Source organism: Chiloscyllium punctatum, chromosome 8 (assembly GCF_047496795.1).
Source record: "Chiloscyllium punctatum isolate Juve2018m chromosome 8, sChiPun1.3, whole genome shotgun sequence".
In the NCBI taxonomy this organism is placed as follows: Eukaryota; Metazoa; Chordata; class Chondrichthyes; order Orectolobiformes; family Hemiscylliidae; genus Chiloscyllium; species Chiloscyllium punctatum.
Genome location: NC_092746.1, coordinates 39,814,150 through 39,958,328, shown reverse-complemented (window position 1 = coordinate 39,958,328; position 144,179 = coordinate 39,814,150). Strand labels below are relative to the sequence as shown.

Here is a 144,179-nt window from a genome sequence, read left to right as displayed (position 1 = left end):
ACTATGTGGTTATGTATTAAATCGTTCTTTAAATCTCTGATCGCACAATTGTTTGTGAATCTATGGAGGTTGTTGATGAAGGAACCAATGGACTCAACAGTGTACTTATAAACAACATCAAATTTAACCTTAAGATAGTAAATGATTTTTGCATCATGTGTTTTGAATTCAGTAAGGACTGCAGTTTTTGTCCCAGTTCTAAAACAAGAATATTGTAATGATACTGATTTGGAGATGCCGGTGTTGGACTGGGGTGTACAAAGTTAAAAATCACACAATGCCAGGTTATAGTCCAACAGGTTTAATTGGAAGCACACTAGCCTTTGGAGCGACAGCCTTCATCAGGTGGTAGTCCTGATGAAGGAGTGTCACTCCGAAAGCTAGTGTGCTTCCAATTAAACCTGTTGGACTATAACCTGGTGTTGTGTGATTTTTAACTTAATAATACTGGGTCTTTAACCAGGGTCAATGAATCATATTGGTACAGTACATTATGGAAAAGTAAGTGGATCAAAGTACATGACAGGTATATACTTGGTGTTCTTTCCACTAAAATGCTTGGAGGAATATGAGACTGGCTCTTTGACAGGATCACCTAAATTACATTGTCGCATTTGTTGTGCCCTCAAGCAAGCCAGTTTATCTGGCTATAGAACTAAAACATCTTCTCTTTCTATTTTTCCTGCAAACACAATGAGGCAATACTAATAAATGAAAACAGTGGGAGCTTATGCCTGTCTTTAATTTACATCAAAACTGTTTGCATTGCTTATTATTAACGCTACCACCCAGGATTTCTTTTTGCTTGTTCATTTTTAGTCTTTGTAGAATTTCAGCATGCAATGACAGAGCTCTAATTCATGTTGTTACAAAGAACATAATGTGTTATGATAAACCTTTGAATAAAGTTGCTTCCAGGCTCAATTTTGTTAGGAGATATATTTCCAGATCATTTAACCAAATCAAACCACCCAAGTGGCTTAAAACCAGAAAGTACTGGAGAAACTCAAAGATCTGGCTAAATGTGTGGAGAGAAAGAGAGAAAGAGGAAGAGAGAGAGAAAAAGAGAAGAGAGATAACATTTTCGTTGCAATGTGAGACTTTGAAAACTGAAGAGAGGTGGAAATGAGATTTCATATTATAGTAAAAGGGGGGGGACAAATGGAATAAAAGGGAAGGTTTAGGTAATTTTTGAGGGCAAGGGAGATTAGAGATCAAAGGTATCACAGAATAAATTGTAAAGGGGAAGAGTTGTAAGAGATGCTAAGGCATTGATTGAGAGCAGGTGTTAATGGAACAATAAAAGTATGCTATGACTGTAAGGAAAAACATGAAAACAAGAAATGGAAATTATTAAGGAATGGTTAACAAAATGGAGGATAGAGTCTAAAGCTATTGAACTCAGTGTTAAGTCCCAAAAGCTGGAAATGTCTTCAATTGAGGGACTGATCTTCCTGGTTGTTTTGGGTTTGTATGAAAGATTGCAGCAAGCCTGGTACAGAAAGATGGGATATTGAAATAGCAAGCAACCGAAAGGTTAGGCTCATGCTTGTGAAGTGACCAATATTTCATCTTATCAGCAGTGATACATGACAATTCGGCGTCTCTTAGGTAAAATCATCAGCTTTCATTGGTGTCCAAAATAAAAAGGAGCATATCCGAATGCATTAGCCTGAGACATTAATGTGAGGCATGTTGAAATTGTGTTGTTTTCTCCATCATGAAGCTATACCATAGCAGCTCACTAATCAGGGATTGCACTTTTCTCTGACTCTGAACAAGAATAGATATTGAGAGTGAAGTAAAGTGGAGGGAGTGAAATGCAACTCAAAATTCATCCACTCACCTAATTTTTTTGAGCAATACAAGATTCGATTTCTACCAATTGCACTTGGGAGTCCAAGACTGCAATGACATGAATTTGTGATCAAGCATAAGTAGCTTAAGATTTGCTCAGGTTCTGTTCTGCAGACTTCACTGTGATCAACTGAAAAAAAGTGTGGTAAGAAAGCTGTGTATCAACAATGCATTCAATAAGGGCTTGAAAATTATTCCAGTGATTTGATGACCTTACAATATATTCTCTGCATTTGAACATCAGTACCAGTTCATAGAATGCCTACAGTGTGGAAGCAGGTCATTCGGCCTAAAAGATGCCATTGAGTCTACACCAACCCTTCGAAGAGCAACACATCCAGACCCACTCCTTCCCTGTAATCCTGCATTTCCTATGGCTAATCCTCCTGGCCTGAACACTATGGGAATTTAGCATGGCCAATCCACCTAACTTGCATAGCTTTGAACTTTGGGAGGAAACACACACAGACACGGGGAGAACATGCTAATGCCACACAAACATTTGCCTGAGGCTGAAATCAAACTCGTATCCATGGTGCTGTAAGACAGCAGTGCAAACCACTGAGCCACCATGCTGCCCACTCTGCACCTTTTTCACATGGACACTGAATAGTCAGCATTACGTACTGTGTCTTTAAAAATTGCAATGTCCATTTTGTAGCCTTGAAGCTACCATAACATATTTGTAATAGCAGAGGGTGCAGAAACATTTTAATAAAGGAAACCATTGTTGCACATACAATTTGAATTCAAAAGCACATTACCATGGCAATAAAGATGATGCAAAATATGAATCATTATTCCCAGACCTTAAATCATTTTGGAGAGAAGACAATATTTTAAGTTGCAGGCTTAGAATACAATCAGGCAGAGTCAATTGCACACAAGCCTGGATTTGACAAGCAGAAAATCTTTCAGAGAAGATTCATCACTTACGTTGATGAATATTCTGTGCTGAGTCTATCACTTTTGAATGTACATTTGGAGATATCATCAATATTGGCAAAAGTGGCTGTGACATTTAAAAATTGTGATAGCAAATTTTGCAATCATTGATGCTGAAAGGAAAAATACCTTACTTCTTGACTTTGACAGTGAAGAACATGGAGTAAAGTATTAATTGTGCCCTTAATCATAGCTGCTGGGCATCTGATAAGACGTTATGTCATCATCACATTTGATCACACAGATTTGAATGTGTGGGGCTCCAGAGATGTCATCTGTTGTTCTCTCCTGTGCTTATTGTAAGTACTTGATAAAGGTTGCCGATGTCACTGGCAAGGGTGTGGCCTATGTTTGATCAACAACCTAGACATGATCTTATTACATGGCGACTAGACCCATGGAACTGGCTGCACGTGGCAAGAGAGAACCTGAAAAGGAGCCCAGCAGCAGTTTAATGCAAAGAGAGAAGCATGAGGCGGGCCCAGGAACCACAGAAAAAGCCCTGAAGAGGAGCCTAGAAGCAACAACAAACAGAGGACAAGGGATTTCAAAACCAACTCAGACACCAGGGAGTAACACAGAGTGCATCAGAGAATGACTTTGATATGGGTGAGCATTGAATTCTGCCAAATTTGACCCCAATTATTTTTCCAGAATGTAAAGGGCCCGACCCAGACTAATCAAGGATAGAGCCCTTTCAAGCCATTCACCTTAGAAGGGGCAGAATTGAGAGCCACCGTAACAAGAGACAATGTATGTGAAAATTGCACACAACTATATTGCAACTACAAACCTTGCAGAATAATGCAAAGAAGGTCAACAGATAGGATGAAGGTTCCACCCATTCCATCGAAGCCAACAGCAGATGCTTAAAGAAGCCCATACTCAAAGATTACAAAGTAACTACCTTTAAAAGCATCTCTACATAGGAAAATTATTTCTCTTGAGGAAATCACAGACAATGATAGCCTATATTGAAGTACTAACATCAAAGTTAATGGACACCACACAGACCTTCTTGAACATGGGAGCTGGAGACATGTTGTGTTGGATGGTCCTAAATGGCTATAGGGCATTACCCTGCAGCTTTCATCAATCATTACCTCAGGGCATGAAAGTCAAATTTCATGCACACAAAGACAAATAAACATTAGAAATACTTGAAAACTACCAAGAAGGAGAGCTTGCATAAGACTTAACCTCATCCTGAGAGCAGAAGTGGTTAACACACATGAACCAACAAATTAGATTTAAATTCCCTACAGTGTGGAATCAGGCCCTTTGGCCCAAAAAGTCCACACTAATCCTCCCAGACCTATTCCCCTCTGACTAATACACCAACACTATGGGCAATTTAGCATGGACAATCCACCTAACCTGCACATCTTTAGACAGTGGGGGGAAATTGGAACACCCAGAGAAAACCCACACAGACATGAGGAGGATGTGCAAACACCACACAGACAGTTACCCATGGCTGGAATCGAACTTGGGACCCTGGCATTGTGAAGCAGCAGTGCTAACCATTGAGCCACTGTGCCACCCCACTTTTAAAAACTTCCAAAATTCATTCAAGTTGTGGGGTATCTGAACATCACATATCACATCACACTGACAGGAGATCCCAAACCCATCTGCTTGCTCATACCTAAAAAATTCCATACCTGCTTCAAAAGGGGGAATAGGCTGAGACTGAGGCCGTCGTTCAAAGTGTGGTTATTTCGCCATGACACAACTAGACATTTATACCACCTACAAGGCACTCTGTGATGATGCCACTCCCCAAATCAAATGGATCCATTCCAATTTGCATTGAGTTAAAACATTTTAACAAGGCAGTACATTTATAGATACAATCAACTGTATCAGTAGACAAGAGCCCAAACGTTGCAAGCAGCAAGGTGGAGATGAGTAACCTCCCCTCAGTGAAAAATCCAAACTGCTAACCACACTCATAAAACCCTCCAGATATTATAGTTTTAACCATCTGCCTTTTTAGTTGTCTTTTCCATAGGATGGGGAATTTCAAAACTAGGGGAACATTTTTAGGGTGAGAAGAGAGAGATTTATGAAAGACATAAGAGGCAAATGTTTTACACAAAAGGTGACCCAGCATCAACTACTTTGTCAGGAAGTTTATTCCACATAGAAACCACTTCTTGTGTAAAAACGTAGCCTCACTAATGTCCTGTACAACCGCAACATGACTTCCCAAATCTTATACACAATGTTCTGACCAATGAAGGAGGGCATGCCAACCACCTTCTTCACCACCCTGTCTACCTGCAACTCCACTTTCAAGGAACTATGCATCTGCACCCTAGGTTTCTTTGTTCGGCAACGCTCGCTAGGCCCTGCTATTAACTGTATATGTCTGGCCTTCATTTGCCTTTCCAAAATGCAGCACCTCAGATTTACCTCAATTAAACTCCATCTGATACTCCTCAGCCCATGGTCCATCTGATCAAGGTCCCATTTTATTCTGAGATAAGCTTCTCCATTGTCCACTACACCACCTATTTTGGTGTCATCACCACATCTCCTGTGTTCACATCCAAATCATTTATATAAACAATGAAAGGGAGTGGACCCAGCACTAATCTTTGTGGCACACCGCTGGTCACAGGCTTCCAGTCCAAAAAGTAACCCCCTACCACCACCTGTCAAGCCAATTTTGTATTCAATTGGCTAGCTCATCCAGGATCTCACGTGATCTAACCTTACTAACTAGTCTATCATTCACAACCTATCGAAAACTTTGCTGAAGTCTATGTAAACAACATCTACGGCTTTGCATTCATCAATCTTCTTTGTCACCTCTTCAAAAAACTCAATCAAGTTAATGAGACACGATTTCCCAAGCAGAAAACCATGCGGCCAATCCCTAATCAGTATGGCCTCTACAAACGTGTGTAAATCCTGGCCTTCAGAATCCCCTTCAACAACTTACCTGCCACTGACATAAGGCTCACTGGTCTACACTTCTCTTGCTTTTCATTCCAGCCTATCTTAAATATTTGCACAACATTAGCCAACCTCCAGTCTTCTGGCACTTCACCTGTGGCTGTCAATGATGCAAATATCTCAGCAAGGGGCCCAGCAGCTCTTCCCTAGCTTCCACAAAGTTCTGGGAAACACCTGACCAGGTCCTGAGGATTTATCTACCTTTATGTATTTAAGACCCCCAACACTTCCTTGTCTGTCATATGAACTCTTTTCAAGATAGCTCTATTTATTTCCCCAAGTTCCCCAGCTTCCATGTCCTTCTCCACAGTAAGTACTGAACTATTTGTTAGTATTTCACCTATCTCTTGTGGTTCCATGCATAGAAAACCACATTGATCTTTAAGGGGTCCTATCTCTCCTTCGTTACTCTTTTAAATTTACTGTATTTATAGAATCTCTTTGGATTCTCCTTCACCATATCTGCCAAGTATCTCATGTTTCCCTTTTGCCTTCCTAATTGCCCTCTTCAGTATATTTGTACTGCCCTTATAGTCCTTTATAACACTTACAGACTCCTAGTAATCTGTTGTGACCAGCACATGAGAATCAAGTGATCATTCAAGTGCACATGTGGTATTTGCTAAGGGGACTGCAATGGCATCGAGCTGACATTACAAGTGTGTACCTTTCTTCCACATATCATCAAATGCTGGAGGGGAATGACAAAGTGTGCAAGGCAGAGTTCATAATATTTTGGAGCCTGAGACTGAGTGGGATGAAAATTGATTTTAGTAAGTATGCAAAGCTTATGATAACAAGGTTAATTATACATCCCACCTGCTTTTATAATGGCTTGCCCAAATAGTTACATTTGTTGCCCTCTTTACTTTGCCCACATGTCATACATTTTGTGCAAGAAGGTAGGTCTCGCTGCATCTGTCTCCAGACCATAACATCGGCTTTATAATTTTTATTTAAAATAGTCTTTGGTTGGAACTCTACAGCCTTTTTGTCAAGAGGGAGGCACAAACAATAGTTTATAAAGAGAAAGAAAAATGGATACATAATTATCGATAAAAATACAAAAAAAAAGATCTCAGGAAAAGCTGGAACTCACCTTTGACCATTTGTCACAATCACTGGAAACCAAATGATTTATTTCCATTATGATTTATTTATTAACTTTCATATTAAGTACACAAAATAATCAGTCAACAGTGAATCAAAACCTAAAAGCCCCAGTTTAAACAATAGCATTTCAGTTCTTTACTAAGTGCAGACACCTATGATTTAATGATGTGTACTTACTGACTAATATATTACCTTGGTGGAATAAACAGTTATTTAGAATTATGATCAATAATACCATGAGAATATGGCTATTGGTTCAGCAGAATATTTCCAGAATTATTCCATGTGTTTGAGAAGATAGCTCAACTTGAACTACTCTCCAAGGAATAACCGGCAGATGGAAAATATTTCAAACAGTTGTGCATCAGGTACAAAGTGTAATCATTGCAACTGACACTGAACAACTGGCTCAAATTTTCTGTGTATCACAAAAACAGCTTGGTTGACACCTGGGGATACCAAGTACCAGCTTTCTGTGTCTACAAGCATCATGACAAATACATTGCTTTTGGTGGTGACTGAAAAGAAAATATTTTGAAATTGATGGAAGGATGGAGGTTTAACCCTCCATTTCTACAAGGTAAGTATTTCTTTCCATTCTTCATTTTTTACCAATTTGTTATCACACCTCTCCTGATGTGTTAACTCTTTCTTGCAGTACAGTTCAATGAATAGCAGTAACCTACCAACACTCTGGTGTACCTAGACCACTTGAGTTGCAGTGGATCAAGGAGGCAATTCACCTCTAACTTGCTTTTGGGCCATTAGGGATGACCAACAAATTCTGGTCTTGCCAACCATGCTGGCAAAACCTTTGAAAGTTGGCCATTTTTCACATTTACATCCACCAAATGAGGCCCTCATTTGGCTAAGAAATGTCATTTCTTCAAGGGGCATTTGAGCACTAAACTGAATGGGTCAGAATGTTCAAGAACTGACAATTGCATCCAGGTTATCATTCCATTTCATTTTTTATATGATAAGAAAGACCTGTACATTTCTGAAAGGAGATTCCAATCAGAGTTCCTTCTGAAATGCGAGCCATGCTTTAAATTTGACAGTTCCCTTGTAGTGAAGGAGAATTGGGGTAAAGAACAGCATGATCCATGGATTTAAATTATGTCCTGCATAAGTAAGAAACGTTTTTGGCCTTTGCAACTCAGGAAATGTCAGATCCAATGTTTGTTTTTATTGATATGCAAAGACTGCACAGAACTGCTTTATCACTGTGTATGTACATAATGATTTTAAATAAATAAATAAAGTATATTTTTGTAATAATTAAAGAAAAGCATGATCCTATTCACAGCAGTAACTTGCCAGTGATTTAAAGTCCCAGCATCACAGACATCCCAGAAACTTCTTGATGGCTCCTGTGAAAATTGTACTGTGTAAGGTGAGGCAGGTAAGTAGGGGGCCAGGGCTCAAGGTGGCAAGGACAAGGTGTCATTGGGTCCAGTGGTGAGGTATGGGGTCCAGATGGAGTGTTGGATTTGCCTGTGAGGGATGTTGTGCCCTAGTTTAATAATGATGTGGGGGAGGGGCTTGAGGAGGTGAAACTGAGGGTGTGTGGTGAGTTGGGGGAGATGGGGGCAGAATGTTGGAGTTGTCAGTTGTTAATCATCTAATAATCAACAAAGAGACAGGCAGAACTGGATCTGTGCATGTACCATTAGCCATACCCTAAAGTGAGAAAAGTTAAATGGAAAATTTGTTTGAAATCAGCACAAGGTCAATCAGGCGAAATCAGTTGATGGTGGATGGGGATGGTTGAGGCCTCTTTTCATACAAAAGAACAGGAAGTAAAGGACTTTTTTCTGTGGACTGATGCACATCTGTGGTGAACAGGAGCCGTAGCTAGGGTCAGAAATTGTGGAACTGAGGTAAAGCATCAGAAGAATCACAAATGTAAGATGTGATGCATTTGTTGCGTCTTCTCTTCTACCTCTTTATTTTTCTAACTGGTTTCCCTTGGGTTCAGGGTATTACCTGACAAGGTTATGTAATATAAGGCAGAAAGCAGATAACAACAATTGGTAATACATGCACTGGACAGTAATACAGCTCCTCCAAAACAGTCCAGGCAGCCAAAGCAACGTAATGGTCAAAGAAGAGATATTTCATATGACAGCATGCCAAACGTTCACGTGTCATCTGGGCACCAACTTGGATCAAATTGGCAGCTATAGTGCCAAAGATATGGGTGCCATACAGCTAAATTTTCCAGCCATAAAATCTCACAAAAGTAGAGTGTATTCTGAAACATGCTGTTTGTTCAATGTTTGATTGTCATCTACCATCAACCATCTTTGGTTGTCTTATCCTTCCGAATCTGAGTTTAGAGGTTTGCATTTGGATGATTAGCTCTAGTTATGCCTCATTTGTGTGTTACTAAATTCTTGCAACAAAAGCAGTCTTATTTGTTCTTCCTTAAAGCAAACATTTATGTCCTAATTAACAATGTTTCAATAGAGACTCATCTGAGTGACCAATTTGCAAGTTCTCCACCCTCCTCCTCGTTAATCCTTCTTAGGTTTGCTGTAATTGAATTTGCAGCATTATCAGTGTTAATTAGGGCTTCTTTCAAGGTTCATTTTTAAGAGGCTTTTTGTTTGATGATCTTTTCACACATTCTTTTCCCCTGGTGAAGCGATGAGTGTACTTATTATTGTAGTTGGCAAATGCAAACATTTGTGTAATAAAATTGTAACAAGTAAACACAAAAATAACACAATACAATTATATATCACAACACTACTAAACACCACAATGGTAACATAAACAACTCATTAACTGCAATGTTTCCAAACTCTGCAAGAAATTTTCAGAGCTACTTAGGGTGGGCAGCAAACACAGCCTTGTCAGTGTTGTCACAACAACACGAGCTAAAGCATAAATAAATATGTTCAATTTGCATCTTTTTTCCAACATATCTAGCCTAAATTTCCCCAAAGTTTTTCTTTCTATCCCTGTCAGTAACTACTGTGGAAGATTTATGGGACCCCTGGAAATATATAATAAATAATGGAAAATTACAATGATATATTTCTGTAGTTGTTCCATTGAGGTCTTACAATAGCTACAGTAAAACCACCACAGATATTCCAATTTGTGTCAAGAAGCAGTTCCACACTCAATCTATAAATCTGCCTGCCTCTAATGGAATCTTGTATTAATTCCATTTAATTACAATTGCCCACTATTGATCAACTTTTCCTTCACATGCTTCTGAATCATTGATGTATTAACAATGTCCTTTCTGCTGTGATCTGCAGCAATGAATAACTATTACCCTTACCCTCTGTTGAGATTTTTGACTTCAGTCCAAAGTTGGTGCAGAAGAAATTCTCAGGGGGAAATTGGAAGAGGGAAGCAAGAAGAGGTGAAGGACTCAAATGAGTTGTCAGCACTGATTCTGGATGAGTGGTGCTGGAAGAGCACAGCAGTTCAGGCAGCATCTGAGGAGCAGGAAGATCGACGTTTCGGGCAAAAGCCCTTCATCGGGAATACAGGCAGACAGCCAGAAGGGTGGAGAGATAAGTGAGAGGAGGGTGGAGGTGGGGAGAAAGTAGCACAGAGTACAATAGGAGAGTGGGGAGGGGATGAAGGTGATAGATCAGGGAGGGAGGGTGGACTGGATAGGTGGAAAAGAAGATAGGCAGGTTGGACAAGTCAAGGGGACAGGGCTGAGCTGGTTGTTTGGAACTGGGGTGAGGTGAGGGAAGGGGAAATGAGGAAACTGTTGAAGTCCACATTGATGCCCTGGGGTTGAAGTGTTCCGAGGCGGAAGATGAGGCGTTCTTCCTCCAGGCGTCTGGTGGTGAGGGAGCGGCGGTGAAGGAGGCCCAGGACCTCCATGTCCTCGGCAGAGTGGGAGGGGGAGTTGAAATGTTGGGCCACAGGGCGGTGTGGTTGATTGGTGCGGGTGTCCCGGAGATGTTCCCTAAAGTGGTCTGCTAGGAGGCGTCCAGTCTTCCCAGTGTAGAGGAGACCGCATCGGGAGCAACGGATACAATAAATGTACAGGTAAAACTTTGGTGGATGTGGAAGGCTCCTTTAGGGCCTTGGTTGGAGGTGAGGGAGGAGGTGTGGGCGCAGGTTTTGCAATTCCTGCAGTGGCAGGGGAAGGTGCCAGAATGGGAGGGTGGGTTGTAGGGGTGTGTGGACCTGACCAGGTAGTCACGGTCTTTACGGAAGGCGGAAAGGGATGGGAAGGGAAATATATTCCTGGTGGTGGGGTCTGTTTGGAGGTGGCGGAAATGTCAGCAGATGATTTGGTTTATGCGAAGGTTGGTAGGGTGGAAGGTGAGCACCAGGGGCATTCTGTCCTTGTTACGGTTGGAGGGGTGGGGTCTGAGGGCGGAGGTGTGGGATGTGGACGAAATGCGTTGGAGGGCATCATTAACCACGTGAGAAGGGAAATTGCGGTCACTAAAGAAGGAGGCCATCTGGTATGTTCTGTGGTGGAACTGGTCCTCCTGGGAGCAGATACGGCGGAGGTGGAGGAATTGGGAATACAGGTTGGCATTTTTGCAAGAGGTAGGATGGGAAGAGGTGTAATCCAGGTAGCTGTGGGAGTCAGTAGGTTTGTAAACAATGTCAGTGTCAAGTTGGTTGTCATTAATGGAGATGGAAAGGTCCAGAAAGGGGAGGGAGGTGTCAGACATGGTCCAGGTAAATTTAAGGTCAGGGTGGAATGTGTTGGCGGGAGCACGAGGTGGCACCAATGCAATCATCAATGTAGAGGAGGAAGAGGTGGGGAGTGGTGCCGGTGTAATTACAGAAGATCGACTGGTCTACGTAGCCAACAAAGAGACAGGCATAGCTGGTGCCCATACAGGTGCCCATGGCTACCCCTTTGGTTTGGAGGAAGTGGGACGATTCGAAGGAGAAATTGTTAAGGGTGAGGACCAGTTTGGCCAAACGAATGAGAGTGTCAGTGGAAGAGGACATCGGGAGAGGAAGAAACGGAGGGCTTGGAGGCCCTGGTCATGGCGGATGGAAGTGTAGAGGGATTGGATATCCATGGTGAAGATGAGGCGCTGGGGGCACGGAAGTCTTGGAGGAGGTGGAGGGCATGGGTGGTGTCTTGAACGTAGGTGGGGAGTTCCTGGACTAGGGGGGATAGGACAGTGTCGAGGTAGGTAGAAATGAGTTCAGTGGGGCAGGAACATGCTGAGACAATGGGTCGGCCAGGGTGGTCAGGGTTGTGGATCTTGGGAAGGAGGTAGAACTGGGCAGTTCGGGGTTCCCGGACTATGAGGTTGGAAGCTGTGGCTGGGAGATCTCCTGAGGTGATGAGGTTCTGTATGGTCTGGGAGGTGATGGTTTGGTGATGGAGGATGGGGTCATGGTCGAGGGGTGGCTGGAAGAGGTGTCCTCGAGTTGGCGTTTGGCTTCAGCGGTGTGACAGAACGCCCCTGGTGCTCACCTTTCACCCTACCAACCTTCGCATAAACCAAATCATCCGCTGACATTTCCGCCACCTCCAAACAGACCCCACCACCAGGGATATATTTCCCTTCCCACCCCTTTCCGCCTTCCGCAAAGACCGTTCCCTCCGTGACTACCTGGTCAGGGCCACACCCCCCTACAGCCCACTCTCCCATCCTGGCACCATCCCCTGCCACCACAGGAATTGCAAAACCTGCGCCCACACCTCCTCCCTCACCTCCAACCAAGGCCCTAAAGGAGCCTTCCACATCCATCAAAGTTTTACCTGCGCATCCACTAATATCATTTATTGTATCTGTTGCTCCCGATGTGGTCTCCTCTACATTGGGGAGACTGGGCGCCTCCTAGCAGAGCGCTTTAGGAAACATCTCCGGGACACCTGCACCAATCAACCACACCACCCCGTAGCCCAACATTTCAACTCCCCCTCCCACTCTGCCGAGGACATGGAGGTCCTGTGCCTCCTTCACCGCCGCTCCCTCACCACTAGACGCCTGGAGGAAAAAGGCCTCATCTTCCGTCTCGGAACTCTTCAACCCCAGGGCATCAATGTGGACTTCAACAGTTTCCTCATTTCCCCTTCCCCCACCACACTCCAGTTCCAAACTTCCAGCTCAGCACTGTCCCCATGACCTGTCCTACCTGCCTATCTTCTTTTCCACCTATCCACTCCGCCCTCCCCTCTGACCTATCACCTTCATCCCCTCCCCCACTCACCTATTGTACTCTATGCTACTTTCTCCCCACCCCCACCCTCCTCTCACTTATCTCTCCACCCTTCAGGCTCTCTGCCTCTATTCCCGATGAAGGGCTTTTGCCCGAAACATCAATTTTACTGCTCCTTGGATGCTGCCTGAACTGCTGTGCTCTTCCAGCACCACTAATCCAGAATCTGGTTTCCAACATCTGCAGTCATTGTTTTTACCCTGTCAGCACTGATTACTGAGTTGCTTTTTGTTAACGCTTAAAGTGGAGAAGTCCTGATTTTCACACACCCACAAAACTGAATACTTCAAATTTGAAGCAGTATGTTATGAACAGTCCGAAGTCATTGTTTTAAGGATCATTAATTAGGCCACTCAGAATCTTCTAAGCATAATTGGAAGGTAAATGATGCTCACTCTACACATTCGTACTTGGATTTTGGAGTCAGGCTTCTAGAATGAGCCTGCAGTCACAATTTCAAAATTTATTTCACTTTGTGTCGGTTTCAAGGTGGCACGTTCCTCACTATTTATATGTCCATCAGAAAAATACATGGGGGGCATTAAGTGTCAGACACTATCATCACCAACATTTTCAAACACCGTCTATTTTGCTTTTTTCAAAGCAGAAGACTTAAATTAGCTTCCCCCCCCAAATAGATTTCTACTTAAATTGACTCAGATCATCTCTTCCATTGTCAATTATTAATTGTTAGCTCAACATTCTTCGCAATGCTTCCCTGTCCTCAATCCTTCTATAACGTTTGAAATCCTCCAATAAGGGCTCTTTAGTCATGGCTGAGTGGTTAAGCTGATGGACTTAAAAGCCACTAGGATTTCCCCGCATAGCTTTGAATCCTGCCATTACAGAGTCAGTTCAGGGAAGACAGGAAAGAGCTTGTTTCTGGCCATCTTCTGGTGTAATGGTAGCATCCCTACCCTAGGACAAGGACGCCTGAGTTCAAGACCCATCTGCTCCAGAGATAATAGTATTTCTGAATAGGTTAATTAGAAATATTAGATTCCCTACAGTGTGGAAACAGGCCCTTCAGTCCACACCAACCTTCTGACTAATGCACCTAACACTATGGGCAATTTAGCGTGGTCAATTCACATCACCTGCACATTTTTTGGATTGTGGGAGGAAACCGGAGCACCTGGAAGAAACCCACGCAGACACAGGGAGAATGTGCAAACTCCACACAGACAGTTACCCTAGGCTGGAATCGAATCGGGGACCTTGGTGCTATAAGGCAGCAGTGCTAACCACTGAGCCACTGTGTGAATATAGGTTAAATTTTTAAAAAATCTGATCTAATTTTAAATCCAGAAGTTATTTTCTGCGATATTTTGGTGAATGGTTGAAGTTATCAATATTATAGTGATTTCTATCACAAGTGTTAACTTGTTCAATTTTGTTTCATGTTCCCTTATGTTACTTTTTATGAGGAATACAATTTTCCTAAAGAATTCTATTAATATTTTGACACTATTTTGCAATTTCATTCAAGAAACAGTACTGTAATGTTTTATCACAATTGTTCTGTGGTTCTGTGGTTCTGTTCACCGAGCCGGGAATTTGTGATGCAAACGTTCTGTCCCCTGTCTCGGTGACATCCTCAGTGCTTGGGAGCCTCCCGTGAAGCGCTTCTGTGTTGTTTCTTCCGGCATTTATAGTGGTTTGTCTCTGCCGCTTCCGGTTGTCAGTTCCAGCTGTCCGCTGCAGTGGTCGGTATATTGGGTCCAGGTCGATGTGTTTGTTGATAGAATCTGTGGATGAGTGCCATGCCTCTAAAAATTCCCTGGCTATTCTCTGTTTGGCTTGTCCTCTAATAGTAGTGTTGTCCCTGTCTTCCTGTTTGTCCTATGTAGTGTCCTATGTAGACTAGCCGCATTACCATACATCAAGAACATTTCTGAACTGACAGCCAGACTACTGCGACCACTAGGACTCATAGCAGCACACAAACCAACAGCCACTCTCAGACAACCACTCACCAGAACGAAGGACCCGATACCCAGCATGAGCAAAACCAACGTAGTGTACAAAATCCCATGCAAGGACTGCACAAAACACTACATAGGACAACTAGGAAGACAGCTAACGGTCTGTATCCATAAACACCAACTAGCCACGAAACGACACGAACAGCTATCCTTAGTAGCCACACATGCAGATGACAAGCAACATGAGTTCAACTGGGACAACACTACTGTTATAGGACAAGCCAAACAGAGAACAGCCAGGGAATTCCTAGAGGCATGGCACTCATCCACAGGTTCTATCAACAAGCACATCGACCTGGACCCAATATACCGGCCACTGCAACGGACAGCTGGAACTGACAACCAGAAGAGGCAGATTCAAACCACTGCAAATGCCTGAGGAAAGATCACAGAAGCACTTCACAAGAGGCTCCTAAGCACTGAGGATGTCACCGAGACAGGGGACGAAATGTCTGCAACACAAATTCCCAGCTCGGCGAATAGAACCACAACAATGAGCACCCGAGCTACAAATCTTCTCACAAACTTTGAATCTATCACAATTATATGTCAATGGACCTTTAACAGACATGTTTATGATTTCATGATGATATCATAGTATGTGACCTGATTGTATAAAGGTGTCAGATTCCATCTTAACTTGGGCCACTTGAAGCATGACATGCTGATGGATGTATGCTATTAACTCAGATATGGACATGCCAGTGTATGTAATATTTATATATATAAGTGACCTGTAATAAATGTCTGCTGGATCCTTCAATACACCATTGCCCACAATTCAGTTTCTTATGTTACAAGAGATATTTTAAGCATTACCACATCAGGTAAAGATTTGCTGCTAGAGATAAAGTGCGCATCATGTAGAAAATCCTCAGATTTCCAGGTTTGTGTAAAGGAAGCAGAAGAAAATGCGTGTCCTCTTTTGAGTCCTCTTCTGCAAGTGGATTACAATATATCTGTGAAGTAAAGAGTACTTTACTCTGTCCATTCTACTATTAATTTTATTATTGTGTTCCAATAATCCAAATATGGGCCACCACCATTTAGTAGTTTTCCAAGTTACTTTCCAGGCTTTTATCCTTGTTGTTGAGAGTTGGATCATTTCTCTCCAACTATGTAGCTTTATCAACATACAAGTCATGTTTCTATTCTCAAAGCATGAGCTAAAGAATTGCCCACACTTTTTTTGACACTGGATGTAGCAGTATAAAAGTCATCTTAATGGGTTAGCATTCCAGAGTCAAACTAATGATCTGGGTTCAAATTCCAGCATAGCAGCTAGAAGTTTAAATTCAGCACATTAGGTAAAGCTATGATAGCCAGTTCAAACATTCTTCAGAAAATTAGATCCTCATTCCAAGAGAAACTTATGTGAATTGTTTCTAAGACAATTATATTTTGTTTTTAAGCAAGCAGACCAAAACTGTACAGAATACTCCAGCTGAGGTCTCACCATTGTCCTCTGCAGCTGGAGTAAAGCTTTCCTACTTTTCTATTCCATTCTGTTCACAGTAAAGGATATTATTCTGTTCCTAACTACTTGCTGTAACTTTTATGTTTGTTCATAGGATGTGACTGCCACAGTGGGACCAGCATTTATTCCTGTCCCTAACTATTCAGAGGCTGGCTTAGAATCAGCTACATCTACGGTGGATCTGGACTTGAATGTAGCCGAGGTCAAGTGAGTATGGTAGAATTCCTTCCCTTAAAGACATGAGTGAACAGATAGATTTTTAAATGACAATCAATATTAATAACATAGTCACCATTAGGCTAGCTATCTATTACAGTTCTTTTCTAAATTGAATTCAAATTTTACTAATTTCCATGGTAGGATTCAAATCCCTGTCCCCAGAACATTAGCCCAAGGTTCTGACTTTCTAGTCTAGTGACATGACCACTATTCCCCTCACCCTGCATGTGAACAGTATGTGATTTAAGACAACCAGATCTGTTTGTAATATTGGGTGTTGCAATTTCTCACCATTTCGATAGTATACTATTATTAATTCTTCCTGCTAAAATGGAGAAGTTCACATTTACCTAAATTAAACTCCATTTACCAAATTTTTACATACTCACTTAACATGTCCACATCTCTTTGCACATTCTCTACACCCTCTTGACAATTTACTTTCTTTCCTATTTTGGTGTCAACAGCAAATTCAGCGATCATATATTTGGTCTCCTCACCCAGTACAATGGCCTTGATTGCAAATAGTTGAGGACCCAGAATCAATCCCTGTTGCACTTCATTAGTTAATTTGTCAACTTTAAAAAAAACCCATTCACCATACTCTGACTTCTTTTAACAAACTATTCCCTTATCTATGTTAATAGAGATAGCATGGGTCTTTTAATCTTGTACAGCAGGTTTTGATAAGGCATTTTATCAAATATCTATTGGAAATCCAATATACCACATCCACAAGTTTCTTTCTATCCACTAGAATGTTATTTTGTAATAAATCTCTAATAAATTACCTAAATACAATTTATTTTCACAAAGCAGTTTTAGTTCTGTCAGACTAAATTGTGATTTTCTAAATATCCTAGAGGGTGGTGATAGAGGATTATTTTTCGGAATGGAGGCCTGTTACCAGTCCTGCTCCACAGGGATTGTTGGTGAGTCCACTGTTATTTGTCATTTATATAAATGATTTGGATGACAATATAGGATGCATAGTTAGTAGGCTTGTGGAATACACCAAAATTGGTGGTATAGTGGACAGTGAAGAAGGTTATCTAAGCTTATAAGGGAATCTTGTATATTTGGTCAACGGACTGGAGAGTGGCAGATTAATTTAGTTTAGTTAAATGTGAGATGTTGCATTTAGGTATGGACAAGGGCAGTATTAATGCAGTTAAAGATAGGGCCCTGGGGAGTATTGTCGAACAGAGAGACCTAGGGGTTCAGGTGCATAGTTCCAAGAAAGTTGTGTTACAGGTAGACAGGGAGGTAAAGGCGGCAATTTGAATGCTTACCTTCATTGCTCAGACCATTGAATGTAGGGATTGGGACGTTGTGGTTGTGGTTGTGGTTGTGGTTGTGGTTGTACAGGACATTAAAGAGGCCACTTTTGGAGTATTGTGTACAATTCTAGCTTCCCTGCTATAGGAAGGATATTATTAAATTGGAGAGGGTGCAGAAAAGATTTACCAGGATGTTCTGGGAGTGGAGGGTTTGAATTGTAAGGTAGGCTGGATAGGGCAGCTCTTTTCTCACTGGAGCTTAGGAGGTTGAGGGGTGACCTTATAGAAGTTTCTAAAATCATGAGGGGCATAGATAAGGTGGATAGCAAAGGCCTTTTTCCCAAAGGGAGTGGAATTCAAAACTAGAGAGCATAATTTTAAGGCGAGAAGAGAAAGTTTAAAAGGGTCTTGACAGGCAACGTTTTCATACAGTGGGTGGTTCGTTTGTGGAATGAAGTGCCAGAGGAAGTGGTAGATGCAGATATAGTTTCAATATTGTGCATGAATAAGAAAGGTTTAGAGGGATATGGGCCAAATGCGGGCAACTGGTATTAGTCTAGTTTTGAAAACCTGAATGGCATGGACGAGTTGGACTGATGGGATTGTTTCTGTGCTATATGACTCTATGACTCTTATAACTCCCTTAAAATAGAAATGTAGCAACTTCACAATGACTGATGTTAGGCAAACAGGCTTATATTTTCCTGCTTTCAGCCTCTCGTCTTTCTTGAATAAAGTTATTACATTTGCTATTGTCCTATCCACTGAGATCCTTCCAGAATCTAAAGAATTTTGGAAGATTATAACCACTGTATCTATTAGCTGTGTTGTCATTAGTTTTAGGAGCCTATGATGTGGGTTGTCTGACCCTGTGGGCCTGTCAGCCTTTCATCTTCCAAGCACCTTTTCCCTGGTAATGGTGATTGTTCAACATCCGACATTGTCACCTCTAGGTTTTCACTTTATCTTTGACAATGATAATCATGAAGACGACACAAAGTGCAATAAATTATTTTAAACATTTCAAAAGAAGAATCAACACAAAGAGGTGCTGTCTTTCTTTTTGCTTCTTCTTGGGAAGTTTCTACCTTTTTTTGAGCAAAATGGAGAGTTTTCACCCTTGGTATGACCCAGACCTTTTTCCCTCGAGGAAATGGATTATTTATTCTCTTTTCACCATGAAAATATGTTTGCTTTTTAATAAATAAAAAATTGACCCCATTTTCATTTTTGTAGTTGACGATAATAGTGTCCAACCATCACTGTGGTATTGTTTATTTTACTGGTAAATACTTCCATTTAATCTTCTGGACTCCAAGCCTGGTTTCTGTGTTACCCAGGTAAGCTTTTCACTGTTTTCCCTTAGAAGTCTAGTTTATTGATCAAGGCCTGATATGTGTTGATTCTGCAGCAAAATTACAAAATTCCTGCAGTGCAGCTAGTGGCCATTTGCTTCATTCAGTCTGCACAGACCCTCTGTGCATCCCACCCAGACCCAGCTACCACATTATCCCTGTAACACTGTTTTTGCCATGGGGGCTGCACACCACATGGCAATTTAGCATGACCAATCCACCTAACCAGCAAATCCTTGGACTGTGGGAGAAAAGTAGAGTACCCAGTGAAAATTCATGCTGACATAAAGAGAACATGCAAATTCCACACAGTCACCTAAGGTTGGAATTGAATCAGGTCCCTGTTGTTGTGAGACAGCAGTGCTAACCATTGTGCCAACATGCCACCCTAAATCCTGACTGAGATGTCTTCCTTTCTCCCTATCTGTGACTAACTGCAGTCCAAATTGGATTTTCTGTGCATTTTGTTCCCCTGGACTTGCTGCCTTTTCACCTCAGAGTACAAATTCTAGGCTGTTCCTGCTTCCTCAAGCCCATGCTTTCCTAATATCTGTTTAAACCCTTTAAGTTCCTAAAAAAACTAGCTGTGCCATTCTTAAATTTACAATGTTTTTAATGTGGCAACTTACTTAGCTGCAAACGGTTTTTCTTCTTTTTCTTCAACTTCTTCTGGATTGTTTTTCCAGTCAACCTTTTCGGGACTTTATACATGTATACTTTATATATCACTGCCAACATGTTATATTATGAGTTAATGTCTAGCATTGTTATCATGTTATATTCTGATGTCTGGGTGCCACCTATTCATGGCTGGTGTATATGATAGCGCACTATGACCAATCCTCCTTCTTGTGTTAGTCTAAATGGCTGTTCAGTAGTATGTGATGGAGGAGGGGCCACATTAAGACTGAGGAGAAAAGGAACCTTTATTTCAACGAATATGCGTTATTACACAGCAGGACGATTTTCAGGTTACATTAACCCCATATTACCTGACTAACTGGAAGTAGAGAAGACCTATGTGCCGCCATCAAAAGACCATGCCAGCCTTCAACTGATGTTTAAACAATAAGCCTGTACTGACTGATACTTGACTACATGCTACCCTGTGAGAAATGCTGTCTTTCAGATGGGATTGTTAAACTGAGTTTCTTTTTGCTTTCTCAGATGGATGTAAAAGATCCAATGGCAGTGCTTTAAAGAGTGAGTATCCAAGCAAAAACTGACACTTCTATCAGCATCACTCATATGGAACACCTAGCCATATCACACTGTCATGTGTGGGATCTTGCTATGCTCATATTGGCTGTTGTTCTTTCTAAATTGTAGCAATGTTTATACTTCTACAGAACTTTTGTTGACTGTAAGTGGAGGTGGCCTGAGTTGTGTACATAATATTCAGCGACAAAATGTGTATGTAATCCCTACTTCTGCTGTTCATATTTAGCTTTTATTTGTTTTTCTAGCTCTGGCTAAATGCAACCATACAACATAATGGTATTTCTCTTCTAAGCATGTGTGACTTATCAACCTATGTAAAGAAGAGACACATTATTATGTGCCAAGCAGTGAGTGACTTTGACTGGAGCTGGAAAGCTGTTTTAGTGTTGCAAATGAACAGCATGAAAGGGGGCTGAAAACTTTGATGTCTACCTTCAAAGCAGATGGTTGGAAAATATGGGCTGGGAAATATTGGTTAAATTATTTTCTTGTGCTTAATTAACTGATCTGAGCCAAGATGTTGAAAAATATTGCAACTATTCTCAATGTCCCCCAGGAGGGAATAGTCAAAAATCAAATGCTTCCATTTCTTGGTTCTTATCAAGTGTCCCATGTTGTGTAAATAATCGATAAAAGCAAGATTTAACCTTGCTGTCTCGGTTCAAAGATGTACAGCATTTAGAGAGCTGAGAAGCTATTAGACTGAATGTCACCAAGTGACAAGAGATAAAGAAAAACATTAGCTTTTTTTTATATTTCTATACAGTTTGCAAGATTGAATCCCAGTTGGAAATAAAAGTGAATAATTTCCCATTCATACTTAATGCACCATCACATGGATGTGTTTCTTCCGATGTTTCATCTCTATTAAGCCTTTCAAACTAAGATTTATACTTACAGAGAAAGCCTGAGCATCCCCCCTCCATACCCCCCCCCCCCCCCCCAACACCCCCGGCAAAATTTTAAAATGACTTCAAAATTGTAATATCAATATGGACTATACAGATAATGATCCTATATAAAAAAGCAGTACCACTCCTACAACCTTAAACTTTTGCCATGTTTCTTTACTCTCCTTTTCTTCAATCTAATATATATTAATTGTTGGCACAATCTCTGCTGTGATCACAAACAGCTGCACAACCTCTGGGTTAAAAATAAAACTTCCTATTTTTCTCCTCTGAATGTCTTGTTTAATTTTGCTTCCCTTCCTGATTCCAGTATCCTTGATTATTGGGAGCAATGGGGGTTCAATTACATTGTCCCTGAAAATGAGCACCACACCCTGAGTGGCAACTGTCTACTCAGTTGAATGATCTCAGCAGCTGCACCACACTAAATGTGCTGTTCATTGGTTGGACACATCAGCAGATGGTTGATATAATTCATAGCTGGTACCACTTAAAGTTAACCCTTGCTACTTAAATTTCAGCCTTTGAGATGCATTGTGGTTGAGTTGAATTTGAAGAGAATATGATAAGGGAAAAAGTGCGAAACTGTATAAGCAGGGGAAAGAATAGACTCTCAGCTTTTTAGGTCTAAATGGAGGATGTATGTAGGAGAAGGGTTGACCTGCATTTGTTGGGGTGGAGAGTGAGAGAGAAGGATACCATTCAGACACATGGATAAAACACAGTGGGAACAGATAGTCATAAAGGGCAAGCCCCAAGGACCTGGATGTAGTGTGACAAGGTATTTGATGACATCAGATAAATGGGTAAGAGAATGGTATTTCCAATGGCACACCTGGACAATTCCACTAATAGCTTCAACCACAGAACAAGTCATCACACACCCAACAAAAATCTTTATTAATTGAGCCTAATATTCATTTACTTCATCTCACCTTCATATGTGCTAAACATTCCTGCAATACTCACAAAAACATCGCAAAATATTTAACATGGTACACTATATCAAACAAACTATTGGTTTCCCAATCACTGACATGTTACCTTTTCTCATGTAGCACAGAGACAGCAGAAATTAAATAGAAGGCATTCAAATGTTTATGATCCCAGTTCATGGTAATACTGGACAACTCAGATCTCAAGTAACACCTAACTAGATCATGCAGTTTCATTTTTGCAGCTTGGTTGTCATAGTGTCATGAGGCTGCCAATATTCTTTGAAATATACCACTACTATCTTAGCTCTCTCATTTTTTACTCAAACTTTTCCAGCCTTTTCCCTTGTAATACTGAAGCAGATTAAAGTTTACTTTCAGCTCTGATTGCCTGAAGACCTTGTTTTAATTCTGATGGCTGAGACATTACTACCAATTTTCAAAGCATGGAGACTTCAACAGGCTGAAAAATATTGGCCTTCTATGGAAATTACTTTTTTATTTCTGAACTCACCAGTGGCCTCTAACAACATGTTTCAATGTAGGTTATAAACTCAACTTTGTAAACATTCAGTCATTAATCCCAGGACCTAATTGAATTATTTAACTTTCTCAGATAAGCTGTCTTTAGTTCACTGTTCAATTTCTGAACTTTGTTAAAAAGAAAGTAAGTCATATCCACAGAACTGAAAAGTTAAATCCAACTTTCCCACAGTTTTTAATCCAAGTTATCAAATAATAATGTTAAAATTCACATACCACCACCTGATGAAGAAGCAGCACTCTGGAAGCAGTGCTTCCTAACAAACTTGGACTATAACCTGGTGTTGTGTGATTTTTAACGTTGTACACCCGGTTCAACACTGGCATCTCCAAATAACACTCTTCTACAAACCTATGTCACAATATCCCCGTCACATGGGGGAGAACCTGATGGCCCTTAATGGGCTGTGAGGAGATCAACTGTGTGGAACTCAACTACTAGTTGGAGGTCATTGAAGATTTTGATATCCAAACACCAAATCCTCCTTATAACTCACGTTCTATTTATTTCACACTTCATGAAATGGAGAAGACATAGCATCCTCAGTTGATTTTGAATTCGTAGCCATAAAGAACAATATTGTTATTCCTTCACTCCTGTTGTAGGAAGGATGCTGTGAAACTTGAAAGGATTCAGAAAAGATTTACAAGGATGTTACCGCGGTTGGATGGTTTGAGCTGTAGAGAGGGGCTAAATAAGCTGGGGCTGTATTCCCTGGAGCATTGAACGGTAAGGGGTGACCTTATAAAGGTTTATAAAATCATGAGGGGCATGGTTAGGGTAAATAGACAAAGTCTTTTCCATGTGGCTGGCAAGTCCAAAACTAGAGGGCATAGATTTAGGTTGAGGGGGGGAAAGATATAAAGGGGACTTAAGGGGCAACATTTTCACAAAGCAGGTGGTGTGTATAAAGAATGAGCTGCCAGAGGAGGTGGTGGAGGCTGGTACAATTGCAGCATTTAAAAGGCATCTGGATGGGTTTATGAATAGTAAGGGTTTAGCGGGATATGGCCAAATGCTGGCAAGTGGGATTAGATTTATATAGGATAGCTGGTTGGCATGGATGAATTGGACTGAAGGGTCTGTTTCCATACAGTATGATTTGGATGTGAACAAAGGAGGTATAGTTAGTAAGTTTGCAGATAACACCAAAATTGGAGGTGTACTGGACAGTGAAGAAGGTTACCTCAGAGTACAATGGGATCTTGATCAGTTGAGCCAATGGGCCAAGGAGTGGCAAATGGACCTTAATTTAGATAAATAAAAGGTACTGCATTTTGGAAAGGCAAATCTTAGTAAGACTTATACATTTAATGGTAAGGTCCTGGGGAATGTTGGTGAACAAAGAGACTTGGAGTGCAGGTTCATAGTTCATTGAAAATAGAGTCACAGGTAAATAGGATAGTGAAGAAAGAGTTGGTATATTGTCCTTTATTGGTCAGAGCATTGAGTGTAGGAGTTGAGACGTCATCTTGCAGCTGTACAGGGCATTGGTTAGGCCACTTTTGGAATACTGTGTGCAGTCCAGGTCTCCCTCCTATTGGAAGGATGCTGTGAAACTTGAAAGGGTTCAGAAATGTTTTACAAGGATGTTGCCAGGATTGGAGGATTTGAGCTACAGGGAGAGGTTGAATTGGCTAGCGCTGTTTTCTTTGGAGCATCGGAGGCTGAGGGGTGACCTTATAGAGGTTTATAAAATCATGTAGGGTAAATGGATGAGTCTTTTCCCTGGGGTGGGTGAGTCAGAACACAAGGGCATAGATTTAGGGTGAGAGGGGAAATAGTTAGAAGGAACATAAGGAGCAGCTTTTTCATGAAGAGGGTGGTACATGGTATGAGCTGCCAAAGGAAGTGATGGAGGCTGGTACAATTAAACCATTTAAAAGGCATCTGGATGGGTTTATGAATAGGATGGGTTTAGTGGAATGTGGGCCAAGTGCTGGCAATTGGGACTAAATTAATTAAGGATATCTGGTCAGTATGGATGAGTTGGACCGAAGGGTTTGTTTTTCGTGCTGTACATCTCTATGACTCTGTGTTCTGGAATCCCATTTCTAATAACAGTGTGGGTATACTTACTTGAAAAAAACTCCATTGGTTCAAGGAGGCACCTCACCACCAACTTCTCAAGACATTTAGGAATGGGCAATAAATACTGTCCTATCCAGAGATGCTAACATGCCATGGACAAATGAAAAAAGTCTTGAGAGTCTTCTTTGGCCCAAGCTTCTTGAGCCATTCAGAAGGGCTCTCTCAAAACTTGTAATTGGAAGAACAGCAACTTGTTATATATCAATTTGAAGCCATTCAGGGAATGACATTCCAGAATGGAATACCAGAATAAGCATTAGAATACTTAGGCCTAGCACAGACTGGGGCACTGGGTAGCTGAAAAATAAAGTGGGTTACATGTAGGTGCGCACCAGCTGAATATTCAGTTAGGAACATTGTTTCCCAATGATGCAAACTGCAACACCTTCTGATTACTGCAAACCTGCAAACTGGTCAATGTTAGCTGCTGGAGTGCTGAATTATTCAAAAGTATTATAGTTCAGAATTAATGAATAGGCAGCATAGACAGCATGCACGGTGAGACTGGGGGTGAGTGATAGCGAGTAAGGGGTGACGTTGCAGGTGACAGTGAGAGTGATAGAGTGAGAGCCTTGGTGGAAGGTGGGCTCAGTTGCAGAGAACTGGAGAGAAGGTGATGGGTCATGACGATGGAGTCTCGTAGGTCATTCAGCTCATTCCTTCATGATGATGCATTCCTCCAGATGGTTGAGAATGCACTGTTCTGGGTGGTAACTTTGTATCAGGCTGGCATGGTCTGATGTCATTGCGTCCGTGGCCAGTTCCGGGGCAAGAAGTTGTTCTGCCTCTGCTCCATCCGGTCCAGTGGGATGACAAGGCATCAATTTTCACTGCCCATCTTATCTCGAGCAAATGTCAGGAACTGTGCAGGACAGCACCAGACTCATGTGTTTGTCCAGTTGCACAACAGCTTTTTTAAAATGATGCTATCTCCAGCAATGCCAGTCCATTTCAGGATATCCTGACAGTGATGAGTTGTTCTGGGCACAATGAGTGGCAGAATAGGGCTAGAATTATGCAAGAGAAATGTATTGGGACAGGGTAAATAGTTAATAAGGCAGGTTTACTAAGATGTGGTGAGAAAACTTGCTAGCCCCTGGGAATGACGAAGCTAGACAAAGCTGAGACTGGATGAAAAGTGTAAGATTCAGCCCAATGTGCCTATGATCATGGAGAAAGACACACAAAAAAACACCCAGACACAGAAAAATCAAGGGACGAATGAAAATGAGGATTTGAAATAAATTAGTATTAGTACAAAATAGTACATCTGAAATTAATTGAACTGAAAGTTAATAAACTGCCTGGAACATTTGATCTATATCCAAGGGTATGGAAAGAAGTGGCTAAAATGATAATGGATGCATTGGTGGCCATCTTTTGAATTCTTTGATTGTGGAATGGTTCTTGCAGATTGGAAGGTACATAACGTAACCTCATTATTTGAAAAAAAGCTGAAAGAGAGAAGAAAGGGATTGTACAGATCCGTTGACCTGACATCAGTACAAAAGTGTGATAGGTGAATGCCCAGAAAACAATGATGGGATTGAGCAGACCCAACAAAGGAAATAATGTTTGAAAAATGTGTTTGAATGTTTTGAGGATGTAACCAACAGAATTGATAAGCAATAGTTGATATAATGCATTTGGATTTTCAGGAGGAAAGTAAACAAAAATAGAGCCCATGGATTTGGGTAAAGACATTGGCATGGATTAAGAATTGATAAATGGACAGAAAAAAAGGATGGAAATAAATGGGTTATTCTCAAGTTGGCAGCCTGTAATTACTGAGGTATGACAAGAATTAGCTCTTAGGCCCTGGCTATTTATAAGATATGTCAATAATTTGGATGCAAGGATTAAATGTGATATTCCCAAATTTGCAGATGACATGAAACTAAATGCAAGTATGAGTTGTGAGGAGTATGAAGGGGCTGCAAAAAGGTCTGAAGTATAATTTTCCTAAGTGTATGGGAATGAATGTAGTGGATGGAATATAATGTGGAAAAATGTGAATTTCACCATTTTGGTAGAAAATTAACAGAAATGCAGATTACTTCTTACAAGAAGAGAGATTGGGAAGTGTTGATGCACAAATGGACCTGAATAGTTTTGTTTTGTAAGTCCCTGAAAGCTAACATGCAGTTGCAGCAAGTAATTAAGAAATCAATGGTTTGGTGGATTTTATTACAAAAGAATATGAGTACATACAGGAGGAAAGATTCTTGCTGGACTTGTTTAGTGCCTTGGTGAAATTACACCTGGATGCAGTGTGCATGGTTTTGATTGCAAAGTTGCCATAGTCCAAGAGGACAATAGGGATGCTGTGCCATTGAGAGAGACAACTGGTCATGGTTTAACCTGAGGGTTACTATGTCCCAGTTCTGATCACCTAACTGAAGAAAGCATATTTTTGCAATCAAGGGAACGCAATGATGATTCACCACATTGATTCCTGGGATGGCAGAAATGTGTTATGAAAAGTGATTGAAGAAATTAGGTCTATATTCTCTAGAGTTTAGAAGACTAGAAAATGCTCTCACTGAAGTTTACAATATTTTACAGGAATTGGAAGGATGGGTGCAGGAAGGATGCTTCACTTGTCTCAACAGGATGGTTGGGGGCATGTGTCTGGAATGAGGGGATATTGCCTCAGAATAAGAGGCAACCATTTAGAACTGACATGAGGAGAATTTCTTCATTTAGCAAGTGGTGAACCTCTGGAATTCTCTACCACAGTGGACTATGGTTGTTCTGCTATTGAGTATATTCGAGACAGAAATTGTTAGATTTCTAGAAGTTGAAAGATGTCAAAGAATACACAGCTAGTATGAGAAAATGGCATTAAGGCAAAATATCAGCCATAATCTAGTTGAATGGAAGAAAAGGCTCAAGGGGCCAAATAACTTATTCCTACTCATATGTAAGCTCTAAGTCCTTCCTCTACCTGTTGCTGCCAAAATGGAATTTTAAGCAGACTCCCATGGATTATCATTTAGCCAGAAGCCTCATGGCAAAGTTTCTCCAATGCACCAATTTATCTTTACAATTATTATCAGTTCCAGCAACCAAAAGTGTCCAAAACTCAAAATGGAGCATAAGGACAATCCAAATAAATCAGAGATTATTTACCATGAAAGAAGTCAATAGTCTTTCTAAATATCACTAGAAATGGACACCATCCAGAATGCTTTTGCCCATCATATCTATAACTGAAATTGAAAAATCAGGTAGAGTAGAGAGTGTGGTGCTGGAAAAGCACAGTCAGTCAGGCAGCATCTGAGGAGCAGGAGAATCAACGTTTCGGGCATAAACCCTTCATCAGGAATGAGGCTTGTGGGCTGGGGGGCTGAGAGATAAATGGGAGCTGGATGGGGCTGGGGGTAAGTATCTGGGAATGTGATAGGTAGATGAAGGTGGGGGCATGGAGGTGATAGGTCGGAGAGGGTGGAGCTGGTAGATGGACAGGTCAAGAGGACAGTGGCAAGTTGGAGGTTTGGGACTGGGATAACATGGGGGGAGGGGAAATGAAGAAACTGGTGAAATCCACATCAATCCCATGTGGTTACAGGCCCCAAAGCGGAAGATAAGGCTTTCTTCCTTCAGGCGTCAGGTGGTTAGGATTTGGTGAAGGAGGACGCCCAAGACCTGCGTGTCCTTGGTGGAGTGGAAGGGGGAGTTAAAGTGTTCGGGTCCAGGGCAGTTGGGTTGGTTGGTACTGGTGTCCTAGAGATGTTCTGTGAAATGATCCGCAAGATGTCATCCTATCGGAGATTGCCTCATCTTTTAGATTAGATTAGATTACTGACAGTGTGGAAACAGGCCCTTCGGCCCAACAAGTCCACACCGCCCTGCCAAAGCGTAACCCATCCATACCCCTACCCCTACATCTACATCTACCCCTTACCTAACACTACAGGCAATTTTAGCAATGGCCAATTCACCTGACCTGCACATCTTTTGGACTGTGGGAGGAAACCGGAGCACCCGGAGGAAACCCACGCAGACACGGGGAGAACGTGCAAACTCCACACAGTCAGTCGCCTGAGGCGGGAATTGAACCCGGGTCTCTGGCGCTGTGAGGCAGCAGTGCTAACCACTGTGCCACCGTGCCGCCCACCGTGCCACCGTGCCGCCCACAAATCTTCCGCTTTGGGACCCTGCAACCACATGGGATCAATGTGGATTTCACCACATTATCCCAGTCCCAAGCCTCCAACTCGCCACCGCTCTCCTGACCTGTCCATCTTCCTTCCCACCTATCTGCTCCACCCTCTCCGACCTGTCACCTTCCCCCCCCCCCACCACCTTCATCCACCTATCACATTCCCAGCTACTTTGCACCAGCCCTATTCCCCCTCCCATTTATCTCTCAACCCCGCCAGCCCACACGCCTCATTCTTGATGAAGGGTTTATGCCCGAAACATCAATTCTCCTGCTCCTCAGATGCTGCCTGACCTGCTGTGCTTTTCCAGCACCACACTCTCGACTCTGATCTCCAGTATCTGCAGTCCTCACTTTCTCCTAAATCAGATGCCAGAGCTTTGAAAGGAACAATTAGGCCACAAAGCAAAGTGGAATCATAATTCACATGCTTAAAAAAGTGTCTGAACAGAAGCTCTGATGCAAAATTTTGATGGATAAATTGTGTGTGAAACATGCTCAGAACTCTGTTTTGAAAGATAACGTAGGTTTCCCAAAGTTTACAATCTTCTACTGAGTCTTCCCAAGTGAATTTGATCATAAAATTTGCTTGTAACATTCACTTGCTGTGAAATAAAACAACTTATTGACTTATATTGATCCTCAATTGACCATTCCTTTTACTCTTACTGAGACAAATTTAAGAAATACAAGAAATAATGGCATCATTATTCAATTGGATTTGGGTTATCTTATTGTGTACTCATAAATTGACTAATGTAGTTGCATACCTAATGAAAGATGCTTAGATATTTACAAGAGTGAATAAGGAAAATCTAAATTTGTTACAGTGCTTGCATGTCAACAAACAGTGTCTCACTCCCAATACAGTTAAAAAAAATACAGTCTGTATGAGTCATGCGAGCAAAATTATGGGGTTAACATTCAACTTGAGGATTTGCATCTTTGTGACATAGTTGGGAGTGGTGGCTATTGCCAAGACAAACAGGGGCCCTGTTGTCTACAGCTTTTAATCAAGAGTTCTTTTTTAAGTTCCATTGCTGAGCAAAATATGTTGTTTAGACCATATGAGCTTCCATACCTGCAGTCCTCTCTTTGCTTAAAAAAAGCTTCCACTCTGTGCCATGTTCATTAATCTGGCAGTATAACATTTTCGGTAGAGGGTAGGGGATCAATCTTGCATTTGTAGCTTGATAATGGTCTGGTTAACTGGCCCTTGACAAGACTGTTGTATATTTAAATTAACCACCCCCACCTTGGGGCTGAGAGCCTGTCTGATTCTCATTGTCTTCCTTGTATTCTTGCCTCCTGAGACTGATGAAATTCTGCCCACTGCAGCTACAGGAGCAATTTATAGGTTAAGTATTATGTTGTGATCAATTCATTTCTTGATTTCCCAAGATTGTCTACTGTCGACAACACAGGTTAGAAATGGAATGCTACTGTCTTCCCTGGACGTGAAAATCACTGAAGTAACTTGACATCAAGCAAGACAAAACAAACAAACCTGGGGTGGTATGGTGGCTCAATGGTTTGTACTGCTCCCTCACAATGCCAGGGACCTGGGTTCAATTCCACTCTAGGGTGACTGAGTGTGTGATATTTGCACATTCCCCTCATGTCTACTTGAGTTTCTTCCAGGTGCTCTGGTTTCCTCCCACACATGTCCAAGTTAAGGTGAATTGGCCATGCTAAATTGCCCATTGTGTCCAGGGATAAATAGCCATGGGAAATGTAGGGTTACAGGAATTGGGTAGGGAAATGGATCTGGGTGGGATGCTCTTCAGGAGGTCGGTGTGGACTTAGAACAAATATATAGAACATTACAGCGCAGTACAAGCCCTTCGGCCCTCGATGTTGTACCGACCTGTCATCTGAAGCCCATCTAACCTACACTTTTCCATGTACGTCCATATGTTTGTCCAATGACAACTTAAATGCACTTAAAGTCGGCGAATGTACTACCATTGCAGGCAAAGCATTCCATACCCTTACTACTCTGAGTAAAGAAACTACCTCTGACATCTGTCCTATATCTATCACCCCTCACTTTAAAGCTATGCCCCCTCGTGCTCACCGTCAACATTCTTGGAAAAAGGCTCTCCCTGTCCACCCTAACTAACCCTCTGATTATCTTATATGTCCCTATTAAGTTACCTCTCAACCTTCTTCTCTCCAACGAAAACAGCCTCAAGTCCCTCAGCCTTTCCTCGTAAGACCTTCCTAGTAAATCTCCTCTGCACCCTTTCCAAAGCTTCCACAACCTTCTTATAATGCGGTGACCAGAACTGTACACAATATTCCAAGTGCGGCCGCACTAGAGTTTTGTACAGCTGTAGCATAACCTCCTGGTCTCAGAACTCGATCCCTCTATTAATAAAAGCTAAAACACTGTATGCCTTCTTAACAACCCTGTCAGCCTGGGTGGCAACTTTCAAGGATCTGTGTACCTGGACACTGAGATCTCTCTGCTCATCTACACTACTAAGAATCTTACCATTAGCCCAGTACTTTGCATTCCGGTTACTCCGACCAAAGAGAATCACTTCACGCTTGTCCGCTTTAAACTCCATTTGCCACCTCTCAGCCCAGCTCTGCAGCTTATCTATGTCTCTCTTTAATCTACAACATCCTTCATCACTATCCACAACTCCACCGACCTTAGTGTTGTCTGCAAATTTACTAACCCACCCTTCTACGCCCTCATCCAGGTCGTTCATAAAAATGACAAACAGCAGTGGACCCAACACCGACCCTTGTGGTACACCACTGGTAACTGGATTCCAGGATGAACATTTCCCATCAACCACCATCCTCTGTCTTCTTTCAGCAAGCCAATTACTGATCCAAACTGCTATATCTCCCACAATCCCATTCCTCCGCATTTTGTCCAATAGCCTACTGTGGGGAATCTTATCAAATGCCTTGCTGAAATCCATATACACTACATCAACCGGTTTACTCTCATCTAACTGTTTGGTCACCTTCTCAAAGAAGTCCATAAAGTTTGTGAGGCACAACCTACCCTTCACAAAACTGTGCTGACCATCCCTAATCAAATTATTCTTTTCTAGATGATTATAAATCCTATCTCTTATAACCTTTTCCAACACTTTACCAACAACTGAAGTAAGGCTCTCTGGTTTGTAATTAGCAGGATTGTCTCTACTGCCCTTCTTGAACAGGGGAACCACATTTGCTACCCTCTAGTCTTCTGGCACTATTCCTGTAGACAATGACGATTTAAAGATCAATGCCAAAGGCTCGGCAATCTCCTCCCTGGCTTCCCAGAGTATCCTATGATAAATCCCATCTTGCCCAGACTTAATGAAGTAAATGGCTTGCTTCCACACTTCAAAGATTCTAACAAAGTTGACTGGCGCCCTATTCACTGCTTTTACTGCAAGGGATCCATGGCTGCTGTCTGAACCATCTATGAGATGTATTGCAGCAACTCACCATTCAAACCCTTTCAAAATCCACGACCTTACCACTACATACAATTTTACTTCCAAGTCATGTATCATCCTAACCTAGAAATGCCTTGCCATTCCCTTATCATTGCTGAATCAAAATCCTGGCATTACTTTAACCAGAAGGACTGCAGAAGCTCAAGACGGTGGCTCACCGCCACGTTCTAAAGTATATTTATGCTTTGGCAAAACTAGCTACTCCCTAATAGCATTGTAAGAAAACAAAACTTCTTCCTATGCAGCACAATTCTGTAGAAAATAAAATTATGAATGAGGTTAGACTGACAGCCCTTGACATTAAGGCAGCATTCACTGACTGAAGCAGTCCCTGTTCAAATGCAGCAAGATCTGGGCAATGTCCAATCTTGGATTGATAAGAAACATTCACATCACATGAATGTCAGGTAATGACCATCTCAAATAAGAGACAATTTAACCACCAACCCTTAACTTGCAATGGTCTTACCTCCACCATCAACATCCTTGGGGTTACCATTGACCAGAAACTCAATTGGATGCACTGTTTAAATAGAGTGGTTATGACAGCAGGTCAGTGGCTCAGAATATTATGGCAAGTAACTCTGCTCCTGACATCCCATAGCTTGTCCACCATGTATAAGACACAAGTTAGGAATGTGATGAAATATTCCCATTTGCCTTGATGAGTGCAGCTCCAATAACACTCAAGGAGCTTGATATCATCCAGGACAAAACAGCCCACTAGCTTGGCATCACATTCACAAGCATCCATTCCCTTCGTCACCCATGAATATTATCTACAAAATGCACTGCAGAAATTTGTTGAGGGTTCTGAGACAACACCTTCCAAACCCATGGCCATTTCCACCTAGAAGGACAAGGCAGCAGATACCTAGGAACAGCTCCATCACAGGTTCCTCTCCAAGCCACTCACCATTCTGACTTGGAAATATATTGGAGTTCCTTCACTGTCATTGGGTCAATGTTCTGATATTTCCTCCCTAAGGTCAACCTACAGGGCATGGCTGCAGTGGTTCAAGAAGGCAGCTCAGCAACATCTTCTCAAGGGCAAATTGGGACAGACAATAAATACCGTCCAGTGATATTTCTATCCCATGAGTGAATAAAAATTGTTACCAATCATTTTCATGAACATTCAGTTAAATTATTGAATTGTGGCTGCTCATATCAAACAATTTCGTACAATTTACAGATTTACAAATGTCATCCTGATAAAAGTTCACTTTTGCAAGTGAACATTTGAGGTCAATTCTGACTTATAGCTAGAAACAGAGGAACCTTGATTATCCGAATACCAATTATCCAAAAATCGGATTATCCAAAGGAGATCTCGAGGTCCCGATAGAAACATTACATCAAAGATCTATTTCCAACAGTGATCACATCTTTTATTTACAGTGATTAAACAGGCACAGTCTCCAAATGACTGACCTCACGCCCTCTCTCTCTCTCCACACTTTCCCTGGAGTTCTACATAGAGGTGTACCCTAAACCCCCCTTCCCCAGATAATCTCTCCAACATTGTCCTGTAGATGGCAAACGTAGAATCTGTCATAAAGGTGCAGTAAAAAGTTGTGTGTGTGTGTGTACGCAATATTTGGAGACTTATTCCAGAAAGGCAGCTGCAGCACTCTTGTTGATGTACAATCCAGCTGCCCCAGAGAGGGGGCACGGGGTGGATACTGGGGTGCACTGGGAGGGCAGGCAGTGCTGGGCGGGTCAGGGGACAGTGTTGGACAGGGTCGGGGGCGGTGCTGGCCGGGGATGATGGGGATGGGGTTTGACCGGGGTTGGGGTTGGGGTTACGGAGGCGGTGTTGGGGGTGGGGATGTGGGGATTCACTCTGTGCGCTGCTGCAGTCTCCTGAACAGGGAGCAGACTTTAACAACTCTGAGCCCCAGAGGAATGGAATTTAATCAATTAACTGAATAATCGATTATCCGAACAAAATAGTGCCCGCCCCATCTCATTTGTATAATTGAGGTTCCCCTGTAATTCTGCTTATAATTTGCAAGACCAAGAGACCCCTACTTACATTAAGGGAGCACATGAGTAAATATGTAAGTCTCCAGTGAAGCGCTCCAGTGAAAATGATTGGTAACAGTGATGATGTTACCTAGTCATGGTGACGAAATGTCTGAAAACAAATCTTCCAACTCAGCGAGCTAACTTACATACTTATCATCCACCTGAGCTACAAATCTTCTCAAAAGTCAGGAGCACATTAATCTCACTGCCAAATATATCTACAATAGGTCACAGTTTTCTTGGTGGCAAGAGTTACCAATCATTCATCTGGCTATTATGATTCATTGACATCAGACAAAAGAGATCAAAAGTGATTCCAATAAAAGGATTTCTAATATGTCTATATTTTTTCTTGCAAACAGGAAGCTATCCAAGGATCTACAGTTGAATTCAGAGATTATATTTTATAGATGTTACCTTAAAAGGTACTAGTAGTGGACAAGTGATGCTCATTATAATTTACACATTTCATTCATCGTGCATGAATTCTTATCTACAACACTAAAAACCTCTTCATTATCGGTAATTAGTACAAAATTAACCACTGCTAAAATAAACCTTTACTCTCCATTCATTTTACAAACATATTTTAAATTGTAGTTAAATAGCTGAGAGAATGCTGACAACTATTTGAACCAGGTAAGAGCTTGAGCTCTTCATGTATTAGTGATACTGAGCTGTACTGCAATTAATGGTAGCTCTTTTAAATCACAGGAGAAATATGATCCTTACCATTTTCACAGTAAGTGATTGCAAGATAGGAGATTCTTCCTTCAGCTTGCAGTGATTCATACATCAGTCCTGGAGCTTCTTGTATCAATCCATAGCAATGTGAACTGTCAGTGTTTGCCCATTTGCTTCCTGACTTCTCACCTTCACTGTATCTGCAATGCAGTTGTGCTTTTTTTTCCCCTGTGCTTTTTTTTTCCTAAAAGGCAGCTGAGCAGGACCACAAAGCAAAAGCAATGAACAATCCATAAGCTTAAATTTGGATCAGTTCCACCCAATAAAGTGAAAACACAAGGGGTACGATAAACAATTGGTGCATTAGTATAAAAACGTCTGCCAATGCTGTGCTATTTCTGTAAAAGGAACAGCATTTAAATGAATGGAGAACAGGAGCACATGAACTGTCATTATTAACTACATATAGAATTACTGTTTTCAGTTACGGTATACTAGCTATTCATTATGTTATAATTATGTAACTGTTTACCATGTGATGTAAAAAGTGCAGCTAAGAAGAGTTATAGTCAAATAAATACTCAAAGATCCTGTTCCATTACAGCTTAAGCTTACATTGAAATGCACTGATTAAAGATGTATATATTGTTGAGTTGTTGCCAAAATAGGTCATTTGGAGCTGGATAAAAATATACTATATATTGTAGGATTTGGAAAATGAATACTGATATAATACTTCAAAAACACTAATCTTAATATGGAATCGGCATTTTAAAATATTTCCCTTGGAATCCTGGTATTCTGGTCGTGGCATTTGTACCAGGGTAATAATAAACTTTTATGCCATGCATTATTTCTTTGTTGAGCTAATAAAAATAACCTTTAAAATAAACAAATAGTGACTCGTGTTCAAATACTAACAATTTGCATGTAAACCGAATAATTGGCATTAAAACAACTTGAAAATCATTATCATTAAAACATTTTTAAGAATCACTTTCTAAGTGAAAAATAAGTAATTACAAATTCAATGATGAAGAAAGACAAGTTATTGATTTTATTCTGTACACAAAATGGGTACAGGAGAAAGTGAGGTCTGCAGATGCTAGAGATCAGAGTTGAGAGTGTGTTGCTGGAAAAGCTTGGCCAGTCAGGCAGCATCCGAGGAGCAGAAGAATTGAAGTTTTGGGCATAAGTCTTTCATTAGGCTTACACCCAAAACTTCGATTCTTCTGGTCCTCAGATGCTGCCTGACCTGCTATGCTTTTCGAGCAACACACTCTCGACAAAATGTGTAAAGGCGCAGTGATTCAATTGTTAACACTGCTACCTCACAGCACCAAGTACACGGGTTTGATTCTAGGCTTGGGCAACTGTCTGTGTGGAGTTTGCACATTCTCCCCGTGTCTGTGTGGGTTTCTGTCAGGTGATTTGGTTTCATCTCACAGTCCAAAGATATATAGGTTAGGTGTATTGGTCATACTAAATTATCCATAATGTTCAGGTTAGATGCATTAGCCATAGAAAATGCGGGGTTACAGGAATAAGATAGCAGGATGGATCTGGTTGGGATACTCTTTGGAGGGTTGGTGACGACTTCATTGAAGAGAATCGAAGAATCCCTACAGTGTGGAAAGGCCTTTTGGCTCAACAGGTCAACACCGACTATCCAAAGAATAACCTACCATTCTCCTACCCTATTACTCCACATTTGCCCCTAAGTAATACACCTAACCCATATATCCCAGAACATTATGGGCAATTTAGCGTGGCCAATTCATCTAACCTGCACATCTTTGGACTGTGGGAGGAAACTGGAGCAGACGCAGGGAGAATGTGCAAACTCTGCACAGATAGTCGCTCAAGGCTGGGATTTAACCCAGGACCCTGGTGCTGTGAGGCAGCAGTGCTAACCACTGAGCCACCATGTCAGACTTGTTTGGCTGAGTGTCTGTTTCCACACTGAGAGGATACTATATATAAAAAAAAATTTGATCTGCCAGCTTACCAAATAATACATTTTCAACAAATGAAACTTCTCCATTTCATGAAATTACTCTGTCCTTTCCCAGATTAAGCAATAAACCTCAGTATGAATTGAAGTGAAATCCTCCTTGTTTCCAAATTGTATTAACTCTTGTTTTTCTGCAATGATTAACTACTCTATTCTGCCAAATATTGTGTCTGTTTCATACCTAACCTGGCAGTGGATCACATTGTTTAAGAGACTTTTTCTGTTCTAACTGTCCAATTTCACTGTTATATTCATTCTATTTCTCCTCATTGACCCCTGTACTTGGTATCTCCCCATAATACTTTAAAATATTTTTTTCAAAAACTAACCATGCTTCCCATGTAGCCCTGCAGCACCTGACCGAGCTGAGTGGAAAATTAGTTCAAACTGCAAAGTCAGTGACGTTGAGTTTCATCAGTACAAGGTAGGAAAGTCCAAACCTTTGTGTGATCTCTTCTGCTTAACTGTCATCTCCTTGTCAATTACAGCAAATCTTTGCCATTTTTCTGCTGGACACAATGCAGCCAAATATTTTCCACTCAAAGGTATATTATGAGGTTTTTAAACTCTAAGATATACATGTTAATTGTTTCAAAATAAGACCATAATACACAGGAGCAGAAATTGACCCATGCAGCCCATTGAGTTTGCTTCACCATTCAATCATAGCTTATAGGTTTTTCAATCCCATTTTCCCTCTTTCTCCCTGTAACCTTTAATCCTGTTGGCAATCAAGAAATCATCTATCTCTGTTTTAAATATTCTCAACGACCTGGCCTCTACAGCCTTCCTTGGCAATGAGTTCCACAGATTCACCACTGACTGGCAAAAGAGGTTTCTTCTTATCTCATTCTAAATAGTCTTTCCTTTACTCTAAGGCTGTGCCCTCAGGTCTCTCCTGCCAATGGAAACATCTTCCCTACATCCACTTTGTCCATGCCATTCAATATTCTGAATGTTTCAATCAGATCCCCCCTCATTCTTCTGCATTCCATTGAGTATAGCCCCAGAGTCCTCAAACATTCCTCATATGTTAAGCCTTTCATTCCTGGGATCATTCTTGTGAATCTCCTGTGGACCCACTCCAGGGCCAATACATCTTTCCTGAGGTTGAGATCCAAAATTGTTCACAGTACACTAACAGTGGTCTGACCAGAGCCTTATAAAGAATCAGAAGTACATCCCTGCTTTTATATTCTAGTCCTCTTGAAATGCATGACAATATTGTATTTACCTTCCTAACTACTAACTCAACCTGTAAGTTTACATGAAGAGAAACCTGGACTTGGACTCCCAAGTCCCCTTGCACATCAGATTTCTGAATTTTCTCCCCATTTAGAAAATAGTCCATGCCTCTTTTCTTCCAACCAAAGTGCATGACCTCACATTATATTTCATCCACCACTTTTTAGCCCACTCTCCTAACCTGTCTAAATCTTTCTGCAGCCTCCCCATTTCCTCAATACTACCTACACATCTACCCATCTTTGTATCTTCTGCAAGCTTAGCCAGAGTCCCCTCAGTTCCTTCATTCATATCATTAATGTATAAAATGAAAAGTTGTGGTCCTAGCACTGACTCTTGTGGTCTCTTACTGGCTTCTATGCTGAGAAGGACCCTTTTATCTCCACTATCTGCTTTCTGCCAGACAGCTAATCTTCTATCCGTGCCAGTATCTGGCATCTAACACCATGGATCCTTATCTTACTCAGCAGCCTCCTGTGCAGCACCTTATCAAAGGCCCTTTGGAAGTCCAAATAGATAACATCCATTGGCTTTCCTTATTCTAACCTCCTCAAAGAATTTTAACAGTATGTCAGGCATGACCTCCCCTTGATGAAACCATGCTGAATTTGACCAATTTTACCATGCATTTCCAAATATTCAGAAATCTCATCCTTCACAATGTACTCCAAAACCTTACTAACGACAGAGGTCAGGCTAATCGGCCTATAATTTCCCATCTTTTGCCTTGCTCCCTTCTTAAATGGGGTGGAATACATCAACAATTTTCCAGTCCTCTGGGACCCTCCTTAACTCCAGTGATACCTGGGGATCACTAATAAAGCCTCCATTATTTCTTCAGCTATCACCTTCAGAACCCCAGGGTTTAGGCGCTATATTCACGTTCAGACCTTTCAGTTTTTCTGGCACATTTTCCTTGGTGATGGCCACCATAGTCATGCCTGCCCTGCCACCTCCACCCCCCCCCCGTGACTGTCTTGAACTTTTGGGATATTACTCGTGTATTTCACTGTGAAGACTGATGCAAGGTACTTATTCAGTTCCTCAGCCATTTCTTTTTTCCTCATTACTACTTCTCCAACATCATTTTGCAGCAGCCCAATGTCTACTTTTGCCTCTCTTTTGCCCTTTATTTATCTAAAGAGACTCGTACAACTTTCCTCATATTACCAGCTATCTAACCCTCATATTTAATTTTCTCCCTTCTTATTTCTTTCTTCATTGTCCTCAGTTGATCTTTGTAAGCTTTCCCATCCTCTGACATCCCACTGCCCTTCACCACATTTTATGCTTTCCCTTTTACTTTTATACTGTCCCTGACTTCCCTGGTCAGCCATGGTTGCCTCATTCTTCCTTTAGTATGTTTATTTTTCCTCAGGATGAATCTCTGCTGTGTCTCTTGAATTACTCCTAGAAATTTCTGCCATTGCTGTTCTACTGTCTTTCCTACTAGACTCGTCTCCCAGTCAATTCTGGTCAGCTCCTCCCTCATGCCTCTGTAGTTGCCTTTAATCAACATTAATGCCATTACACCTGATTCTACCTTCTCTCTTTCAAACTGCAGAGTAAGTTCTATCATATTATGGTCACTGACTCCTAATGGTTCCTTCACCTTAAACTCCCTTATCAAGTCTGCCTCATTGCACAACCCTAAATCCAGAATTGTCTGTTCCCAGGTGAACTCTACTGTAAAGCTGCTGCAAAGAGCCATTTCCACAAATTCCTTTTCTTGCAATCCACTACCAACCTGGTTTTCCCAGTCCACCTGCAAATTGAAATCCCCCATGATCGCTGTAACCTTGCCTTCCTTGCATCCCTCTTCTATCTCTTTGTTTATCTTTTGTTCCAATTCCTGACTACTGTTTGAAGGCCTGTAGATAACTCGCATTATGGTTTTCTTACTTTTGTGGTTCCTCAACTCTACCCACACAGATTCTACATAAGACCATAAGACCATAAGGCATAGGAGTGGAAGTAAGGCCATTTGGCCCATTGAGCCCATTTAATCATGGCTGATGGGCATTTCAACTCCACTTACCCGCATTCTCCCCGTAGCCCTTAATTCCTTGTGACATCAAGAATTTATCAATCCCTTCCTTGAAGACATTTAGCGTCCCGGCCTCCACTGCACTCCGCGGCAATGAATTCCACAGGCCCACCACTCTCTGGCTGAAGAAATGTCTCTGCATTTCTGTTCTGAATTGACCCCCTCTAATTTTAAGGCTGTGCCCTCGGGTCCTAGTCTCAGCCGTTCCTCGTATGTTAGACCTACCATTCCAGGGATCATCCGTGTGCATCTCCGCTGGACACGCCCCAGTGCCAGTATGTCCCTCCTGAGGTGTGGGGCCCAAAACTGGACACAGTATTCCAAATGGGGCCTAACCAGAGCTTTATAAAGGCTCAGTAGCACATCGCTGCTTTTATATTCCAACCCTCTTGAGATAAATGACAACATTGCATTCGCTTTCTTAATCACTGATTCAACCTGCATGTTTACCTTTAGAGAATCCTCGACTAGCACTCCCAGATCCCTTTGTACTTTGGCTTTATGAATTTTCTCACCGTTTAGAAAATAGTCCATGCTTGTATTCTTTTTTCCAAAGAGCAAGACCTCACATTTGCTCACATTGAACTTCATCAGCCATTTCCTGGACCACTCTCCCAAACTGTCCAGATCCTTCTGCAGCCTCCCCACTTCCTCAGTACTACCTGCCTGTCCACCTATCTTCGTATCATCGGCAAACTTTGCTAGAATGCCCCCAGTCCCTTCATCCAAATATAACGTGAACAGCTGCGGCCCCAACACCGAACCCTGTGGGACACCTTGTCACTGGCTGCCATTCCAAAAAAAGAACCTCTTATTCCAACTTTCTGTCTTCTGTCAGACAGCCAATCCTCAATCCATCCCAGTAGCTCACCTTGAACACCATGGGCCCTCACCTTACTCAGCAGCCTCCTGTGTGGCACCTTATCAAAGGCCTTTTGGAAGTTTAGATAGACCACATCCACTGGGTTTCCCTGGTCTAATCTACTTGTCACCTCTTCAAAGAATTCTAACAGGCTTGTCAGGCATGACCTCCCCTTACTAAATCCATGTTGACTTGTTCTAATCCAACCCGGCTCTTCCAAGAATTTAGAAACCTCATCCTTAACGATGGATTCTAGAATTTTACCAACAACTGAGGTTAGGCTAATTGGCCTATAATTTTCTATCTTTTGTCTTGATCCTTTCTTAAACAGTGGGGGTTACAACAGTGGTCTTCCAATCATCCGGGACTTTCCCTGACTCCAGTGACTTTTGAAAGATCTCAACCAACGCCTCCGCAATTTCCTCAGCCACCTCCCTCAAAATTCTAGGATGTAGCCCATCGGGGCCAGGAGATTTGTTAATTTTAAGAACTTTTAGCTTTTCTAGCACTATCTCTTTTGTAATGGCAACCATACTCAACTCAGCCCCCTGACTCCCTTTAATTGTTGGGATATTACTCATGCCTTCCACTGTGAAGGCTGACACAAAGTACTTATTAAGTTCTCCAGCTATTTCCTTATCTCCCATCACTAGGCTTCCAGCATCAGTTTGAAGTGACCCAATGTCTACTTTTGCCTGTCGTTTGTTTCTTATGTATTGAAAGAAACTTTTACTATCATTTCTAATATTACTGGCTAGCCTACCTTCATATTTGATCCTCTCCTTCCTTATTTCTCTCTTTGTTATTCTCTGTTTATTTTTGTAGCCTTCCCAATCTTCTGATTTCCCAGTGCACTTGGCCACTTTATAGGATCTCTCTTTTTCTTTGATACATTTCCTGACTTTCTTTGTCAGCCATGGCTGTCTAATCCCTCCCCGGAAAATCTTTCTTTTCTTGGGGATGAACCTCTGTACTGTGTCCTCAATTATACCCACAAACTCCTGCCATTTTTGCTCTACTGTCTTCCTAGCTAGGCTCTGCTCCCAGTCTATTTTCGTCAGTTCCTCTCTCATGCCCTCATAATTACCTTTATTTAACTGTAACACCATTACATCCGATTTTGCCTTCTCTCTTTCAAACTGCAGACTGAACTCTACCATATTATGATCGCTGCTTCCTAAGTGTTCCCTTACTTTAAGATCTTTTATAAAGTCTGGTTCATTACATAGCACTAGGTCCAAAATAGCCTGCTCCCTTGTGGGCTCCATGACAAGCTGTTCCAAAAAGCCATCCTGTAAGCATTCCAAGCATTCCCTCTCTTTGGATCCACTGGTAACATTATTTACCCAGTCCACCTGCATATTGAAGTCCCCCATGATCACTGTGACCTTGCCTTTCTGACATGCCTTTTCTATTTCCCGGCACATGTTGCGCCCCTGGTCCTGACCACTGTTAGGAGGTCTGTACATAACTCTCATTATGGTTTTTTTGCCTTTGTGGTTCCTCAATTCCACCCACACAGACTCCACATCATCCGACCCTATGTCATTCAGTGCCATAGATTTAATTTTGTTCTTAACTAACAAGGCCACCCCGCCCCCTCTGCCCACTTCCCTGTCTTTTCGCTAAGTTGTAAATTCTTGGAGGTTTAACTGCCGGTCCTGAACCCCCGCAACCATGTCTCTGTGATGCCTACCACATCATAATCATTCACAATGATCTGTGCCGTTAGTTCATCTCTTTTGTTACGAATGCTACGAACATTCAGGTAAAGTGCCTTAATGCTAACCTTCTTATCATTAGAGATATTGGAAGTCATAAGGTGTCCTAAGTTATCCTTCCTTCCTTTTTGTTGCATTCCTAATCTGCCTCAAGGTTAAATCCACCTGCATACATGCTATCCTCCTGTTTATCTTTCCATTTAACTCCATACTCCCTGTCTCTTTCACTTTCCCTTCCCCCCAACTCAGAAGTTTAAAGTCCTACTGACCACCCTATTTATCCTCTTTGCTAGAACATTGGTACCAGATCGGTTCAGGTGGAGACCGTCCCAATGGTACAGATCCCCCCGGTTCCAAAACTGATGCCAATGCCCCATGAAATGGAATCCCTCTTTCCCACACCAATCCCTTAGCCACGTGTTTACTTCCCTAATTTTCTTATCCCTATGCCAATTGGCACATGGCTCAGGCAGTAATCCGGAGATTATGACCCTTGAGGACCTGTACTTCAATTTCCTTCCTAGTTCTTGATAATCCCCAAACAGGTCCTCCACCCTAGCTTTGCCTATGTTGTTAGTCCCAATGTGGACCACAACAACTGGATCCTCCCCCTCCCGCTCCAATATCCTTTCAAGCCGGTCGGAGATGTCCCGCACCCTGGCACCAGGCAGGCAACACACCATGCGAGATTCCCGATCCGGCTTGCATAAGGATACTATCTGTCCCCCTAATTATAGAATCCCCTATAACAACTACTTGTCTTTTTTCTCCCCACTCTTGAATAGCCTTCTGCACCATGGTGCCGTGGTCAGCTGACTCATCCTGTCCAGAGCCCTTTTCCTCATCCGTATAGGGAGCAAGAATCTCATACCTGTTGGACAAGGTCAAGGGCTGAGGCTCCTGCACTCCTGAACTCAAGTTCCCCTTACCTGCCTCACTTACAGTCACACTCTGATGTCCCTGATCACTAGCTGAATGTGAATTACTTAATCTCCCAGGTGTGACTGCCTCCTGAAACAAAGCGTCCAGGTAACTCTCCCTCTCCCGGATGTGCCGCAGTGTTTGAAGCTCAGATTCCAGATCATCAATTCTGAGCCGGAGTTCTTCCAGCAACCAACACTTGCTGCAGATGTGGTCACTGCCGTTCACAATGGGATCAGCCAGCTCCCACATCATACAGCTACAGCACATTACCTGCCCAGCCATCTCTGCTTAGTTAATTTCTTTATTACTTTGTATAGGTTTGAGTTAAAATACTTTCTGATACCTCTCTGCTACAGTCTTTTTCTAAAAACCAATTAGTAGATAAACCATAAAAAGTAAATTTTTAACCATTCACCAATAAAGAAATAGAAAATCCCTACCTTAACAAACCAGAGTCCTATTTTTGGTTAGAGGAGGGGGGGGAATGTGGGAGACACAACACGTGTAGTGTCTGGGGTTCAGCCACTGCCCAGATATATTACCTTAGTCGTCGCTCCCGCTTTTCCTACTTATTAACTAGGTTAGAGGAGGAGGGCGGGTGGGAGACACTACAGTAGTAGAGTCTCAGGTTTAGCCGCCTTGCTGATATACATGGTCACTGCTTTCCTACCCGGCTGCCCCTCTGGTCCACGTCACTTCCTCTGCTGCTCCAGTTCCTTCTCCACTGCTGCTCGCACTTAAAATGGCCATTGGCATCGAAAGGTGAGTACTTATACTCACTGCTTACCTTCGCGGCTGCCCCTCTGGTCCCCGTCACTTCCTCCGCTGCTCCTTCTCCTTCTGTGAAAGAGAAAAACACCGCTGCCCGCTACCGGTAAGTAATTTGAATAAAAACTGCCTTACCTCATCTGCAAACTTCTGAGTTCATCCTACCTCCGCTGCTACTCGCATTTAAAAATCATCATCTGACCTAACTTGTTTATTGCTATTGATTTAATTTCATTTTTTACTAACAAGGTAACTCATCCCCTTGCCCACCTGCCCAGTCTTTTTACTAGGTTCTACATCCTTAAATGCTTCGCTCCCAGCATTGCAGTCCTCTTGCAGTCAGGTGTCCCTGATACCCACCACATCATACCTGCCAATTTCGATCTGCACCACAAGCTCATTTATCTTATTTCGTACACTGTGCACATTCAGATAAAGTTAAAAATCACACAACACCAAGTTATAGTCCAATAGGTTTATTTGGAAGAACTGGCTTTTGGAGCACTGCTCCTTCATCAGGTGAAACAGGATCATAAGACACAGAATTTATAGCAAAAGATTACAGTGCCATGCAACTGAAATGGTATATTGAACAAACTTAGATGCTGTTAAGTCTTTCATCTGTTAGAATGGGTTGCAGCTTTCGGTTCATTAATTTGCAAATCCCAGAATTTCTTTAAGTCACATTCATGAGATAATTTAAGGCTTTATAAAGAAAGGTAACATCTCAGCTCAGACAATGCAATAAAGGTGAGAGATTAGAGTCTGTCTGTATCCCAATCTTGTGTCAGACTGGTTGTATTTCCAAAGTAGGTATTTACAAAATACTACTTGATCAGATGGGCCAACGGGCTAAGAAGTGGCAGATGGGGTTTAATTCAGACAAATGTGAGGTGCTGCATTTTGGGAAAGCAAATCTTAGCAGGATTTATACACTTAATGGTAAGGCCCTAGGGTGTGTTGCCGAATAAACAGACCTTGGAGTGCAGGTTCATAGCTCCTTGAAAGTGGAGTCACAGGTAGATAGGATAGTGAAGAAGGCATTTGGTATGCTTTCCTTTATTGGTCAGGGTATTGAGTACAGGAGTTGGGAGGTCATGTTGTGGCTGTACAGGACATTGGTTAGGCCACTGTTGGAATATTGCATGCAAAATTCTGGTCTCCTTCCTATAAGAAACTTGTGAAACTTGAAAGGGCTCAGGAAAGATTTACAAGGATGTTGCCAGGGTTGGAGGATTTGAGCTATAGGGAGAGGCTGAACAGGCTGGGGCTATTTTCCATGGAGCATCAGAGGCTAATGGGTGACCTTATAGTGGTTTACAAAATTATGCGGGGAATGGATAGGGTAAATAGGCAAAGTCCGTTCCCTGGGGTGGGGGAGTCCAGAACTAGAGGGCATAGGTTTTAGGTGAGAGGGGAAAGATATAAAAGGGACCTAAGGGGCAACGTTTTCACTCAGAGGGTGGTACTTGTATGGAATGAGCTGCCAGAGGAAGTGCTGGAGGCTGGTACAATTGGAATATTTAAAAAGAATTTGGATGGGTATATGAATAGGAAGGGTTTGGAGAGATATGGACTGGGTGCTGGCAGGTGAGACTAGATTGAGTTGGGATATCTGGTCGGCATGGACGGGTTGGACTGAAGGGTCTGTTTCTGTGCTGTACATCTCTGGACTCTATGACTCTACATGAAGTGACTGCCTATTTGACTGCCAGCAGATTGTGTACTTTTTTTGAGCAATCCTGCATGTATCTGCAAATATAATTCTGCAAATGCAAATTTACACCTTGGACTAATATGTGTGTGTTTGCATGCATGTAAGAGACAGAGAGAGAGAGGGAGAGAGAGAGAGAGTGAGTATGTGCATGTGAGTGCGTGTTTGCATATATGTATGCTCGGTAAAGTGTGTGTGAGTGTGATGGAGTATAGGCCTGTGAAAGGATATGTGTGTGGGTGTGAGTGTGGAGGGATGTATGTGTGTATGTATGAGAGAGGGTCTGTGTGAGTATGTGAGTATGTAAGAGTGTGTGTGTATGTGAGCTTGTGTGTGTGCGTGTGAGAAAAGGTATAGTGTAGTGGGGTCATCTGTAGTGCGACATGAACCCAAGGTCCTGGTTGAGGCCATCTTCATGGATTCCGAACTTGGCTATCAGCCTCTGCTCGGCTATTCTGTGTTGTTGCGAATCCTGAAGTCAGCCTTGGAGGATGATCGCCTGAAGATCCAACGCCGAATATCCCTGATCGCTAAAGTGTTCTCTGACTGGGAGGGAACATCCGCGTCTGACAATTGTTGTGCGGTGTCCACTCATCCATTGTCATAACATCTGCTTGGTCTCGCCAATGTACCATGAATCCTTGCCTGCAGGGTATGAGATAGACAACATTGGCCAAGTTACATGAGTACCTGCCGCATACATGGGTGTCACATTCAGATACAACACCTTGAGTTCTGTCTTGACCGTCCCTCTTCTCATTGTTATTTGTTTAACCAGTCTGTTTGAAGTTTGATTCCTAACCTTTTTCAAACACTCTGTCCTATTTTGTGCGCTGGAGACTTTACTAACTTCTCCTGAGTTTTCTTTTCATTTTATTATTTTCATATTTTTCAATGCAGTTGAATCCACAGCACAGATGTTAACCTGGTTCCTATTGGTCGTTATAATATTCTTGGATTTTAACCCTTCCCTTTCCCCCCACTTCTAGTTTAAGGTCCTGTTGACCACCCTATTTACCCTTTTCACTGGAACACTGGTCCCAGCTCAGTTCAGGTGGAGACTGTCCCAGCGGTACAGATCCCTCCTGTGCCAGTGCTCTATGAAAAAGAACCCCTCTTTCCTGTACCACTCTTTTAGACACATGTTTACTTCCCTTATCCTCATGCCCCTAAGCCAATTTGCACATGGCTCAGGCAGTAACCCAGATATTATAACGCTTGAGGGCCTTTTCTTTGATTCCTTGTTCTTGGTAATCCCTAAATAGGTCCTTTTTCCTAACCTTGCCTATATTGTTTGTCCCAATGTGGACCACAACACCTGGATCCTCCTCCTCCAGTATCCTTTCAAGCTGGTCAGAGATGTCCTCCAGATTCTGGATTAGTGGTGCTGGAAGAGCACAGCAGTTCAGGCAGCATCCAAGTCCACCCTGGCACCAGGCAGGCAATATACCATGCGGGACTCTCAATCCTGCTTACAAAGGACATGATCTATCCCCTTATTGGAGAATCCCCTCCAACTACCACTTGTCTTTTTCCTCCACCCACATACTTTGTACCTGTTGAACAAGGTCAAGAGCTGATGCTCCTCTACCTGGATCCCTTTATCTGCCTTACTTGAAGTCACACCCTGCTGTACCTGGCCACTGACCAAATTTGTGATACTCAATCTACCATGTATGACTGCCTCCTGAAACAAAGAGTCCAGGTACTTCTCCCACTGCAGGATGTGCTGCAGTATCTGAAACTCAGATTCCAGATCATCAACTCTGAGCCGGAGTTCTTCCAGCAACCAACACTTACTGCAGATATGGTCACTGCAGTTTGCGGTTGGTTCAGCCAGCTCCCCCTCATACAGCTACTGCACATCACCTGCCCAGCCATCTCTACTTACTTAATTAATTTATTAGTTAGTTGATCCCTGGTTAGTTAATTTAGGAAGTTTTGGAGTGGCATTTTTCAAATCTCGAACAGATTTCCTCCTAGCCAATCAGGTCACAGTGAGATCACTTTATTAGTTTGGTTTCAGTTACTCTCGGTGCTCCTCCTCCTCCTCCAACTCTGCTCCTGGAAACAAGGCCGCGAATCCCCGAGGTAAGTTAGTTTTATATGTACAGCTCTGTGTCCTCCTCCTCCTCCGACTCCACTCCCTGGAGTTATCACAATTGTTTAGCTGTCACAATATAAATGTTGCCCATGACATTTTGCAGACCTCTTTGGTGCTCCAATATCCCCACATTGCTACTGACATCCACCCTATCCAGATCTTCAACTTTTATAGTATCATTTAGTTGGTCAAACAAAAATGTGTTACAAGCCAAGGGAGATTGCTGAAGTGTAAATGCATTGAGAAAGCTCCCAAGAAGCATGAGCAATGTATTATCATTTGGGGCGGCACAGTGGCTCAGTGGTTAGCACTGCTGCTGCACATCACCAGGGACCCAGGTTCGATCCTTGCCTCGGGCGACTGTCTGTGTGGAGTTTGCACATTCTCCCCGTGTCTGCGTGGGTTTCCTCCCACAATCCAAAGATGTGCAGGCCAGGCGAATTGGTCATGCTAAATTGCCCATAGTGTTAGGTGCATTAGTCAGGGGTAAATATAGGGTATGGGAATGGGCCTGAGTGGGTTACTCTTCGGAGGGTCAATGTGGACTTGTTGAGCCAAAGGGCCTGTTTTCATGCTGCAGGGAATCTAATTATGGGAAGTTAGAGAGCCCATTCATCACTCTAATAACAAAAGAGCTACACGATTGAGGAATGGATTAGATTAGATTATTTACAGTGTAGAAACAGGCCCTTCGACCCAACAAGTCCACACCGACCCGCCGAAGCTCAACCCACCCATACCCCTACATTTACCCCTTAACTAACACTACGGGCAATTTAGCATGGCCAATTCACCTGACCTGCACATCTTTGGACTGTGGGAGGAAACCAGAGCACCCGGAGGAAACCCACGCAGACACAGGGAGAATGTGCAAACTCCACACAGTCAGTCGCCTAAGGCGGGAATTGAACCCGGGTCTCTGGCGCTGTGAGGCAGCAGTGCTAACCACTGTGCCACTGTGCCGCCTCCATGTTGGTGGTGCATATAAATATGTGAGAGGGTGGAGAATCCATTAGAGACAGACAAATTCACACTTGTACTACCAACCGTCCTTATCAGGAAAATTGCAACTTAGCAGTATAGTTACCCAGGACATATGAGGCATGTTAAAACATGGGTAACTCAACAAATGATACCCTATCAATCACTTCTCTGGGTGACCTGTCCTGACAAAACTCCAAGCATCCAACCACTCATTCACTGACTTATCTACATAGCTACCCATTCAACCACCTAGCTATTTATCCATTCATCCAATTACCCACTTACCAATCTACCCACATCACCAACTCACCCATTCACTAGCACACTTTCAAAGCCTGCGCCTTTAAATGTACCAGTTAGAATATGGCAGCTGGTGGTATAGTCAGGAGATGTATCCTGACTTCTTCCAATTCCACTGTGTTCGAATGGAATTTTCTGGGTATGGTTCTTTGATAGCTGATACCACGAGTGGTGACCTTATAGTGGAGGCCAATAAATCATGAGAGGCATAGGTATGGTAGATAGCCAACAGCTTTTCCCCATGAGTATGTAAGTTAGCTTGCTGAGCTGGAAGGTTTGTTTTCAGATGTTTCATCATGATGATGTGGTAAACAACTCCACCACCCTGTGGCTGAACATTTTCTCTCCTCCCACTACTCCGCCAAGGACATGCAAGTCCTGGGCTTGCTCCACTGTCAAATCCCAGCCACCTGGTGCCTCGAGGAAGAATGGCTCATCTACCACCTTGGGACCATCAACTACATGACATCAATATGGATTTCACTACTTTCCATTATCCCCATTCTTAGCTTAGATCCAACCTTTCAACCCGGCACTGCCCTCTTGAACAGTCCTAGTTGTCCATCTTCCTTCCCAACTATCTGTTCCACCCTCCTCTCTGACCTATCACCTTCACCCCGAACTTCATCTACCTATCACATTCCCAGCTACCTTCCGCCCCAGCCCCAACCTTCTCCCACTTATCTCTCAGCCCCCTTCGGCTACCCCCTCAATCCTGATGTTTCTCGAAACATTGACTCTCTTGTTCCTCTGATCATGCCTGACTAGCTGTGCTTTTCCAGCACCACACTTTTCTAAACATATTTGCATTGGTGTGCATGAATTATATATCTGTGTTAAAAAATAGTTATGAAGTTTAATTCTGGTTCAATACAATATATAATAATATATTATTTATTAACTTTAATAATAAATTAAATATTATTTAGTTAATATTAAATTTATTAAAACTAATAACAATTTTACCAAAATTGTTCTGCTAAATTAGGAGTCCAGATCAATCAAAAGAGAAAAAAATAAAGAAACCATTAAAGTTAACTTTCACTTGAAACCAAATATCGCAGAAATAGCAATAACAACAATGAATATTCACAAAACTATCAACAATTATTACTGTTACTTGAAAGCAGCAACTAAATAAAGAAAATACTGAGAAATTCCAAATGCACAGTCCCTGAGTTTCTTCCCATTTATTTACACATTCAGGAAATACACTTGTGACCTAAATGCTAACATTTCATATTACTGAAACAAATAATTAGTGCCAATGAGCCTGAAGTACTAAAACAATACCCATACTTTATAAAAGTCCTTGATGCTAAGCACATGATTACAGAGTAGAACTGGAGTGGTTATTATAAATATTATTCCTTACTTATGATGAGATTTTCTGGTATAATCCAAGCTCAGTAACTGAATCCAGGGATTCAAATTTACGATTAATTGTTACAATTCATGTGATAACTGACTCATAAAGGAAGTTTGGACATTTCTTTCACACTCTCAGCAAATCCCAATATTATTCACAATCAATGAATTACATTTAGAAGTGTACTCATTGTTCTTTTACAGCTGAACATAGCCAACTTGAACAAAACGAAGTATGCAAATACTAATTACATGATAAATGGTTTCATTTTTTATTACAGAGTTATTACAACTCAAAAGGAGGCCATTCAGCCCATCATATATGCTCCATATTAGCAGTTGTCTTAATTCCATTCTTCTGTCTTCTCTCTGTATCTCTGCACACTGGTACTTTTCAGAGGACAATCTAACTCTCTTTTGAATACATTCACAAAACTTGTGACTACTAGACATCAGGCAAAGCATTCCTAACCATAATGTTTGCTGCACAACAAGCTTTCTCACACATCCCTTTTGCTTCTTTTGCCAATTACTTTAAATCCATGCTCCTTTATTCTTGATGCTTCCCAATCTGTTGTATACTGTGTGATGGTTGAAGGTGAATTTCACAGGATCCAGTGCCGTCAACTATTTCTTGATGTCACATGGAATGAATCGGATCAGATGAAGATTGGCACCTGAGATGCTGAGGACCTTCAGACAAGTCCAAGAAAGATCATTTACTCGGCACCTCTGCCTAAAAATGGTGAAAACGCTTCAAACAGCTGTACACATCCCCTTTGGGAATCTCACTATATTCTATTTTCTGGAGTTGGAGATGCCAATGTTGGACTAGGGGGTCCAGAGTTAAAAATCACACACCAGGTTATAGTCCAACAGGTTTATTTGGAAGCACTACCTTTGAGAGCACTGCTCCTTCATCAGGTAGTCCAAATGAAGGCGTAGCATTCAAAGTTAGTTCTTCCAAATAAACCTGTTGGACTATAACCTGGTGTTGTGTTAGTTTTAATTATTTTCTGGAGGAAGAGAAGGAGGAATGCGAGGAGATACCTGACTGTGAAAATACAAAAGAGATGAACAGTGCTCGTTCTTCATTAACCTTTAAACGACATATAAAGCTGATATTCACTTCAATTTATTTCTCCAAAAACTCTGAAATTAAACAGCCTTGCTGTGACAGACCTTTACTCCATGCTGCAATCTGACCAGCTGCTATTCTTCACCACTGATCTAGCAGTGCTTTGTGACTGTCAAGATCACTTTAACTCTCATTTTTTTATGTTTCACATGTCAATTATGTTTCTTTACATGGCAAACTTTTGCATTCTTTTTATTTTCATGCAATCACATCGGAAAGCATGAACCTTTACTTAACAGGGGAATTCATAAAGCCCAGGGCATCTATGATGTTTGTGAAAGCCTGACTAACCTTAATGACAAGAGTCTTTTCAAACCTTTATACCAGAGAATTAAATGCTAGGAGATACTAGATAAAAAAACAGAGACTAAACATTGGGTTGATCTGGTTTTTGGGAATGGTAGTCACAGTTTAGAGCCAACATATTTGTATGATTGTCCCATTGACCTGAGCAGCTCCCGTGCTGCTGTCTCTTCATCTAGTGCCTCTTCATGACCTTGCAGCAATGACCGCATCTCAAGAATGAATTTTAAAAAGGGGAAGAGCTGCCAGCACTTTTTTGCTGATCACATGGTAGAGCGATCTGTTGCCCCAGACTGTATCTTAAAGGAACACTGCACAAAAATATTGCTGCAGTGTAACTTATTCCAAACTGAACACCAAGACAGGCAGAGTGGCCTAGTTGTGATGGATGCAGTGTTGCTTTTGCCATGATGAGTGAGCTGCTGATGGTGTTGACCATGTACTTCTTCATCCCACATTAACTCTCTTCCCTCACTTATCTTGCCTTCTAAGTTCATAGTTTCAGACATCAGATAATTACAACCAGCTGAATTACAGCAAATACACAGAAGGAAAATGAACAATACAGTATTGATGAAAAGAACATTTCACTGAATCTGCCACATATAGCAACCAGCTCTAATACTGGCATTGTCCATACCTTTCAAGCTGATATAAAATTGGGATCAGAACATGGTGAATGATTTGGGCATGGGTGGAGGTTGAATTGATTTCCACTTTGCTGGAGAGCAGGATGACAGATGACATCTGGTAAAAAAGACTCAGAAGAGAATTTTTATGGGGTGGCATAAAGGATAGTGCTGACAGGTATGCACAACGAAATGCAGGTTGCATTGTTGGCCAACCAGATAATTTCCCATCATTTTCAAAAACCAATGGATGAGACATCTCCAACATGTGGAGAACTTTCCACTTTCTTCAATCTCTGCTTCATCTTTTTTTACCATTTCTCAGTCCCAGTGGCATTGTAACTAAAACCCCATACCAGCTTCAGCCTTTATATACTGCTCCCCAAGAGAATATGGCTTCATTTGTAAACAGTCGCTTGGCAATACAGACCTTTGAGCATTGTTGAAAAAAAAGAAACTTGCTGCTGGAGATTTTTATCTTTCACTAATCAGGACAGAATTGTTTAAATACCAAATCTCATTGGGAAAAACAATCTACTGCAGGCAAAGAGAATACTGGTGGGGTGGCAAATTGACTGAATTGGTAGTGACATAACTATAGGCAAAAATTAACTATCAAACTTTTATGTAAATTCAAATTAGGCGACTTGACTCTGACTGGTTAAGGCATTGACACGGTGAATGCAGCATAGAATGTCCGACTCAAGTTTGTGATGAGTTGAAAAAGAAACAATGTGTAGACATGTTCTGTCGGTTTACAATAGAATGGTCCTGGATGCAAATATGTGTGAACCACACTGTGAACCCAACTTATCTTAAATTAATTGTTAGTACAATTCTTTGCACAGTCAGAAATGTTAACCAATCATGAAGTCACATTGAATGTCAAACACTATGTTCTGAGTTTTGCAAGCTCAAGTTATTTGGATATGGTCAGTGCTCTGCCTATTCTAACAGCCAAAGCGATGTGTTGTTTTGTACAAAATACCAGGAAATAGGATGTCCTGCCATAATATCAAGCATGACACAGACACTAAACTACACGTACCACATTACTTGCTTGTACAGTGGACAAAAGATATTTTTAGCTTGACAGCAGTATCCTGTTGCTACTGTATAGTAGCACTGAGAAATGGCTAACATCACCTGCTGTTCACTTACCAAACAATCAGTACTCTCTTCATATGAAGTATAAATTATTGCTTCCTATGAAACTGGGTATTCTTTCAATTCTATGCTGATGAATGCAAGATGAAAATCTTTGATTGCGTGTTTCTTTTTTTCCAGTAGCACTCTGTAAATTCCAGCTACTCACTATCTCCAAAACACAATCCTGTCCTTTCTAACACTTTGCAACAAAAATGCTCCAAAAAGATTGCTTCACCTGCAGTTTAAATGCCTTTCCTTTTATTAAGACTCCTATCTTGCAGTTGAATTCTTCTTGTTTGCATAGTGATGTCAGAATATACTTGCACATTCATTCTCTAAAGAAGTAATCTTGGCTTCACGTCGGCCTGATGGGGCTGTGTGATATCAGACTAACATCCGTTTAGTTCATGCTCCTTTATGCACTCTTCTACCAACAGAATGGTGTGCAAACCATACCGGAAGCAGTCTATGCAGGAGACATATGGTGAGAGGCAGAAAGCCACCACAACAGTAATATTGTACATGACAATTCTCACTTCTCACAGTCAGCCAGTGTTTTGAAGGCAGCCAAACTGTGTAATTTACTGCAAACAAACCAAACAGTGAAGCAACAAAAATCCATTTACAATGTTTATTCAAAACAATTGCTCAGAAAACTAGAGTAAACAAAAATTAGATGCATTACTGTTTGAGGTACTTGCAGCAATGTGTGTGCCTGATGTGAGATTAACACAAACTCCAATATCCCTTCTAGTCTCTCTGTTTCAATGTTTCTATCTCCATTCCCGAATGCATGCCAGGGAGATTAGAAGATGGCAGAGCCTGGTTGACCACAATTACCATGCTGCACCAACTCCATCTACAGGTTCTGAGACACCTTACAAGCTATTAACACAGGGAACTAAAACTGCGGTTGCTGGAAGTCTGATACCGAAACAGAAAATGCTGGAGAAACTCAGCAAGATTGACAGCATCCGTGGGGAGTTAAGGGTCACAGGAACTGAGACATTGACTCTGCTTTCTCTCCACAGATGCTGCCAGACCTGCTGAGTTTGTCCAGCAATTCCTGTTTCTATTACGTTAAAAATCACACAACACCAGGTTATAGTCCAACAGGTTTAATTGGAAGCACACTAGCTTTCGGAGCAACGCTCCTTCATCAGGTGATAGTGGAAGGCTCGATCGTAACACAGAATTTATAGCAAAAATTTGCAGTGTGATGTAACTGAAATTATACATTGAAAAATTGATTGTCTGTTAAGCCTTTCATCTGTTAGAATACAGTGATAGTCTCACTTCTTTCATGTGTAAATCACAAAACCTTTTTTTAAAAGTTGCATTCTCAGGTTAGCTGTTAACAATGATGATAGCTAGACAATATGTTGAAGGTAAAAACAATGACTGCAGATGCTGAAAATCAAATACTGGATTAGTGGTGCTGGAAGAGCACAGCAGTTCAGGCAACATCCAATGAGCAGCGAAATCGACGTTTCGGACAAAAGCCCTTCATCTAAAAAGTGAGATAACAGAGTTTTACATAAATTCATGCAGTTTTTTTGCTCAAAAACTATACATTCATGTAGAACTCTGCGCTCAAAACCTGCATGAATTTATGTAAAACTCTGTTATCTCACTTTTTAGATTAGAATCAATCTAAACATCAGGCCATAGACAGAGAACACAGGGGGCTAACACCTTCAACATATTGGATTAGTGGTGCTGGAAGAGCATAGCAGTTCAGGCAGCATCCAACGAGCAGTGAAATCAACGTTTCGGGCAAAAGCCCTTCATCAGGAATAAAGGCAGTGAGCCTGAAGCATGGAGAGATAAGCTAGAGGAGGGTGGGGGTGGGGAGAAAGTAGCATAGAGTACAATAGGTGAGTGGGGGAGGGGATGAAAGTGATAGGTCAGGGAGGAGAGGGTGGAGTGGATAGGTGGAAAAGGAGATAGGCAGGTAGGACAAGTCCGGACAAGTCATGGGGACAGTGCTGAGCTGGAAGTTTGGAACTAGGGTGAGGTGGGGGAAGGGGAAATGAGGAAACTGTTGAAGTCCACATTGATGCCCTGGGGTTGAAGTGTTACGAGGCGGAAGATGAGGCATTCTTCCTCCAGGCGTCTGGTGGTGAGGGAGCGGCAGTGAAGGAGGCCCAGGACCTCCATGTCCTCGGCAGAATGGGAGGGGGAGTTGAAATGTTGGGCCACGGGGCGGTGTAGTTGATTGGTGCGGGTATCCCGGAGATGTTCCCTAAAGCGCTCTGTTAGGAGGCGCCCAGTCTCCCCAATGTAGAGGAGACCGCATTGGGAGCAACGGTTACAATAAGTGATATTTGTGGATGTGCAAGTAAAACTTTGATGGATGTGGAAGGTTCCTTTAGGGCCTTGGATGGAGGTGAGGGAGGAGGTGTGGACACAGGTTCTACAGTTCCTGCGGTGGCAGGGGAAGATGCCAGGATGGGTTGTAGGGGGGGTGCGTGGACCTGACCAGGTAGTCACGGAGGGAATGGTCTTTGTGGAAGGCGGAAAGGGGTGGGGAGGGAAATATATCCTTGGTAGTGGGGAATTTTTGGAGGTGGCGGAAGTGTCAGCAGATGATTTGGTTTATGCGAAGGTTGGTGGGGTGGAAGGTGAGCACCAGGGGCATTCTGTCATTGTTACGGTTGGAGGGATGGGGTCTGAGGGCGGAGGTGTGGGATGTGGACGAGATGCGTTGGAGGGCATCTTTAACCACGTGGGAAGGAAAATTGCGGTCTCTAAAGGAGAAGGCCATCTGGTGTATTCTGTGGTGGAACTGGTCCTCCTGGGAGCAGATACGGCGGAGGCAGAGGAAATGGGGTATACGGGATGGCATTTTTGCAAGAGGTAGGGTGGGAAGAGGTGTAATCCAGGTAGCTGTGGGAGTCGGTGGGTTTGTAAAAAATGTCAGTGTCAAGTCGGTCGTCATTAATGGAGATGGAGAGGGCCAGGAAGGGGAGGGAGGTGTCAGAGATGGTCCAGGTAAATTTAAGGTCAGGGTGGAATGTGTTGGTGAAGTTGATGAATTGCTCAACCTCCTTGCGGGAGTTCCAGGTAAATTTAAGGTCAGGGTGCTGTACATCCACTAATATCATTTATTGTATCCGTTGCTCCCGATGTGGTCTCCTCTACATTGCGGAGACTGGGCGCCTCCTAGCAGAGCGCTTTAGGGAACATCTCCAGGACACCCGCACCAATCAACCAAACCGCCCGTTGCCCAACATTTCAAATCCCCTTCCAACTCTGCCGAGGACATGGAGGTCCTGGGCCTCCTTCACCGCCGCTCCCTTACCACCAGACGCCTGGAGGAAGAACGCCTCATCTTCCGCCTCAGAATACTTCAACCCCAAAGCATCAATGTGGACTTCAACAGTTTCCTCATTTCCCCTTCCCCCACCTCACCCTAGTTCCAAACTTCCAGCTCAGCACTGTCCCCATGACTTGTCCGGACTTGTCCTACCTGCCTATCTCCTTTTCCACCTATCCACTCCACCCTCTCCTCCCTGACCTATCACCTTCATCCCCTCCCCCACTCACCTATTGTATTCTATGCTACTTTCTCCCCTCCCCCACCCTCCTCTAGCTTATCTCTCCATGCTTCAGGCTCTCTGCCTTTATTCCTGATGAAGGGCTTTTGCCCGAAATGTCGATTTTGCTGCTCCTTGGATGCTGCCTGAACTGCTGTGCTCTTCCAGCACCACTAATCCAGAATCTGGTTTCCAGCATCTGCAGTCATTGTTTTTACCTTGGAGAACACAGGGGGCTAACACTTTCAACATATTGGAAGTAAAAACAATAACTGCAGATGCTGGAAACCAAATTCTGGATTAGTGGTGCTGGAAGAGCACAGCAGTTCAGGCAGCATCCAACAAGCAGCGAAATCGAGGGCTTTTGCCCGAAACGTCGATTTCACTGCTCGTTGGATGCTACCTGAACTGCTGTGCTCTTCCAGCACCACTAATCCAGACCTTCAACATATTGTCTAGCTATCACCATTGTTAACAGCTAAGCCGAGAATGCAACTTTTAAAAAAAGGTTTTGTGATTTACACATGAAAGAAGTGAGACTATCACTGTATTCTAACAGATGAAAGGCTTAACAGACAATCAATTTTTCAATGTATAATTTCAGTTACATCACATTGTAAATTTTTGCTATAAATTCTGTGTTACGATCAAGCCCTCCACTATCACCTGATGAAGGAGCGTCTCTTCGAAAGCTAGTGTGCTTCCAATTAAACCTGTTGGACTATAACCTGGTTTTGTGTGATTTTTACCTTTGTACACCCCAGTCCAACGCCAGCATCTCCAAATCATGTTTCTATTAGCACATGGAACTATCTCTGCCTGCTGTGGTTCAGATAGATACATGACACATCAGATAGATAACTAGGCATCTAATGTAGGCACAGCTGAAGTCAATCTAAACTAGAGAGACATCAAGAGTATGATTATCCTGTGGTGTTCCAGACCCATTGTAAGATTAAATCAGAGTCCCATGAGCACACTGGCTTAGGAGCCAGAATGGGAATCTATTTTGCCAGAAATTGTGTAAACTTTGACTGCCTCTGACCTTACCATCCAGTTACATGCTGTGGACCAGCTTCCAATGCTGCTAGTAAGGGTTTTTAATGCCACAACCATCTCATTGATGAAGGTGGGTGCTGCAGAAGCAGTTAGGAAAATCCAACAGCACCTGAGAAAGGAGGCAATCTTGGAGAGGTAATGATTAATAAATATTTTAGAGGAACTAAGCAGGCAGGCACTTCTGATCGAAGGGGATGTAGCTTTTGTTTTCTACAGCCTCCTTTTTAGTGAATGAGGCCTCTAGCTCTCAGAATCCATCAGACTGTTACAGGGAAGCCATATCCATTGAGTGGAAAGCCTCCAAACATAGCAGGAACCATATTAATGCTACCAAATGCAGATGAGCAATCTCAGTAACCTCTGAATGGTACCTTAAACTACATATTGGTTGTGCACTGTTTTGCTGGGCCCACCCTGTAGTAACCTCCTAAGAGTGGGAATGCGTCAAACAGCTGTCTGTGTTGTGTCATTTCTCATGGTCAGTATGTTACTATACCTTCAAGAGACAAAATATATCATATACCTTTACAAAGCATTCTCTTTACATCAACATTGCATCAGAACATGCAAATTAAAGAGTATAAGGAACACATACTACACCTTACTTTTGATCACTTGAAACATGAGGCACAACTAGAAACATACTACTCTGTTGTAATCTACCAATTTCATAACTGGGAGAAATTAAGGATTGCAGATGCTGGAAATCAGAGTCGAAAAGTGTGGTTCTGGAAAAGTACAGCAGATCAGGCAGCATCCAGGGAGCAGGAGAGTCGATGTTTCAGGCATAAGCCCTTCATCAAGAATGGGGCGGGTGAGGTGGTAAGGGGGCTGAGAAATAAATAGGAGGGTGGTGGTGGGGGTGCGATAGCTGGGTTGGCAAAAGGTAGATGCAAGTTGGGGGTGATAGTGATAGGTTGGAGGGGAGGGAGGAACGGCTAGGTGGGAAGGAAGATGGACAGGTAGGACAGATTGGAGGGTTGGATCTGGGATAAGGTAGGGTAGGGGAGAGGAAGAAACTGGTGAAGACAGCTTCATATCTCGTCAAACATTTTATTATCTGAAGAATGCAATGTCTGTGTATAATAGTTAACTGCATAAATGTTTGTTGGATTATATTATTCTCATCGGATTTCTTATGTTATCAGATATAATTTAAGCATCGTTATACTCCTTAAAGCACTCTATTGTGGGCAAACTCACACTATGTCAATAGAAGTGAACATCTGGAAAAAACTTCAATATCATGGTGATAGATATTTGGAAAACTATTTGAAGACCAACTGGACAATAGTTTTGGACAATGGAGAATCCTCAACAGCATCAGTTTCCATAAATAGCTCTAACAAATGGCTGTCAGAATCTTTAATACCACAATATCTACACCTTGTTTCTTTTGTTATGAGTCAATCAGTAGCAGATGGAATTTAATCTTGACAATTATGAAATGATGCTCTTCGGAAGAAGCAACAAGACAAGGGAGTACTCAATGAATGGCAATATACTGGGAAGCTCAGAAAACAAAGGGATCATGGAGTGCTTGTTCAAGAATCCTTAAATGTGGCAAAACCAGTTAGTAGAATGGTTAAGAAGGCAAATGGAATGATTGCCTTTATCAATTGAGTCATAGATTATAAAAACAGGGAGGTCACGCTAGAAATGTGCTGAATTTTGTTTAGGCCACAGCTGGAGTACTGTATGCAATTCTAGTTCCACACTGTGGAAAGGACGTGAGGGCATTGGAAGGGTTGCAGAGGAGATTGACCATAATATTGTCTGGATTGGAGCATTTTACCTATGAAGGGTGGATGGATAATTTCAGAACAGACTTGTTTGAGGGGGGATGAGATAGAGATGTGTAAGATTATGAGGGGCATGGGCAAGGTCAAGACATAGCAGCTGTTCCCCTTAGTTGAAGGGCGAATGACAGAGGAGCATAATTTTAAACTGAAAGGCAGAATATTTAGAGGGGATTAGAAGAAAAGCCTTGCTCATTCAGAGAATGGTGGAAATCTGGAATGCACTGCTTGAGAGGCAGGATGAGGTGGAAAAGCACATAATCTTTAAAAAGTACTTGAATGAGCACTTGAAATGTCTTAACACTCAAGGCTGTGGGCCTACTGCAGGGAAGTTGGACTAGTTCAGGTAGTAGTGTATTAGTGGCAGTTACAGTCTTGGTCAGCTGAAGGTCTTCTTGTGTACTGTATGATTTCCAACTCAGTTAAAACACTCTGTTGGAGGCAAACCTCGATCCAGTTCCCCACTTCCCCATGTCTCCACTTCCACCACAAGATCATTTCTTCCCCTAATGTCAAGAACATATTAAATTTTCCTCTGTTATCTCCTTATATTCTGCACTGCTGTCCTTTAATGTGGTAGAGTGTTTTAGACATCAAACAAAATGAGTCAAAATCACATATCAATCAATATTGGGATGACTCTACCAGATGTTTGTCAATAGGATTAAAGTCTTCTTCTAGTAAAATATACATATAATTAACATGACAAGTATAGCAAAAATAACGAATTTTTAAAAAGAAAACTAAATTACTAATCACAAGGGAACTGATGTCTGCACTTGAGGCATCATAGCAAAGGAATCTTATCAATCAATATATTGTATGTAGATTAGTCCCAATCTGCATACAGAATAAATTAGCTTACCTTTTTAAGTCATTATTCAAAAGTCTGGTGAATTATTGAAATCCAGTCCATACATTTGATTTCAAGAATCAGTGAGGACATTGTACATATCTTACATGTTTCTTACTCAGAACTTCCTGATCAATCATCTATATCATTCATCTTGATTCTTTAATTTTTGAAGCATCAGCTGCTTTTTATACTACTCATTTAATTGAATATGGTGGAAGAAAATCTTTAAAGATGCGGCCTGAATCTTATGCAAGTTTTCTTTTGAGGGATCCCCTAAGGAATGTCCAATTCCAGCACCATCTTAACACATTCCATTCCCCCAAGATGTCAATCAGCAGATATCTGCTGAAAATATGGCATCCCTTGTGTCTGTGCTGTCTTTAAAAGGCCACTATGTATAAAAATGAGCACGAGGTAATTGTGATCACCAACCCTCTAAAAAGCTACAATCACTATGCCTGCAAACTCTTCTTTCATTCACTTTCAATCTCCACCACTCGCCAACATCTCCACTCCCCACCTCCTGCTGATTACCACATTCCACTCCCAACTCAGCTGATGAATCAGTACTCCTCCATGTTGAACACCACTTGCAGGAAGCACTGAGGATAGCAAGGATGTGAAATGTAGAGTGAAAGGTGGGGAATGTCAATGTTCACAACCAAGATAGGCTGGGCAGTAGCACCACTGAACAACTGGTTGAGTCCTAAGGAACATTTCTCCTAGACTGGATCTGCATCAGGTGGTGTGGGAAACAACAAGAGGGAAGAACATACTTGACTTCATTCTCATCAATCTGCCAGTTGCATCTGTCCATGATAGTATTAGTGAAAGTAACCATTGCACAGAGTTTGTAGATGAAGTCCTGCTTTCACAATGAGAATATTTACCATCGTGTTATGTGTCACTATTACCATGTTAACTGGGACAGAGTTTGAATAGGTGGAAGATAGTAATAACATACCAAATTTTCAAGAGTTGGGGGCAGCGGGTAAGTGTCATGGCCATCACTGAGCAGAAGGTGCTGGGCAAGCTTTAAGATCTGAAAATGGATAAGTCATCTGGACCAGATGTTCTGAAGGAGATAGCTGATGAGATTGTGAAGGCATGTGTGATCATCTTTCAGAACTCACTGGAGCCAGGGAGGGTCCCAGAGGAAATGGCTAATGTAACACCCCGGTTTAAGAAGGGACGGAGGCAGAAAATGGGAAATTTCAGGCCTGATAGCCTGACCTCAGTTGCTGGTAAGAATTTAGAGTTGATTATTAAGGAGAAGAATGCAGAGTACTTGGAAGTGCTTGGTAAAATAGAACTGAGTCAGCATGGTGTCATCAAAGGGAGATCATCACTGACAAATCTGTTAGAATTCATTGTGGAGGTTACGAGCAAGTTAGGCAAAAGAGAGCAGGTGGGCATGATCCATTTGGATTTCCAGAAGGCCTTTGCCAAGGTACCACTCAGAAGGCTGCTAAATGAGATAAGAGCCTCATGGTATTAGGAGAGAGGTACTGGTTTGGATAGAGAATTGGCTGCCTGATAGAAGACAAAGAGTAGGAATAGATGGGTCTTTTTCATGATGGCTAATGGAGTTCTGCAGCAGTCAGTGTTGGGACCACAACTACTTATGTTCTACATTAATGATTTAGATGAATAACAGGGAATTGTTGCTAGGTTTGCAAATGAAACCAAAGGTATATGGAGGGGCAAGTAGTATTGAGGAGAGGGGAAGGCTGCAGAAGGACTTGTACAGACAAGGAGAGCGTGCAAAGAAGTGGCAGATGGAATACAATGTGGAAAAGTGTGAGGTTATGCACTTTGTTTGGAAGAATAATGGCATAGACTTTTTCCTAAATGGGGAAAGACTTTGGTAACATGAAGCACAAAGGGACATAGGAGACCCAGTTCAGGCAACCCTTCAGGTTAACACATAGGTTCTATTGGCAGTTAGAAAGCAAATGTAGCATTAGCATTCATTTTGAGAATGCTGGAGTACGAGAACAAAGATGTACTGGTGAAGATGTATAAGGCTCTGGGCAGACTGTATTTGGAATATTGTGAGCAGTTTTGAGCCCCATATCTAAGGAAGGATGTATTGGTCCTGAAGGAGTTCCAGAGGAGGTTTACAGAATGGGAATAAAGGGCTTGACGTATGAACAGTAGTTGAGGCTCTGGGTCTGTACTCAGAAGAGTTTAGTAAGATGTTGAGGGGGATTCTGATTGAAACTTACAGCACATTGAGAGGCCTGGATTGACTGGACTTGGAGAAGACGTTTTCTTTAGTAGGAGATATTAGGACCTGAGGATCAGAATGAAGAGATTATGCTTTAGAATGGAGATGAACTGTAGCAGATAATTAAACAACTCAGAGGGCACTACAAATAGCCCCATCCTTAATGATGGGACAGCCCAGGACATCAGTGCAAAAAATAAGACTTAACATTCACAACAATCTTCAGTTAGAAGTGTCAAATGGATGACCCATCTCGGCTTCCTCCAGCATCATAGATGTCAGTCTTCCACCAATTCGAATCACTCCATGTAATATCAAGAAATGTTTGAAGACATTGGATACTATGAAGGCTGTGAGTCCTGACAACATTCCGGCAATAGTATTGAAGATTTGTGCTTCAAAACTTGCAATATTCCTGTACATTAAAAGCAGGTCAGATCCAACTTGAAGCTGGCCTTTGGTCTGTCTCTCGTGCGATCCTACTTTCCTCTCCCCAAGTCCTCATGACATCATCACAGTGGATATTGTTTATTGCGCACAATCAAGCATTAGCCCTTTCAGATCCTTCCTGACCAAGACACAACAATGCTAGTACATGCTTAGTAAATCACCTCAGTCTCAATGCAAAACCAAGATTGTGAACGACCGGTGACAATCTCAGCTCATTGCCAAGGAATGACTTGAAATCAGGGTCTAAGGAACGAAAGTTGTGCCAGGAAATTACTTTGGTCTCTCAATTAACTATTTGGAAAAAATCTTCTCATTCAATTATGGATGTCAAACAAACACAAGATAATTCAGAGGTGTGGAGGTCTTCAGAGATGTGGTAATGAGGTAAAAATAAATTACTGTGCCTTATTTGTTTATAGCTGACTGAGCACGCTGCACTAATTCATTTCACTGAGAGAGTGACTGCAGATACAGGTGGCTATATTTTGTATCAAAATACCACATGTGGCTGATGTCAGGTAACTGTTTTAAAGGTTCTCAAATAAAAGTGATGCGGAGGATCTGAAATCGAATATTTTTGTAGATGCTGTCAGATCTGCTGAGTTTCTCCAGCACTTCCTTTTATCATGTTCACACCTTTCTAACTTGTTTTCCAAATTTTTGCTGATGGGAAGGACATAGTACCAGTGTTCCTCCAGGAAGATTATCCTTTTCTGAGGCAGGGCATGCAGCATTTCACTGTCTACTTTCCACTGTGTCTGTATATAAGCAGTCTCACTACTTCATAGCCATCTTCATGCATTGCTCTTGCGCTGCTATGAAAATATATCATTTCTTATGGAGTTGCCACCAGGTTACTCAGGTAACAGGAACAATTTTGAATGCCAGCTCTTACCTCTATTAGAGATCTCCCTCCCCATAAGAATATTAAAATAAATTGATAGAAAACACATGCCTTGTACTCCAACAAGCTCAAGCTCTCCAGTGTGAGAACATAATCACCAGGAATTATGTGGCAATTACCTCACTTCCTGACTCCCCAAAATCTGTCCACTGTCTACAAAACAGAAGCCAGGATTAACCTATTAGCCTAACCTCGGTTGGAGGTAAAATTCTAGAAGCCAGAGTTAAGAATGAGATTTCTAAATTCTTGGAAATGCAGGGTCGAATTAGAACAAAGTCAGCATTGATTTAGTAAGGGGAGGTCATGTCTGACAAACCTGTTAGAATTTTTTGAAGAGGCAACAAATAGGTTAGACCAGGGAAACCCAGTGGATGTTATCTACCTAGACTTCCAACAGGCCTTTAATAAGGTGCCTCACAGGATGCTGCTGAGTAAGGTGAGGGCCCATGGTGTTCAAGGTGAGCTACTGGCATGTATTGAAGATTAGCTGTCTGACAGAAGGCAGAGAGTTGGGATAAAAGGTTATTTTTTGGAATGGCAGCTGGTGATAAATGTTGTCCCACAGGGTTCAGTTTTGGGGCCCCAGCTGTTCACTTTATATATAATTGATGGGCGGCATGGTGGCTCAGTGGTTAGCACTGATGCCTCACAGCACCAAGTTCCTGGGTCGATTCCTGCCTGTCTGTGTGGAGTTTGCACATTCCCCCCGTGTCTGTGTGGGTTTCCTCCGGGTGCTCCGGTCTCCTCCCACAGTCCAAAGATGTACAGGTCAGTTGAATTGGACATGCTAAATTGTCCATAGTGTTAGGTGCATTAGTCAGGGGTGAATGTAGGGGAATGGGCCTAGGTGGGTTGCTTTTCGGAGGGGCGGTGTGGACTTGTTGGGCCGAAGGGCCTGTTTCCACACTGTAGAGAATCTAATCTAATGATCTGGATCAAGAGACTGGGGGCATTCTGGCGAAGTTTGCTAATGATATGAAGTTAGCTGGACAGGCAGGTAGTTCTGAGGAAGTGGGAAGACTATAGAAAGATTTAGATAGTTCAGGATAATGGTCTAAGAAATGGCTGATGAAATTCAACATCAGCAAATGTGAGGTCTTGCACTTTTGGAAAAAAGAATACAGGCATGGACTATTTTATAAACGGTGAGAAAATTTTATAAACGGTGAAAAAGCCAAAGTACAAAGGGATCTGGGAGTGCTAGTTCAATATTCTCGAAAGGTTGACTTGCAGATTGAGTGTGTGGTTAAGAAAACAAATGTAATGTTGTCATTTATTTCAAGAGGGTTGGAATGTAAAAGCAGTGAGGTGCTACTAAGACTTTATAAAGCTCTTTAGGCCCCATTTAGAATACTGTGTCCAATTTTGGGCCCCACACCTCAGGAAGGACATACTGGCACTGGAGCGTGGCCAGCAGAGATTCACATGGATGATCCCTGGAATGGTCGGCCTAACATATGCTGAACGGCTGACGATCCTGGGATTGTATTCGTTAGATTTCAGTAGGTTGAAGGGAAATCCAATAGAAACTTACAAGATAATGCGTGGCTTAGAAAGGGTGGACGCTGGGAAATTGTTTTCATCAGGTGGGAATACTAGAACTCATGGGCACAGCCTTAAAGTTAGAGGGGATCAATTTAGAATGGAAATGAGGAGACATTTCTTCAGAGTGTGGTGGGCCTGTGGAATTCATTGTCACGGAGCGCAATGGAGTCCGCGACGTTAAATATCTTCAAGGCAGAGATTGATAAATTCTTAATCTCGCAAAGAATTAAGGGATATGGGGAGAGTGCGGGTAAGTGTCATTGAAATGCCCAATCTGCCATGATTGAATGGCAGAGTGGACTTGATTAGATTAGATTAGATTACTTACAGTGAGGAAACAGGCCCTTCGGCCCAACAAGTCCACACCGACCCGCCGAAGCGCAACCCACCCAGGCCCATTCCCCTATGCTTACCCATTCACCTAACACTACGGGCAATTTAGCATGGCCAATTCAGCTATCCTACACATTTTTGGATTGTGGGAGGAAACCGGAGCACCCGGAGGAAACCCACGCAGACACAGGGAGAATGTGCAAACTCCATACAGAGAATCGCCTGAGGCAGGAATTGAACCTGGGTCTTTGGCGCTATGAGGCAGCAGCGTTAAACACTGTGCCACCGTGCCGTCCACTCTGCCATTCAATCATGGCAGATGGGCCAAATGGCTTTACTTCCACTCCTATCTCTTATGGTCTTATAGGAGTGTGATGGAATACTCCCCACATGCCTAGATGAGTACAGCCCCAACAAGACTCAACAAGCTTGACACCATTCAGGACAAAGCAGCCTGCCTGATTGGCACCACATCCCCAAGCATCCACTACCCCCACCATTGATGCTCACTAGCAGATGCGTACAATCTACAAGATGCACTACAGAAATTCATCAAAGATCCTCAGATACCACCTTCCAAATCCACGACCATTTTCATCTAGAAGGACAAAGGCAACAGATACATGGGAGCACCACCACCTTCAAGTTCCCCTCCAATTCACTCACCATCCTGACTTCGAAATATATTGCTGTTCCCTGTCGCTGGGTCAAAATCCTGGAAATTCCTCCCCGGTGGCATAATGGGTCAACCTGTAGCAGGTGGACTGCAGCAGTTCAAGAAGGCGGCTCACCACCACCTTCGCAAAAACAATTAGGGATGGCCTTCCAACCTTCCAGCTCGGCACAGCCCTCCTGACCTGTCCTACCTGTCCATCTTCCTTCCCACATGTCTGCTCCACCCTCCTCTCCGACCTATCACCAATATCCCACCTCCATCCACCTATCACACTCTCAGCTACCTTACCCCCAGCCCGACTCACCTCCCATTTATCTCACCACCCCCTTGGCTCATAGCCTCATTCCTGATGAAAGGCTTTTTCCCAAAACATTGGTTCTCCTGCTCCTTGGATCCTGCCTGACCTGCTGTGCTTTTCCAACACCACACTCCCGGCTCTAACTTCCAGAATCTGCAGTCTTCACTTTCTCCTAATAAATGTTGGCCAGCCAACGACACCCACATTCCATAGAATGAATAAAAAAAACTCAGCATTTACCTGATATTGACCTCTAAACCAAATAGGATTGATGCTTTATTTAACATTTAAGAGGATGCTTTTTTAGGTCTGGTAATAAAATTGCAGCATATGATATTCAGGAATGTCAAGAGGTCAATAATAATGATTGTTCAACACATCTCAAGGAACTAACAAGCCACTAAACTCGTCACAATGTCAAAAGGTTTATTTGTACAACCGTGAGGAGAAGCGACTATTGTGAAATGGATCAACAAAAGAAATAAAACCTTCAAAGGCATTTGGTTAAATATTTAATGGACTGAGTTGAGCAGAAATCTAATTTTCCTGGGCCTGAGTTAGGCTGACCAAACCTGATCCTTTGTCTGACTGCAGTAAATTTTTTACTTATTTATGGCAAACACATCACAACCACACCAAACATTTTGCTACTGATCAGGATATCTGAGAGTTAATCCTCCTTGGTGTACTTCACACACAGTCCAGCCAGTTTGGATCAGTGAAACAATATCTTTTCACAAAAGATATACAGTCCAGACTGTTCACAGTGGTTCAAAGGATTTCTCCTAGTATTCAAAGTTATAGAGTCATACAGTAATAGAGATGTACAGCATGGAAACAGACCCTTTGGTCCAAATTGTCCATGCCGACCAGATATATCAACCCAATCTAGTCCCACCTGGCAGCACCCAGCCCATAACCCTCCAAACCCTTCCTATACATATACCATTCCAGATGCCTTTTAAATGTTGTAATTTTACTAGCCTCCTCTGGCAGCCCATTCCACACACACACCAACCTCTGCGTGAAAAGTCTCTTTTGTATCTTTCCCTTCTCAACCTAAACTATGCCCTCTATTTCTGGACTCCCCCAACCCAGGGAAAAGATTTTGTCTATTTATCCCTATCCATGCCCCTCATGATTTTATAAACCTCTACAACACCCCACAACATCTAGCTCTCCCAGGATGGACAATGGTTTGAATTATCCATTTCCTGCTTCAATAGGAACTCATCACAGTAACAATGGCTAGGCTCCAATATTATTGTCAGAAACAAAATTGCTGGGAAAAGTCAGCAGATCTGGCAGATCTGTTGAGAGAAAACAAAGTCAATGTTCCGGGTCCAGTGACCCTTCTTTAGAGTTCAGACTTATTGAATTTTTCCAAGTATTTCTATTTCTGTTTTAGATTTCCAGTATCCACAGTTCTTTGCTTTTTGACCTGTAGTATTATGTTAGGTGACCAATCTGTTGTTTGCATCAGACATTAGTAGTTTGCTGAACCATTTCCCCATGATAGCAGGCAGACAATATTGAATCTCAAACACTGAGCCATTTTCTGAATTTAACCCCTGTGTATTTGTGCTAATGGTTGATTTTCATTTGCAGCACTAAGTGCATGGGCTATGAGGTTCTTTTTCATATTTCTTGAAATCCATTTTGGAGGGGATTCTGATCCAACAAATGTGACACATGTTTTAGAACTTCTGAAGTTGATTTTGAGGAAACTTGATTAGTTTAAAAGATTACCCTGTGTGCATGTTGTGTTCAGGTACAAGTCATTGAATTAGCACTGTATGTAATTGATGAATAAAATAGAAAAATAAACATATTTGGAGACAATGAGGGAATGCAAATCTACAAAAGTAGACCAGTGTAATTGCTAAGAAAGGGAACACATTTCATTGAAACAAAATAGGATAGGGGGTGAGGACAATGGAATTATTTCCCTCAGTATGATGGGATAGATGCCTTTGCTCTAATTTCTAACCAGTGTTGCCCAAGAGACCATGGTATATGAAATATGCAAAAATTAATGAGATTTTGAACTCCATTATGGCATGACTACGAAGTAAATTGCACTGAGAGCTGCTATCCATGAAAGGAACAATTACCAAATGTCAGAAAAAGATGACATTTCTCTTGCACTCACTTTAAAGATTACATTCTGAGTTTAAATATATTTCTTGCTAATGTGGGTGAGGCAAAAGCTTAGGAATCAACTTTCAAGATACTGCATTGGTGGGCTAAAGAACAATGAAATCTAGACCAAGCTTCAGAAAAGACAAAAGCTGAAAGTAAAGGAGGCCTGTAATGATACCACTGCCACAGAAATAGTAGGATGAGATAGTTAAAGACTGCAAGGAATTTCTCTTTCCTGAGCTGACAGGGGAGTTGGTTCTGACATTGAAAAAGAGTACAAACTCAGCACTATGCAGATCATGACAACGCAGTTACAGGGAACATCAATTTAACATGAGTGACTGTTAAATTGATGTTACGGTGTAATAGCTCACTCAAACTGATCCATCTCCATTTCTAATGGCCAATATTTTGGTTGCAACATTATTTACTATGCATAAATGTTGATACTCAAAGAATTCAATATATTTTTTCCTTGTGTAATGTTGAACATTGATTTTTCCCCTAGATAATCTGCAATGTTGCAACAGGGAAAAGTGGTGGTCACTTATTGGCAAATGCAAATTGTTAAACATGTATTTCAACTATCTGTAAAAGACTTCATTTCTTTGTCTTTACCCATTTGACATGTGACTGAATTGCAGATGTACATATAAACATGCTGGATTAGGGGTTGCTGGAAGAGCACAGCAGTTCAGGCAGCATCCAACGAGCAGCGAAATCGATGTTTCGGGCAAAAGCACTTCATCAGGAATAAAGGCAGTGAGCCTGAAGCGTGGAGAGATAAGCTAGAGGAGGGTGGGGGTGGGAAGAGAGTAGCATAGAGTACAATGGGTGAGTGGGGGAGGAGATGAAGGTGATAGGTCAAGGAGGAGAGGGTGGAGTGGACAGGTGGAAAAGGAGATAGGCAGGTCGGACAAGTCCGGACAAGTCAAGGAGATAGTGCTGAGCTGGAAGTTTGAAACTAGAATGAGGTGGGGGAAGGGGAAATGAGGAAGCTGTTGAAGTCCACATTGATGCCCTGGGGTTGAAATGTTCCGAGGCGGAAAATGAGGCGTTCTTCCTCCAGGCGTCTGGTGGTGAGGGAGCGGCGGTGAAGGAGGCCCAGGACCTCCATGTCCTCGGCAGAGTGGGAGGGGGAGATGAAATGTTGGGCCACGGGGCGGTTTGGTTGATTGGTGCGGGTGTCTCGGAGATGTTCCCTAAAGCGCTCTGCTAGGAGGCGCCCAGTCTCCCCAATGTAGAGGAGACCACATCGGGAGCAACGGATACAATAAATGATATTGGTGGATGTGCAGGTAAAACTTTGATGGATGTGGAAGGCTCCTTTAGGGCCTTGGATAGAGGTGAGGGAGGAAGTGTGGGCACAGGTTTTACAGGTCCTGCGGTGGCAGGGGAAAGTGCCAGAATGGGAGGGTGGGTCGTAGGAGGGTGTGGACCTGACCAGGTAGTCGCGGAGGGAACGGTCTTTGTGGAAGGCGGAAAGGGGCGAGGAGGGTAATATATCCCTGGTGGTGGGGTCTTTTTGGAGGTGGTAGAAATGTCGGCGGATGATTTGGTTGATGCGAAGGTTTGTAGGGTGGAAGGTGAGCACCAGGGGCGTTCTGTCCTTGTTACGGTTGGAGGGGTGGGGTTTGAGGGCAGAGGTGCGGGATGTGGACGAGATGCGTTGGAGGGCATGCCTGAACTGCTGTGCTCTTCCAGCACCACTAATCCAGTATTTGCTTTCCAGCATCTGCAGTCATTGTTTTTACCTCATATACACATGCTTCCTACTGCCAACATTGTGATATCAGAGACAGTACTCGAGTCTTAAAAAAAGCTACCACACAGCCCAATTTAATTCCCAGAGGTGCAAAACTAGCTATTGATATCTGCTCCTGCAGTCTGCAGGTAATGCTCACATCAGATTGTTGAAATGCATAACCTTATCGCTGTCATTACCATTGAATAAAGTCCCAGCTAGTGAATGACTCAAATTGATTGCAACCCATCAATAGGTCAAGCCATTCTTTTCGATTTTAAGCATCATGCAATGCTGCTTACATGCTTGGTTGGCAGTTATGTTTTTATACGTTAGTGCAGTTTTGAATACTATTTATGACTGACCACATGCAAATAATAGTTTTCGAACTTTGAACTGCAATATTATGCAACAACAGTCAGTTTTAAGGCAGCGAGGATGGAAAGCCTAGGAAGCAATGAACTGTTGACAAAAAGCCACTTAAGAAATAAAGGAACTCTATCCAAACAAATCAATTTTCTTTGAAGTGAGTGCAAAAGAAATGTCATCTTTTTCTGACATTTTAAAGAGGTATGCTGGAAGTACTGTTCACTTACCTGCTTAATGTTAAATACATTTATTCTACACAAAGATTTGAGGCCACTACATTAAATTTGATCATTAAAACTGTCACAATGTAAGTTCAAAGAAAAAAAACAAAGGGTGGAATCTTTCATCTGAGTAACATTGGCTATGGCAAGATGTGTGGTAGAATCGGGCAACAAATACAGTGAGGACCATCTCAATGTCAAGATCATCTCAGTCTATCTTTTTCCTGATCACAAGCAGTGTTGTCCAATTCTTGCTAGATAATGGTCAAGTTGACAATTGACAAGAAGTATTGTTTGTTAAATGCCTTGTTAATGCCACAACTTTTCTCGCTAATACTCAGCCTCCCATTTGATCAAATTTGCCAAACAAGTTTGATATCAGGAAATTTGCTGCTTGCTGTGATCGACTTTCATGTTGAAAACATGGCACATTGCATGGGCACTGGCCACACACACACCCCATGCTCACAGGCATTGGCATCTGACATGTGCCAGTTTCTAACAACCCTCAAGACACTTCTCTGACCTACAGGACATCTCTGCACTTCAATGCGGCACCTTAGACTGCATCAGCAATTATCATTGCAATGCTGAAACAAGGACATTGTTCACGCAGGGACACACACCAAACTTATGGAATGGTCCAGGCTGCATCTCCACTTTCTCTTATAGAGAGATAGCCTATGTTCAGGGGTTTCCTGCACGTAAGCCAAGGGCAGTCTCTTCTACCAGTTCAGGTCCAATTTATGACATTCAGAGTCAGGATCCTCTCATCATAAGGGATGAGGAACTTCATATTACACAGTTTGATTTCTCTTGACTCTTTCTGCCCTATTGTGCACTGTTTGTCTCATGGAATGAGAGAAATGTAGTTTTTATGAGTGATGAAAGGGCATGATACAGCTTTATTGTTGGCACAGGTAGGGAGTTTTCCCTAATGAGTGAGTGCAGTGTTAATGCTATCAAAGTTTGGGTGGGTAAGAGGATGTGGGGAAGATGTAGCATGCAATAGTAGAGTGGTGGAGCATGAACCTTGTTGGGAGGTGGGTACAGTGGCAGTGTGTGAGAGAAGATGGTGGAACTTGCCCCAGTGAATGGACAAGGTTAGTGATCTTTTTTTTTCTGCAATACTGGGCATTTCTCGAAATGGCTAGCAGTACTTTATTCAGGGTTGCAACCTTGGATTGGGCTGGCATGAGGCTATGGGCCTAGTGCTGGAATGTAGAACTACTGTAGATTTAGTGTGGCTTTGGTGGTACACAATTGATTGGATGAAGGACCACTTCTGTACTGTATAGTTCTGTGATTCTACATCGCTGTTTGTCAGGTGGAGGAAGTTCCAAGTCAGCACCACCAGCAGGACTCCATGGGCCCTGCCCAAAAAGCATAGCACTGAAGTCTTCCATCTGCCATGCGCAGGGAAAATATCAGAAAGGCAGGCTCTGGACTGACAGTGCTTGTCCAGCTGGACAACAAAATTTTAATGATGGCATGATGCAAGGGACGCTGGTGTGTTCTGGGACATCTGCTGAGTGGTAAGTTTTTGTCAGAATGACATGTGGTAAGACAGGGTGGAAATCAAATGTGAAAGGTACCATGGAGGTGTGGTAATTAATTAATAAGGTAAGTTTGGAAGGACCCTGAAGCAGAACTTGCTAGGCCTTGCAGTGAAAATCTCTCTAGAATAACTCAACACAATTTGGAATTAGCAAAGAAAACTATGATTCAGTCATACAATATAATTTATATGCCATTTTAAAGTATAAAATGCTATTTCATGCATTTTACATCTACCTAACTGCTGAGAGTTAGGTGCCACCACGGTGGCACAGTGGTTAGCACTGCTGCCTCACAGCGCCAGAGACCCGGGTTCAATACCCGCCTCAGGCGACTGACTGTGTGGAGTTTGCACGTTCTCCCCGTGTCTGCGTGGGTTTCCTCCGGGTGCTCCGGTTTCCTCCCACAGTCCAAAGATGTGCAGGTCAGGTGAATTGGCCATGCTAAATTACCCGTAGTGTTAGGTAAGGGGTAGGTGTAGATGTAGGGGTATGGGTGGGTTACGCTTCGGCGGGGCGGTGTGGACTTGTTGGGCCGAAGGGCCTGTTTCCACACTGTAAGTAATCTAATCTAATCTAAAAAAAACCTCTTGACTCTTCTAGCAAATTATATTTTGATCTGGAAATGAAAACTAAATTCTGTCCCAGTAACTCACATATAAATTTCATTCAGACACTTGAAAGGGTCCTGAATAGTAACATCTAGTAACAAAATTGAGTCGGATTGCTGATTCACACAACATGGTAAGTGTTTTGCTAACAACCAATATATCAAGCTAACTACTTGATGACAACAAAGAAGTGCTTAGTGCATTCATCATTTTGATAAGTTTTTACCTCTTTGCAGAATTCCAGTTTGCTAGCTTTGTTTTTTACTTCCAAGCCTTACTGACTGTTTAATAATCCATGCCTGGGCTGGATTTTCAATACAGGAACTTGATGGCTCTGTTTTGATTCAGCATCAAAGCTCAATGTAAAGTGTCTAAAGTGTGACTTCATGATTAATTAGCAGTACTGACAATAGCCTGAAGGCAGGACTTAGGAAAATGGGCTCTTCAGAAATGTGAATGGTAGCAAGAACTGGGTTTGCTGTTCACTGAAGCGATTGAGCAGGAAGGACCTCTGGCTTGAGAGGCATCACTGAGTGGCTTCATAATTTTCAGTTGTCTCCCTTGAGGCCTTAACCATTGCAATGTCCAGCAGGAGAGATGTTCTGTTTCTGAAGTTTGGGAATCCTCCTGAGGAACTAGGAGGACATGGATGGAGGTGGTGATGTCAGTCAACAGCTGGAAGTCATTAAGTGGATGTGGATCCAGTGCAGAAAGCACTTCAATGATTTGATGAGGTCAGTTAATTGTGTGTGGCAGACAGCACATGGGTGATAGATCGTAAACAACACCATATAATGAGCTGAGCAGACTGAGCACCTATTACTCTTAACTTTGTCAGATTGAGTGGCCAGTTGGATTACCTTCAGCAAACCTCCAGTATGCAATTGCACAGAGGACACCACTGAGGAGCAGAACATCTCTTGTGGACACCGTGCTGGAATATTTGCAGGAGGGTAGGCTCCTCATGAATCTTTGTTTCTTCATCCTGTGGTCAAAGAAAGTACATAATTCAAAGAAAATAGCTGGGTGGTAAAGCGCCAGGGCTCCACACTCTACTACCGACAGGGAAGGCAGCGATGGAGATGAAAGGGTACCATCGCATCAGGCCATGGTTAATGGAGTGAAAGGATGTCATAAAAAGCAAGGTCATTTGACATTGCAGTTTTCAGGTAAAGGGCATGAAGGATACAACTACGCAGCGCACACTTTGGTTATTCAACCACAATCACCTAAAGAATTTGTTTTGCTGAGTAGCCCAAGTTCCCCTTTTCATATTTGTGTGTTTCCCATAAGACCAGTTGTGGAGAGGGAACAAAATATGTCAGCTTTGTTCTCACTGACCTCCTTAGGGGGGGGGGAAGGGTAGGTGGAGCCAGCAGGATGTTGACAGGAGAAGGGGAGAAGGTGGGATGGTGCAGAGCCTACACTGTCTTTTGTACCTTCCACTAGTGCAGATGAACTCATCTCCACTGGGATTCAGTCCAGCTTAAAATGAGGAGCACTAGGCAACCACACATCACAAGTGAGAATGAGGAGGAGGGTGGGAAGACAGAATCAGAAGTGGGAAATGCACCTTTCGGAGAATGGAGGACTGCCACAGCCATGCTCTTCTGAGTGAAGTTGCAGTGTTTCTGGTCCCATACACCCTGTCGAAGGAGAGTTTCTCTTTCACACCAGATGAAGATGGGTTTCCAAATGCCAGAAAGCTCTGAAGTATTATGGGACAATGTAATGCATCCAATGACATGGAATCTTGTAAACCTCCCATTTTTCTGAGGAACTTGGGTATTCCGGGTCTTCCTCTGCATCCATCCGATATTTCTTTGATTTACCAGATAGTGCATTGTGCAGCAAACAACAACAGTACGAGATATCCTAGCACATTCATACTGAAGAGCTCTGTCTGACCAGTCAAGGCAATGGAGCACATCTTCAAGATGCCAATGGTCTGCTCAGTGTATTTATTTTAGAAGATTGCTTTGGATATAGTGCTTTTCCCCATTTGTGTTTGGCCACCGAACAGGCATCAGGAACTACTTCTTCAAGGATATTGTTCATTTTCCTTGCAGCTACTTACAGAATTGGATATTGTCTTCAAATGTGCTGCACTATAGTTCTCAAATATAAAACGCATCATGACAACTGCCTGGGAACTGAGCCTAAATCAAAGAGATGCACTTCCTGTAGTAACAGACTAAGAAGACATTTAATAAGTGGAAAATGTTTCACTTCAGAAATCAAGCTGCCTGGTTTATTGGTTCCTTGCTGACTATATGGATGGCCCCTGAACCTTGTTAGATCTGCAATTTTCTCATTGGATTTTGCAAGTTTCAAAGCATCTGACTATGAAAATCCCATGTGCCGAGTACGTACATTCAGATTTTATTGTTCACTGGGTATCCATTGATGATAATGAGCACAACTTTGCAATCGACTAAACAATGTGGACTATGACACGATATTTGGAAAATTGGGTGAGATGTCCAGAGAGCCCCAATTTGACATGAGACAAAATGTTCCATTTTCCAATCAAATATTTGAGACAAGATTTTCACTATTATATAGTGAGAAGCCTCTTATCATGGATGATTGCTCATGATCACATATTATTACTTAATGTCACCAATTAATATTCTGCCCCTACTGGATAGAAACTAGATGTTAAGAGTTCCCCACAAGAAAGTCAAAACAGATGCCCAGTGATTCTGGCTTGCCACTTACTCCTTCAGATATTCAACTTGGGCACCAAGCACCATATCTCAGGGCCAGCGACCATATATGCCCACATCCATGGACCTTGGTCATCTGACATGTACCGGCCTCACTGCGCCATTATGATATATCTAAAATCTACTTACAGAATGCCTCTGCACTTGCATGCTACAATTTGGATTACACTGAAATGTTTCATTGCATGCTTTGACAAGGATACTTTACACACAGGGACAGATATCCAGCTTATGCATTGGACCAGGGTGCACATCCAAGCTATGTGCATGCTCTCTTAATGTTTAAGGTGGGGGGGGGGGTAACATGAACAGGTGAAGAGTTGGATAGATTGGGTGGTTACTTGGGAAAGTTCAAAGTCTATTGAGTTGATAGGGAAGACTACAAAGAAGGGAATGTTTACATTTTGGTGTTCACCAATACGAGGTGGCTGAGCCTCAAGCATCCTGTTTGAAGACTGACAGTTGTTGTCTTCTTAATGCAGTAAATAACATATATGCAGTGGTGCATTATGTGCATAAAGTTTTTTTGAGCAGCATGGTGGCTGTGTGATTAGCCCTGCTGTCTCACAATACCATGGTCCCAGGTTTGATTCTGGACTCATGTCTGTGTGATATGGAGGTGCCGGTGTTGGACTGGGTTGGACAAAGTTAAAAATCACACAACACCAGATTATAGTCCAACAGATTTATTTGGATGCACTAGCTTTTGGGCGGCACGGTGGCACAGTGGTTAGCACTGCTGCCTCACAGTGCCAGAGACCCGGGTTCAATTCCTGCCTCAGGCGACTGACTGTGTGGAGTTTGCATGTTCTCCCCGTGTCTGCGTGGGTTTCCTCCGGGTGCTCCGGTTTCCTCCCACAGTCCAAAGGTGTGCAGGTCAGGTGAATTGGCCATGCTAAACTGCCCATAGTGTTAGGTAAGGGGTAGATGTAGGAGTATGGGTGGGTTGCGCTTCGGCGGGTCGGTGTGGACTTGTTGGGCCGAAGGGTCTGTTTCCACACTGTAAGTAATCTAATCTAATCTAATCTAATCTTTCGGATAGCTCCTGTTCTTTCTACAGGTGGTTGTGGAGTGGGACCATAAGACACAGAATCTATAGCAAAAGATTACAGTGTCATGCAAGTAAGATGACATATTTCACAAACCTCAATTGTGTTAAGTGTTTCATCTTTTAGAATGGGTTGCAGATTTCAGTTCATTAAAATATAAATCTCAAAACTTAGTCCAAGAATCATGGAGATGTACAGCACAGAAACAGACCCTTCGGTCCAACTCGTCCATGCCAATCAGACATCCTAACTTAATCTAGTCCCATTTGCCAGCATTTGGGGATATCCCTCCAAACCCTTCCTAGTCATATACCCATTCAGATGCCTTTTAAATCTTGTAATTGTACCAGCCTCCACTTCCTCTGGCAGCTCATTCCATACATATGCCACGCTTGCGTGAGAAACTTGCCCCTTAGATCCCTTTTATATCTTTCCCCTCCCATCCTGAATCTATGCCCTCTAGTTCTGGACTCCCCTACCCCAGGCAAAAGACCATGTCTATTTATCCTATCCATGCTCCTCATGATTTTCTAAACCTCTATAAGGTCACCCCTCAGCTTCCGACGCTCAAGGGAAAACAGCACCGGCATACTCAGCCTCTCCTTATAGCTCAAATCCTCCAACATCCTGGCAACATCCTTGTAAAACTTTTCTGCATCTTTTCTAGTTTCACAACAGCTTTCCGATAGGAAGGAGACCAGAATTGCACACAATATTCCAAAAGAGGCCTAACCACAGCTGCAAGATAACCTCCCAACTCCATTACTCAATGCTCTGACTAATGAAGGAAAGCATACCAAATGCCTTCTTCACAATCCTATTTACCTGCAACTCTACTTTCAAGGAGCTATGAACCTGCACTCCAAAATCTCTTTGTTCAGTAACACTCCCTAAGACCTTATCATTAAGTATTTAAGTCCTGCTAAGATTTGCTTTCCCAAAATGCAGCACGTCACATTTATCTAAATTAAACTCCATCTGCCTCTTCTCAGCCCATTGACCCATCTGATCAAAATCCCATTGTAATCTGAAGTAACCTTCTTCGCTGTCCACAACACCTCCAATCTTGCAAACTTACTAACTATACCTCTTATGCTCACATCCAAATCATTTATATAAATGAAGAAAAGTAGTGGACCTAGCACCAATCCTTGAGGCTCTCACTGGTCACAGGCCTCCAGTCTGAAAAACAACCCTCCACCACCACCCTCTGTCTTCTACCTTTGAGCCAGTTCGGTATCCAAATGGCTAGTTCTCCCTGTATTTCATGAGATCTAACCTTGCTAACCAGTCTCCCATGAGGAATCTTGTTGAACACCTTACTGAAGTCCATGTAGACCACATCTACCATTCTGCCCTCATCAATCCTCTTTGTTCCTTCTTCAAAACACTCAATCAAGTTTGTGAGACATGATTTCCCACTCACAAAGCCATGTTGATTATCCCTAATCAGTCCTTGCCTTTCCAAATACATGTAAGTTCTGTCCCTCAGGATTCCCTCCAACAACTTGCCTGTAACTGATGTCAGACGCACCGGTCTCTAGCTCCCTGGATTTCCTTGTCACCTTTCTGAAATAGTGGCACTATGTTAGCCAACTTTCAGTCTTCTGGCACCTCACCTGTGATTATTAATGATACAAATATCTCAGCAAGGGGCCCAGCAATCGCTGCCCACAGAGTTTGAGCATACACCTGATCAGGTCCTGGAGATTTATCCACTTCTATGCATTTCAAGACATCCAGCACTTCCTCCTCTGTAATATGGACATTTTTCAAGATGTCACCATCTATTTCCCTACAGTCTATATCTTCCATGTCCTTTTTCACATAAATACTGATGCAAAATCCTCATTTAGTATCTGCCCCATCTCCTGTGGCTCCACACAAAGGCCTTTGCTGGTCTTTGAGGGGCCCTATTCTCTCCCTGGTTACCCTTTTGTCCTTAATGTATTTCTAAAAACCCTTTGGATTCTCCTTAACTCTATTTGCCAAAGCTATCTCATGTCTCCTTTTTGCTCTCCTGATTTCCCTCTTACATATACCCCTCCTGCCTTTATACTCTTTTAAGGATTCACTCGATCTATCCTGTCTACACCTGGCATATGCTTCCTTCTTTTTCTTAAGCAAAACCTCAATTTCTCTAGTCATTCAGCATTCCCTACACCTTTTCCTTTCAGCCTAACAGGAATATACTGCCTCTGGACTCTCGTTATCTCATTTTTGAAAGCTTCCTATTTTCCAGCCATCCCTTTACCTGCAAATATCTGCCCCCATTCATTTCTTGCCTAATGCCATCAAAAGTAGCCTTCCTTCAATTTAGAACTTCAACTTTTAGATCTGTTCTACCCTTTTCCATTACTATTGCAAAACTAATAGAATTATGATCGCTGATCCCAGAGTGTTCCCCTAGTGATATCTCAGTCACTTGCCCTGCCTTATTTCCCCAATAGTAGGTCATGTTGTGCACCTTTCCTAGTCGCCACATCGACATGCTGAATCAGAAAATTTTCTTGTACACACTTAGCAAATTCCTCTCCGCCTAAACCCTTAACACTATGGCAGTCCCAGTCTATGTTTGAAAAGTTAAAATTCCCCACCAAAACCACCCTATTATTCTGACAGATAACTGAAATCTCCTTATAAATTTGTTTCTCAATTTACCGCTGACTATTAGGGGATCTATAATACAATCCTACGAAGGTGATCATTCCTTTCTTATTTCTCAGTTCCACCCAAATAACTTCCCTGGATATATTTCTGGGAATATCCTCCCTCAGTACAGCTATAATGCTATTCCTTATCAAAAATGCCACTCTCTCTCCTCTCTTGCCACCCTTTCTATTCATTCTGTAGCATTTGTATCCTGCCAATCCTGTCCATCCCTAAGCCATGTTTCTGTCATTGCTATGATGTCCCTGTCCCATGTTCCTAACAATGCCCTGAGTTCATCTGTTTTCCATATTAGACTTCTTGCATTGAAGTAAATGCAGTTTAATTTATCAATCCTACCTCGTTCTCTGCTTTGTTCTTGCCTGCCCTATCTGTGTGACTTGTTCATGTGCCCAACTGTACCAGTTTCAGATTGATCTCTTTCCTCAGTATTTTCTGCCACCTTACTAATTTAAATTCCCCCAAGCAGCTCTAGCAAATCTCTCTGGCAGTATATTACTCCCCTTCCAATTCAGGTGCAATCCATCCTTCTTGAACAGGTCACTTCTACCCCAGAAGAGATTCCAATGATCCAAAAACGTGAATCCTTCTCCCATACACCAGCTCATCAGCCATGCATTCAACTGCTCTATCTTCCTATTCCAACCCTCACTAGCACAAAGCACTGGGGGTAATCCAGATATTACTTCTCTCCGGGACTAACTTTCTATATTCTCCATTCAGAATCTCATCCTTTTCCCTTCCTATCATGTTGGTTCCAATGTGTACAATAACCTCCTGCTGGTCCCTCTCCCTCTTTGAGAACATCCTGCATCCTCTCTGAAACATCCTTGATCCTGCCACCAGAGAGGCCACACACCATTCTGATTTTTTACTGCTTGCAGCAGAAACATCCATTTGTGCTTCTGACAAGAGAATTTCCTATCACAATTGATTACTTGGAACCCGACATACTCCTCATTGCATTTGAGCCTGTCCCAATACCAAAAACTTAGCTGTTCATGCTCCATTCCCCTGAGAATCCATCAGCCCCTACATTCCAAAACAGCATATTTGTTTGAAATGGGGCTAACCGCAGAAGATTCCTGCACTACCTGCCAATCCGTCCTACCATTCCTTGAGTTAATCCACCTATGGCTTTTCTCCCTTCCTATAACTGCCATCCGTCACACCCCCAGCTCTTGCAAATTACTTATTGTCTCTAACTGTTGCGCCAATGAATCCATGTGATATGATAGGATTCAAAGCCAAACACACTTATTGCAGACATAATCATCATGAACATGGCAACTCTCCCTAAACTCCCACATCCAACAGAAAAAGCTTATCACTCTACTCAAGGCTATTATTGCTCCTTCACAATCTACAGACCCAGAAATCAGCACCGGCTTTTTGCTCTAAAAAACAATGCTCCAGTCCAGCTTAATAATTATGGTTTATATTTTGAAAATTTAATCAAGAGTCTGATCTCAATAAAACATATAATCAAGATGACCCCCCCCCCCCATTCACTACTGTAGACTTATAGTAAGGTTACACATTAAAAACTATGCACTTGTGTGTTCCTATGCTGTTAGCTCTCCCACACAAGTTCCTCCAAGATCAGATGTGAATTTTGATATTTGTTAATTTTTTTCTAGACGCACTCTGATGTCCAGGGATACATGAACTCAAACAGCAAAGGCAATAACTGCAGATTCATTGCTGTGTCAGTTAGCAGTATAGATCTTTTTCTCTCTCTCCCTCCTGACCATGTGCTCAGTGCTTTTGTCTGTTTTTATTCTTTTTAAAAGTCCCATTTTGACATTTTTCCCCAAAGTTCCAAAACAATGTCACAGCATACAAAACAGTAATTGCTGCTCCTGAAATTTGAGGAAATAATCTCCAATGCCTATAATATCTCAAAAACATAGCAGCTCTCACAGCCACACTCTTTTTCCCATCCTCCATCTTGCATTAGCCAGAATCCATGTTTCTTTAAAAGAAGTTCTGGGATTTACATATTAATGAACCTAAACCTGAAACCCATTCTAAAAGATGAAAGACTTAACAATAATCAAGAGTCTGATCTAAATAAAACATATAATCAAGATGTTTGTTAAATATATCATTTTACTTACATGACACTGTAATCTTTTGCTATGAAACCTGTGTCTTACAGTACTACTCCACAATCACCTGAAGGAAGAGCAGGGCTCTGAAAGCTGGTGCTTCCAAATAAACCTGTTGGACTATAACCTGGTGTTGTGTGACTTTAACTGTCTGTGTAGAATTTGCACATTCTCCCTGCGTCTGAGTGGGTTTCCTCTGGGCACTCTGGTTTCTTCGCATGGTCCGAAGATGTACAGGGTAGGTGGATTAGCCATGTAAACTGCCTATTGTGTCCTGAGATGTTAGGCTAGGTAGAATAGCCAAGGGAAATGCAGAATGACAGGGTTGGTGTAAGTTGGGTGGGATGCTCTTCTGAGGGCCGATGTCGATTTAGTGGACTGAATGCCCTGCTTCAACACTGTGGGAATTCTAGGATATATGAATGGTGATGAAAATGGCTGCAAACACACCAAGAGTGTGTGGGGTGAGTACTTTGTTCTGTTGGGGAGGGGGCTTAAACTTCAAGAGACGTGAGACCCTTCAAAGGGCTACAGCATGAACAGACACAGAGACAGCCACCTCCTATATGTGAAAAACAACTTAAGAGATAAGAGTTTTTACAATTCTGACTCATTTAACTAGTTTTGTTTCCATTTGGGAAAAGAATAATTTCAGCTCAAATGGCATTATGGTCACTGTAAATATAGATGAGATATTCAGCTTAGAGTCATAGAGGTGTGCAGCATGAAAACAGACCCTTCGGTCCAACTCATCCATGCTGACCAGATATCCCAACCTAATCTAGTCCCACCTGCCAGCACCCGGCCATATCCCTCCAAACCCTTCCTATTCATATACGATTCCAGATGCCTTTTTAATGTTGCAATTGTACCAGCCTCCACCACTTCCTCTGGCAGCTCATTCCACACACGTGCACCCTCTGCATGAAAAAGTTGCCTCTTAGGTCTCTTTTATATCTTTCCCCTCTCACCCTAAACCTACACTCTCTAGTTCTGGACTCCAACACCCCAGAGAAAATACCTTGTCTATTTATCCTAGCCATGCCCCTCATGCTTTTATAAACTTCTATAAGGTCACTCTTCAGCCTCTGATGCTCCAGGGAACACAGTCTCAGCCGATTCAACCTCTCCTTATAGCTCAAATCCTTCAACTCTGGCAAAATCCTTGTAAATCTTTTCTAAACCCTTTAAAGTTTCATAACATCCTTCAATAGGAAGGAGACCAGAATTGTATGCAATACTCCAAAATTGGCCTAACCAATGTCCTGTACAGCTGCAACATGACCTCCCAACTCCGACACTCAATACTCTGCCCAATAAAGGAAAGCATACCAATGCCTTCTTCACTATCCTATCTACCTGCGACTCTACTTTCAAGGTACAATTACCCTGCACTCCAAGGTCTCTTTGTTCAGCAACACTCCCTATAACCTTTCCATTAAGTGGATACGTCCTGTTAAAGTTTGCTTTCGCAAAATGCAGCACCTCGCATTTATCTAAATTAAACTCCATTTGCCACTCCTCAGCCCATTCGCCCATTGATCAAAATCCCATTGTAATCTTCGTTGTGCACTACAGCTCCAATTTTGGTGTCAACTGCAAACTTACTAACTATACGCCTGATGCTCACATCCAAATCATTTATATAAATGACGAAAAGTAGAAGACCCAGCACCGATCCTTGTGGAACTCCACTGGTCATAGGCCTCCAGTCTGAAAAACAACCCTCCACCACCACCCTCTGTCTTCTACCATCAAACCAGTTCTGTATCCAAATGGTTAGTTCTCCCTGTATTCCATGAGATCTAACCTCGCTAACCAGTCTCCCATGGGGAACCCTGTTAAACGACTTATTGAAGTTCATATAGATCATGTCCACCACTCTGCCCTCATCAATCCTCTTTGTTCCTTCTTCAAAATACTCAATCAAGTTCGTGAAACATGATTTCCCATACACAAGCCATGTTGACTATCCCTAATCAGTCCTTGCCTTTCCAAATACATGTACATACTGTCCCTCAGGATTCCCTCCAACAACTTGCCCACCACTGACGTTGGACTCACTGGTCTGTTGTTCCCTGGCTTGTCCTTACCACCCTTCTTAAACAGTGGCCCACGTTAGTCAACTTCCAGCCTTCCAGCACCTCACCTGTGACTATCGATGATACAAATATCTCAGCAAGGTGCCCAGCAATCACTTCCTTAGCTTTCCACAGAGTTCTGGGATACACCTGATCAGGTCCTGGGGATTTATCCATTTTTATGCATTTCAAGACATCCAGCATTTCCTCCTCTGTAATACTGACATTTTTCAAGATGTCACCATCTAGTTCTCTACATTCTATATCTTCCATGTCCTTTTCCACAGTAAATACTGATGCAAAATAATCGTTTAGTATGATCCCCATCTCCTGCGGGTCCACACATAGGCCAACTTGCTGATCTTTGAGGGGAGGTATCTCTCCCTAGTTACCCTTTTGTCCTTGGTGTATTTGTAAAAGCCCTTTGGATTCTCCTTAACTCTATTTGCCAAAGCTACCTCATGTCCCCTTTTTGCCTTCCTGATTTCCCTCTTAAGTATACTCCTACTGCCTTTATACTCTTCTAAGCATTCACTCAATCTATCCTGTCTATACCTCTCACATGCTTCCTTCTTCTTCTCAACCAAACCCTCAATTTCTCTAGTCATCCAGCATTGCCTACAACTACCAGCCTTTCCTTTCATTCTAATAGGAATATACTGTCTGTGGACTCTCGTTATCTCATTTCTGAAGGCTTCCCATTTTCCAGTTGTCCCTTTACCTGCGAATATATGGCCCCAATCAGCTTTTGAAAGTTCTTGCCTAATACCGTCAAAATTGGCCTTTCTCCAATTTAGAACTTCAACTTTTAGGTCTGGTCTATCCTTTTCCATCACTATTTTAGAACTAATAGAATCATGGTCGCTGGCCCCAAAGTGCTTCAGTCACCTGCCCTACCTTATTTCCCAAGAATAGGTCAAGTCTTACACCTTCTCTAGCAGGTACATCCACATACTGAATCAGAACTTTTCTTGTACACACTAACAAATTCCTCTCCATCTAAACCCTTAACACTATGACAGTCCCAGTCTATGTTTGGAAAGTTAAAATCCCCTACCATAACCACCCTATTATTCTTACAGATAGCTGAGATCTCCTTACAAATTTGTTTCTCAATTTCCTGCTGACTATTCAGAGGTCTATAATACAATCCCAATAAGGTGATCATCCTTTTCTTATTTCTCAGTTCCACCAAATAATTTCCCTGGATGTATTTCCAGGAATAACCTCCCTTAGTACAACTGTAACATTATCCCATATCAAAAATGCCACTCCCCCTCCTTTCCTGCCTCCCTTTCTGTCCTTCCTGTATCATTTGTATCCTGGAACATTCAGCTGCCAGTCCTGTCCATCCCTGAGCCACATTTCTATAATTGCTATGATACCTCAGTCCCATGTTCCTAACCATGCCCTGAGTTCATCTGCCTTCCCTGTTAGGCCTCTTGCATTGAAATAAATGCAGTTTAATTTCTCAGTCCTACCTTGTTCTCTGCTTTGTCCCTGCCCTGACTATTTGACTTGCTTCTTTTCTCAACTGTACCAGTCACAGATTGATCACTTTCCTCACTACCTCCTGGGGTCTCACACCCCCACCTTACTAGTTTAAATCCTCCTAAGCAGCTCTAGCAAATCCCCCTGCCAGTATATTAGTCCCCTTCCAATTTAGGTGCAATACATCCTTCTTGTACAGGTCACTTCTACCCCAGAAGAGATTCTAATGATCCAAAAATGTGAATCATTCTCCCATATACCAGCTCCTCAGCCATGCACTCAACTGCTCTATCCTCCTATTCCTACCCTCACTAGCTCGAGCACCAGAATTAATCCAGATATTACTACTCTCGTCAGTCTCCTTTGTAAATTCCTGCCTAACTCTCTATATTCTCCCTTCAGAATCTCATCCTTTTCCCTTCCTATGTTGTTGGTTCCAATGTGGACAATGACCTCATGCTGGGCCCTCCCCTGCTTTAGAACATTCTGCACCCCCTTTGAGACATCTTTGATCCTGGCACCAGGGAGGCAACACACCATTCTGATTTTTTGCTGCTGGCCACAGAAACGTCTGTGTCTCGGACTAGAGAGTCCCCTAATATAAATCAATCTCTTGGAACCCGATGTACCCGCTCATTGCATTAGAGACAGTGTCAATACCAGAAAATTGGCTGTTCTTGCGACATTGCCCTGACAATCAACACCCCGCTCCTCCCTCCCCCCCCCCCCCCCCAACATTTTCCAAAACAGCATACTTGTTTGACATGGGGATAGACACAGAAGACTGCTGTACTACCTGTCTTCCTCTCCTACCTTTCCTTGAGTTAACCCACTATGTGACTGTATCTGTGACTTTTCTCCCCTCGTATAACTCCCATCCATCAGACACCCTTGTTCTTGTAGGTTCCTCATTGTTTCTCTCTCTCCAATCGATTCGTTCTAATCTGATAGGATTTGCAACTAGCGGCATTTATTGCAGATATAAACTTCAGTAACACATAAACTCTCCCTAAACTCCCACATCAGACAAGGAGAGCATAATCACTCCACTAAGGGCCATTTTTGCTTCTTCCAATCTACAAACCCAGAAAATAGTACCGTTCCATTCCTCTACAAAACACTGTTCCAGGCTAACTTAATACCTATGGCTTATATTTTTAAGTTTAATTTGAGACATATCTCAATAAAACATATAATCAAGAAAGAGCCCACACCACTCACCATTGTAGATTTATAGCATGGCTGCACTTAAAACTATTCACTTATCATCTTCTGTGCTGTGACCTCTCCCAAACAGGTTCCTCCAAGATCAGTTGAACTTCATTTGATTTTAACACTTGTGACATTTCATGGCCGAAAAATGTTTTTTAAAAGATTGAACTTTGAACTAAAATGGTTGCTATGATCACCTGACTAAGCTCATGAAGTCAGCAGTAAACAAAGGTCAGGCTGAATTAAAATTAACATTGCTGTGAAAGAACTTTGAAATCTGTCACTGAAATTACAGATCTGTATCTTTTGGTTAATAAATAACTTTCTGAACAATGCAACTTGGAAAATCCATTACTTTTGATAAGTCAAGTTATCTGCCACTCTGAGGAAATAGGACAACTAAACCATTAGGACTGAAGTCTAAATTCGTGTAATTCAAGGGCTTGAAAAAAAACTTTAATCTTTGTACCTTCTCATCTACATGGACACTCTCCTATCTGCCCCCTCTTAATTTTAAGTTTATTAACTTGTGTGCATTTATCACATCTCACGTTTTCTAATTTTTCTCAGGTTTAATAGGTTTCATAAAAGACAACTCTCTTTCATCAAAGTAAACTTTGAGATTGGCTTTCTTTCTGATTAACTAAGTTTAATTGAAGCCTGTTAGCTATGTGCTAAAATAAAAGTAAAAATATATACCAAATATATTTTTGAGACTGCTGGAGAAACTCAGCAGGTTGGGCAGCATTTGTAGTGAGAGAAACAGTCTGTTTAAGGTCTGAAATGAGTCTTTTTAAAAAAATATTCTTTTGAAGGAGGCAAATGAGCAGCAAGAGAGCAGATGGTGTAAAGGCCCAGTGCAAAAGACAAAGGGCTTGTTCGTGTTAGTGAAAGAGAGAAAAAAAGAGATGTAAAATGAATGTAAAGTGTGAAAAGGGAGAGAATGGGGTCCCCTCTATGCAGAGCAAAATACACAAAACACAAACAAGACTAAGCTGTGGGGATTGGGTGAAGAGAGTAGTGGTTGCAGAATGTAAGAAAAATTCATAACAGAAATATGCAGTCAAAATCCAGTGTCAAGACATTGAGGCTGTAAAGTGCCTAAGCAGAAAATGAGGTGCTGTTCCTCAGGCTTATGTTGTACATCATTGGAACATTGCAGCAAGCTCAGTACAGAAATGTTAGCCTGAGAGCAAGGTGTTTTGTTGAAAGGCAAACAACTGGGAGGTCATTTAGTGTGACTGACTGAAAAAGGTTTAAATAAAGAAGACAATGAAATACCCCAGTCACCTGGCTGTAGCAATAGCTTTATCCATTTTATGTAAGTTTCATGAAGTTTGGCTAACCTGTGTGGTCAAGTAACTGCTGTGGCCATTTTAAGTAAATGCTTTTTTTCTATTTTAGATCATTTCAGTACATTTAGATCATTTTAGGTATTAAAATTAGATAACGGAATTCAAAAATCCACAGTCAATCTTTGATAACCATTGTGATGTACCTATGAGGAGACATTCGGATCACCATACCTTGATGGAGTGCAGGTAAATAAACAATCCCATCAAAAACCCAGCAGTAATAAAGGTTTTTATTACTTTATAAAGTATACTTTACTTTAGCTTCAATGCCAAGAATCACATGGAGGCCTTATCATATGTATGGCCTTGTCTATCAGCATTGCATGATTCAACTCCAGCCTTCATTCCCAAGGACTTACTGCAAGAGATTTTGGGATTGGGCAAAAATTGCTGGCCAAGCCAGCAACAGCCATGTTTCACCAGTGAATAAACATAAAAGATCGCCAGACTAGCAACAATATCTTGGACTCAACATTGGTTCCACAAAGTAAAACATCCAATTATTCAATAATTCAAGGCATGCAAATGACACTCACCACAGTTGATGTTGTCTTGTGCCAATTGCACCAAGTCTCAAGACTCACCAATGCTACTTTGAGACATCTTTCAGTGACGCTGGTGCAATATTTACGTGTTTATCAGTTCTGAACTATATAACACAACTTATCAAGTTAAAAGTTTGAATACCGTAAGTTCCCTTCCTTCTGCATGTCTCTCTGATTTGAACCGAGATGGCAGGACTGACGTATGAGGAGAGGTCGAATTAGTTAGGATTATATTTCATGGAGTTCAGAAGAATGAGGGGGACTTCATTGAAACCTTGAACTTCTAACAGGTCTAGATAGGGTCGGAAGAATGTTCCCAGTTGGGGTTCTCTGGGGTCTAAGAATACAAAATAAACCACTGAGAATTGAGATGAGAAAAAATGTCTTCATCCACAGAATGATGAGCCTGTGGAATTTGCACTACAGAAAGCATTCGAGGCTAAAACAATGTACAATTACAAAAGGAATTAAGGTATAGTATTTCAGGCTAAAATGTGGGATAAGTAGGAACACGCTACTGTGTTGGATGATCACCTATGATCAGAATGAATGGTGGAACAGGGTCCAAGGGCTCAATGTTCTACTCCTGTCCCTATTTTCTATGTTAATATGAACAAAGAGGAAGGTGGCCCAATCCTATTATTTTATGTGGTAGTTGCTTATTGTGTTTAAGACCACTTGAATTAGTGATTTCTTTTTCCTTATGTACAGCAAACTGATAATAAGTTTATAGGTTATTGGGTGCATTGTTAACGCATAAGACATCAGCAACAGAACAAGTACTACACTTTCACTTCTTTTGCATGATGGCGTAATTACAAATGTCAAATTCACACTTCCAGTTGATGCACATTATCTGATCTAATTCTGAGTTTTGAAAGTGTCTTCATACTTTATGAGTCATACATATGAAATAGTTGGTAATAGTTATGCTTCACTCAAGGAATCTCAGTTGTTGTGGCAATATGAACTTTGACACAGATGTTGCAATCTGCAGCCACGGATAATGACAGTAGAGAGTTCCAACTTTCTTTTCATCACTTGGTTGACCAGAAATTTCTCTTATGTTTGTATCATTGGCATATGTCGATACACATCAAAAGTGTGGTGCTGGAAAAGCACAGCTGGTCAAGCAGCATCCAAAGAGCAGGAGAATCAAATTTTTGGGCCCAAGTCCTCATCAGGAATGAGGCTTATGGGCTGGGGGGTTGACTGATAAATGGGGGTGTGTGGCTGGGGAAGGTAGTTGGGGATGTGATAGGTAGATGAAGGTGGGGGAGAAGGTGACAGGTCGGAGAGGAGGGTGGAACAGATAGATGGGAAAGATGATGGACAGGTCAACAGGGCAGTGCTGAGTTGGAGGCTTGGGACTGGGATAAGGTGGGGAGAGGAGAAATGTGGAAACTGGTAAAATCCAAATTAATTCAGTGTGTTTGCAGGGTCTCAAGGCGGAAGAAGAGGCATTCTTCCTCCAGGCATCAGGTAGTTAGGGTTTGGTGATGGAGGAGACCCAGGATCTCTGTGTCCTTGGTGCTGTGGGAGGGGAAGTTGAAGTGTTCAGCCATGGGGCGGTGGGATTGGTTGGTGCGGGTGTCCCAGAGATGTTCTCTGAAACAATCTGCAAGTTGTCATCCTGTCTCCCCGAGGTAGAGGTGACCACATTGGGTGCAATGGAAACAGTAGATGACATTTGTGGAGGTACAGGTAAATTTCTATTGGATGCGGAAGGATCCTTTGGGGCCTTAGGGGGAGGTGTGGATGCAGGTTTTGCATTTCTATCAGTGGCAGGAGAAGGTGCTGGGATTGGGGAGTGCTGGGAGTTGGAGGTGATCTGACAAGGGAGTCAAAGAGGAATTCCAGAGTCTCTCTGGAATACTGATGAGGTTAGGGAAGGAAATATATCCCTAGTAGTGGGGTCTGTTTGTAGGTGGCGGAAGATGATGTGATGTATATGGAAGTTGGTGGGTTGGAAGGTGAGGACGAGGGGGTTTCTGTCCTTGTTACATTGGGAAGGGTGGGGTTCAAGGGTAGAGGTGTGGAAAGTGGAGGAGATGCATTGGAGAGCATTGGCGATCACGTGGGAAGGAAATTGCAGTTTTTGAAGAAGGAAGCTATTTGAGATTTTCTATGGTGGAATTGATTTGACTGCATTATAAATACAGCTTCCTTGGCCATTAAGTGCTGGTGCAAGACTTTAACCTACAGCTTCTCATTCAGAGGAAGGGGTGTTATCCACTGTGCAGCAACACCTATGCAGTTATGAAAAAAATATTTGAAAATAAATAACTGTTGAAAATAATTACAGTTTTGCAGAAAATATTTAAACATATTTTTCAAAAAGCAAGATGATTGTTCTCTGTGCATAATTTCTTCTGAACATTTAGGATTTTATATATGCATCTCAGCCAATGAAAACAAAAAGATTGGGACTGTGCATAGAATTAGGTAGTAACAAAAAGTGAAATTTTGAACTACTTCAGTGTGTGGGTAACAACTTAATAAATAACTCGACATGATATTTTAAGGTCAACTAAACATTTGTTGTAATGTGCATTACTTGCAGATAATGCATGAATAAAAAGTGCTTGTAAATGTTCTAAATTATAAATGAAATAAAAACGATATCCATTTATTGTAGAATAAAGGTGTAAAGAGGCCTGGATGTGAAAATGTTATTGAATAATTTCTGCATAATTTTGAAGGAATATTATCTTCCTCAAAAAGAACAAGTTATTTCCATTAGCAAATTCACATATACTAAAGATTTGGTGCATCATTTTGATCAAGTTGAGAACAGGCAAAAAGAAAGACATTTACGCTCAAAATGGCACAGTACAGAAAATTTTAGAATGAGGTCTTCCTTTTATGCAAAACATGCTTCTTAATTACCAGTTGTGTGGTGATGGCATGAGACCCAGTAAAATAAATTCCAAGAGGATAAATAATATATAAAATAGAAAATTTCAAAAATGACATGAGGTGAGGAGACACACATACAAACCAACAGAGGGACAGAGAGCAATTTAAATTGCACGAAGAAATAATAAAAAGAAACAGCGGCCGAAAGAAAAGATGTACAAACTGGGAGAAGTAAGAATTAATTTTGGCTGAAGAATGCATATTACATTTTATTATGGGAATTAAGCAACAAAGCCTTAGGATTGCCTCTCAGGAGTATGGAAATCAATCCAATGAATAATGCTTGGTTTCAGTTTTAATGTATTAGTTTTATAACTTGTAATATATTGTTTAAAAAGTTCAAGATTGTGCAAAAGCTTTAGTTAGAAATTACTTACATAAATAATGCTTTTGTGCAACTGAAAGAACTGCAGATGCTTTAAATCAGAAGCAAAAATAGAAATTGCTGAAAAGCTCAGCTGGTCTGGCAGCAGCTGTGGAGAGAAATCAGAGTTAGTGTTTTGGGTCGGGTGAACCTTCTTCAGAATGGAATTTACTTGTGTTTTACACTATAGTCAATACTATAAAAGTAGCAAATAAATAACTTTATAGATTACCTGTCTTTTGTTTTTTTTGACTTTAATATTTTGATTTGATTGATAAATTATGTAATTTATCTTGTTATAAAACAGAAAGTCAAATCTTTGTCCAAAGCATGGTGATACCTAAACACACAATAAGGGCATGCAACAATATTTGCACGCATCTCACATGATTAATTGCCATATGATTAATTGCCACATGACCAGTGTGTTACAACCAGGTCAGGAGGGGTGAATCTGTTTCCCTATTTTAAACAATGGTCAGTCGCAAAATACATTGTAAAAGTCTTCTTAACATAAAGCCATATCACACTTCAACTAATATGAAACAGTAGTCAAAATTAAGAAGCCAATTATAAAGTTTTCTTGAGGACAGCAACTGGAATTTTATTGCTTCCTAACCATGAGAAAACTAATAAAAAGTGACATCAAAAATACAAACAAATGTATAAGATTAACAAGGGGAGAGTAGGTTGTTTCACAGGAAGATAAGGAATATGTAGTTTAAATAATTCTTGGAGTCCTTGAATTGTTGTAATTACACTTAAAATCATATCCATTTAGTTGATGTCTGTTATTTCAGGTTTGAGAAACTTAGAGGAAAGTGGAATTGGGAGTTACTGGGGTCAAGGGGGCTGCTGCTATGAGAAGGAGACCTGGGAACCAATTAGTAGGAATTGCAGGAGGTACGCTGGGGGAATAACAACTGTGAATGGGAGAAACTGTACTTATAAGTGGAAGACACTAAAGTATGGATGGCAATAGTGGAGACCCAACAAGTGAGGCCTTTTAGAGGATAGCGACAATACACAGACTTATAAACTGTACAAGATACAGACCTGCAGGTTCCCTAACCCCGTTGATTCTGAGGCATGTCCTCACTGTGTGTTGTACACCTCCTTGCCCCAGATATTGCTAATCACTTCATTCACACCAATGTTTTTGGAGACAGAGGCCAGGGAAAGAATACGTGAGTATGGGAGTCAATGGTGTCAGCAGAACCCATGCCCTGTACACCTTACTCATCTTGCTTCCTCATGCTGCAGCAGGATCTTAGCATTGATCCATGATATATCCCGTATGGACATGAAGTTAGGCAGTATGCTGGCACAGCTGTAAGAATGATACATTTTAGGATACTTTTTAGCTTGCTTGAAATGGATATAGTTGATATGTTAAACAAAATGGTGTCGAGGCAGGGTGTGGTTAGCTTGGACACGGCCAAGTGTAAACAAAGAAAATAAAGAAACAAAGAACAGCAAGAGAATGAGTGCATGTGACCAAAGGTTTGTCCCAACATGTCCCAGCAGTAACTGAATTGGGGGCAGTTGCACATTAAACTGCCACAGTCTTAAACAAAAAGGTATAAATAGCTTTGGTTTGTGTAAGCACAAAGGGGAGCACTTGCAGCATTGCGTATTGTGTAAGCACACACTTGGGATTGCTGGGGTCTCCCACCACGTGGTGAGAAGCAATCAATAAAGGATCTTTAGTACTTTTATTTTTTTCTTGTTCTCTCGTTTTTAGTAGGAAAGCCAAGCCATCTTTAACACAGCCACATTTGAGGCTTTACAGAAACTCAAACAAACAGATGTACAGTCAGTCCTTGGGTTGTGAACCAATACCTTTCACAAGATTTGTATGTAAGTGGGAAAAAAATGAAGGAAAATATTTAAAAAGCTATTCATAAGTTAAGAAAATGTTCATATGTTAGATCTTTAAAATTACACCCAGCATGGGATCACTTTCATAAGTTTGAGCATTCCTAAGCCGGACATTCGTAAATCGGGCACCCCCTGTAGTATAAAACCAATCAAATTCATAGAAATTTTGTATTTTATATAGTCTGATATCACCTATACCATTAAATTTCCTTTCATTTCCACCCCCCACCCCCACCAACTATGTTTTTGTGTTGTCCCAGGTTTTACAGTTGGGGTGGAAAAAGCCTGCTTGATAATGGATCCTGATAGGTTTGGTCAGGCTACCCCAGAGGCATTTGTGTCTAACAACCCTGACATGCTGAGAGAATTATCGGAGTAAAAGTTTTTCAGATGGTGAACAATTTTGGTGATAAGTCAGCTGGAAAATATCGCAAGATCAGAAAAATTACCTGACACTGAGGGAAACAAATCCCAAAAGTTCAACTCACCATTTTAGCAATTAGACAATATTCTCCTTAATAAATTATGAGAAGTTGATTTGTATACATTACCTTCACGCCATTACCATAAAGATTAGTGTGAATGGGTTTTAGTTAGTGAGTCACACTGACACCAGTACTGGAGTAGAAAGGAGCTGTTCTGGGTGGATGAGCTTCACTTCGACCACGCTGGGACCAATGTCCTGGCAAACTGAAAATCTAGGGGTATAGATAGGGCTTGAAACCAACTGGGAGCAGAGGTGATTGATTTAGGAGCGGGGAAATGTAGCTCATAAAGCAAAAAGATATGGCAGGATTACAGGACAGACATTTGGATAATGATACCAGAGACATAAAGGGACAGAGCACACAAACATTAAAAAAAAGGGTCAAATGGGGCAAATGTAGTAAAAGGGCTAAACTAATGGCTCTCCACTTGAATCTGCATGGTATTCAGAAAAGAATATGACTTAATGGCATAAATACAGATGAACAGGTATGATCTTATAGCCGATACAGAAACAATGTTACAGAATCAAAGCTTAGAACTTCTGCGGAATGAAACCTTTGAAAGGACAGGCAGTAAGAAAAGGGTGTGGGTGGCATTGTGCCCACTGTATCAAATAAGAATGATAGCAAGAAATAATCTTGGATTGGAAGACACAGAATCCATGTCAAGGCAAGAAATAAAAAGGTAGACACTGGTAGTAGTTGTCTACAATGTCATAATATCTCTAAATAGGTTAAAATATTCCATATCATTATCTGGGGTGAAGGCCACAACCAGTCTTAGAGGGCCAATGGAACTAGTCAGGTAATTAATTAGTGCTAAGTCAGTTGGGGAGCTGCACAAAGATCAATCAGTCATCAGTAAGGACTGTCCTTCCAAGTTGGTCAAGAGGCTGGGCTTGGTGACTCCTGCAGATCCAGTGCAACCAGTCAGGAAATTTGAAGTAAATCAGTTGCACAAATATCAGTCAGGTATGCTGTAAGGTGTGTGGCATATGTGTTTCCTGTGTGTTTGAAGGAGTTTAATGATTAAGTTACAATTGTTTCTATAGTCATAGTGATTTATTTTAAAAGAATGTGAGGGAAAGACTTCCTGTGGAGTAAGAGGTTGGTGTTTAAATTGGAAGAATTTTACAAACCAAGGAAAAATACTTTCTAATTTCAGTTTGGCAGTTCAGTAGGATTCTTGGATGAAGTTTGATGTATTATCCAGATACTCCTGGGAAAGAAAACAGATCATTTAGAAATATTAGCAATAGGTTACCTCAGTGTAAAGAGATCAGTAAAAGTTTCAGACCAGAAAGTATTTGATTAAAACCCTGACAGGGTTATTTAAAGCACAGGAATTGTAACTTGTATAAAGGCTTCAGGCAGAAGTTATCAGATTCTCAGGATTAGGAGTTGAAGTTAAGTTAAGCTTTGTAGTGGTAATGGAGAAAGGGAATTCTCTCAGCTATGAGTACTATAAAGAGATGCTTTTGGAATGAACATGATTATATTTTTACCCTGCATTTCAAAGTCTTTATTTTAATCTTCAAAATTTTCAAATAACAAACTTCTGTTTTCATGTGAAAAAGAAATCTCCAACATTGCATGCTCATGTTTTAAGGAGAGACTATCTGTTAAAACCAAAAAGTATGAGTTCTGAAACCAGATTTCAGGCTGACGTCTGACATGCCCAGTAATAACATTAGCTGCAATCAAAACACAGAAGTGTGGTCAGTCAACTATCGGGGCTGTCAGTGAGGTCGCCCACCATAGGTTTATTCACTGAAAGTCAAGGTGGGTAATCAAGCCCCACTGCAGTAGTAGAGAATTCGGGGAAGTCAATCGTGGAATTGGCAGCAGCATGCTGGGATGCAGAGAGGCCAATAATTGTGATTAAAAAGTAACTTGAGACGTAAGGGTAAGAGGTATATTGGAGGACATGGGTTACTGTGGGTGATTGGGAGAGGGGTCATCCAGTGACTACTTTGTCTTTGATGGGCAGTTGGCATTGCTAAGCTGTAAACTGGAGGAAGCAGTGTGTAATGTTGGGACAGCAGTGTTGTCTCGGTTTTAAATAATTAACTGCTCAAGACTGTATATAGGTTTTCATGACTGTTTTATTTGAGTAATGCAAGGAGAGATCTGCATCGGATATTAGACTGATGCTAAACTCTAAAGCATATAGAAGTGATGATCTTCATACTTTTTAGCATCCTCTAATCCACATTCCAATTTTCCTCTATGCACAGCAAATAAAAGGCTGCATTTGCTGACACATAGGAGCAAGAAAAGTATGCTCTGGACAGATGCTTACCTTGCACTAGGAAATTAAATTTATTGAACAGATTCAGTCATATCTTCATTTTCCGCACATGCATGGTTTCATTGGAGTGTGTGGGAAGATCGGAATTTGGGGACAGGGTTGGTTAATTGGGACTGGAGGTGCGGAATTGATCAGGACCAGGGTGGGGGAGATATTATGACCCAGATAGGGGTTATTACAACCTGATGAAGAACTAGTAAGGAATGTGGGAGAAGAATGCTCTTGGGTGGGGGGGATAATGGGAGAAGATCCTTCAATCACCAAACCCCTAACCCCAGTGGCCTAATCTCACACCTTCTCTCACCTATTCAATCTTCTCCCACCCTCTTTCAATCCCCCTTCCATAAAACATGTGCTTTCCCTCACCAATCCTGAAGATCTTTTCTGCAACCGAATCCCGTTTCAATATCGCACCCGTTCTATGCATATGCTCACTGTGCGCACTTTGCATTTGATGCAATGAAGTAAAAGGTCTGCAATCATCTGCGTGTGTGTTTCCAGGCATGTGTGCAGGGGCAGTTGCCTTGCAATTTCAGTGTCACCAAAAACTACCAATGCCCTTTTTGTGTTGTAGGTTAATATTTTAAGGTCTCCTTCACTCAAGTTGGATCTAAACAATCAATCATTCAATGGATATTGCTGTCTCTTTCTTTATCAGTGTCTGTCCAACATTGTCCTTCCAAGCCATTCATAGAACGATTTCATGAACATTTTCTCCTGTTTGCACAGATGCCTACAGGAAACCTACTGACATTAATCTCGAAGTTCCATAGGCTTCACTCCATACAAAGTTGAAACCTGCCTTCCACACCTACTATAAAAGTATAATTTAACCTTGGAGCCTAAGAATCAATATTTCCTCTATCGGTCCCCCCTTTTGGGCCCTTATGCTCTGGTCAGATATCCAGCTTCAGCTTGTAAAAGCAACAGGTTAAACCAACTGTACTATTTGATCCTTCAGTTGAGGTTGCTTGACCTAATGCCCTATTGTCCTGATTTCTAAATCTCCTCTACCATCTTCTGTTTGATCATCTCCTGGGGCAATAAATGGAATTGAATCCACACGACTGGAGTGGTTTCTATACTACCTCCCTCCTCAGTACTATTAATTGTAGAATGCCTTCAGTGTGGAAACAGGCCCTTCAGCCCAACAAATCCACACCGATCTTCTGAAGAATAACCCTCCCAGACCTATTCCCCTACCCTATGGGTCCTTGCTGTTATGAGGCAGCAGTGCTAACCACGGAGTCACTGTGCCACCCAAAAGATTCTAAGAACAATACCATCCTCTATTTCTACTGCATACAACAGTCTACTATGATTTCTTATATATTGATTTCTCCTAATTATCCTATGTCTTCCAACTTGCATAAGCTCTGCTGGGTGTTGCTTTAGTATGATAGTCATCAACAAGATAACACCTATTGACATGATTATCTACAATACATTCAGCATCAGTTCTGTGTATATATGTGTTAGACTCGTAAACTGGCAACTAGTCTGGTTGTGTCATAAAAGGTTAAAGAAATGTGTATTTGTCATCCGTAAAGGAAACATATCGTCATAAATTTGTCTCAATTTTTTCCATGCTTGTGTTACAACATGGCAGTGAATCCTTCTGTTAATTAAACTGAACACCCAGAAAAGCTCACCTTGCCTCATAATCCGCTAAAATTTGAGTGACAGAGAACTCCCAAATTCCACTATTTAAAGAAAATAATATTAATTTATTTTTAGCTCTAAAAGTGAATATTAAACAACAGCTATTCACAATTCTAAGCCCCCCTTTCTCTTATCTGCTTATTGCCTGCCTCCAATTCTATAATATGCTGTTTCAATAAGACACTTATTAAAATTACGTCAACATTGGATCGTCTCTGGTTCGACATTGACAAAACAATAATTTCAAACTTAATTGGGTTTTAGTGTCTTAATTTGAACTGATTGCTGTTTGACAACAAGTCAAATTTAATCAAACAAAACTCAGGTATCCATTTCACAGCCAAAATGTTACATATTTTCAATTTCCCAGTACACAGGACTGCCATCTAGTCATATACACAGATGCTTGTAAGCTCACAGTTCAGAACAGCATTCACTCTCTTTCAAAGGTATAACACTGTAACATTTGTTCGAGTTCCCATGACCTACAGGTACTGCAAACATTATCCTTACGTGCATCATCTGAAATCCCATACCTTTCTTAATAGTGCCCGCATGAATCTCTAGTACAGTGGTCAGGCTCTCAATTAATTGTGTCAGGCCTCGATCTTTGATTAATTGGATGCCTTGAATCCTTTGCCCCATTCTTAAAATTTTCTTAAGCTATAAATTTAGGGTTTGGAACGGATGGTCCACAGTAGCTAAATCAATGGAATTCACTGTTAATGCTCTTGCATTAAATTCTGTAGTGACATCATTTATCAGATCAAGTTTCAGTATGTTAATTCTTCTGGAACATAGGCTATGTTCCATCATTCAACTAAGCTGCTTCTATCATTAAACTACCAGTTAAAATAATATACGCTATTTAGTAGAGTCTAGCATTATTAAGGCAGGGTTTTGTTGGACAGGTTTATAACTATGGGTACCAGATCATACTGCACATTATCATACAACACACAAGTCAATTTTTTCAGATAAACAAAAATATTGTTACATTTGGAAGCTTAAGACATAACCCACTTAACCAACGAGTTCCCATAAATCAATTGTGTGTTAAATGCAAGAATATTTGTTCTCCTACTGTGACATTCAGTGAACTATGTTGAATATTGGACTCTGCATTGTTTGTAGTGTAATACACCCGCACTAAAGATGAACTGTATGTTAGGTGGTGATTCTCATTGCCTCTGCTATAAACACAAATCCTACAAGTACTGGAATGACAAATAACATTCTGTAAATTAAACAAATAACTGTCCCAGTTATCAGTGGTCAGTTGGATTAGCTCTGCAAAACAAAATGAAAAATTAATTAGTAAAATGCTTCAACAGTGACCAGCGTTTCCAGCGCACTTTTCTTTTTATGTCCATGGAAGCTCATACATCACTGGTTATAATTACCTTATATAATCCCAATGTGAAACCTGTTTCCCACACTGGATGCCTCAGCTTATTCTATTTTCACCTCATGCAAAAATAGCTGATCTCTAATCTCTTGTTGCAGTTATTTGCAAAGCTCTTGTACAATTGTCTCCCCCTCTCAATGGTCTTATCTCCTCACTCCAGTTGCTGCTGTGGCCAGCTGATACCCTAGCCGCAAGTGCCTGAGTGGTTGTCTCTGTCTACTGATGGCCCACTTTGATGGAGTCTGCCATCTTCTGGTGTGTGTTGACCTATATTACTGTCTAATGACAGTTTTGCACCTTCACTAAATCCTTCATTATTGTTTCATGCTGGATGAATTCCCTTTAACTCCATGTGACTATACAATCAGATATTTCCTCAATCGTACCATTTGTCTGTGTAAAGGTTAGCCGATTGAATCACAGAAGTCTTATGGCACAGAAGTAATTTGCTCTGCCATGCTTTTATCAGCTCTTCAAATGAGTGCCATTATATTGTGCCTGATTCTTGCTTTTCTCATATCCTTGCACATTATTTTTATTCAGATAACTGTTGAAAGCCCTCTTGAATACTTTGGTCGAATACATATTGTGTATGATCATAGAACTTAGAATAGAGCAGAGCTAAAACAGGCCCTTCGGTCCTCGATGTTGCACCGACCAATGAACTAATCAAAGCCCATCACCCTACGCTATCCCATCATCATCCATATGGTTATTGAAGGATTGTTTAAATGCCCCTAATGTTAACTACATTGGCAGGCAGGGTATTCCAATCCCTTACCACTCTGAGTGAAGAACCTGCCTCTAACATCTGTCTTAAATCTATCACCCCTCAATTTGCAGCTATGCCGCCTCACACAAGCAGACGTCATCATCCTAGGAAAAAGACTCTCACTGTCTACCCTATCTAATCCTCTGATCATCCTGTATGTCTCTATTAAATCACCTCTTTGCCTCCTTCTCTCCAATGAGAGCAGGCCCAAGTCACTCAGCCTTTCCTCATAAGACCTTCGCTTCAGACCAGGCAACATCCTCGTAAACCTCCTCTGCACCTTTTCCAATGCTTCCGCATCTTTCCTGTAATGGGGCAACCAGAACTGCACACAATATTCCAAGTGAAGCCGCACCAGCTTTTTGTGTAGTTGCAGCAGGATATTGCAGCTCCGGAACTCAATCCCTCTACCAATAAAACCTAACACACGGTATGCCTTCTTAACAGCACTATCAACCTGAGTGGCAACTTTCAGGGATCTATGTACATGGACACCAAGATCCCTCTGCACATCCACGCTACCAAGAATCTTTCCATTGACCCAAAGTAAAAGTCATTATTCCCAAATAATCCCTGTTATTATTCCCAAAGTGAATCACCTTACATTTATCTGCAGTGAACGCCATTTGCCACCTGTCAGCCCAATTCTGCAGATTATTCAAGTCTCTCCGTAACCTGCAACAATTCTTCCACACTGCCCACCACTCCACTGACTTTAGTATCATCTGCAAATTTACTAATCCATCCACTTATGCCTGCGTCCAAATCATTTATAAAAAAGACAAACAGCAATAGTCCCAAAACAGATCCTTGTGGCACACCACTAGTAACTGGACTCCATGCTGCATATTTTCCATCAACCACCACTCATTGCCTTCTTACAGAAAGCCAGTTTCTAATCCAAACTGCTAAATCACCTTCAATCCCATGCTTCCCCTTTTTTTTCTCCATAGCCGACCATGTGGAACTCTATCAAAGGCTTTATGAAGTCCATGTACACCATGTCAACTGCCCAAACATCATCCACATGCTTGGTCACCTTCTCAAAAAACTCAGGTTTGTGAGACATGATCTGCCCTTGATGAATCCATGTTGACTATTTCAAATCAAATTATTGCTTGCTAGATGAGTATAAATCTTATCTCTTATAATCCTTTTCAAAACTTTTCCTACAAAAGACGTCAGGCTCACTGGTCTATAATTACCTGGGTTATCTCTACTGCCCTTCTTGAACAAGGACACAACATTTGCAATCCTCCAGTCCTCTGGTGCTAAACCTGTGGACAATGATGACTCAAAGATCAAGGCCAAAGGCTCGGCCATCTCCTTCCCAGAGAATTCCCAGAAAAATTCCACCCAGCCCAGGGGACTGACCTACTTTCACACTTTCTAAAATTGATAACACCTCCTTATTAACCTCAATCCTTTAACGTCTAATAGCCCATACATCAGTCTTTTCCTTTACAATATTCTCCTTTTCCTGAGTGAAAACAGATGAAAAATATTCGTTTGGCACCTCTCCAATCTCCACAGGGTTTACACACAACTCCTTACTTCTGTCTTTGACAGGCCCTACTCCTACCCTCGTCATCCTTTTATTCCTCACATATCTATAGAAAGCTTTTGGGTTCTCCTTTATTGTACCTGCTAAAGACTTCTCATGTCCCCACCTTGCTCTTCTTAACTCTTTAAATCCTTTCTAGCTACTCGGTGACTCTCAGTCACCTCATCTGAACCATCTCGCCTCAACAGCACATAAGCCTCCCTCTTCCACTTAACAAGAGATACAATTTCTTTAGTAAACCATGGTTCCCTTACTTTATCACTTGCCTCTTGCCTGACAGGGACCTACCTATCACAGACACACAATATCTGTTCCTTAAAAAAGCTCCACTTTGATTGTCCCCATCCCCTGCATTTTGCTGTCCCATTCTATGTCTCCTAAGTCTTGCCTATTCGTACTATAATTGCCTTTCCCCCAACTATAACTCTTGCCCTGTGGCATATGCCTATCCATTTCCATAGCTAAACTAAACGTAACCAACTTATGGTCACTCTCTCCAAAGTGCGCATCTATCACTAAATCAAACACCTGGCCTGGTTCATTACCAAGAACCAGATCCAATGTGGCCTCCCCTCTTGTCGGCCCTTCAATATACTGTGTCATGAAACCCTCCTGCACACATTGGACAAAAAATTATCCATTCGACGGATTAGAGTTATAGCATTTCCAGTCAATATTGGGGAAGATAAAGTCACCCATAATGACCATCCTGTTCCTTTCTTTCCTGCCCAGAATTGATTTGTCAATCCTCTCCTCCACATTCCTGAAATTTTGTGGAGGCCTATTAAAAAACTCCCAGCAGAGTGACCTCTCCTCTCCTGTTTCTAACCTCAGCCCATACCACCTCGTCAAATGTTCTTTCAGCCACCGTTATACCGACCTTGACTAACAAAGCCACACCTCGCCCTCTTTTACCACCCTCTCTGATCTTAATGAAAGATCTAAACCCTGGAACCTGCAACATCCATTCCTGACCTTGCTCTGTCCATGAATCAGTAATGGCCACAACATTGAAATCCCAGATACCTATCCATGTTGCAAGCTCACCTACCTTATTCCAGATATTCCTGGCATTGAAATAGACACTCTTCAAACCAGCTTGCTGTCTGCCAGCACACTCCTGTGACTGTGAAATCCTGTCCATGTCCTCTCTACTCTCATCTACCTATGTACTAGAACTACAACACAGGTTCCCACCGCCCCTGCTGAGCTAGTTTAAACCCACCCGAATAGCACTAGCAAATTTCCCACCCAGGCTATTAGTACCCGTTGGGTTCAAGTGAAGACCATCCTGTTTGTAGAGTTCCCACCTTCCCCAAAATGAGCCCCAACTATCAATAAACCTGAAGCCTTCCATCTTGCACCAGCCCTGTAGCCACGTGTTCAGCTGATATCTCTCCATGTTCTTCACCTCACCATCAAATGGCACAAGTAACAATCCAGAGATAACAACTCTTTGTTCTTGCTCTCAGCTTCCACCCTAGCTCCCTGAAATCCTGCATTACATTCCTAACACTCTTTCTATCCATGTCATTGGTACCTATGTGGACCACGACTTGGGGCTGGTCACCCTCTCCCTTCAGGACCTCAAAGACACAATCTGAGGCATCATGGACCACAGTACCTGGAAGACGACACACCGTGAGTCTCTTTAGTTCCCAACAATCCTTCTATCTGACCCTCTCACTATTGAGTCCCGAGTGACTAACACCCCCCTCCTTTCCCCCCTTCCCTTCTGTGCAACAGGGATAGACACTCTGCCAAAGACCTGCACCCCAGTGCATACCCCTGGTAAGTCATCCACCCCAACAGTTTCCAAAACGGTATACTTGTTTTTCAAAGGAACAACCACAGGAGATCTATGCATTGACCGTTTTTCTCCCCCTTCTAACAATTACCCAGGTTTCTTCATGCCTAGGAGCAACTACAACTCAGTAACTCTTATCAATCAAAGACTCTGCCTCCCAAATGATCCAAAGTTATTCAGCTCCCGCTCACTTATATAGCGGAGGGGGGGGGAAAAAAAAATCCCTCCTTTCCCAGAAACCTCTGCTCTCCGAGATGCTGCTGCTATTGATGCTCAAGGTAAGCTTTTAAAGTTTTAAATCAGTGACTCACCTTTTCTGACAGGCCCCTGATCCAAGCTCCCACTCTTCCTGCTGCTGGCCACTGAAATAGACCCAAAGGTTAAATTTGTTTCAAGGTTTCTGTATTTTGGGCATTTAGGTGTAAATGCATTACTTATCAAATCAAGTGAACTTAAAAGATAGTTCTCCATAACCACAGTTCTTGGCCAGTACCATTTCACAGGCCTTAAAGTCTGTTTCTCTGTGGACTATATGTCAGTACCTCAAAGTATGTTTTCTTGCTCTTCAGGTCGGAAGATCAACCTAAAGGGGTGCATGTGCATCCTCCTCATTTGGTCCCCATGTTTCAGGTGGTAGCCAGATCTATCCAGTTCTGTAAAAAGGATTTTGGTTAAGGGCATACAAAAGAAAGACGTAAATTAATTTGTTTCATCAACACTTTCTTTTCTCATGAAATATCAATTTAACTACAGTTAAGGTGAGTTATTCACATTGGATGTTGTCATTTTCCTGTCACTATCCAGTTGGAATACTCTCACAATACTCTTAAAACGGAATTCAAACATTCCTCTTTGATCCCAAGCACAAACAATTCTCACATATTCCTGCTTTACAATTAAGTATATCAGATTTCCAAACGTAACGTGCTAAATTTCTTAAGACATTCCACCTCTCAAAATATTCCAGACTCAAACCAACAGGTTCCCTTCCAACTTGTTGCTTCCCTGGAAACTGCTTCCATGTGGTATTCATTCTTGTTCTTAACGAAACATCTAACTACAAATGATAATAACCCCTTTAGCTCCATCCAATCTTTCTCAATCCTTGTTGGAGTGTAGTTATTTGGTGAAGTTTTTTTTCCACAAAAAAAGGGCCTACAATAATTAACTAATTCCATGGCCTGTCTTGTGCATTCACAGGCCTTGACAGACTATTGTCCTTTCAATTGAAGGGAAGCTCCCATTGTTTATTTGGGCTGGCTTTAAAAACCAGGCTGCTTCCAGCAGTTCAAGGATTTACAGCAGAGCCCATATTATTGTGTTGGTTCTCTTAAATTTCATGTAATTTTTCCATGGAATGCCTGAAATAACAACTTTTAGCAAGTTATTTATCAATTCCAATTTCAAAAACATTTAAACCCAGGTTTAGTGGTTTTAAATAGTTCTTTTAGATCAGAGACCTGAGTGATTGGAGTCAGTTTATCCATTCTTAAACACTTTGGCTCAGAAGATAATATACAGCCTGACTGGTGAAGACAAAGTCTCTAAAAGCCAAAGCCTTAGTCCATATTAAATGTCTGTAAATTTCCAAAAGTACACGTCCAGCAATATGGCAAATGTATGGAGAAACTAAAAAAAAAGCAGCTTAGCAGAGTTAACTCTCCGCTGGCTTGAGAAGGGGTGGAGCCAAAGCCACCACGTTATGTCACATAGTAATTTTACTTTGTTTAGAAAACTACCAAAATCTTCTGAGCATTTCAAAATGACCCTTTAAATTAGATAGTCATTTCTTTAGATAGTCAGACTTTAGAATTAGTTTTCAACTGTCTCAAAAGCCTTTTCATATTTTTAAGATCACTTTCACAACAGAACCATACATTTCATATCTTTACCTTTTCTCAAACATTTTTTCAAAAGCTGATCTCAATTGGATGTTTGCCAAACTACAGCTTATCTATGCTTTTAGAACAGCTTGAGCTTGTATGAAAACTTGTTTTCAAATTAAAATTTAAAAATATAGTTCACAGTATTTCCAAAAGATTTGTAGAAAGTTGAAATCCTTTGTCCAACCAATTTTGAATCTTTGCTGTTGTGCAAACAATGCCCTAATTTAAGGAGTTCTCTTTAACTATACAGTGAGCTACCAGTTTCTTGCAGTATTGGGCAGTGGACAGTTGTGGTTCGTTTTCTGGAGATCGTCCTTTCCTCTCCCATATTTCAGCTGTTTCTACCTCATCTTCACGAATGCCTGCTAAACCACTAACTTGTAGTTTCTTCTCATATTAGCATTAACTCATCTGCACAATTGCAGATATAATGTGGTGATGATCGTTTCCCCTTTTATTCTTTACCTTTATTCTGACTATTGACTCTTTTTAGCCTCTGGGATGCCCTGTGAGTGCCACCATCTCTCAGCATTCTCTGAATTATTCTTGACTTTGTCTTGCCATAAACATAGTGATAGAGCCCTCCAGCACCAAAGTTGACAGCTTTTTCCTCCTTTATTTCTTCTGACTGCATTTTGATTGTTTCATACGCAGCACAGATAGCACTAGCACAGCTCTTCTTCAGCCCCTGCATGGATACGGCTAGTATAGATTTGGTTCACTTCAGTCCCTGCACAGATACAACCAATACAGAGCCCTTTCTAGCAATCTCTCTTGGTTGTAGGTCTGCTCGCTGAGCTGGAAGGTTCATTTTCAGACATTTCATCACCATATTAGGCAACACCTTCAGTGAACCTCCAGAGGAAGCACTGCTGATGATTACTGCTTTTTATTTATATGTTTGGGTTTGTTTGGGTTTCTTTGGGTTGGTGATGTCATTTCCTGTGGTGATGTCATTCTCTTTTCAGTGCTTCAACATTCTGTGATTCCTGACCAAACCTTCTCAGACCAACTAGCTATGTATGGGTAGGAAGTGAAATGTACTCACCTGTTGTGCAGTGCTGTTCTGATTGTGTGAGATGAAAATCCTGTTTATGATGTAATAAGTTGTCTTGATTTTAAATAATCAACTGCTGGAGACTAAGTTTTTACAAATGTTTTATTTGAGTGTTGCAAGAAAAGAACTGCCTGAAGCAAAACTTTACAGCAGATGGAAGAGTTAATTATCCTTATACTTTTAGCATCCACTTATCCACATTCTAATCTTCTTCCACACACAGCAAATAAAACGAATGCTCCTGCCCTGTCATAAGTTAATGTCTTCTTCACTCAGCGAGGGTGTAAACAATCAATCTCACTCTGGAAGCTGCCAAGGTCTACCCTACATCGTCTCCTCTCAAGCCATTCATAGAATGTTTTCATGAACATTGTCTCCTGTTTACAGATGCCTACGGGGATCCTACTGACACTGGACCATAAGCTGCATAAGATTCACTCCATGCTAAGTTGAAACCTGCCTTCCATTTTGAGTATGGTAGTTTCTTTTAATCTTTTAAGAGTTTAAAAATTGGGATTTTCCCTAAGAGCAGCAACAATCTTCTCCAGAAGAAGAGAACATTGAGCAGGAAAAACATCAATGTGATAGAGCCGTGCAGCGTCGATGCAACAAGACTGAACTTCATTAGACGCAAGTTGGGTGATGACCTTCTTTGACTGCAAATTTAATAATGCTCCAAAGAAAAGCCATCCAAGTTTATTCACAGAAACAAATGCAGCATTTTTTTTGCTTGATTTTACTGTGCTTTTGTTTTCTAAAAATAGTGAAAGAACTGTGCATGCTGGAAATCAGACACAAAAACAGAAATTGCTTGAAAATTTCAGCAGGTCTGGCAACATCTGTGAAGCGAAATCAGAGTTAATGTCTTGAGTTCAGTTCTGTTATCGCTTTTTGTTTCTGGTGATGAATAAAATTTCACATTTTGATCTGTTTGAAGGCTTTCTCACATGAAATTGAACAATGACAAGTTATTGAACAAGTTATACTGTGCTGGATATTAAGGCAAGAACTCTTTGAAAGGATAGTAATATGGTATGGTGGTAAGGACGGTAGCTTCTGTTTGTAGCTGCAAGTAAAGCTGCAGTTGATTGGACAACTGATTATGTAAAGTAGCAATACATTTTCAAATGTGAAATTCTATTACCAATGAAATGTTACTTATGTCTCCAGAAGTGTTTATTTGTCATTTCCCTCTCACTATAGGTACTGTGAAATGCTGTTTGTTGCTTGCACTGATTGACCTGGTGCACTGTTGGGCTCTAAATATGATGCTGGCAGCAGTGAATATTTCTGCCATTGATGAGCACAACAGCAAAAGCAGTGCCATAGAAGTGTGACATATGTACAATGAGATGTACAGCTGAGAATGATGTGAGATAACTTGAGAGAGGTCACAGACTGAAATCCCCTCAAAAAACTGTCTGAAATTGACACACCTTTTTGTATAATTCAGCCCAAAATATTTGTTTGAAATTTCTGTCTTTTCTTTGTTCCCCATTAAATTTCTTCTGTATCAGCCTGTAAAGTACCCACATTTATTTTTGCTAAATTTTTCAATTTTACGTACTTGAAAAATCTTTTACAATCTTCTTTATGCTCTTTGTTAGGTTGCGCTCATATCTTATTCGGTTCCTCTTTATCAATTTCTTGGTCATCCTTTGCTGATTATTAAAATCTACCCTATCCTCAGAGTTGTTACTTTTAGATTGTAAACCTCTTAACATGATATTATTCTTAACCATTTTTTAGGTACATGGAGGGGTGTCACTTTTCCAGTAAAGTTTTATTCTTCAAAAAGACTGTTAAATCAGCATAATCTCCAGAAACACAGCAACTATCAACCTTATCATGTGATTCACATGACATTCATCTAATTGAATTACGTCTCTCATCATTCCTTGAAGTGAGGCAACATTTTAATATTTTATAATTAATCTGTTCATAGATGTTACAGTTTAAAACTATGAACCATACCTGTCTTTTTTACACAATATTAGTTCTAAAATGAGGGGAGGAGAAACTTCTTTACCCAGAATGGGTGGAATTTTATGAATATTTTCAGGGAGGAATTAGATCTTATGTCTTAGGGGATTCAAAGGGTGTGGGGAGAAAGTCGAAACAAGGTACCAGATTGGATGATCAGCTGCAATCATACTGAATGGCAGAGCAGACTCAAAGGTCTGAACAACCTACTCCTGCTTCTATTTTCTATGTTTCTAAAATAGGCTGTTCCCTAGTTGGAAGACAAATGTTGTCTCAAATATATTCTATGAAGTCATTAACGAGTCTCATGTAAAAATTTATTTTGTGCTGTCTAGGTGAAGATTAAAGGCTGATATAATCATTACATTACTCTTGTTATATGGTCCAACTTCCTGATTTATACTCAGACTAAGACCATGATTACTGTTACTGAGATTATATATTATACCCATGTTTTTCATCTTAGCTCAACCCAGACTGATTCTACATCTTAACTTTGAGTTTTTTTTCCCATCTCTCAGGGCTACACCCCTTTCTTTTTCATTTTGTCACTTTTCTAAAGGTACACTGGAATATATAGTTCTGCACTTCAAACACTCAGCTATCATTTTTCAATAACAGGTAGTATAAAACACCCATTTACTTCCTTGCATTTTGTACGTTTAGATATATCATTTGTAATTTTAATACTTTACAATTTTTCCGGATAGTGGTCTTAGTTGATAATGCTTTGCTACTGTTGTTAAACTCTCTTGTCCTGACAGGGTTTGTTTGATTTTATCCAAGTGACTCTGTTTTATAGACTTGACTTTTGTTTTTAGACCATTAAATCACCAGAACCCTCTTGTCGTACCCTATGATTAAACCTCGAGAAACACATCAAACCAATAACCCTATGGCATGATTCATGCAATGTTTATTACTTTGAACTACAACGAACAAGAACAAAGAACAAAGAAAATTACAGGGAGAAAGTGAGGACTGCAGATGCTGGAGATCAGAGCTGAAAAATGTGTTGCTGGAAAAGCACAGCAGGTCAGGCAGCATCCAAGGAGCAGGAGAATCAATGTTTCGGGCAGAAGGGCTTATGCCCGAAACGTCGATTCTCCTGCTCCTTGGATGCTGCCTGACCTGCTGCGCTTTTCCAGCAACACATTTTTCAGCAAAGAAAATTACAGCACAGGAATATGCCCTTCTCTCCTCCAAGCCTGCGCCAATCCAGATCCTCTATCTAAAACAGCAACCTATTTTCTAAGGGTTAGTATCCCTTTGCTCCCTGCTTATTCACGTATCTGTCTAAATACATCTTAAATGACACTATTGTTCTCACCCCTACCACCCCTGCTGGCAACGTGTTCTAGGCACCCACCACTCTTTGCGTAAAGAACTTTCCATGTAAATCTCCCCTAAACCTTTTCCCTCTCACTTTGAACTCGTGAACCCTAGTAATTGAATTCCCCCACTCTGGGAAAAAGTTCCTTGCGATCCACCCTATCTATAACTCTCATGATTTTGTAGAACTCAATCAAGTCCCCCAACAATCTCCACCTTTCTAATGAAAATAATCCTAATCTACTCAACCTCTCTTCATAACTAGCGCCCTACATACCATGCAACATCCTAGTACACCTTCTCCAAAACATTCACATCCTTTTGCTAATGTGGCAACTAGAACTGTACGCAGTATTCTGAATGTGGCCAAACCAAAGTCTTGTACAACTGTAACATGACCTAACAACTTTTGTATTCAATATCCTGTCCAATGAAGGAAAAGCATCCTGTATGCCTTCTTGACCACTCCAGCGACCTGTGTTACCACCCTCAGGGAACAATGGACCTGAACAGCCAGATCTCTCTGTACACCCATCTCTCCACATCTCCTGTCTTTCCTTGAAATGAGGCAATATTTCTGATATCTTGTAATCAACCTGTTCAGAGATGCTGTTACATACCTCTAGAGCAGGTGGGGCTTGAAACTGCGGTCTCCTGACTCAGAGGGAGGGACACCACAAAAAGCAACATTTACAGCAATGTTTGTGCCTGTGATCAGGGAAAGGCGGGGGTCTTATTTGGGGGGAGGGGAATGCCACTGGGAATTGAAGAGCTTGTCAGGGATGCCGTGGCATTTTTATAAGACCTCAGAAGGCGACAGATCATCACATCGGCCTTAAACTTGGAAAAAAAAAGTTGAGCATGTTTGTCCGTGAGAATCAGTGATTGCCAAATAAACACACACTTACATGTGTGGAGGAGAGTCTCCACCCTGCAGGGAGGGATGTCCTTGGGGGGAGGGGGAAGAGGAGGATGTGCTGATGATGTAATCCCGTCATGCCGTGCAGCCGGCCCTCGACGTGGACTGACAGGTAAACACGGCGGCGGCGGCGGCGGAAGAAACAACAGCGCAGGATGAGCCTCTACTGAGATTAATGAGCTCACGCAGCAGCAACAACCACCACCGCCACTACTACTACTACTCACCACCCCTCTACCAGATTCGGCGCGGACGTCGAGCGAAGAAGTCGCCGCTGTGTGGGAGAGGGCACCGAGGTAAAAAGTTGCCGGAGGGTCGGTTGGGTGGTGGCGGGAGGGGAGACATTTATTTGAGGCCGCCTGTCGGCGGTTGGCCCAGAGGCAGCGCGTGGTGGGGGGGGAGGTTCCAGAACAATGTCCACGAGCACCTGCCGCTTCAGCGCAGCTGCGAGCGCACCCGCCCCAGGGACAGTCAGAATGCTCAGCCCACGCTCCCTGCCCAATCCCCTATACTCAGGCTGGTCAACAGCATGCACTCTCATTGAGGTCAAAACAATGACTGCAGATGCTGGAAACCAGATTTTGGATTAGTGGTGTTGGAAGAGCACAGCAGTTCAGGCATTGAGTTGGGACGCTCTGTTTAATGTGTTATTGGGCCTGTTCAGACCTGTGGAGCGCACTTTTATTTCACACTACCAGATTAATTTATGAGATTTTCAATCTTATGTTAACGTTATGTGTTATAAACTTTTTTAAAAAAAATGCTTTCCAATATAACGCTTAAGGTTCACATTTCCCTGCTGCTAGTGCAGTTTTATTGGGACAGTGTTGAACAAAGCGAATACTTTCTTACGACCTCACTCGTCTAGTTGTGCCCTTTTTATAAATCCGGATGTTTCAATCGTAAAATGAAAATCTGTAAACGTTTGGGTGTTGTACAACGTATTTGCAAATACAGCATGAAGTGATGTGGGTGTTTTGTCTAGTGCATGAGTCACGTTCTGCATGCAAGTTTGCCCCTTTAGTTTAGCATTCTAGAATGCGATAACAAACTACTCAAACAAGAAATGCTTTGAGAAGTTGGTGTAGGTCGTTCAGCTGTTGAATGTGCTCATCTGCTGGCGATTCTATCTCATGACTGATCATTTACTTTCTTTCAGTCTCTGCTAATCCCGTATTTCATGATGTCAGTGTTATTTCGAAATCTGCTTATGCCTTGATGGTATTCAGTGACTTGAGTTTTTGCAGTCCATAAAGGGTAATGAATTCCAAAGGTTCACTCTCTAAATGAAGAAATTCTTTCCCATCGCTACCCTAAATGATTTCCTCTTTATTCTGAGGATGTCCCCTCAATCCCATTCAGGGGAAATAGTCATTAGTCTACAGCATGGATACAGGCTCTTCAGCCCAAATTGCCCATGCTGCCCAGTTTTCACAATTTAAAGTAGTCCCATTTGCCTGCATTTGATCCATATCCCCCCCTCTCTATTCTATCCATGTACCTATTAAAATGTTTCTTAAATGGTGAAATTGTACTGGATTCCACCACTAGCCTGTTCTAGACACTCACCCCTCTCTGTGTGGGAAAAGAATTGCCCCACTGGACCCTTTTGTATCTCTGCCCCCTCACCTTAAACCTATGCTCTTTAGCTTTAGACTCTTCTACCACAGGGAAAAGCTGTTGGCCCACCTACCTTATCTATGTTAAAAATCACACAACACCAGGTTATAGTCCAACAGGTTTAATTGGAATAACCCGGTGTTGTGATTTTTAACTTTGTACACCCCAGTCCAACCATACCTTATCTATGCCTCTCATAATTTTGTTGAATCGCTGTAAGATGACCCTCGGTCTCCAACACTCCTGGGAAAAAGTCCCAGTATATTCAACCTCTCCTTATAATTCATACCTTCCAGTCCAAGTAGCATACTATAAATCTTTCCTGCACTTTTTCCAGTTGAATAATATCCTTTTCTTTAGTTGAGAGACTGACATATTTTCTTTGTCCAACTAGCCCATCTTTTAAAAAGTTGACCAGGAGTCAATGCTCCCAACCTTAGAGAGCTTAGAAGTTGCTCAGAATGACTGTTAATCTGAACCTGCTGCTTGTAATTCAACTAATAACTTTAGCCTTAGAAACATACACTTGCTTTTACCAGCAGAAATATAGATAACAGTATCATATACTATAAAAAGCATGCATTCTGACTTTCTCAGATGTCTGGAAGTGTATATTACTATCTCCCTAATTAGCAAACTAGTCAATGAGATGAGTTACCTTCCACCTAGAAAGACATGATCATGTCTCCAAGCAGCAGCTTGTAGTTTTAACAAGATAAATCCAGATTGCCTGATGTTTAGAGACTTTTAGTGATGATTAACAAATTAGCTATCTTTTTCAACTTACTGTCTTTTTTTTTCTCAAATGTACTAATATTATCTTATTGTATTTCATTGATTTGATTGTTATTTTAAGATCCTTAGACTATAACTTAGAAGGGACACATGATCATGGTGAGGTAGGGTGAATTGGTTCCCCTTTTATTCCAACCTCCCTGCTGATCTCAGCAAAAGTTTACATTCCTTTTTAGCCACATGGCATTCTTGAATTAAAATGTGCATTTTTAAAAACTCTATTACTACAGTGATCACAAGATTTTGAGTCTGAGACAGTTTATTGCCTGCTAATGCCAAGAAAAATAATAAAGACAAGGGCAAATATTTGGCCTTCAGGCAGTTGCAAACTTGTACAGCAGTGGTGTCCAGTTAGTTCAAGGATGCCTCTGAGAGGGTACAGAATATTCTCCCAAGGAGAAAGTGACCAGCCGAAGGTCATTGTACATGTTACGAATGACATAAGAGAATTTAGGAAATTAGACAGGAGGTTAAAAAGTAAATCTCGAGGGTAGTAATTTCTGGATTACTCCAGGTGTTATGTGCTAGTGAGAGTAGGAACAGAAAGATAGGGCAGATGAATGCGTAGCTGAGGACCTGGGATTCACATTTTGGATCATTGCGATATCTTCTGGGTAGAAATGACCTGTGTAAGAAAGATGGGTTGCATCTGAATTGGTAGGAGATCAGTATCCTGGTGGAGAGACTTGCTCGTGCTACTCGAGAGGAACACCTTGAAACAATATTGTGGATATTATGAAATCTGAAATAAAAACAAAGTGCTGAAGCAACTCAGCAAGTCTGGCAGAATCCTCAGTGAGTGGAACACTTAATGTTTTGAGTCCAGTGATTCCTGTTCAGAACTGAAATAGCTTGTTTGTCTATTCTGTCTGTGGACATTGTTTTCAGGCTTGATAAACATCGGCAGGTATTTATGTTGGATACTAAACTAGACAATGGAAGTCATAAATGAATTGTCCAAATTTTATATAATTATAACACTTTCATCTTTTTCATCTTAATTTCCAGCATTCTTTTTATTCTTAAATTAATCAAAATGGTGACAGCTGAAACTTCTCACTGCATGCTACTTTATTATTAACTGAAATGCAAGTGTCGTGTCAAATCAAATCAATTCTTTTTTTTACACTAGATGCATCTACGCATGAAGCAGTTTTAATTGAATCTATTTTAATTTCGGAGATTTTCATGTTTGTCGTCAGTAAATATATGCAATTTCTTGAACTTCCATATTAAATAGTTCATCCACAATATTGTAAATTCATTTAATATAAAAACAGAATAACTGGATGCTGTAAATCAGAAACCAAAACAAATTGCTGGAAAAGCTCAGCAGGTCTGACAACTCTGATTTCTCTCCACAGATGCTAATGTTTAGGAGCTGTTTTGAGGAAGGGTCACTTGACCTGTAACATTATGTCTGATTTCTCTCCACAGATCTGCCAGGCTAGCTGAGCTTTTTTCAACAGTCTGATTTTGTTGTTCTTGTAAATTCCTTTGCAGAAACCATTCCAATTGCTGTATAGTTAGTGGTTGATTACAGATGCTCAGTCTCTCCTGAAATCTAACTTACTGGATTTTGCTTTTATTTAACTTCTATGAATTTAGTTCTTTTACTAAAGCAGAGCTCCCCTTTCCCCGTATAAAGAAAACTTTGAAACATGTAGAGGGAAAATCATAATAATTGTCAGCTGGTAGTAAGGATAAATTTCAGTCATCAAATTTTTTATGCTCTGGCGAAAGTTTACAGACTTGGAATTGTTAACTGTTTCAGGCTCCCCAGATGCTGCAATAACCTGACTTTAGCCATTTCTATTACCATCAAGGTTTTAATGATTTCTAGACTTGTTTGACCTTTTCAGTTATTTTACCCATCCAGTATTTTTAAAAGAGCTTTACATTTGTTGTTACAGTGAGGAATGGTTGGGGGGATGTGTGGAGAGTAGAAAGAGACTGCTTCCTTTGTGGAAGGCATCAGACTAGTTTTGAAGTACTGCTGAACGTATTGTAGTTTATAGTAGATGAAATTTAGCTAATAATGTATGTATCCATTCTTCAAAACCAAATACTTTATTACGGGTTTAGTTGAAACACAGTGATGAGATGGTTAGAATTGATAACTACAAACTCTTAAAATGAAGTTTTTGATTGCTTACGTTTTTGTGCACTTATCCACACTGTTTGAATAAAATACACAGTGAAGTTGACTTTTATGATTTATGCACTGTTAGCATAACTCTTGATGTACAAAATGCTGCAAAGTATTAAGTCTGTGTTTCTTCCTTTCTAAAAAATATTTTGCTGATCTTTTTTTCTTTGAGAAAATATTACCATACAAACAAACATAATTACTTTAAGGTGTTCCACATTTGATGTGAGTAAAGCAAATAATGCAGATGCTGGAAATTTGACATTAAACAAAAAAAGATAGACACCATCTGACCTGCTAAATATTTCTATGACGAGAAAAATAGGGTTAATGTTTCAAGTCAATGTCCTTTCATCTGAGCTGATAAAACTTCTGATTAAAGATTATCAACCTGAAACTTTAAAACTGTTTCTGTCTTCACAGATGCTGACTGACCTGCGTATTTCTAGCATTTTCTGTTTGAATAATATTTTCTGTTTTTTGCCAGGCTAAGACTTGGAATTGTAGAGAATTTAAATTTAAATGTTTTGTATCTTCTGTGCTTATCTTTTCAAGTGTATTTCTACCCTATCCTTATTTGAAACCTTTGTTCAGATACTTAAATGTTCCCATTTGATCTACACGATTTAATTGAGCTTTAAAAAGGCATCATTTCCACATTAAGAACATTACCTGTTAAATTAGTACTATTTATCGATCAGTCATGCGCCTGCTGTCCTACATTGACTCTTAATCAGGCACTGTCTTGAGTTTAACATGCTTGAGCTTGTTTTCAAAACTCTGGTCTTGCCCCTTCCTATGTATCATCTCCAGTCCATAATTCAAGAAGCCAGTGTTCCTCTAATTCTGATGTCTTGAACATGCTCAGCTTTAATTGTTCAACCATTGGTGGCTGTGCCTTCAGTTGTGGAGCTTAAGCTTTGGAAATCCTTTTGTCGTACCTCCCTGCCTCTCTACCTTGTTTTCATCTTTTAAGACATGCATTAAAAGCTGCTGGGGCTTTGATTGAAGTCTTCGTCGTCTGGCCTAATATCACTTTATGTAGTTCAGTGTTATCTTTTGTTTGATAATGTTCCTTTTAAAGTGGAAATTTATCACAAGGAAAATTTATGTAGAAAACTTTAACTGAATTTGGCAGCAGATTTGTTATAGATTTAGAGCCATCTCAAGCCAACCTTATGAAAAGTATTGGTCTAATGTTTTGTTTAGAAAATGTTCACTTTAAGTTCTTTAACAACACTTTTTTGTGTTCAGGTTTTGCATTCTCATGTGCTGCTTTGTCATGTCCTCAAAATGCTGCTTCATGAAAATTGGATTCAAGTAATTGCTAAGTATCTTAACTTAAAGCAAAATATGCTGGAAAAAACTCATCTGGCAATATCTAGGGACAAGGAAGTTCATTTATGTCTTTGCAACCTGTACGTCAACTCTTGTGAATAGCCATATTCAACATGAAAGATTAACTTCTACGGTCTGCACCGATTCTGCTAGACTTGGAGTCATAGAGCTGTCCAGCATGGAAACAGATTGTTCAATCCAACTCGTTCATGCTGACCAGATATCCGAAATTAATCTAGTCCCATTTTCCAGCATTTGGCCCATATCCCTCTAAACTGTTCCTACCTCCTATATCCATTCAGATGCCTTTTAAATGTTGTAATTGTATCAGCCTCCACTACTTCCACTGGCAGCTCGTTCCATACCTGTGCCACTCTCTACATGAAAATGTTGCCCCTTGGGTCGTTTTAAATCTTCCCCCTCTCACCTTAAACCTATTCCATCTAGTTTTGGACTCTGCTACCCTGGGTAAAGAGATCTTGGCTATTTTGCTTGAGTTTTACCAGAAACATGTTTTTATTTCAGGTTTACAGCATCTGCAGTATTTTAATTTAAACCTAAATGTTTTACTTGGAGAATACCGAATGTGTTAATACCTGATGTTGCAAAATTGAATGGAGTCACCTGATTTTTAATCCCAATAATTTTAAGTTTGTTAATAAGCAGGCATATCATATCTTTCACATTCTCAGATTAAACCAAACTTTATCTAAAACTTTCTAATTAAGCTTTTGGAATCAAACTATTTAAATAATTCTTCCAGCGCAGTTCACCTATACAGTGGTAGAAATGTTAAAATGGATAAAGTTCAGAGACAAAGAGGATGATGGAGGATTGGTTCTTGGCATTCCAACACCAGGCGCTACCATACCAGGGTGGTTACAGTGAGGAGCACTGAAAAATGTTGGTGATAGGTCAGAGTGGTCTGGGAAGAATTCTACAGATTCTAAGAATTCTTAAATTCAAGACTGTTTTCATTTAATTGTTATAGCTTGGCTAAGGTTTCTGACGAGTCTGAGACACAGTTGAGCCAGCAATGTACCATATATATCACTTTAGTGGAGCAATTGTGTTGATTTTCAGCCATAGTAATGATGCCTCTGCTATTCGTTTTTGTATGTTATTTTTTAATGTAGCATCAGTTTCAATTATGTTTTAATTGAAAGCTCAGTTAGTGATGATTTTGTTGCTACTGGATTTATAGGTAAGAGTTTCTGAGGTCCATGTGTATGTAAGCTAAATTACATTTCATTCTTTTTCCTCTTAAAGAGTTTATTGAACCATGGGGAAAAATCTATCTCGTATATCGCTGCACAGACCCATGAGTGAAAGTTATGAGTCCTGCACATCAACAACGGATAGGGACAAACTAGATATTTCAGCAGATCATGATGAGGACTGTAGTAGAAATGGGGATGTTTCACAGTTTCCATATGTGGAGTTCACTGGTCGAGACAGTGTTACTTGTCCAACATGTCAAGGAACAGGAAGAATTCCAAGAGGTGCGTACTTCTGAATATTTGCACTTTGAGATTTTCATTCAAATAGTACAGAATTTTTGTATTGATGAATAGTTTTAAAAGATCTTATAAATTGAAACTATTTACGTTAGTAGTAAGAAAGAGGTGTTTTGTCTGGTGATTGGTAAAAATACATATTTGTGGAACATAATCCTGCTGTTCTGTTGCAGATACTTAACTTTAAAGATCAGCTGGAGATGGACTTTAGCATCTCAACATGCAGTTTTGGCATTAAATTGTCATTGTGACCCATTATTATGAATTTAGTTTTCAAAGTATTTCAGAGCTCTCAAGACTTAAATGCATTGTAAAAGAGGTCATTAAAGATCTACCTCTCTGGTATTTTGCATTTTGATAGGTTAAACTGGTATTAATTTATACAAATTCAGTACACTTTAGAATTGGATTGAATAGAAGATTTATTTACGAAAAAGTATTGATTTGAAGGTATGTTCTAGTTTATTACTTATTTGTTGAAAATTAAGCATCAGTGGATAAATTTATTTATACCAAAGAATCTAATTAACAGGACTGATCTAATGTATCTTGTAAAGTTCTAATTTAACCTTACCCAGTAAAAGTCAAGTTTTGTTTGAATAATAAATCCTTAAGCTGCAACAATTGTCTTTTTTTGACAATCTCTGATTTTATGTCATTGTCTGTTGGCTCTAATCCCAAACTTAAGATACAAAAAGACACTGGATAAATGCTTCAAAGCTCCTAAATAAAAACAGAAAGCTGCTGGCATCTGACTATATCTCTCTGGTGAGTTTATTACCTCTGAGATCTTAAATTCTTGGGAACAACTGCTGGCAGTTGAGTGTCTAATACTCATTAATATGGTAAGGTTCCTCCTACAGAAGCAATGAGGGACTCTTGCCAGCTCTAATCAGCAGGTGAGCCCCTTGTTGCTTGGATGGTATTCCATCAATGTTTTTGATCTAAAGTTTTTCATCAGATCTGCAGCTTCCACAATGTTTTGCTTTTGCAATTACGTTATTCAGAAAGGGTATTTCTGCAGTCAATAATTTTTTAAGCAGGCTGAACAATTTTCATTGCAAATGTAAAGACAGCTCAATTGATCAGAATTTCATACTGAATCTTAAGATATTTATGGCAACATATGAAATGCCGGACAGTTATGAATAAACCATGACCTCTAAAGGGGAAGAGATTGAGTTATGTTAACGTTTTAAAATCTTGTCAAAGAAGTATGAGGTCTATGTATCCCGTATAAAACCTGACTCTCTTTTTGGCTATATACAGTCAACTTTTTATTAGTGGTTTGTTTGAAAGTCCATTCAGCATTTATGGAATTTATTTGGCCAACAGTGATCAACTGCTGTGTGTGTCATTAGTAACTGCAATTCCAAAGTAATCCATTGGTTTTAGAGTGCATTGAGATGCTTCACAAAGTAATGAAGTCCTTTTACAAAGCTTTAATTTTTGGGATGTGTGCTGTACTGGCATAACTATATTTATTGTCCGTCCTTGGTGTCCCTTATAATGTTAAGGTCAACCCATTTGACAGTGGAGTTCTGTGTAGACCTGATTGGATGTGTAAGTTCAATACTTTTTTGGAAGAATGTTATTAAGCCCCTTGTGTTTTATTACAGTTTGGCAGGCTTTGTGGTATTTGTCTATTGTTAACCTACAAATTAACTTGTAAGTTTGTCTTTCTAAATTTTAAATGAAGAAATTGAATATACTATCTTAAATGGCAGATCAGGATTGCTGTTTTTGAAATATTTAATTTAATATCATATCTATCATATCAATCATAAAATGCTTTGGACTGAGCTGAGAAATTTTAAGAAATGACTTATATTAATTCTTTCTAATTTGGAAACTGCCAGATTTCCTCAAGTTTTTTGAGATGGGACTTTTAAGATGATTCTAACATTTTTCTTTTCTTTAGTTCTGTTTCTTGGATTTCTTGTATTGATTTGTTAAACACTGGTTTTGTAACCAAAGTGGTGTCAGTGAATGCAAATTTCGGACATTTTTCACTATACTGTTGTATTCCTGTACTTGAGGAGAAAGTGAGGACTGCAGATGCTGGAGATCAGAGCTGAAATTGTGTTGCTGGAAAAATGCAGCAGGTCAGGCAGCATCCAAGGAACAGGAGAATTGACATTTCGTTTCCTGAAGAAGGGCTCATGCCCAAAACGTCGATTTTTTTCCTGTACTTGAGTACAAGTGACAATAAGATTTAATTCTAAAGCAGTGCTTTTTTTAAAAAAGCAAATAATTAGAAATATCTTCTGGGGAAAAAAAGTAAAAAGTAACACGTAGTAATGAAAGCACTCTACTGTATGCTGTTTTGAATAGGTTTTCCTTATTTGCTTTTAAAGAATATTACCCTATTCTAATTCTGCCCTGAATTTGATGTTTTTTCTCTATACAGATCAAGAAAACCAGCTTGTGGCCTTGATTCCTTATAGCGATCAGAGACTGAGACCAAGGCGCACGTATGTTCTCTTAAAACATTTTTTAAAAATAGTACAGCAAATATTATGCATGGTTGTTAGATGCTTTGTGCACTACAATTAAAATTCAAATGCCTCACAGTTTGCCAAGTAGGAATGTAAAGGTTGATCCTACAGTGTTGTCTTTTAAGATCATGCTTTCTAGCCAATTTCCATAATTTACAGAAAGGATTTGTGTCCTGCCATCGCACTGGTACATGATGTTGATTGTGCTGGAAATCATTGTATGCCTGGAGCATGAATTTAGCATCCACTCTGCCAAAAGACACATGGTACTAATGCAGCTGATGTGTTATGTTTGCAGTTGCCCTTGCTTAGCCATTCGGCTCATCATTCCATTCAACTGTGAGTAGCCGTGATGTTAGGCTGACAGAATAAGATCTCAAAACATTTAAGGCTGCACATCAAAGAATAATTTGAAAAGATTAAGCATTTTATTGGTTCTGCAATTAAATAACTTTGAATTGCTCATTGCTAAGGGTGGTCTGATCTTTGCAGGCAGCTACTTGTGACATCTCTGGCAATGTCGCAAGCACTGCAATTCCTGAGTGAGTGCGCCACCTACTGTTGTGGTAGCAAACACAGCATTAAGGAAAGTGCTTTCTGATTGGATTTCCTGAATTTGTACATCTGTTAGCAAAATGTAATGACTTCTCTCTCAGTGACTACCTGAGTACAATGACATGATCCTGGCTGTGATTTGAATCCAAAATCTCTTGGTAATTTTCTTATCTCCTTCTTCATTTTTAATGGAGTTTATTGTAAACTAGGGTACAGTTCTATAGATGCTAGCATTTATTTTCTGTCCCTAGTTGCCCGTAAGAAGGTAATGAGCTGCCTTCATGAACCACTACAATCCACATGCTGACTTTGACCCACAATGCCCTTAGGGTGGGAAATTTCTGGATTTTGGCCCAGTGACAGTGAAGAAATGGTGATATATTTCCAAGTCAGGGTGTTGATTTGAATGGAAGGGAGCTTGTAGATAAGTGTTCTCATGTATCTACTGACCTTGTTTTTCTAGATGGAAATGGTCAAGAGTCTGGAATGTGCTGTCTCAGGATCTAGGCAAATTTCTATATCTTTAGATAATACACACTGTTTCTACTGGGCATCAGTGGTGAAGGGAGTGGATGATTCTGGATGTAACACCATTCAAGTCGGCTGCTCTTTCCTGGATGGTGTCCGGTTCCTGAGTGGTGTTGGAACTGTACTCATCCAGGCAAATGGGGATTATTCCATCACACTCCTGACTTGTGCCTTGGACGTAGTAGATAGGCTTTGGGTAGTCAGGAGGTGAGTCACTTGCTGTGTTATATTTCTAGCCATTGACCTGTTAGAACTATTTTTATTAATGAGTTCAGTACAGTTTCTGATCAATGGTAGACCCAGAATGTTGTTAGTGGGGGATTCCGTGATGGTAACTTAATTGAATATCAAGAGGCAGTGGTTAGATTGTGTCTCTTATTGGAGATGGTCCTTGGTGTTTGTGTGGTGTGAATGTTACTTGCCACTTGTCAGTCCAAGCTTTGTATTGTCCAAATCTTGAACATGGACTGCTTCAGCATCTCCGAACTCTCGAATGGTGTTGAACATTGTGCAATCATCATTGAACATCCCCACTTCTGATCTTATGATGGAGGGAAAGTCATAGCCGAAGTAGCTGAAGATGATTGGGCCTCAGGCACTACCCTGAGGGACTCCTGCAGAGATATTCCAGATCTGAGATGAGGTGAGCTCCAACAACCATAACCATCTTCCTACGCAATAGGTATGACTCCCAAAGCAGCAGAGAGTTTGCCTTCTGATATCCATTGATTCCAGTTTGTGAGCATCAAACTTCAACCAATTAAACTTGCTGCAGACTTGATTCAGATAAACCATCTCAGAAGACTAATTTCAACTCTGGAACTAATAAAGCAAAACATAGTGTGGAATTCATATTTTCTATGGAAGGGGTTAAGATTACCTGAGTTATATGATGATAACTTGTTATGCATTCATTTAATCATCAGAACGAGTTGGGGAATCTTGAACTAAGGGCTATAGTTATAGTATAAGGAGACACTCATTTAAAACTGAGAAGCAAAGGAATTTCTACACCTGAGAGAGTAACAAACGTCTGGAATTCTTCACATCAGACAGTTGTGGGGATTAGATCACAAAGTATTTAAAGAGATAATATCTAGAATACCAGGCAGTTCAGGGCTTTGAGGAGCCAGTGCAAAAGAGGAATTGAAGCCTGGGCAAATCCACTATGATCTTATTGAATGCTTGAGGGGTGTTCTGATTGATTGATTTAATTAGTTATTATGATGTTTGTTCTGTCATGAACACTGCCCTGCGTAACCCCTGTCATATTGTCCTGTGGCTGAGATGATTGAACTTGAACTACCATACCATCTTCCTTTATTTTAAGTGATGCCCTTTTGTACTTTGATACATGATGGTCCTTAAAATATATGCTTCAGATTCTCTCAATTAAATACTTGATGTTTAGCAACAATATTCACTGTTTAAAAGCCCACAATATCAAAGACTTCCATGTGCTATCTAGGTTCAGCGCTTATTAATGTTATTGTTCATTAGACACGATTGATTGACTACACTGACTCCATTGCACAGAGACAATAACTGAAGGTGAATCAATTGCATTAATGCCAAAAAGTCATCTGTCATGGTGTCACCTTAGAGGTCTTATCTGGAATTTATGCCATAATACGACATCTCTCTTTTTCCCTTTGAAGGAAAACCCTTTGGTAATAATATGATTGTTTGTTTCTTTAGATTGAGCTTGCATCTTGCTTGAATGTTTGGCATGATGACCTGATCAATGCTGAGCCAATATATGAATTCATGCACCAACTTTTCAATTTTTCTGCAACAACATGACATATGTGACGATCATGTGGAGGTGTCGGTATTGGACTGGGTTGGGCAAAGTTTAAAAAAATTCTCAAAGCCAGGTTATAGTCCATGTGATTTTCAACTATGTGAATAGTCTAGTATATCTTAACATAGAGCTTGTGGAGTTAAGATTTACTGCCCATTTGCAGATTAAATTGTGGACAAATCTTAATTTATCTGTAAATGGCCAGAGAGAACATACCACCTTGGGTATCTGTTGGAGGCATGCAGGCCACTGCTCGATCTTTTTGAGCTATTGCTGCTGGTCACTTTCTGACACAGCTTCCTGGATCTGCTGTGTTTAGCTATCAAAATGATCCAGTTCAGATATTAAGACTACCTTCCATTGCCAATTTGGTGTCGTGCACATTTAGGCTGACTTTACTTTGCAGTTTATGCATTTTCTCTATCTTTTATTTCAGTAGGATGAGCTCTAATACACAGTTGGTGAGTAGGTTGACCTGAAGAGTTGGCTCACATGAATTGACATTTTTAGCGTTTTAAAAACAAGACCATGTTTCTTTGATGCTGTCAGGAATGGATGGAGTCAATTATCTGCTAATTCATAAAATACTTTTTTTTTCTTTAAATAACTAATCCATAATTAAATGCATAATTAAGTGTTTGATAACTATCCTTTTGCTCTTTAAAATACTGGTGTAAGAATCTGTATTGCAGTGTGGTCTTTTTTGCGCTTTTGGTTTCTCTATGCATGTTTTTAAATAATATGTTACTGCTACTTTACAAAAGTGTCCTGATTTTGTTAACTTTCTGTTCGAATATGCTTCAAATTTTGCAACCAAGATATCTCCCCTTCTTGATCTTCTCCACAAAACGCACCATACACATGGCAGGAAGCTTACATTTCAATCTCTCAAAAATGATCCATCAGCTTGTAAATGTGTACTTCAATATTGTGATTCCATCTTGGCTCCCACAATCCTGTTTTTTAGTAGATTGAGTCCACAGAACACACAGCACTAATAGTTGGATTCTGTGAGTGAGCAACGTGAAGTTTATTTACCACACCGACTTTTCATGTTGCTATGACATCACAATCTGAGTCACTTCCAACAAAACATATATGGTGCACAAAAAAGTCTCCAAGGATACTTTAAGCAGTTTGTGAGAATTCGGTGACCAGATTAAGATCACACGGTAACAGATACCACAGGTTGTTTTAATGTTTTAATTAAACCATATTTAATATATAATTTATATATGGATATGTGGAATAAAGAATGGCACAACTACTTAACAATTAAGTACTGAAGAAGGGACAGCACAAGTAACTCAGTTGATTGATAGATTGAATACGTCAGAGGATGCTGAGCTTTGATTTATTCCAATCGCACAACATTTTGTGTGCTTTTTTTAAAAAAAATGAATTCTTATGTCTTGCAGGAAATTGTATGTGACCTCATCAGTAGTCCTTTGTTTGCTACTTTCTGGACTAGCAGTATTTTTCCTCTTCCCACGATCTATTGATGTGAGTTATGTTGGTGTGAAGTCCATTTATGTCAGTTATGACCAAATCCACCGGGTAGTTTATCTCAACATCACGGTAAGTCCTGAACTGTTAAATTGATAAAAGCAGATTTACAATTTATTTCATGGAACTATGCAACTTATGTGGTTCCTTGGTGTGTTTTGTTATGCTCCTGCCGATAATGATTTAAATGACAAAACACTTGTTGACATTTCCACTTAATGTCAAGAAAAAGTGCTCTTGATGGAGTTATTACAGCTTGTATTTAAATTTCTCATTCCTTCTTAAACAATGGAACCTTAATATTTAGAATGTTTTTCAAAAGTTTTTTCCTTTTCTTAAACAGAATAGCCTACTTTGTTTCCTCATTGCAAGAAAACTTTTTAGTCCAGTTTTGTTCAGAGTGCTGTTTAAAAAGAGATCTCCATCCTTTTGTATTATTAGTTGGAAGAATGAACTGTTGATTGCTGCCATGCCTTTTTTTTAAAAAAAACTATCTTACCCATTGACTTTGGGAATGCTTCAGTGCTATGAATATCTAGAGCATGACTTTTATGTTCAAGACCAATTCTGTGGTCTCCGATTTCTTCCAAAGTTGGTTAAGTCAGCTGTCTTTGTCAAACTAACCTGGTTGTTTTGCTGCAGTTGACTCAACTATTATTTGATTTTAAAATGTCACTTATTAGCATTTGTCACTGTTTCAACAAAATAATTGTTGGGCAGCGTTGTTCAAGGTTTTCTGCATAATCTTTAAACTTGCCTGTCCAAACTGAACTAGTATTTCACAAAAGGTAACCCACCCAATCACATTTTCTCATCTCTTTTTACCTTTCAATCCCAAGGGGTAAAATAAGCATGGGAGAATATTCTGACGTACAGTTTGATTGTTCACATAAAATTAGCAACTTATTGGTTGGTACTAGCCTTCAATCAGAATTATCTTTGTTATTAATGCTGGGCAATTCACTTAATTTTGAGAGTTTTTGAAGTTATAGTACCACTATGCCTAGTACTGAAATTAAAGTTGCTTTCCACTTACATCGAAAGTAATGAAATGACAGTGAAGAATAGTAGCTTTGGGTTGACATTATTTCTTTTCCTAAGCTAAGGAAAATGAATTTTGCACACAGAGACACTTGCCATATTGAGGGCAATTTGAGACACACAAGTTACATTAAACAAAAAGTGGTCAATGTCTAGGTAAAATGCTTCTTACTTCTCACTGATTCTACCAGCTACAGTTGGCTTGTTATTTCTTTCAAAGTCTATGCTTTTTATTCCTGCAAACATGATGCCACGTGTGTTCTGATGTTCTTATCACATTTTGATCATCTTATTTCTTGTGTCTAGATGTTTTCCAAATACCCTGTTCAGGGATATTATTATACCCCTCTGGCCACAGCTCTGATGCAGGTGGGGCTTCTATCTGGTCCAGAGTTGGGAACGTTACCACTGTATCATCAGAGTCCTCATTTCCTCTATCTGTAATTAAACATTAATTCATGAATTGTAGTGACAATCTAAATAGAGGTCCATAGACAGCCATTGTTAACATTGACCAGATCTGGTTTCCTAACAAGTCACTCTTTTTGTCTCCCTTCTTATTCCCACTCCCATACAGGCAGCCCTTGCCAATTTCAAGTACTATGATTAAAGCTATGCAATTCAGAATATCATTATATGGAAAGTTGAAACTGAAGTTAAACTGCTAATAGCTTTCAGTTACAGATGTGCGAAGTTGAGTTTTGTTTATTCTAAGGATATATGGAAGTGAAGTTGCTTTTCATTCTGTTGTTTTGTCCTTTTTGCAGAGCACTTTAAATATTACAAATAACAACTTCTATTCGGTGAATGTAGCAAACATTAGTGCTCAAGTGCAGTTTTCAAAAACAGTTATTGGGAAATCACGGATAAGCAATATTACCCAAATTGGACCTCTAGATATGAAACAGGTAATCTGCAGCAAAACCTTTTTTCCTTTTATTGTTTTCTTGATCATATGCTATCCTTCTGAAACAAAAGAAATTTAATTGATTTTATTTGCCATTTCCCTAAATGAGTTGTGAATTTTGTGTATGATCTACTGTACATGTTCTGAATGGCAATTCCTTTGTAAGCCAATAAAGATGCTGGCTATCCTTGCTCTGTTAAAACATATTTTTGTATTACTTTATTTTGGAAAGACGTTAGATTACTTACATTTGGTGAGATGGAATCTATCACTCCAATGAGTGTCTATGAGCATCTGGCCTTGGCACGGAAGCCATTTATGTATGAGGAGTTGAAAATATTGTAGTGGGAGTAGAAGACCGTATAGTGAGTTTAATTTTTTGTTCGCAACAGTAGCGAGAGCCCAAAAAGTTGTGTTGCCAGCCCAGTGCTGAGATTCAGACATCTGTTCACGGGCCACAGTAGCAAGGATTTGATCCAGTTTTATCCATGAAGGAACCAATGACCTAAGGCAGGAAGAGGCAAGGGTTTCAGCATAGGCAATATGAGGAGCTGTGCAGTCCATCTGTATTCTTTGATTCACCATGTCTTTCCAAATTTGATTCCTTGCATCCACTATTTATTTCAAAACCCTCTCACCCTCCTCAACTATACAATTTGCTGGAACACATGCCACAGCCTTGTTCAGCTATAGACTGTCCGAATAATAGATTCCACTTTCCCCAGGATTGTTTCTGGTGGCCCAGTTGGTGATTATCTGTAATGCATCTTGCAGATAGTACACACTGCTACTACTGAGCATCGATGGTAGACTTCAAAAACAGTGGAGGAATTAGACACAGTCCGCATGGAAATACAAAAGGGAAATCATGCCTGACAAATCTACTGGAATCTTTTTGAGGATGTAACTGGTAGAGTTGATGAAGCCAGTGGATGTGGTTTATTTGGACTTCTAGAAGGCTATCAACAGAGTCCCATATAAGAGATTAATGTGTAAAATTAAATTAAATAGGATCAGATTAGTGTTTTGAGATGGACAGAAAATTGGCTAGCAGACGAGAAACAAGAAGAAGGAATAAATGTCTTTTTCTGAATTGCAGGCAGTTGACTAATAGGGTAATGCAGCGATTGGTACTGGGACTCCAGCTATTAGCAATATATGCTAATGATTTAGATGAGTGAAATAAAGGTTTCAGTCAATGTTTCTGATAACGCAATGAGATTTGGACAAGCTGAGTCCTCGTTCTATCATGCCAGTGGGACAGGACCCCTCTTAGACTGATTGGTGGTATTAGCACACTGTAAGTTATGATTCCTTGGGTATGTAAATTCCAGTGCCTAATTCAATGCCAGGTGGCTGGTCTTTGAGACTTCATAGCAACAGATACAACTGAATGGCTTGCTAGGCCATTGCGGTGGGTCTGGAGCCATGTGTACGCCAGAGCAGGTGAGATGGCTTTTTCCTTCGCTGAAGGGATTAGTTTTTGCAACAATTTTTAGTTCCACATGTTTATGTAATTCAGATTCCACCGTCTACCATGGCATGATTTGATTACAGATTCCCAGTATATTTGCTGAGTTTCTGGATTAAAGATCTGGTTATGGTACCACAAGGCCATCACTTCTCCAAAATGCAAAAGTATTCCATTTATACAGGGCTTTGGTGAGACCACATCTATAATATTGTCAAGTATTGAACTGTTTATTTGGGGCAGGTTGTCAATACATTGAAATTGGTTCAGAAAAGGTTTAGTAGATGAATACTTACAGTGGGTGTGTTATTTTAAGGGTAAATTTGATAGATTTGGAATTTATCCACTGGATTTTCGAAAAGTCAGTGGAAACTTGATTGAAAGGTCCTTGAGAGGTGGGGGTGCTAAATGGGGTAGATGTGGTAATGATGTTCCCCTTGGGAAACTAGAATTAAAGTAGAAGGTTACCTATTTAAGTCAGATGAGGAAGTTCTGCATCTTTGGAACTCTGCTGTCTCCACTTCTCCAGAAGAGCCTTTAAATATTTCTAAGGAAGAATTGGATATTTCTTGTTAAGAGAGGAGGTAATATGTTATCACGACTAAGTTGGAATGTGCAAGTTTAGGTTACAATCAAGTCTGCAAAGATGTTCTTAAGTGATGGGGCAAGCTCAAAGGGCTAAATGGCTCAAACTTATTTGTTTATTAAAATAATCTTCTAGTTCATCTGTTTCCATATTAGGTTAAAATGCTTTTTGTGTTGCATCAAACCTAGTGTAGAAGAGTTTTATGCGACATTGTTACGTATTTTGAATAATTTACTTTCTTTCTTAGATCGACTATTCTGTTCATACTATAATAGGAGACCAAATGAGCTACATGTAGTAAGTAGCATTTCTCTCAAACTATCATAAACTTATTTTAATCAACTTATTTCAAGTGAATATGATTATGTAATTTGGCAAACAAACATTAGACTTTGCGCAAGTTCTGAATGCTGGAAACTTGCACTGAGACATGTAAAATTCGCATGACCAAGTTCATCATAAAAGAAATTTCTTTTCCTATCAGTTCTTGAAATTTGCAAAATCTTAAATTCATTCCAGAAATGTTGAGTATGATTCATGATGTGATTACCTGGAGTCCTTTTTTTTAAAATTGATTTTCATGGCAATAGAATTCTGAATGGTTCAAGTTTGTGTCAAGCAGTTCATGAACACCATTTAAGTCATGTCTCCAAGAAAGAAACGATTTAATCATAATTTGGGTTAACTTCTTTCAAATAATTTGCAAGATCACTTCTTGGATTTCCTCATTTTCAGATTGAAAAGCTCAGGTCCCTTAAATCGTGTCATAGAGATGTACAGCATGGAAACAGACCCTTCGCTCCAACTCAACCATGCCAATCAGATATCCCAACCCAATCTAGTCCCACCTGCCAGCACTCAGCCCATAAGCCTCCAAACCCTTCCTATTCAAATACCCATCCAAATGCCTCTTAAATATTGCAATTGTATCAGCCTCCACCACTTCCTCTGGCAGCTCATTTCATACACATACCACCCTCTGTGTGAAAAAGTTGCCCCTTAGGTCTCTTTTATATCTTTCCCTCCTCACCCTAAACCTATGCCCTCTAGTTCTGGACTCCCTGACTCCAGGGAAAAGACTTTGCCTATTTACCCTATCCATGCCCCTCATAATTTTGTCAACCTCTATAAGGTCACCTTTCAGCCTCCGAAGCTCCAGGTCAGCCCTGTCTTGCAAATAAAATCCTGACACTAAGGATGAATCTCATTTACCTTTTTTTTTGCACTTAAGTGCCTCCCTTGTTTGCTAGTCATCAGAATTTGATGTTTTATTAATAGTGTGGGCTGATCAACTCATGTATTTTATTATGGCTATACAATTCAATTGCCTTTGATTTTTGTTTTGTAGTAAGCAGATCCACTGAATATTAAGTCTACAAAAACAAGATCTCTTTCAAATTACAGTTTACATACATTTCTATGTGCAAACAAAGTTATTCGGTTGAATATCAGCAGTTAACTTTAACATAAGCTAATAGTTCTAATCACATTGAATTGTCCTGTTCTCCCTTCCTCGCTTTTTCTGACCTATCCAGTCTCCTCAACCTGAATATTTTAACTTTGTACGTGCAGTGAATCATCTCCTATTTCTATGTAAAGAAGCTTATTTTGTATTCTGTTCGAAGTCTGTTCTATTTATTTTTTTAATCGATAGTCCTTCATTCTAGACATTATAATTAAATATTATTGTCATGTGTGATCTAGTATAGGAACACGGAAACAGTCAAAAGTATACAAAGTTGCCATTCATCAGCGCCATCTTGGTTACAAAACTAGTACTTAAAAAAAGGAGAAATAAAAGAACCAAAAAGACAGAAAAATGTCCAGATCATTTCAAAGTCCCATCACACACTTTAGAAGTCATGACATTTTATAACTTGTCAAAACTATCTCAAAACACAGTGGGAAGTTGTAATTAATTGAGCTGTCTTTACATTTGTATTGAAAATTGTACAGCCTGTTTAATTGTTTTATTGACTGCTGAAAAGTTCTTTCTGAATAACTTAATTGCAAAAGCAAGACACTGGAAGTTGCGCATCTGAAGAAAAGTTACAGATCCAAAACATTAGATGGAATTCAATCCATGCAACAGGGCACCTACCTGCTAACAAGAGAGCTGGCGAGAGTCCTACTTCTCTTCTGCAAGAGAAACCTTGCCATATTGTATTTGACACAATTAGGCAGCAGTGAGTGTTTCCAAACTTTAAGATCTCTGGGACAATGAACACATTGGATAGCTTTGGTCAGATGCCAGCAGTTATGTTTTTATTATTGAACTTTGCTGTAGTTATCTGATGTCTTTCTGCATCTTAAACTTGGGATCAGAGACAATAGACCAAGTTTATTTAAAATCCATTACAATTTTTCTTTAGATGGGGGAAAAAAAGAGATTGTGAAGAAAAGTAGTTGTACCTTAAATAAGGACTTATTATTCAAATGAAATCTGACTTTACTGGGAAGGTTAAATTAGAACTTTACAAAGTAAATTAGACCAGTCCTACTAATTAGATTATTTGGTCAAGTAATTTATAATTTTCAATGAAAGGGGTAATAAACTAGAAAATAACTTCAAAATGTTACTTTAAGTAAATAAATCTTCAACTGAACCCAAAATTAAAATGTATTGAACTCTTAAACCAATCCATTTGTTAGATACCAGAGAGGTAGGTCTTTAATGTTATATCTTGCAATGCGTTTAAGTCTTGTTGGAACTCTGAAAAACTTTTATGATATCTTTTGAAAACTAAATTCATAATAATGGTCACAACAATGACAAACGACTGCCAAGACTGCATGTTTAGATGCTAAAGTCCATCTCCATGTGATGTTTAAAGTTAAGTATCCACAACAGAATTGTAGGATTTTGTTCCACAAATATATAGGCTTTACCAATCACCAGACAAAATGAGTCAAGAGTGTGGTGCTGGAAAAGCAGAGCGGGTCAGGCAGCATCTGCGGAGCAGGAGAATTGACGTTTCTGGCATAAGTTTTTCCAGTATCACGCTTTAGACTCCGATTTGGGTCTGGGTGGGTTGCTCTTCGGAGGGTCGGTCTGGACTTGTTGGGCCGAAGGGCCTATTTCCACACTGTGAGTAATCTAATCTAATCATCTCCAGCATCTGCAGTCCTCACTTTCTCCTACCAGACAAAACAATCAAAGCTCTTAGTTACTGCTAATGTGAATGGTTTCACATTTTATAAAATATTTGTTGACTAGACATCAATACAAAAATTTATATATCGTACTTGAATGAAAATCTCATGGTAAATTTGCCAACTACTGGAAATCAGTATCTTATTTCATCCTTTGATAATCTTAAATATTCGCAGACTGTGAGTAAATACAATGCATTGTTCTAATTTCATAAACAAAACTGCAAGTTTTCCAGTCTTTCTTTCCTCGTATCTCTACATTTTCTCAAAATAGACAGCATCCTATTGCATCTGGATTGTGCACAATTTAAAGTTCCAATTTTCTTTCTTTAGTGTGGAGCACTGCACTGAATGTAGTATTTAAGGTTCCTTATAGAGTTTTTATATTCCACATCTCTTCTGTTCTAACTAAAACACAATTTGGTTTATTCAGAATAGCCTTATTTTGGAGTGATTTAGCACAGAGCCATTTGGTGGACTGTGCTGGCTGATTGGAAACACACCAGAAATCCCTTTTGATTTCTCTTTTCCTATCGTCCTAAAAAAAGTTTTTCCAAGTATTTATCCCATTTGTTTTGAAAATTGTCGAATCTGCTACCACTGCTTTCTCTGGCAGTGTAGTTTAGGTCATCCTAACATGCTGAGTAATTTTTACTACCACTTCATGGTTTGCCTGTTGCCTTAAATCTATGTCCATGAATGTCATGGACAGAAAATGTGCTCACTTATTGCCTGTAATCAATATATCTTGGATAAAAAGAACAGTTTATGTCTACTCTTGGAGCGTGTATTCCAGTTAAGGATTTCAGCAGCGAGTTTTCAGGAATTTAAACTAAAGAATATTATTTATTCTCTGTCACATCCTAAATTAATGCTGTTAAATGCCAGAGTGGGGGAGCAGCCTGAACAAGAATACAATGCACATGAAATAGTGTTTTAGCTAAAAATTACCTTGTCTAATTTGTCTACTATCATAACCTCAGTTATTTCTTCATTATTACAGTGACTACTGTACATTGACATCAATCAAAGTACATAATATTGTGATTATGATGCAGTGAGTATATTAATAGCATGTTATATGTTAAATGTATGAACTTGATAGAGAATGTGCTTTGACCTCTTGTTAAAATGTGTTAAACAGAATCCATATTGTGTAAATTTAGAAAAGTATATTCAGAAACTGTTATGAATTGGATGCAGGCACTTGTTATTGATTGGTCATGGGCTTTAAGGGCATATGTCATAGAATGCTGAATAAATAGTATAGCCAAAATCACAGTCTTTCTTGGATATTGTGCCAAATAGCTTAACCATTGCAAAGGTAAATATAAAGATTGTCCATTATTTCGGCAGCTTTCATGACTTCTATGTAAGCACTTCTGAGCGATTGAAGCATTTTAGAATTGTGATTGCTATTGTTCTTGAAGTAAACAAGATCACTAATTCATCCTTACAAGATTCCACAACAGAAATGAGATGAATGATCAAATCATCTGTTTATTAATGGCATTGGTTGAAGGATAAACATGGTGGGTGAGTCCAGAACCAGGGGGTCACAGTCTAAGGATGCAGGCAAACTATTTGGAACTGAGCGCAGAAGAAATTTCTTCACCCGGAGTGTGGTGATACTGTGGAATTCACTACCATAGAAAGCAGTTGAGACCAAGACATTGTACAATTTCAGTAAGTTAGACATAGCACTTGGGACTAAAACGATCCAAGGATGGGGAGGAAAACAAGGAAACAGACTGATAATTTGGATGCTAAGCCGTGATCGTAACAAATGGTGGAGAAGGCTCAAGTGGCCTACTCTTATTTTCTATATTTCTGTGTCACTGTTGGGCAGACTGCAGAACAGAATGCGTACCTCCTTCATTTATCTTAAATTCAAAACTACAGTCTCAAAATATAAACTCATAAACATCATTATTGGAACATTATGCAAACACAGCAAAAGAGGTAAAATGTATTTAAAGATCGAGCTTTAATTATTCAATTCTTGTGCTGTTAAATATAGCATTTGAAACAGCACGAATAAAGCTAGGCTAATTGTTACTGTGGTCTGAAGTTGAAGTGTTAATTAGATACCTTGCTATTATCTTTTTGCAGCTGCATGTTTATGCAAAATGGTTGTCACTGTGAATACAAGTAAAATTAATTTAGGAGACTAACAATTTTAAAATATGCAATGAATGAACAATTCACGCTTTCAATATAATTCTGCTCCTGTACCTTATGGTCTTTTGGTTTTCTTCTTGGTTCAGTTTAAAGTAGCTAGCTTGCAACGATGAGATATGCATGTAACTCTTGGCAACTATTCTAAAAATGGATCCGTGTAGAAACCTGGAAAATATTCTTTTGCTATCTTTCAGCGTTTGTTCTCTCATATCCTTAGCTTCACTGAGTAATATTCTTGTAACTTAAAATAAAGTAAATCATTGTACAGGAGCTATTACGTTCTATGAGAAAATAGGAAATGAAACAAAAAACTTATTCATAACTAAGTACCTTTTTAAAATTAATATAACTTGCACGTCTATTTTTAAAAGTTATGGACTGCGTTGTTTCACTGGTGATTTCTCATCCTTTCAGAGCAACTGTTACCACATCTTACTTTGGACATACAGAACAGGTTTCACTTGAAAAGTATCAGTATGTGGACTGTGGAAGAAACACCACCTATCATTACAAAAGATCTGAAGATCTCAACCTTGCACAACTACACAACTCGCCTTGTCTGAGTGTTTAAAATACAGAAACAGTCAATAACCAGTAAACCATTGATAGAATAATTGGGCACATAAGAAGTTCTAAGTAGTGTGAGAAATTAATTTGATTTACAACTGTAAAATAATGACTAACTGTACAAACTGCATGATATGTGTATGTTAACTAGATTTAAGTAAATAGTTATTTTATTCTTCATTTGAACTTTCATATGTTGTAAATTAAAGGAAATATTTCAACAGAGTTTTATTAGATGAACCAACTTTTTCCATATTATCCCTCATTTTGCTAAGTGAGCTCTCACTGTATTGACACATTATCTAAATTAGCACATTAAAGATTAACGAAGGAAGTTGGAGAGATTTACTCTGGTCCAGTCTATTGTAGATAGTTAAATAGGGATGCCAACTATCATATTTTCACATTCAATTTTAATTCTAACTGAGGAATTAACTTAAATTTACTGGGGTAACATATTTGTCACTTTTTGCCCTCTTTTAGGAATGTGATCATGTAATAATTGAGGAAAGTTTCACTTTAAAACATTTCAAACATGGATTCTGTGCAAGAATAATTGATGTAAGATATTTAGATTTTTCACTTTTGTTGGCTCACAACTTTATAATTTGTCATGTAAGACAATCTGATTTAATGTCCTAAATATTAGATGCATGTTCGAATCATTGTTAGAATGATTGTGAGTGTTCATTGAGAAAAGTCATGCATCAGTTAGCTAGGTAGGTCATAAATTAACTGTTACGTTTATTGTTTACCAGACAAAAGTGCTTAGGTTTATTATTTTAATTGAAATCTTTGCCTTTAATTGCCTTTTGGTTAATTAATTGAATAGTAATCTAAAACAACTAAGTGAGAAATTATAATTTGTGAAACCTGTTTAAACACTTTACGCTGTTCTTTTCGTTGGTTAAAGCATATTCCCAAGGCTTGCGACATCTGAACATGCAGTTGCTTATGATGTTCATTGAATCTTATTGTTTGACTGACATTTGCTGTTATTTCTAAATCCAATGACATTACTTCAGAATTATGCACTTTAATGTTTAGAACTCTAGAGGCCAGATTGAGAAGAATTGAAATTCTTAATCTGAATAGCAGAAATTAGAAGCTTGCTTGGTATCTGTGGTAAACTGATAAAACTTGTAAGTATTATGCAGTCCAAACATAAATAAAATCAGCTACTTGGGTGAATTTGTTTTACTTATAAATAGATCAGTGTAATAATGAATATGAATAGAGTTTAATTCATTCTATTTTTGCCTTGTTTAAGATATCCTCCTACTTTCAACTTTTATCTCAATCAGATTTAGGAGTTGAGACAAACTGACTTTAGTTGATCATATCCCTATTATCCATGTTGTCTGATTCTATAAATTTGAAACAAAAGTGTGCAAGTAGTGATCAATTAGCTTCATTGAAATTAAAAATAGTTCCTTTTTTTGCTGGATTGCAGTGTTAAGAATTTTGGTAACTCTTTTTCATTGGAAGCTGTTTTGTAGTAGACTTTGCAAATGGAGGTTTTTGTAATCTTTGTATGTTAATTAAGATGAAATCCATCAGTCTTCTCAGTTATTTGGGTTTTGATAACTGTTTAAACTTGTTCACAGCAAAATGTTTAAACTGTGTTAACTATTTTCTTAGTTACAAATATGATTGCTTGTAATTAATTAATGTTTATGCCAGATTAGTGAATGAATCACTTAGCTCAATATCACACTGCTCTTGACACCTTGGTGGTATTTGTTTTTTTTTTGCACAAATTAATGGTGGCATTACAAATGCTTGCAGATGTCTCTACATTTCTAAAATTCTGTTAATATCTCCCAAGCCTACTATTTTGACCTGGAAATATTGTGTTAATATAAATTTGTTTTTACAAATTTGATTCATTTTAAGATTTCTGCATTAGAAAGGGATATTTTACTTCCTTGCTCAAAATAAACTTTTAAAAGTTTGACTCAACTTTACTGATCGCCTCAGATTAAAGTATTTCATTAAGTACAAGAAATATTGAGGCTTTGATATTCTGAATCTACAGCAGATACTTCATGCTGAAAGCTTGAAGAGTTTAAGACTGATGAGGCATTGCTAAATTCTAACTTTTCTGAACTTTTCACAGCTTAGATTGAAACAATGTACAACAGCACTTTCAAGAAGACCTAATAGAAATTTATCAATTTTCAGTAAGTTGTAACTCTAACTTTGAAGTCTAAATGCAAATCTTAAATTCTGGGGCACCAATGATATACCTGAAGCAGAAAATTTAAAGCCATAGTTTACACCTTCATTTCAATTTGAACTTTTAACACATTTCATTTACAGCACTTTTATTCAATATCACTTGCCCAATATATACAATGCTTAGTAATCCTTTCCATCATAGCATGTGGTTTCATTGGTTCCCTGCACCTTCCTGATCTGAACGGCTTGCTGTAAATTATGCAATAGATATTTTTGACACTCCATGACATTGCTACAGTAATGTGATATGATAACTAATTTGTATAATATCTATAAACTAATTAACCTAATTTATAATATTAAATTCACTGAACCATTTTAATGTGCCATTTTAAATGTATTTCTGCTGTGACAAAGAACTTCCTAAATAAAAAAACACATTGATTCTTCATATAGTCTACAATTATTAATGTATATTGGCTTATTCTGTAGCCTAGTTTCTCTGAAGAAAGAGAAGGCAGTTGTTTTACCAGCTCAAAGGAAGCTATTTCTCGAGTACATTACCATGGAGTTTTTCAATCCAAAACTAGTGAACATGGCAAAGTCAAACTTTCATGTTGGTAATGGAAAAGGTATCAGAGATTATAATTTTCTCTGCTCCTTGGGGTAGCATGTGTCAGAAGGGAAGTGGTGAGAGAGAAGAGTCCACTAGCTAGAATTTTTCTTTGTGTACAATGCCATACCATCTGAACCGTGGCAGCTGTCTGCTCACTTTAGATGGTACTTTATTTCATCTGGAGTCTGTGCATGCAAATCGAAAGATTGGACTGTGCCACCATTGTCATCCTTAAACAAATACGCGAGCAGCCAAAACAAGACCAACAAGGGGTATTTTGCGCCAAGCAGTTTGAAATTTATCTGACCTGATTTGATTTCTGTAAGTTACATATTCATTAGCACCTTATCTGATTCTATCGAAATATTTTTTGACATTACCCACTTGGATAACTTTGATTACAAACAATGATTTGCATTTTATGGTGACTTAGACATCCTCAAAATCTCCTAAAATACTTTAAAGCAATGAAATAGTCACTACAATCTAGTAAATGTCTGCAAGTTGGCCGCCACAGCAAGCCATCAAAAATATATATAGTTATGATTACAATTTGTTGTGCTTGTTTGTTGGAAAGCTAAATGTTGTCCTAGATAAAGTATGACATGCTTGTTATTGATGCTTTTTTATATAAGAAAAAACCTGCAATCTAGCGCACAAAATTCATTTGATTTTTACTTTATTTGCTTGTCTTTGCAATTTGAGGCAGCATACAAATTATTGCTAGTTTGCTTTTCTGTTGGCATCAGAGGGTATGCAAAGTGGCATGCCGATGAGTCCACCACCCACCTATTAAAATAACATTTGGAATGTATCTGTGATGCTTCAGGTGTTAGACATTCAAATTTCTCTTTTTACAAATTTTAACATCAAGATCTAAACAAGTTTTTAAAACATTTTAACTCTTGTTATTGCTATGCCTTCCTGAAGTCAATTATATCTCAGAAATGCTTTTAGCGAGCATTCCAAATTGTCATTGCTGCCTTCATAAAATCTAGTAATTCCAATGTGAGTAATGTAATAGTTCTGCTAGAATTCTAATCCCAATGCATTAAAGTAATATGTATTAAACCATATGTATGTGTTTTTGCTAATTTGGGAATTCAATTTTTAATAGTTGCTACATTAACAGAATCTTGCTGAGGTTTGATTAAAATTACCAAATTAGCAAGGATTCTTAACTGCCCGTAATTCCTGTCTGTGATTTTGTTAAGTCTTTCCATTATTTAGACGCATAAACACAATTTCAGGTGAATTGCAAGCGTGCAGTTAAATTCAAACAAATTTTGTCTTTGTTGTGCTGCCACACCATTGGCTTAATCTGCCACGCCACTAAATTCATCAGATGCTATGAACTAAGCTTGTCACAAAATTTATCACAACTGCTGAGGGGTGATTAAGTTGATTTAGTGCAATTACTGCCAAATGACCTAGCACTAATTAACTTTTGTTTCATTACATTTCCTTATTGTTGTTTCTGTACCTGATTTGTCATTGGATTTATCCTTTCTAATTTACAATTCTTTCAATCCTTTTTCTATTAATTTGTAATCTGCTGATCTGTTAAAATACTGTTACTTTTCATGTTTTACATGAACACCGGTCCCTTAAGGTAGCAGGACAGGTGGATAAAATAGTTAAGCCATTTTGTATACTTGCCCTTATTAGTCAAGGCATAGAGTTTAAGAGCAGGTAGGGAGATTGTGCTGGAACTGTATAAAATGTTGGTTGGGCCATAGCTGGAATATTGTGTACAGTTCTGGAATCCACATTATAGGAGGGATGTGATAGCACTGGAGAAAGTGCAAAGGAGATTTACCAGGATGTTGCCTGCATTGAAGAGTTTGTAATAAAGAGAAATTGACAGACTGGGGTAGTTTTCTTTAGACCAGAGGAGATTGAGAGAGGACATGATAGAAGTGTGTAAAATTGAGGGACATAGGGTAGACAAGAAGCAACTTTTCCTTTTTGGTTGAGAGATCAATGATCGGGGACAAAGGTTTAGGGTAAAGAACAGAAGATGCGAGGGAAAAAAATTAGAGGAGATGTGAGGGAAAGCTTTTTCACCCAATGGTTGGTGGATGTCTGGACTCTGATTATAAGGGTGGAAGATGCAGAATCCCTCAAAACCATTTCAGACATATTTAGACAAACACGTGCAATGCTGAGGCATACAAATCTATGGGCCAAGTGCTGGAAAATGGGGTTAGAGTAGTTAAGTTGCACAAAGAAAGGACCTTTGCTCCATACTTCCTGTGCTGTTGATCTCTATGGCTCTATGACTTGTTGTAACATTAATCAGCTTGGACTTTTAGCAACTTGCCCTACAAAAAAATTAAAAGCCTGATTATAAAAGGGCAGCTCTGGCTTTCAGCAGACAACATGTAAAACATCTGCCACAACAAATTATTGGATATTCATTTTGCCTTAATGACAAACATGCCACAGTAATCTCCTGATAATGATATACAGACCCTTATTCTTCCCCTATCTCAGTGGAAAAACAGCTAAATTAGTGTTTCCTAGGATATGGGGAGATGGTGGTGTAGTGGTATTGTCACCTAGATAATAATTGAGAGACTGAGGTTAATACTTTGAGGGCATTGGTTCAAATCATACTACAACAATTGGTAAAACTTAGCTTTCTTGGCAGTCTGATGGTGAGGATTAGGCATTCTCACTACCATGGCCTGGTTTTGATTCTCCATCAGGGAATTAATGTTTTAATATTGAGGGAAACAGGTAAGCAGACATAGAATTGAGGCTATGATCATTAAAAGTACACTGTAGGCTCCTGGGGTAAAATGGCTCTTCCTGCTTTGAATACATTGTGAAAATTTTGCAAAGAGAAGCAAAGCTTCTCTGTTGGTTGTATCATGAATATTGGCAATGTGCTAATGAGTGAGGGAACTAGCATAAAGGTATAACCTACTTGATCACATCAGCATTGTAAATGTGACTGTGCACTTATGCTATTAATAAAATTGCTTACTGCATAGACCTGTAAAGATGTGGGGTGCTGGTGGTGGACAAAGTCAAAAAATCACACGAGACAGAGTTATAGCCCAACAGGTTTATTTGAAACTGCGAGTTGTCCCCACCCCGCCTAACGCCCCTTCCTCTGGGAGCTAGTGAGAGCCTGAGGATGGAACTGGGGCTCTGAAAGCTTGTGGTTTCAAATAAACCTCTTGGACTATAACCAGGTGTTGTCTGATTTTTGACTTAGACCTCTAAAGACAAGTATCATCTCGGTGAGGACAAGTTCACCTACGTTCTTGCTAATAGCACAAAGAATATATGGAGAATAAGAACAATGGAGAATTTGGCATCCATGAAATGCTTACAATCGTTTTATTCAAACTTGCAAAGTGCCAGAGGGAAGTGAGAGTTGCTGCTCTTGACTGCGAAACAGCATAAAAATAACTAACACCTCCAAAATTACTCAGTAAAACGGGTCAATGGCGAACCACAGTAGTTAGGCATGCCACATACAAAGAAAAGTAGCCGTGGGTATTAAAGGTCACAGGCCAGAACTTTAATGCAATCATTTTTATTTTTTCTAGATAAAGATGTTGGCATTACTTTGGGAATGTATACTTTTGTCATTTTCTCCTTATCCTGAGGGAAAAAAAAACTTATTAAAGAAAGATGTAATTGTCTTTGTCTTTCCACAATATGAATTCCACATTAAAAATGCAGCAAGTGGAGAAATGAAGACTTTTCGATTGTTTTTAAGTTAAATCATCCTGATCATATAAGTTTCAGTGCATTGGGAAGAGAAAGATTTTTTTTTTTGACTCTTTGTAGTCTATTCCCCCTAACTAATTCACAGCTTTGTTTATCATGAGTTATGAAGTTGGCCTTAGATACATTTTAATTCTTGACAAAACAGCATCCTTTCACAAGCATGTCTAAAAATACTAAATTATAGACACTTGACCTACGCTATTCAGCCCACTAACTAGTCAGAAAATATGAAGGACTCATTCTCAGTGAGTGAAGAATAGCTAAAGCAGTCTCCAATGGAAAGTCGTGAGGTGATTAGTGAGTAACTGATAAGTAAATAACTGATTTTTCATTCATATCAAAGTGAAATCTTAAATTTATTTTGGTAAAAGTATCTAATTATCCAATAAATAGGAAAGGTGGCAGTGTGTTTTATTACCCTGAATTGTGGATCCTGAGTCATGTTACATGATGTTCTAGTTATTTCTTTATGTCAACCACATGCAGGAAGTGGTGTAAACTGGAGCTTGAATGCTGTTTGCAGGTGCTCTTTGCCTTTCCTTTCTCACTTAGCCTCTGAACTTTGCATATTTGGCTGGTTCGTGTGTCATATGCACCCTTTGGTCTTCATCTTACCCGCTGTATCTTTTTGTCATTGAAGGAATTATGGCTTTGGTTGTTCTACCATTCTCTTCCCCCCCCCCCCCCCCCCCCCCCCCTCCACCATTGGGAAGTCCATTGACTTTCTGAAACAGATGTGTCTAGGTTCAAAGATTCACCACCACGTATGTAGGTTAGGTACTTCAAATGAAAAT

The 144,179-nt window shown here is 40.5% G+C and overlaps 1 protein-coding gene and 1 long non-coding RNA gene across 8 annotated transcripts; one reads left to right on the top strand and one right to left on the bottom strand.

Moving 5' to 3' along the window:
• Positions 1-45,504: 45,504 nt before the first annotated feature.
• Positions 45,505-112,723, bottom strand: LOC140480486 (uncharacterized). Of its 7 annotated transcripts, none has more exons than XR_011961309.1 (7): positions 112,615-112,719; positions 105,991-106,101; positions 105,760-105,810; positions 97,064-97,143; positions 93,569-93,664; positions 75,890-76,014; positions 45,505-47,367 (listed from the first exon to the last, which is right to left on the bottom strand). It is a non-coding gene; the product is annotated as an uncharacterized lncRNA (long non-coding RNA). The 7 variants fall into 7 exon arrangements; XR_011961311.1 differs by lacking the exon at positions 45,505-47,367 and adding an exon at positions 51,291-52,171; XR_011961310.1 differs by lacking the exon at positions 45,505-47,367 and adding an exon at positions 64,180-64,246.
• Positions 112,724-112,761: 38 nt separating this feature from the next.
• On the top strand, positions 112,762-139,473 carry tmem106ba (transmembrane protein 106Ba). The gene is made up of 8 exons (XM_072575403.1): positions 112,762-112,921; positions 119,797-120,029; positions 122,455-122,518; positions 126,848-127,007; positions 128,744-128,884; positions 131,188-131,237; positions 135,097-135,150; positions 136,689-139,473. The coding sequence occupies exons 2-8, from the start codon at positions 119,810-119,812 to the stop codon at positions 136,843-136,845; spliced, it is 846 nt and encodes a 281-aa protein (XP_072431504.1). The 5' UTR covers positions 112,762-112,921; positions 119,797-119,809; the 3' UTR covers positions 136,846-139,473.
• Positions 139,474-144,179: the final 4,706 nt, after the last annotated feature.

Bases quoted from the DNA above. Each gene is read 5' to 3' on its own strand.
- tmem106ba (XM_072575403.1), top strand. From the start codon at position 119,810: ATGGGGAAAAATCTATCTCGTATATCGCTGCACAGACCCATGAGTGAA. The intron at 128,885-131,187 runs GTAATCTGCAGC...TTTCTTTCTTAG, and splicing joins GACCTCTAGATATGAAACAG to ATCGACTATTCTGTTCATAC. The intron at 131,238-135,096 runs GTAAGTAGCATT...TCATTATTACAG, and splicing joins GACCAAATGAGCTACATGTA to TGACTACTGTACATTGACAT.